The sequence below is a fragment of the Artemia franciscana genome, chromosome 2 (genome assembly GCF_032884065.1).
Source record: "Artemia franciscana chromosome 2, ASM3288406v1, whole genome shotgun sequence".
Classification (NCBI taxonomy): Eukaryota; Metazoa; Arthropoda; class Branchiopoda; order Anostraca; family Artemiidae; genus Artemia; species Artemia franciscana.
Window position 1 is genome coordinate 34,631,108 of NC_088864.1, and position 115,612 is coordinate 34,746,719.

At 34.6% G+C, this 115,612-nt stretch overlaps 2 protein-coding genes and 1 long non-coding RNA gene across 6 annotated transcripts; all 3 read left to right on the top strand.

Moving 5' to 3' along the window:
* Positions 1-28,904: 28,904 nt before the first annotated feature.
* Positions 28,905-29,741, top strand: LOC136034825 (craniofacial development protein 2-like). The gene has a single exon (XM_065716270.1). It carries the CDS (start codon positions 28,905-28,907, stop codon positions 29,739-29,741), a length of 837 nt encoding a protein of 278 aa, XP_065572342.1.
* A 5,515-nt stretch (positions 29,742-35,256) lies between these two features.
* Positions 35,257-53,900, top strand: LOC136040622 (uncharacterized). The gene is made up of 3 exons (XR_010620844.1): positions 35,257-35,418; positions 49,941-50,107; positions 53,671-53,900. It is a non-coding gene; the product is annotated as an uncharacterized LOC136040622 (long non-coding RNA).
* Positions 53,901-60,368: 6,468 nt separating this feature from the next.
* LOC136040628 (1-acyl-sn-glycerol-3-phosphate acyltransferase delta-like) lies at positions 60,369-110,370 on the top strand. 4 transcript variants are annotated; one of them, XM_065724931.1, is made up of 8 exons: positions 60,369-60,389; positions 75,034-75,225; positions 77,483-77,652; positions 90,537-90,698; positions 95,305-95,495; positions 97,725-97,872; positions 102,536-102,749; positions 108,482-110,370. In XM_065724931.1, the coding sequence occupies exons 2-8, from the start codon at positions 75,042-75,044 to the stop codon at positions 108,550-108,552; spliced, it is 1,140 nt and encodes a 379-aa protein (XP_065581003.1). In that variant the 5' UTR covers positions 60,369-60,389; positions 75,034-75,041; the 3' UTR covers positions 108,553-110,370. The 4 variants fall into 4 exon arrangements, with proteins under 4 accessions (XP_065581003.1, XP_065580994.1, XP_065580988.1 ...); XM_065724922.1 differs by lacking the exon at positions 60,369-60,389 and adding an exon at positions 60,503-60,597; XM_065724916.1 differs by lacking the exon at positions 60,369-60,389 and adding an exon at positions 60,635-60,761.
* Positions 110,371-115,612: the final 5,242 nt, after the last annotated feature.

Here is a 115,612-nt window from a genome sequence, read left to right on the forward strand (position 1 = left end):
TTGTTTCAAGATTTGTTACATGAATGAAGCCTGTTTTATTACTCCATGCATTATATTTTTTGGTACTGTGGGTGAAAAATCAAAAATTTCAATTATAGTGATACTAGCTTTAGTCAAAAACGATGTTCAAAAATGCGACGCCCACTCCTTCTTTCCATTAGGAACAATGTTTTTGTATATAGTTTAAATATATAAAAAAATATTTGAGGCGAAAGGTAATATCAACTTTTCTTAGGCCTGAGTAAAATTTCTTTGTTCCAGATTAACCCTCCCTTTGGATCAGTCACTATTTTTGCGTAAGGGGAACAATATTAATAAATCCATATTTACCTTGAAATACAATTAACTGGAGTGTTTCAGAGTAATTTGGGCCAACAATTACTGCCTTAACGATCATCTTTGACGACATCTTTTGTAGTTAAGGGTGCCGGTCAGGGAGGGTAATTCTCCCCCTCTCCTTCGACCTTAGATTTTTAAAAACAACTTTTGTTGGCATTATGATAAAAAAAGTTCTCTATGTTATTGTTAATATTTTCATTTTTGCATACAGACCCTACAGTTAGGTCACTTCAGAAACTAGAGAAATACCTTGAAAACAAGCTTAAACTATAGAAAACTTCATTGAGAAGACAAAAAATAATAACTGACTGTTACAATAGTTTACAATCAAACTTTAAAGATAATGTTTCACAATAGCATTAATGATACTCAAGTGTTTGTAAGGAACAATCTCATTCTCTGAAATTGAAGTGGTCATCTGAATCACTGAAGTGGTCATTTGTTACGTGGCTGAAACAATTTGAAAAATAACTAACTGTACATAAAAAGATTACAAAAGTTTTACTCTTGTTTCCATCAAGAGTCGAAGAAATCAATAACTAATTCAAATTTTAGTAACTTGCATGCTACAGTCAAAATTTGCCGACCTTTTGTATTTTTTTTTTTTTTTTTTTAATATTTATCCTTCAGTTTTAAAGTCTATTGCTATTTTTTCATAAAACTATTCCGAACATTTAGCCCTTCTATTTTTTGAACACTAAAGGAAAATCACATCAATCAAAGAGAAAGTGTTTTTAGTTATAATTTGTGTTTATCTCCTTCATATAGCCCAAATGTTGTTTTAGGTTTGATTCTGCTTGAGTCTTCAGAAAATCAATCATTTTGCTTTTCGCAAAACAATACTGGATATTCCTCGGCTTTAATATAATGAATCCCGATTAAAGAGATAAAAAAAAGAGGGTTTTGCAATAAAATTATTAATGCTGTCAAATTATATACCGATTTAAAAGTAAAGCCCCTGAAGAAGAAAAAGTTTAAATAAACATTTATAGCTGCAGAGACCTGATTTTTATATTTCGAATCACAATGTTTAATTTGTTAAGAAACCTTATATTTATTAAACTCCTGACAGATTCTGAGTGAAAAACACATTTTTCACATGATTTCGCCGCACCGAATCCAACTTTTAAGCATAAATATGAATCCAAACATGATGAACTGAAATCTTTTACACGGAGTCTTCCTATGTTGTTACAATGCAAGCCATATTAGCGGCAGTTTAGTAATAATGGCAGTTTCCAAGCTGAAACGGAAAGCTTCGTCTGATATGATAATATTAGAGCTTATGTTACCTATGGAACCCCTTTGCTCATTTAACACCTGGTATTGTTCTTCTAGAGTATTTAATATTTTGTACATTACTATCGTCTTTTTGCAATGGTCATCTCACTTCTATTACCAAGAAAGGCAAATCTAACGTTCATTATTTGACTTTTAGGCTTATAACAATCTCAACTAAGTACTACAACCTCTTTGAACTACTTTTTGTTTATTTGTTAAAGGAAATATATACCGTTGCGCCATACCAGTTTGGTTTTCAGAATGAAATAAGGTGCTTTGATGCCCTTAGTGTTGCAGCTAATGTTCTAACGGAGGTTGAACTGGCCTACTAAAGTCTTGTTCTAGAAGCAAATTTGAATATTTAGTTGGATATGGATAATATATTAATTTCAGGAAATCACTATCAAAATCCCGGGAAAGGCCGAATTCAGACTTTGGAGTCAAAAATATTGTAAAAACTCTAAAACTGGAAAAGAATACCAAAAGAAAAACAAACAAAAATATAAAATCAGAATGAATAATCAATCGCCAGTCAATAATGTAAATGGAAAATGTCAATTAAAAAGTTAAAAATATTAAAACAGGTCAAACTAAGACAATTAAATTCAATGCTTGTTAAAAAAAATTAAGGGGCGCTAAAAAAGATAAAAGGGTGCCAAAACAAGCGAATGAATACAAAAACCTGGGCAGCACAACCGTCCAATAAAGAAAGGAGGAACTAGCGGTTTGTTCTTTTTTTTGCAATGAAGGGGACAAAGGTTTTTCAATTACTGGACCAAAAGCATCATATTAAGGACGAAATAGGAATGGGTCGAGAAACAGCTCAAGACGGCTCTAATCTGGAGTGAGAGTGAAGTTTGGGGAAAATATTTTCTTTCGGAGGGTTTGTTATTGCATTTTTTTGGCAAAACTGACGTACAACGTAACCCTCTTGTGCTCAAGAGTTTCCCTCTTAGCTTTTCTCAGAAGTAAAGAGTCAGGTCTCTAGGCTTCTTTGAAAATTGTTCACAGGGCTCTTTTTTAAGATTCAATTGTTTCTGATTCTTCAAGGGAGATATCAGTGTGCTAACCTGGATTATGGTTGTGATTAACAATAATAAAAAGTCTCAGACGAAACAGCTCTTTTGTAGGAAATATGTAGCATCTTCACCAACCATCAAAGCAAACCTGTGTTTAGTCGCCCAATGCAATGTACATGGTTTCAGATCTAAGATTGACAGTTTCTATATTTAGTGAACTCTGTCAAATCATCTATTATGTGCATCACTAAGACCAATTTTAACTAATCTATTCAGGGATAGACACTCCTCACACGAGATCATGAAAGCTGTGACGGTGATGTATACAGAGAACGAAAAATTGCTGTTTATCTACAGAGCCATAAACCATATTCATCACTAAATATTCCAGATTCAGTAGGCCAAGTTTTCCTGTGAGTTAGGGTGACCATCTGAAATAAGTCCATGATTAAAGGGATCCGTGTACAATCCTCCAGCCTGCCAGATTACCATCCATATTGAAGCCTCCCTCAAAGACATCCAGGACAAGCACACATAATCTATCATGATCCTTCATGGAGATTTCAATGCCGATCATAGCTTGTGGCTTTACAGCATAAATACTTATAGAGGGATCAGACCAGTATAATCTATCTCTCCCTCTTGCAGACAGGAACGCCTTATTAATTTCCACACGTATCATGGCCCAAACGGGTCTTTGCCTCTTTACAGATACCCCTGACTCCTTTAGGGTAGATGATCATACTATCACAAGTGACTTTGTTACTACCACCAAAAGATTCGACTTCAAGAGAATCATACCAGTTTTTTCAACATGCTGAAGTGCTTTTAGTCTCTTTCATGCACTCGTAACTTCTTTTTGTGTCCCCACCCCTTCAGAATTTGTTCCTCACTCTCTATGAAGAAGAACAAGAAAATAGTAACTCTCCGGAAATTTGTATAATGTCATCAGGGACAGACTTACACGCAAGAACTGAGAGCCGAATCTGAGAACTCCAGCCGGCACTTGTTAAAAACCTTCAAGGGGTTTGGGATGGTGACATTTGTGTCTTTTCCTAATATCAAGCAGAAAACAGAATTAGTTTGCAAAACGTGTTTCTACCTTGTTTCAACACACCAAGTCTATCTGCAAATTTTGGGTCCTGGTTTCTGAGTTCTTTATTTAACAATAAAATCCAGAAACAAAAATTGCATCAAGAGACTATCCCATAAGGCTCCATGGCCGGGAAAGAACAGGGGAGAAAAAATACCAACAAAAAATATTAACAAAATCCAAAAAACAAAATTGAGTCGCCCACCTTAATTATCTCCAAAAAATGACAAGCTAGGCAGGGGGTAGCACATTTTTTCACCAACTCAATTAAATATCCAACTCAATCTAGAGACATAAACTCCAAGGGAAACTGGAATATAAAATAAAGAGACAAAAAAACAACAAACAAACAAAATTATTTACTAGCTAGAAAATCTCTAACATAATTTTTGAACATAACAAACGAGTGGCAGCTTCGTACGAACTCTGGGAGCGTGTTCTAGATCCTGTTGCAAGCTGTCAGAGGGTTTAAGTCAGACCTCACTGACGGTGTGTGGAGAACCAGTAAAATGTTGGATGTGCAGAGATGATTTGTCGATTGATCAGAAACAAAAGATATTTTATTACATAGGACAGCAGGAAGATGGCCGTGCAACTGTAAAAAAATGAAAGAAAATAGAGTGATTTCAAATCAAGCAAGGGTTTAAGTGAAAATTGGTTAGTTTCCTGAATAAGAGTCCTTGCTTTATCATAAAGTTTTGAAAGTAGCTCCAGAGACGAGGGAAAAGTTGACATCCAAATAACAGAACAATATGAAACGTAAGACTGAACTAGGCTGCAGAACAAGTTTCTAAGAATCGACCCTGGAAATATATATTTGAGATTTTTAAGGATTTCGAGACTCCTGGAGACAATCAGGTCAATATGATGCTTCAACGAAAAATTTTCCTCAAGGAAGATCCCTAGGAATCGAACGTAACGATCCTTAGGTCTACTTAGAGAACCTCTTGATACATTTATTTCATTTAAATCAGGGCAAGTCTTTGAGACTCTGGAGAAAATGAAAAAACATGACTTTTCGACATTTAAGGCAAGATAATTTACATCAAACCACTGGATAACTCTTTCAAAAAGGGCTATCATCCTTGAACGAAGATCAGACTCAGTTCTACCAGTTTTGCCAAGAGTACTGTCATCAGCAAAAGCAATAAGTGTATCCGGTAAGGACAAACTCTTGTCACAGCAAGTGACGGACACTGGTTGACAAAGACTACAGCGAATGGTAGGTTTTAAATTTCTAACCACATTAATAAGGTCATTGATGTAGATTTAAAAAGAGTATCGGCCCAATGACAGATCCTTATGGAACGCCAAACTCTATTCCGGAGGGATTAGAAAAGACTGGATGAACCGAGATGACTCAACCAGATAAATATGATAGAAACCATGTATAAGCATTCCCTCGTATACCAATATGGGACATTTTCAAAAGATGTTATGTTTCCAGATGACACTTCTAGCCAATCTAGCCAAAAGTGCATGGGTAACCTAGAAGTGTGAAAACTGATAACATAAAAAATCCTCAAAATCGTTTAGTTTATTGCAACATTTGGAATTTTCATCTGTAATAATAAGAATACTGCTTCTACTGCTAAGAACTCACCACACAACTAAGCTAATTGAGGCCAAAACATCTACCCACACTCCTCAATTCCAATCGTTTCAAATACACCCCTTTCAGTACCCTCCCAGGAAGTTCCCAATTCCATTAAATCTTTCTTTAGGACATCCTCCACTCCGACCACAAACTACCAAATTCCCATTTAGCCCTAGATGGTTGGCAAAAAAAGATGATCTATGAACAATAATCCCCTTCATTGTTCAAACAAAATTCTGAAGTAGAAATATTAATGAGATCTTATTAAAAAAAAAAATAATCCACCAAATTTTGTCTAAAATTTAAACCGCAAGCAAACATTATAATTTTTAAGTAGAAATGCAGAGAAAGTACTACTACTCCAAACCAACAACTCACTGCAGCATCAAGCCACTTGTTCCCAACACATCTATGTATGCTCCTCTTCCATTTCAATTTATCTAAAAAGTTTTCCTAAAATCTTTCCTTGCAACACACTCGCAATATGGGGACTACCCAAATGATGATCTGGAGAGCAATCAGAATTAAATTGAAAAAAGTTTTTTTCAATTGAAACTAAGGAGCAGCATAGCAACCTAAAATGAACAGAAATATTTATTTACATAAGGCGGGTCGTTTCCTCTTTAACTTCTTGCTCTTTACTCAGAAGTTTGACTATTCAGAAAGAGCTTAAAAAAGACACAAATTGGTATGTTCACTTTATTTTCAAGTCAAAAATTTGGACTCTTCCATAAAAGCCTTTTTTTAAAGTTAATTTTGCTAAGTTATGTCTTCTTCTTTTAATTTAGGCCAGTTTTTCAATATTCAGTCAATAAACTGTATTATCAGTTAAATGTTAGAAAATATGAAATTGCCTTCTGAGTTAGGCTCAAAAGGCCTTGTATAACTGATATTCCTTCTGATAGCAATCCCAGCAACCTGGGTAAGGGATCTAAGTTGTGCAAGCTAATTATTTGACTTTCTTTCTTTTTAAGCAAATATCCCTATTTTTGTCGCTTGATTTTCAGTTTTTTATTCAAGTATTCGGCAACATTGCTTATTATCCTCATAATCATTATCACACTCAAATTTCCAGAGGCAACGAGGTATCCAGCCCTGTGGGCTGTGTCTGTCGGAAATTCATGAGAAAGAATTGTAAGTATATAATCTTGCTGACGTTTTTTGAGGGAAAACTAGGCTACCATGCAAACAATGCTGCAGGCCCAGCCTAAATGTTTTTATTTGATCATTTGCTAATCTGATAACTAGCCTATATTTCCTTGATTTGATGTATTTTTAAAAATCCGCTGCAAATGATAATCATAGCCTAGTCGCAATTTCCATTGTTCTCATTCATGTAAAACTGAAGACTTTATTGGTAAATTTGGGCATTTTATGTATCTGGCCCACACTAAGTGAAACTAGGCTACCACTCAATGCCTTTTCTTGTGTTATTTTGGTAAATTTTTGGCAGTTCATATAATTGACTTACTGATAAAGTTAACATACCACTCAATGCCTTTCATTATGCTCTTTAAAATGAAATAATTGCTTCTACCAGAAATTCAAGTATAAGCACTTTTTAGCCTAAACTAACCATATTATAAATAATTATAGCACTGAGTAAATGTAGTATTATTTGGTAAATTCTAGTTAATTGACTTCTTGATGTCTTGGAAAGGCTTAGGTGAAGAAACTAAATTTCCAGGGATGGGTCTACAGGCTAAAGTATGTCCTTGGAAGGTATTTTCAAGTACCTACCTCCACTCCTCCCTCTAGAGGGTCCTGACCTTTGATGACCTTTATAAATATGGGTTTTATAAAACTGAAACCTTGCAAGATTGATCTTCAGCTTAATTGAAGTATAACAAAAATGTTTTCAGCTTCATAACTTTAATCAATCCCATTTTATATGGTTTTAAAGATATGCAAATACATTTCCTAAATTTTGAAAAAAAAAGATTGATATGGCTCAAAATTCTACTCAAATAACAGGAATTGCATTTTCAGAAGTAAAGGCAGACAGAAGCAACTATTAACTGAAATTAAGTTGAAATATTGTTTTGCCAAAATTTCAGTAGATATAAACCTGTCATGTAGTCAAATTTCAGGACCCTCTAGAGGGAGAAGGGGTGGTGGTGGGTACTTTAAAGTACCTAGCCTGTAGACCCATCCCTGAAAGTTTCACTTTCCCAGCCTAAACCCTTTCCAAGATAGCAAAAAGTCAATTAACTAGAATTTTACCCAATATTTATCTAAACTGACTAAGAAGAAAAGAGGGTGCTAAGGAAATATAGGATAAAATTCTAGTTGATTGACTTCTTACTATCTCAGAAATGGGTTAGGAAAATGAAACTTTCAGGGATAGGTCTACAGACTTAAGTGTGAAATGGGAAGGTATTTTGAAGTACCTACCTCCACTCCTTCTGTCTCTAGAGTCACCTGACCTTTGATGACCTTCAAAAATATGTGTGTTATAAAAGTGAAACCTTGCAAAATAGATCTTCTGCTTGAATGAAGTACGACAAAATTGTTTTCAGCTTCACAACTTTGCTCAATCCCAATTTATAATGTTTTAAAGATATGCAAAAACATTTCCTAAATTTGAAGAAAAAACATTGATATTGCTCAGAATTCTACCCAAATAACAAGAATTGTATTTTCAGAATTAAAGGCAGAGAAAAAGCAACAGGTAACTGAAAATTAAGGTAAATGTTGTTTTGTCAAAATTTCAATTAGTGTAGACCTGTAATGTTGGCAAATTTCAGGGCTCTCTAGAAGGAGAAGGAGTGGAGGTGGGTACTTTAAAATACCTTCCTGGGATATAGGCCATCTTTGGCCTGTAGACACATCCCTGAAAGTTTCATTTTCCCAACCTCACTCTTTCTGAGATACCAAGAAGTCACTCAACTAGAATTTTACCAAACATTGTATTATTTTGCTGAAAACAAGCAATAACTTACACTCTAATTGAAAATTTGTCATTTCTAAGAGCTCATAAAGTGCTTAAAATTGAGTTTGTGATACAAGTGATTATTATATTTGTAAAGAGCAAAATAAGCATCAAGTGCTATTTGGTAAGTCAATTATATGAACTACAAAATTTTTATTGACAATGCTTATGCTGATTTGAATTGCTATTATCAAGACATTATCTTATGTATAAAGCAAGCTGAAGATGTGGCCATCCCACTGATCTGTGTCCGGCTGAATACCCAAAAACCAATTTGGAAGTGTGATCCTTGCTGAAAAAAGTCAAGAATAAGGCCAAATTCTGTTTAAGAATCTGGTCTGCCTGTGGTCAACCCTCTAGGGGTACCGTGTTTGATCTAAAACAAAAGACAAAATCAAATATAAATGCCATCTTTGTGCTGTTTGTTACTTTAGTGAAACTTTTCCAAAAAGTAATAGTGAGTGGAAAAAAGTGATAAATTCTGCCAAGTTTCCAGATGCAAGTTCTAGTGATATTATATCTTCTCCATCTTGGATTGAACATTATTCAAAGATATTATTTAAAGTTAATTATGCAGTGCATAAGCGTTTCTCATGTTTGCTTGCAAAAAATTTGCTGTCACATTTATGTCAGAGATCCAGTTGAAAAGTGGGCTTTTGTTAAAGGCATTAAGGGTTTAAAATCAAAATATCTGGATATTGATTGGATTAGTGTTTTGAATCTTGTTCTGAATTCTTTTAAACTGGAATCTCATCTCCAACTGTTTTTCAAATGTTTTTGAGCAGTTTGTGTGTGCCTGACTTGTTCTAATGCAGTAGTGTTACATCACTTCTAAAAAAAAAGGGAAAAGATCCAGTTTCTTGTAGTTCTTATAGGCCCATAATGGTAGCTTGTACTCTTAGCAGGCTTTTTGAACACCTACTACAGTATATCATTAAGCTTGCTCTAAAGGATGATAATCAATTTGGTTTTAGATCTGGGCTAGGCTGTCAGCATGCTCACCGTGCTTTGACTTCTTTATTAAAAGATGTCCATTGCACTTGTTGAGTACTTTATTTTGCAACCCTAGACTTGTCTAAAGTATTTGACAGTGTTTGTCATACCCAAGCATGGACAGCTTTATGCCAGAGAGGAGTAAATCCTTTGGTAATTCACATGCTTTGTTTTTGGTACTCCCATTCTTACCTTTGCCCTAAGTCATTAGGTAATTCTTATTTTGGTCACATCCCTGTTTGTTGTGGTGTAAGACAAGGGGGAGTTCTTTTGCTGTATATTTTTAATGCTTGTATTGAAAATGTACTATCAAAAATATTGAATACATGCCTACTAAGACCATCTGATATCTCATATCTGGCTTATGCAGATGACCTTCTTCTAATTAGTCAAACTGAGTCTGGTCTTGCCCATTTGGTGAAGTCAGTTACTTCTTCTTTCTGTGATATCAGCCTGTACCTAAATATTGACAAGTGCGAGTTTCTTGTTTTCAATGGTAATAATTGTTCAGAATCACTATGCTGTGGTGCTTTTGGTATTTCTCGTGTTAAATCGTTTTGTTGGCTTTGTATAACAGTTTGCAATTCTATGAATGCTCTCCAGTCTTGTGCTGTCAAAGATATTAGTGGTAAGCTGAGGCTTAGTTACTCAAGATTGTAGCAAATTGTGGACACTATAGGAGAAAAACGCTAATTTGGCTTTACTCAAATTTTTGTGATCATTCTGTTCTGGTATTAGGCCACTTCTGTTGACTGGTGATCAAAAACTTGTTTGCATAAATTATTACCAGTACTGCAAATTTCTTTTATATCTACCTCATTCTTACCAGAATATAAAACTGGTTAAAAAGTATTGTGCAACAGATATAACTGGTGCTTCGAAAAATTTTTTGGAAAGCTAGCTATTGAAGTGCTTTATAGGCTAGGATGTTTTCATCATTTTATCCATCTTTTTATGGCTCTTGGTATTAACCAAGTGACATATAGCAATTGCAAATTCCGTTGGTCCCAGTTTTGCTACTTTAGGCACTTCCAGATAAGCTAGGATAATGAAATTTGGCAGGCGTATCAGGAACTGGACCAGATTAAATCAGAAATAGTCGTTTTCCCGATTTGACCATCTGGGGGGGGGGGGGCTGTTAATTCAGAAAAAAATGGAAAAATTGAAGTATTTTTAACTTAGGAATGGGTGATTGGATCTCAATGAAATTTGGTATTTAGAAGGATATCGTGGCTCATAGCTCTTATTTTAAATCCGGACCGGATCTGGTAGCATTGGGGGGGGGAGCTGGGAGGGGGAAACCTAAAATTTGGAAAACACTTAGAATGGAGGGATCAAGATGAAATTTGTTGGGATAAATAAGCACAAGTCCTAGATACATGGTCGACATAACCGTAACGGATCCACTGTCTTTGGGTTAGTTTTTTTGGGGGGGGATTAATTCTGAAAAATTAGAAAAAATGAGGTGTTTTATCTTACAAGTGGGTGGTTAAATCTCAATGAAATTCTATAATTAGAAGGATATTGTGTCTCAGAGCTCATATTTTAAATCTCAACCGGATCTGGTGACATTGGGGGGGGGGGTTGGGAGGGTTAAACCTAAAATCTTGGAAAACACTTAGAGTGGAGGGATTGGGACGAAACTTCGTGGGACAAATAAGCACATGTCCTAGGTGCATGATTGACATAACCATAACGGATCCGCTCTCTTTGGGGTAGTTGGGGGGAGGTTAATTATGAAAAGTAAGAAAAATTGAGGTATTTTTAACTTACGAAAGGGTTATTGGATCTCAATGAAATTTGATATTTAGAAGGATATTGTGTCTCAGAGCTCTTATTTTAAATCCCGACCGGATCTGGTGACATTGGGGGGGGAGAGTTGGGAGGGGAAACCTAAAACTGGGAAAACACTTAGAGTGGAGGGATTGGGATGAAACTTGGTGGGAAAATAAGCACAAGTCCTAGATACATGATTGAAATAACCGGAACGGATTCGCTCTCTTTGAGGTAGTTTGGGGGGGGGGGTAAATTCTGAAAAATTTGAAAAAAGAGGTAATTTTAAACTGGGGGGAGTTGGGAGGGGAAACCTAAAACTTGGAAAACACTTAGAGTGAAGGGATTGGGATGAAACTTGGTGGGAAAAATAAGCAGAAGTCTTAGATACGTGATTTACATAATTGGAATGGATCCGCTGTATTGGGGGGGGGAGTTAATTCTGAAAAATTAGAAACAATGAAGTATTTTTAACTTACAAAGGAGTGATTGGACATACATAAAACTTCATATTTAGAAGGACCTCGTGACTCAGATCTCTTATTTTAAATCTCAACCGGATCCAGCATAATTGGGGGGGGGCAGTTGAGGGAAAGTGGAAATCTTAGAAAATACTTCAAGCAGTGAGATCAGGATGAAACTGGATGGGCAGAATAAGAACCTGTCTAAGACACTTGACTGACATTATTGGACTGGATCTGCACTCTTTGGTGGAGTTGAAGGGGGTTAATTTTGAAAATTGAGGTATTTTTAGCTTATGAAAGGGTGACCAGATCTTAATGAAATTTGATGTTTAGAAGGGTCTTGGGCTTTAAAGCTCTAATTTTAAATTCCAACCAGATCCTGTGACATTGGGGGGGGGAAACTGGAATTATTGGAAAACGTGAAAATTGGGGTATTTTTTTACGAATAGGTGATCGGATCTTAATGAAATTTGATATCTAGAAGGAATTCATGTCTTAGAGCTCTTATTTCAAATCCCGACCAGATATTTTGATATTGGGGGAGTTGGAGGGGAAAATATTGGAAAACACAAGGAGTGGTGGAATCGGGATGAAGCTTGGTTGATAGAATAAGCAAATGTCCTTGATACGTGATTTATGGAACCATACTGGATTCGCTCTCTTTGGGGGAGTTGGGGGGAGAGGGATTCATTGATTTGGCAAGTTTGGTGCTTCAGGACGTGCTAGGACGATGAAAATTGGTGGGCGTGTCAGGGAGCTGCACATAATTGACTTGATAAAATAGTCTTTCAAGATTTGACCATCTGGGGGGCTAAAGGGAGAGGAAAAACTAGAAAAAATTAGGTATATATAACATTCAAGTGGGCGATCAGATCTTACTGAATTTTGATATTTAGAAGGAGATCTATATTTAAGGAGATATATAAGGAGATATATATATATAAGGAGATGATATTTAGAAGGAGACACAATGAATATGTGGTATCAAGAAATGTGTTGACATCAAGATCAAGGAGCATTGACTGAAAGTGTTGGACCATGTCTTACAGAGACCAACTGAGTACTTGCCTTACTGAATCCTTCTAGTTGAGGTACTTAGCTCATGGAAGAGATTGAGGGCAGCAGAAAAGCTGGTGGGACTTGGTTAAAATAGATGTTCAACCTAATGGGGGTCTCAAAAGTTTTGTCACAGATGAACAATTTAATGGGTCCCCTTTGCAAAGCAGGTGGCTGCAGACCATGCTACATGGTCCAAACAGGTCTTAAAGATCTTTCATAATGGGGAAGGTGGAAATTTCTTTTCCTGCCACAAGTACAAGTAAATAATGACCAGTCAAGCTATATTGTAGATGTTAGCCTTTTTTTCTGGATTTTAAGCACTGAATTGTTGATGACCCTGTTTTAGTGAGCTCGAACAGGGAAAAACTGATGTCTAGTAGTTGTAGCCTGTGGCTACTTTGAGGGTGAATGGTAAGATAATGATCAGATGGTAATGGTAAGATCATATGTCAGGTAAAACTTAATGCAACCCATGAAAAACAGAATTTAAGGATCAAGGATAACACATTATGACCGGGACTGTATCCAGGGTTTTCATTGGGAGTTTTTTTTTTCAGGGAGTGTTTAGTAGAAAAAAATTTTGTACTATAAAGTCCTTACTATAATTTACTCTAAGTTTTACTTTACACACTATTGTAAAACTTGTTAAACACCTTAATTTTAGAAAAAAAAACTTCATATGAGTAACATCAAATGTATATACATCAGTATTGTAATGATGTCATGTACCAATATAAAAGTCTGGACCCATTACAGCTATAAATTACGTCAGTCATATCTTACGGCCAATTTTGTCTGATAAGAAGTGCTAGTTTATCTTGAGAAGCTCTCTAAGCATATTTTATAACTATGATAAAACAAAAATAGAGGACAGCCTAAAAACACAAATTTACAATTATTTTTAATATTTTGTTGAAAAAAAGAAATGTTTTGTCAAACTACTTGAAGTATTAAACATTTTAAGTCCAAGAGAAGTACCCAAATGACATAAATTCGCAATTCTTAAAAATAAATAGCCTGAACCATCAAATGGGGCTAGGTCAATACCAGCAACTAAAGCTAAGAATATTGACTGAAATAGTCAACATTTAAATTAAGAAGAGAGCAAACAAAATAAACTGTGTAAAACATACCTAGATGAACCATCTGTCTTTTTTTTTTTTTTTTTTTTTTTTTTTTTTTTTTTTTTTTTTTTTTTTTTTTTTTTTTTTTTTTTTTTTTTTTTTTTTTTTTTTTTAGTAGTTTCAAAACAGATTGAAACGGAAAGCCAAAAAATATATTTACAGAATGAATTCATGAAGCACAAATGTGATATGAAAAAAAAACCATTGAAAACGATAAATTCACTCCTGGTCAAAAGGGTAAAATAGAAGTTGATAATAAATTACAATCAGAGGGAGGGGGGTTGACCACCCCAAAAGATATTGCAAATTATTTACGTGAATAATTTATATAGCGAGCGAGCGAAACTTTGCGATGATGCTTGGAAAAGAATTAAGTGGCCTCCCAAAATAGTTCAGTTGGAAGTTCAGTTGTACTATAAATGAAACGAGTAAAATAATTTGTAGAATGTAATCACATTCAAGTGGTGTAGACGGGATATCTAAAGATTGCTACTTCAGTTAAAACACCAATTGTATGTAGTTGGATTAATAAATCTATAGGAAAAGGAATTTGCCCAGAAGTTTTGTCGGTAAAATAATGCCATTGCACAAAGTAAGTAAGAGAGACGAATCTTTAAACAAAAGACACATATCTATCCTCCCTTTCTTTTCCCCTTTATTTTATATGAAAAGGTTATAGGATCCAGGTTAACTGATTTTTTGACACAATTGACCATAAATGGTTTTTACTTGAGATGGAAAAAATTGGTGCGTCCAGAAAGAGTTTAGCTTGGTTTGAATCATATTTAAGTGACCAGAAGCAAATTGTGGTAAATGGGTGTTTTACTTCTGTTACTTCTGTGAGTACCCAAGGGTTCTATACTAGGTTGTCTTATATTTTTAATTTTTATAGATCGGATTAGGTATTATTTTTCAGAGGCTGGGATAATCCTTTTTGCAGACAATACTCTCTACTATCAGTTGATCTACTTTTTGATATAATAATAAAAGCAATGACCAAGGTCATCGAGTAGGCAGATTTCAAACCTAGGACATTAAATAATACTAAAACTAATTACATTTTATTCTCTCGGATATCTAATATTGAAACTAATTTAGGATAGACAAGTAAAGATAACAAAATATTTGGGTTTTATGATTGAAAAAAAATCTATCATGTAAAACATATTCAGATATTAAAGCTTCAAAGTTGTCCAGATCTCTGGGTGTGCTTTGCCGAGTTAAAAACATAATATCCCATAAAATTCTAATCAACTTTTTGATATTTCAAAAAAAGAGATTACCAAGTTAGTATTTTCACATATAAATTTATCAATAATATTCTTCCAAACCCTTTGGGGCTTTCTTAGCAGGTGGTGGAAAGTGTTTTGTATATATTTTGAAAATAAAATTTATCTTATTCCCAAATAATTAATCCTTATAGTAATTATTCCCTAATATCTGGAAAATAGTTATTTTTAGTTTTTCATTTTTACCCAAGCAGAAATTTCTTCAACATTTTGAAAAATACTATGTATGCTTATATAAATAATGAATAAAAAATTTCTCGTCCCATGGTCCACATTCTTCTGAATTGGGTAATCTTCTCGATCTGAGAATGGTGGCTCAGATTACGGTACTGTAACGAAAACAAATGAACTGTTACTTTTCGAAATTGTACCCTTGTCCCTATTCTTTTCTTATACACTTAGGAACTGTTTTGGAATTTATTTTCCATTTGAGCGAGTATAATTACTAGAGCACAGTTTGAACAAATCAAAAACATAAACAATAATTAAAAATGAGAAGCTTGTGATTCAGCAGTCTAGAACGTCTGTTTGATCCTCCACGCTATGAGGTCAGGCTTAAAGAAGCAAAATCAACTAATAACTAGAGTTGGTCCATTACCATAACTAAGTCTAAAACTTTATGCACTAAAACAGTAATAACACTGGTTCATGATCACTTACTCATTGATGGTCACATGTCTACCAAGAAGACATTAAAAGGAGTGAGTCATTATTTTTATATTTGATAGTAATTTAATAGTAAACTTTTGAATGTGTCATAGAGTGGGAAACATGCCATGTCATTTTAATGCAGTTTGGGTCAGGTTTATCTTGTAATCTATATGGGGATTATAAAAGCCTGAGTGGGACACAGGTGTATAGAATTTACGACGGTTTGTCTTGTGGAAATGGGTATCAGAATAAACCTCTGCGTTTCAGACAAACGAATAAATTTGTTTGGAGGGAGAAAACTAAAAAATGACTGTTTTTGGTCTTTTAAAGATCCTTCGCTTTTTCGATCTATCGCTTAGGTTAGATAATTACCAATTGTGGCAAAAAAATTTCTGAAAAATACCTTTAAAGTTAATTATAAATGTTTACGTCTTCTGCAAATACCTAATCATAATATTAAAATATTAATAATTTATTTAAGAAGCAGACCATTTGTATAAAAATATAAGTCAAAATAGTCGGTGTGAAGTCGCTCCAAACCACGGAATGTCAAATTTTGTTATTTTTGGCATTACACGTGTTCATTTGTTTCCTGTCACTTAAGAAAATAACTCATAGAAAATAGCACTATCAATGTACGTCTCAAAGGGGTATAAGTTCCTAAAAGTATCCATAGTTATGACTGAGAGCGAGTCTCACTCCAACATTTATAAAATACATTACAATTACTAGCACAAACGAAAAAAAAAATGTTTTAAAAGATCCACGAGGAATTTTTCGTAGGGGAAGAGAATATTCCTACTTTGACCGAGTGATTATTCTCTTGTTTGATAAATATGTTCTGATACTTTACTTGTAGGGTGACAAATTTTTGATAGTAATGGAATTTATCAATGGCAACTCAGCTAAAGATTTGATTGTGTGAGGCCCACTCGATGAGTTTATGTTGCAATCCTCCTCCAGAAAGTTCTGAATGGCCTCAATTACCTGCACAGTAATAACTTGATCCATAGGGACATCAAAGGTTTGTTTCTTTTTACTTGCCTAAAAATAAGAATAACTATAGTTATTAATCTGTGGAAACAGTAGAGGGTGATACACCTCTTTGCAGTAGTGCTCGCATTAATTTTGTAATAGATTGTTAAAAATCAAATCTCGCATTCTTTACTCCGATCTTCTACGATCACTGGTTCGATACGACCACTCCTGGGGAAAACAAAAGAAAAAAGAGTGAAATACACACAGCTGTGATCTTTCTTGTGGCAAAAAATAAAAAATTCTGGATATTTGCAAATAGGAGCTAGAAACCTACGACAGGGTTCTCTGGCATGCTGAATATGATGGTGGGATTTTCATCAAGATCATTTGATGTTTTTGGGGTATTTTGCCCCTTTCTCGAAATTTGGACGAATTTTTTCTGGCTCCTTACTTGATGGGTAACATCAAATTTGATAAATTTTTATATTTGGAATCTGACCCATTTGATTAGTGATATTGTTATCAAAGCAATGTTTCTAATAGTTTTAGTTACTATTGAGTCACATCACTCCTTACTTATAGTTCGTTACCACTAACTGTTTGATTAGTACTTACTATAGATTAGCGTTATAATTTCTAAAATAACTTAAAATATTGCGTTGTATAGAGAGAAATAACCCGATTTCTGGAGTTCATTCTATGGTGTATGTTTTTCATTTCGAGTAATACTAAAAAGTTTTTTTTTTATGCCACTTGGTATTAACCAAGTGACATATAGCAGTCGCAAATTCTGTCGATTCCGGTTTTGCTACTTTAGGCACTCCCAGGTAAGATAGGACGATGAAATTTGGCAGGCTTATCAGGGATCGGACCAGATTAAAATTAGAAATAGTTGTTTTCCCGATTTCACCATCTGGGGGGGGGGGGGCTGATAATTTTGAAAAAATAGAAAAGTTGAAGTAGTTTTAACTTACGAACGGTTGATCTGATCTTAATTAAATTTGATGTTTGGAAGGATATCGTGCCTCAGAGCTGTTATCTTAAATCCCGACCATATCTGGTGACATGGGGGTGGAGTTGGGAGGGAAAACCTAAAATCTTGGAAAACATTTAGAGTGGAGGGATCGGGATGAACCTTGGTGGGAAAAATAAGCACAAGTCCTAGATACATGATTGACATAACGGGAACGGATCCGCTCTCTTTGGGGTAGTTTGGGGGGGGGGGGTAATTCTGAAAAATTTGAAAAAATGAGGTATTTTTAACTTACGAACGGGTGACGGGATATCAATGAAATTGGATAATTAGAAGGATATCGTGTCTTAGAGCTCTTATTTTAAATCCCGACCTGATCTGCTGACATTGGGGGGAGTTGGGAAGGGGAAACCGAAAATCTTGGAAAATATTTAGAGTGGAGGGATTGGGATGATCCTTGGTGGGAAAAATAAGCACAAGTTCTAGATACATGATTGACATAACCGGAACAGATCCGCTTTCTTTGGGGTAGTTTGGAGGGGGGAGTTAATTCTGAAAAATTAGAAAAAATGAGGTATTTTTAACTTACGAACGGGTGATGGGATATCAATGAAATTGGATAATTAGAAGGATATCGTGTCTTAGAGCTCTCATTTTAAATCTCGACCGGATCTGGTGACATTGGGGGGGGGGAGTTGGGAAGAGGAAACCTAAAATCTTGGAAAACACTTAGTGTGGACGGATCGGGATGAAACCTGGTGGGAAAAATAAGCACAAGTCCTAGATGACATAACCGGAACGGATCCGCTCTCTTTGGTTTAGTTGGGAGGGGGTTAATTCTGAAATATTAGAAACAATGAGGTATTTTTAACTTACAAACGGGTGATCCGATCTCAATACAATTTGATATTTAGAAGGATATTGTGTCTCAAAGCTCTTATTGTGAATCCCGACCGGATCTGGTGACATTGGTTGGAGTTTGGGGTGGGGAACCTAAAATCCTGGAAAACGCTTAGATTGGAGGGTTCGGGATGAAACTCGGTGGAAAAAATAAGCAGAAGTCTTAGATACGTGATTTACATAATTGGAACGGTTCCGCTCTATGGGAGGGGGCGGGGTTAATTCTGAAAAATTAGAAAAAATGACGTGTTTTTAACTTACAAAGGAGTGATCGGATCTTCATTAAACTTCATATTTAGAAGGACCTTGTAACTCAGATCTCTTATTTTAAACCTCAACCAGATCCAGCGTCATTAGGGGGGGGGGCTTTTGGGGGTGGACAGGAACTCTTAGAAAACACTTCTGACATAACTGGACCAGATCTGCTCTCTTTGGTGGAGTTGGGGGGGGGTTATTTTGAAAATTGAGGTATTTGTAACTTAGGAAAGGGTGGCCAGATCTTAATAAAATTTGATATTTAGAAGGATCTTGTGCTTTAAAGCTTCAATTTTAAATTCCGACCAGATCCTGTGACATTGGGGGGGGGGGAGTTGGAGGGGGAAATCTTGGAAAACACTTGGAGTGGAGGAATCGGGATGAAACTTGGTGGATAAAATAAGCAAATGTCCTTGATACACGATTGACGTAACCGTACTGGATTCGCTCTCTTTGGGGGAGGGGTTCAGTGGTTTCAGTGGTTAGTTGGGAGGGGGTTAATTCTGAAATATTAGAAAAAATGAGGTATTTTTAACTTACAAACGGGTGACCCGATCTCAATGAAATTTGATATTTAGAAGGATATTGTGTCTCAAAGCTCTTATTTTGAATCCCGACCGGATCTGGTGACATTGGGGGGAGTTTGGGGTGGGGAACCTGAAATCCTGGAAAATGCATAGATTGGAGGGTTTGGGATGAAACTCGGTGGAAAAAAATAAGCAGAAGTCTTAGATACGTGATTTACATAATTGAAATTGAAAATTGAGGTATTTGTAACTTAGGAAAGGGTGGCCAGATCTTAATAAAATTTGATATTTAGAAGGATCTTGTGCTTTAAAGCTTCAATTTTAAATTCCCACCAGATCCTTTGACATTGGGGGGGGGGGAGTTGGAGGGGGAAATCTTGGAAAACACTTGGAGTGGAGGAATCGGGATGAAACTTGGTGGATAAAATAAGCAAATGTCCTTGATACACGATTGACGTAACTGTACTGGATTTGCTCTCTTTGGGGGAGGGGTTCAGTGGTTTGGCGAGTTTGGTGCTTCTGGACGTACTAGGACGATGAAAATTGGTAGGCGTGTCAGGGAACTGCACAAATTGACTTGATAAAGTTGTTTTCCCTGATTCAACCATCTGGGGGGGGGGGGGCTAAAGGGAGAGGAAAAATTAGATATTTATAACTTACGAGTGGGTGATCGGATCTTAATGAAATTTGATATTTAGAAGGACATCGTGACTCAGAGCTCTTATTTTAAATCCTGACCGGCATTAAGTCTCAGATTTTCCTTTTAAATCAATCTATTGATTCTTAGAATTTGTTAGAGCTCATACCATATGAGCTCTTGGCTCGTAGCTCTTCTTGCTTCGTCACAAGTGCCATATGAGCTCTTAGCTCTTATTCTACAGTTAAAAATTGTATATTATTCGCTATTGGTATTATAACTTGTAAAATCAGTGTGACCTGATCAATAATTTCATAATTTTTTATGCTATTCAGTGACTTTGCGGAACCTTCGTCTGAGTTTTTTTTTCCCCCCTCCAAACTACCCCAAAGAAAGCGGATCTGTTCCGGTTATGTCAATCATGTATCTAGAACTTGTGCTTATTTTTCCCACCAAGGATCATCCCAATCCCTCCACTCTAAATATTTTCCAAGATTTTCGGTTTCCCCTTCCCAACTCCCCCCAATGTCAGCAGATCAGGTCGGGATTTGAACCTTCGTCTGAGTTTTTTTTTTTTTTTTTTTTTTTTTTTAAGCAACATTTATTAGTTATGCGGAGGCCACAAGGCAATTCCATCGTCAAGGGTAATATTTGCTCCTGGTCTGGTGCGTCTCAAGGATTTTTATTCGGGGGGGGGGGAGGGTTTCAAAGAAAAACTTTAAAAGCACATCAAAATGTGTCTTATTTAAATTTACTTGTCAGTCGCGATAGGGTTAGATGTCTCAAAGGGAGCGTTTTAGAGCTAAAAATTCCTAACTATCAATGAGATTTTAGAAAATTAAGGATTTATTTCTAAGAAGGGATTGGGGCAGAGTTACAAATTGATCTATGATCCCGCTTTATTTCTGGGATTATACCTTGTATATCTTCACTTTGATCATATCTTCACTTTAATTCAAATCACCCCCCACAAGTTAAAAGAGTAGTTGTAACTTCCCTCATTTATCGTGCCCTGTATATTTTCTCCGATTCATATATAAATGCAGAAATAAACTTTATCAGAAATAGTCTTTTTGGTAATGGATACCCCATTCCCTTTGTCAATAAAATAATTAACCGTAGAATAAAGACATTCTTGTAAAATCGAAGAAGATACTTCACAATGTGAGGCTACTGATAAGCTCTCAAATATTGTCTATCTTCTGTATATCCCAAAGATCACAACAAAATTAAAAAATATTTGCACAATAAATAATATATACGTAGTTTTTACTAATAATTTTAAAATCATCAATTTCTTAAATTCGGGTAAAGATAAGACCCCAGTTACTCGTCAAAGAGGGGTTTATAAAATACCTTGTGATTGTGAAAATTACGATGTCGGCAGGACCCATCAGAATCTAGACAAACGGTTACAACAGCATAAAAATGACATAGACAAGGCCTTAATTTCAAATAGTTCCAACAACTCCTTTGATTCTGCTTTACGTTGGCATATATTTAATAATTCGTCCCACATAATACTTTTTGATAACTCTTCACTCATCAGTAATGATTTGGGAATAAAACAGGTGGTTCGAGAATCAATCGAAATTAATCTCAAAATAAATAATAATATTTCTTTGAACAGGGACTTCGGGGAATACTCACTAAATTCTTTATGCTCAAATTTAATTAAAAATGATCTAACAAAATATTTTACTAAACTGATTTATAATAGTACTGAACCAACTACGAAAAGGCCTTTGAGACAGGCTGCTAAACAAGCAAGATTAGCTTTAAGAAATTGCATCTAATCATTTTATTCTCTTTAGTTTGAATGAGCTTATATTCTCATTTCATTCTTTTCGCCGGTCCTGGTTGAACTTCGTTGAAGTAAGGATGCTAGGGCTATTTTTAAAAAAAAGTTTTAAAAAGTGTTTTTAATTATTTAGTTTTAATTCTCACAATTTGATGTAAGTTCATTTATATATATATATATATATATATATATATAGTTTCTCTCTTATTCTTGTATTGTGCTGAAGACGGCCCTTGGACATATGGCCCAAATATCCACAGAAGTAATTTCCACTATGTTGAAAAGATTTTCCCTATTGTCTCTACTTTGTATCTGTTTGCAACACTAAACCCGAGTATAATTTACTCTGCACAGAAGAAGGCTGCTTCTTCTTCATTCCTGATCTCTCCCTTGTGGTCGTAGAAGCTTTGGAGGATGCTAACTCGATTACGTATTGAGATTTTAGTCCTTTTTCGAAGTAGAAAGAAATTAGAGAGCATCGAGCCCCTGTCTTGCAGTTTTCTATCTGTGTGTGGAGTGTTTCTATGAATGAGTTTTCCTCAGGGGGCGGGGCATGGGCCACCAAAGAACAAAAATAATCAAAAATAAATTTATCATAAACCAAGTGTTTGTTCTTTTAATTTACTTATCTGGTATAGACTTTAGTTTACCTCTCGCTTCTTTCTGTCTCCTTCGCTACAAAATAAATAATGATTTTTAATCAAAATGAGTATCAAGTAGCCTGATATTTCTCGGTTGCCGTCTTAGTAAAAAAAACAAAAATTTATTGAATAAATATATATAAAATCTTAACAAAACTTCTAAGGTCAACAGCTTTAAACCCGCCCAGGTATGGGATAGGTAACATCAGCTAACAGGTTAAGATGCACTTTATTATAAAACCTATATTGCACTATTCCTAAGCGAGAGGATTGAGTTGTGAAGCAATGAGAAACAACTGTTGCTGTAGCGTAGATTGAGATGTTGGGAAGCATCAGTCCTCTTTTTATGTAGATTGTTTATTGATTATGTAAACTCTAGTGTTGTTTTCTACTTTTTTTCATATTTGATTTCAATTCATTATACTATCACTTTTTTGAATCCACCCTTAGATTTTACGTCAAAGCTTAATTTTTGAATTTGCAATGCTTTGAAACTAAAAAAAAAAAAAAAAAAAAAAAAAAAAAAAAAAAAAAAAAAAAAAAAAAAAAACGTCTGAAAAAATAAAATTTAAAGGGTTTGGAATTGCCAATATTGTCATTTTCGTCCTATTCTGCATCGACTCCCCCGAAATAACCAGATCTAGCTAGCATTCGATTTTTCTTTTATGTAAGATCATGAATCGTGAGGATCTTGAGAAACCCAAAAACTGATTGGGATAGCTGATTTATTGATAGCACCTGAGATTATAGCCTTTTCTTTAGCCTCGGGTTGTTACCAAGGCTGTATCCAGGGGAGGAGGGGGGCAATGGGATTTAAACCCCCCTCCCTAAATGTTTGTCCGACTCGTAAAAAGCAGAATAAAATTACTCTGAAAAATTGTTGGTGTGTGTTTAAAAAAAATTGGTGCGTTTTTATAAAAAAAAAGGTAGTTGAGTACAACTTTGAGTCCTCCTAGCCGACTCGCTTACACGCTAGACTTTAAACCCTTTGTCCTTGAGGAGAGGGGGTTTGAAACTTGCCGTCGCTGGTTATTGGGCTTGGAACAAGGGTCAGTGGTTTGATACTTGATGGTTAGACAGAGTACCAGCAAATGGGTATATAGAGATATCTGCTACTACAACTACTAATAACTCACTGCAGCACCAATACAGCTACGCATGTTCCTCCTCCAACCTAATCTATTCAAGGCCTCCCTCTTTACACCCTCCCAGGAAGTTCCCATTTCCTTTAAATCTTCAGCTTTGTAGCTTATTTCTAACCTCAGAGCCACTATATTTAAGAAACTCCTTTATCACATTATCAGCACCTGGAGCCTTATTATTTTTAATCCGTTTTGTACTGCCGCCAATTCTTCTTCACGAAACATCTACCTTAACATCCAAGGTTTCATAAACTTTTTAAATTTTCATCTATATCTTTCCCTGCAACTGTATCTCGGTTTATCAAATTCTCAAAATGTTCCGCCCATTTCCCTTAAACCCTTTCCTTAACGCTAATTCTGGCTCCGTTCCTATCTTTAACTGGGACAAGTCCGGATTGACTACTCCCTCTCAATTTATTTAAATACCAGCACAATATTTTATTATTATGCTTACTGTGAAACTTCGAGGCTTGAAACGAGATCTAACCAGCATGGCAAACCCGTGATATTTTGGTTGCACATTTTCCAGTTTAAAATAAACTGTACTGTAAGCAAGGCGCCGTCACCATATTTTTAAGTAACTTAAGAGGAACCAGCTGCATACGCTGACAAAAGGGTTACAATTTTATCGAAAGCGTCCATTATGGTTCATGAACAGGCTAAAATTTTATTTGGAGAAATGTCCATGTCAAGTGTGAAAGATTACCGAAATTACCTTCTTCTGAAAAAGGCCAGTTGAAGTACCAAACCTTGCTTTTAAAGTTTAGTCATTTCTAATCTGAAAACTATGATTTTGAAAGGTAGCTGTTATTTATAAAGATTAGTTTTTAAATGAATATTGTTGAAAAAGCTAGTAACATCATTCAATATATTTGTTTGTTTGTTAATTTTTTTAGGGTGGCTGGATAGTGTCAACTACTACTATTACTACTAATAACTCACTGCAGCACCAAGCCGCCTGAGGCCAACACAGCTACGCACGCTCCTCCTCCAACCTAATCTATTTAAAGCCTCCCTCTTTACACCCTCCCAGGAAGTTCCCATTTCCTTTAAATCCTTATTTATGACATCCTCCCAACCCAGACAAGGACGACCTGCTTTCCGTGTAGCCCCAGACGGTTGGCCAAAAAGGACAATCTTCGGTAATCTGTCATCCTTCATCCGTAGAACGTGGCCTAGCCATCTCAACATTCTTTCATTATAGCCCCAGAAAGCGGGATTGAACCACACTTTTCGTACAACCTACTGTTTGAAATACGGTCAGTCAGCCGGGTACCCAGAACAATCCGTAGGCAATTTCTCTGGAAAACATCTAGTAAATTTTCATCTGCTTTTCAGAGTGTCCATGCTTCAGAGCCATATTGGACCACTGTCATCACTGTAGCTTCCAATATTCTAATCTTGGTTTGTAGGCTTATCTTTCTATTCTTCCAAACTTTTTTTAACTGTGAAAAAACACCCTGAGCTTTAGCTATCCTACTTTTAACATCTTCACTGCTCCCACCATCTTTACTAATAATACTACCAAGGTAACTGAAGCTCCCAACCTGATCAATCTTTTCGTTACCTAAGGTCACCTGTTCATCTTCACTTATTCCTAACCTTAGTGACTTAGTCTTCTTAACATTAATTTTTAAGCCTATTTTAGCACCCTGAACTCGTAAAGCCTCTAAAAATTCATTCATTTTGCTCACACTTTCATCTAATATGCTTAAATCATCAGCATAATCTAAGTCCAGGAGTGTTCTTCCTCCCCATTTGATTCCATGGTCTCCAATTGCCTTTCCTGTGCTCCTTAAGACGAAGTCCATCAAAATGATCCATATAAAGGGGGATAGAACACAACCCTGCTTAACTCCTGATTTAATACAAAACCAGTTGCTAACCTCATTTCCTACCTTAATCGCAGCAGTATTATTCTCGTACATAGCGCAAATCACTTTAATGTATTTTTCTGGTATACCATATAACGATAAGACCTTTGTTAACGCTGTTCTATCAACAGAATCGAAAGCTTGCTCATAATCGACAAAACTAAGGACCAAAGGTGTTTGACAACGAAGGGACTTCTCAATTATTAACCTAAGAGTGAAAACATGGTCGACACATCCTCTACCTTTTCTAAAACCGCATTGTTCTTCCCTTAAAACTTTGTCTACAGCATGTCTCAGTCTAAAAAGTATCATATTACTCAGTAATTTGCTACCTACAGAGACCAGACTAATGCCTCGATAATTCCGACATTCACTCTTGTCACCTTTCTTATACAGTGGTTTAATTAAGGTTTTCCTAAAATCATTGGGTACTTCCCCTTTTTCAAAAATCATGTTCATAATCTTCAGTAGCTTATTCCTAACCTCAGAGCCACCATATTTAAGGAACTCATTAATCATACTATCAGCACCTGGGGCCTTATTATTTTTTAATCCTTCTAGTACTGTCGCTAATTCTTCCTCACTAAACAAATCTTCCTTCACATCCAAGGTATCACAAACTTTTTCATTTTCATCTATATCTTTTCCTGCAACTGTATCTCGGTTTAGCACATTCTCAAAATGTTCCACCCATCTTTCTTTAACTTTTTCCTTATCACTAATTGTGACCCCATTTCTATCTTTAACTGGGACTAGTCCGGATCGGCTACTCCCTTTCAATTTATTAACATGCCAGTATAATATTTTACTATTATGCCGTCTAGCCGCATCTTCCAGATCCTCAGCAATTTTATCCATCGCCTTCATTTCACATCTCCTTAGTTCATATTTTAATGCTTTCTCCACTTTCTTTACATTCCTTTTGTTTTCATACGACCTATCGCTCAGATAATTCTTATACAAACCCCTTCTACTCTCTATTAAACCTAAAGCTTTTTCACTAATATTCCTAGTTGCTGTCTTAGCACTCTTCCCTAGGACACCATCAGCAACTTCACAAATTGTTTTTCTGAAATTATTCCATCCATCTTCCACATTGTCAAATTTTAAACCCTCAAGTTTAGTACTCAACTGTTCCTGGAATTTTTTTCTCAAATTTTCATCCTGAAGTCTACCAACATCATAACTTCCCGGGAGGGAGTTACTCTTCCGAAATTTCAGCTTTAAATTAACCTTAGACACTACTAGATGGTGATCTTTACTTTTAACATCAATAACGGCACTCCTATACACCCTAGTATCTTGTATTGATCCTGCTAGTCTTCTGTTTACAATAACATAATCAATAAGGTTTGCTGTCTTACCATAACGTGAATACCATGTCAACTTATGGGCCATTTTGTGACCAAACACCGTATTGGTTATAACTAGGTTGTTATACCTACAAAATTGCAAAAGCCTATAGCCATTACTGTTTTCTTTTCCTACACCAAAATTACCTAGGCTAGGATACCATCTATCCCTATTTCTACCAACCTGGGCATTAAAATCTCCTAGCAAAAACACCATATTTCTACCTGGTACCCTGTCTATTTGCTCCTGTAACTGTAAGTAAAATTCATCTGAGTCACTAGTATCTCCATCAGTTCTTCATCACAATATGTGCCACTAAAGTCTTAAAACCAGTAAAGTTCTGTATAAACCGGTTACCTGTTGCATTCGTCTTTTTGTGTCATAGCGCTTATTTTGACAGAAAAAGGCAGTGCAACAGAGCTAGTTTCTTATAATCTTAAATTTTAAATAAATAAAAATCAAGGGTTCTAAACCTCAAGTTAAATAGAATCCCAGTAAAATTCGCGTGTATGTTTCTTTCTCGTCCCTTTTTGTATCTTACTATACATAAAAAAAGAACCCTCAACACTTTTCTAATCAATTTTCTTTTTTGCTCATCCTTCTCCTAATGAATTTACTGCTCATTGAAGCTGTGCAATTACGAGGCCTCTGCTTCTACCAAGGAACCTTTCCTGACTCAACATCCACGACCATTTTTTTTTGCACTATTTTAATATGAAATTGAAACAATAAAGTATTGTTTCTTTGCATTCTTTCAGACTACTTGTTAATCCTAGAGTAAGGAATAGTTCATAGGGACGTAGTACAAGATAGAAAAAAAATAGATATCGACTTTTATTAAAACAATCAGTGTAGATCGCTGTTCATATACACGAATAACTGTTTTATGTTTACAACTTTAAACTTCCCCTTTTATGAAGGGGATACCATAAAGGAAAACTCATTTTGTGATTATCTTTCAAAAACAGTGTCGACAGGCCTATTTCCGGGCCCGCTATTTTATATTTGCAGTTAAATGTTTTGGGTCTTTTTATATGTAACCGTTCTGAAGCTGCTTCAGAACGGTTTTGTTGGCAAAAACAGTGCTGGGTGAAAGAAAAATAAATTAAAAGGAACAGGTCTCTTCATTTCTGAGTCTTTGACTGAAACGAGGCTAGACCTCCTCAAAGCTACTAAAGACAAAGTTGGAAATTGGAATGTTTGGACAGTAGACGGAAAAATCATGGCCAAAATCGGGTCAACAACAAAGCGAATTACGAAAGTCGATGGCATAATTGCATTGCCCGATCCTTCTCATGAAGTAATGTAACAAGACAGGGACTAATTGAAATGGGTCAGTGATTAATTAATTAGTTCATTTAGTGCATCATGCAGATGAATCGACTAGAACAGTTTGAAAAAAAATCCCTGTGCCTGGATTCTCCGATAAACACAACGCTTGGTGAAGATGACAAAGAACAGAGTGAATTATTGATTGATGTTTTGTCATGCAGATACGTAATTGAATGCTCAAAAAAGGTAAATAAGTCGGACTTAAGGGCTGGTCACATAAGTTGTCGGTCATTATATGTAGCATATGATGAAATATCTGAAGTTGTTATTAGAAATAATCAAATTGATGTTTTAGCGCTGTCTGAAACGTTCCTTACAAAGAGTATGGATAAGAAAATGCTTGATATTACGGGTTTCTCGTTAGAAATATTAAACCGTGAAAAGCTAAGGAAAGGTGGCCTAGCGTATTATATGCGACAAGGACTTGATTATTTGCTAATACCTGATTTTAATGTTTGTGTTGAAGGAATATTTGAGTCATTCTGTCTTAAGGTAAAATTAATCATCAGGAAATTCTAATGGTATTGGTATATCATAGCCCGTCATGTGATACGGAAATATCTATGGATGAACTAGAAAAGCTTTTGTCAAAGTTGAAGTGTCATCAGTACCCGGTAATAATGCTTGGTGATTTTAATATTGATCGCCTGTAATCATACAGCCAGTCCCAAGCCTGGATAAAGGAGGAGGGTTTGGCGGCAGACTATCAGCCTGCCCCTGGAAAAAAGATTTGCCATAGAACCGTCTAATTGAGAGCCAACATGATACCGACTATGGACCGCCCCCGGACTCCTTGACGACGAATTCGGACCGCCCCCGGACACGATTTTTGAAAACGAATTGCGAAATTAAACTTGGTTTTTGGAACGTAAGGACCATGGTTCAACTTTCTAAAACAGAACAGGTTGTGAATGAGATGGACAATTATGGCCTTGACATCCTAGCTCTGTCGGAAGTCCGTTGGACTGGTGCAGGTAGTCAAACCCTCAAGAGGGGATCCACAATCCTGCACAGTGGCACAGAAAAAAAGAAAGAAGCAGGCGTCGCCATAATGCTGTCGAAATCTGCGTCCAGAGCCCTAACGAAATGGACGCCTATAAATGAGAGGATCATCGTGGCACGGTTCACAGGTCGCCAAGCTAAGTTAACAGTAGTCGCATGTTACGCACCAACTAATGAGACAGACGATACCACAAAAGATAACTTCTACAACACCCTACAAGCTGTCGCCAAGGATATCCCCAGCCACGATCTCGTCTGCTTTGTTGGTGACTTCAACGCCAAGGTGGGGAGCGACAAGTCCTATTGTCCTGAGGTTCTTGGGAGCCAAGGCCTCGGCGAAATAAATGAGAATGGGATACTGTTAGTTGACTTCGCACTAACAAATGACCTTATCATCGGAGGAACCCAGTTTCAGCATAAAGCTATCCACAAATACTCATGGAACTCGCCTGATGGTCGAACCCACAACCAGATTGACCATATCTTGATCAACAAAAAGTGGAAGTCAAGCCTTCAAGATGTAAGAGCCTACAGAGGAGCCGACGTCGCCTCAGACCACGCCTTGATGATTGCAAAGCTGTCCCTCAAACTGAAAGCCACAAAAAAATCCCAAACCAAAGAGAAACCTACGACTCTGAAAAGCTCTCAAACGCAGCAGTTCGTCATAGGTTCAACATACAGCTTACAAACAGGTTTGAGAGCTTGGCCCTAGATTTGGATAGAGAAGCCACTGTGGAGACAACCTGGGCCACCCTAAAAGAAGCCTACAACCAGACAGCAATAGAAGCACAAAAAAAGACCCAAAGACGAGTGGTTATCCGATAAGACATGGACCCTTATCGATGAGCGTTGGAAACTAAAACAACGTCTTCTAAATGATGGAGATAACAGCGACACAGTCTTGAGTAACCAGCTGTATCGATACCAAGACAAGCTGGTGAAAAAGAGCGCAAGGGAAGATAAACGGAACTTTCTAGAACAAAAGGCAGCTATGGCAGAAGAAGCGGCCAAGCGCGGCGATTCCAGAGCCGTCTATAAAATCACCAATGAAATCATCGGGAAACGTCGCAACCTAAATGGACCAGTAAAAGACGGAAACGGGAAGACAGTCACAGCCCCCGATGAAATCTCTGAAGTTTGGGCCCAACACTTCGAGAAAGTTCTCAACCGACCTAGTCCTCCGAACACAGCAGATATCCCCACAACCCCTTTCCTGGAACTTCAAATCAATACGGAAGAACCGTCAACCGAAGAACTGGTACAAGCCGCTCGCAAACTGAATAACGGCAGAGCACCAGGAAGCGACGGGATATCAGCAGAAATGATTAAAGCCTCTTTAGGCGCTTGCATAACTGTGTGGATCACATTCTTTGCATGTATATGGAAATCAGAGAAAGTCCCCGAAGAATGGAGAAAAAGCACACTCATCAAGCTTTTTAAGAAAGGAGATGCAGCAAAATGCGATAACTGGAGGGGCATCAGTCTCCTTTCTATCCCGGGGAAACTATTCTCACAGATAATCCTTCGTCGCATCCAGACAGCCTTAGATAAGCACTTGCGAGACGAGCAACATGGCTTCCGCCCATCCCGCTCCTGCTCCGACCTTATATATGTCCTACGCATGATGATCGAGGAATGCAATGAATGGAGGCAAAAGATGTACCTTGTCTTTGTGGATTTCGAAAAAGCCTTCGATTCAATACACCGAGATTCGCTGTGGAATATCCTCCGATATTACGGCATTCCAGAAAAACTTGTATCCTTGATCATTGCCCTATATGAAAACACCGAGTGCTGCGTTCGGACCCACGAAGGAAATACAAGGTATTTCCATATCATGTCCGGTGTCAAACAGGGGTGTGTCCTCTCCCCCTTGCTTTTTGTCCTTGTAATCGATTATGTGCTCCGAGACTGCACGGGGTTTGGTATCCAAATCTGCGACAATAAACGACTAGCAGATCTTGATTTCGCCGACGACATCACCCTGATAGAAGCAAACAAGGAAAGGCTCCAGGATCTTCTCGAAGTAATCCGAGAGAAAGCGAGTCTTTTGGGACTAAAGATCAACTCGGACAAAACAAAAAGCATGGCAACGAGCGACTCACCACTGGGCTTAAAGTGCGGGGACAATACAGTAGAGCAGGTAGTGGACTTTAGATACCTTGGAAGTACAGTCGAACGAACTGGATCCAGCGAAAAGGAGGTGCAGTCTAGGATTGGACAAGCCAGTGGAGCTTTTAATCGACTAAAGCTAGTGTGGCGATCGAAAAAGTACTCCCTGAAACTGAAAATGAGGCTGTTCAACAGTAACGTCATCTCCGCCCTCCTTTATAGCTGTGAATGTTGGAAACTAAACCAACACCAAGAAAAGAGGATTCTTGCCTTCGAGAACAACTGTCTTCGCAGAATACTGAACATTAACTGGAGAGACCACATAACCAACCAGACTGTTCGGTCTATCTCGCGCCAGCCCCTGGTAACATGATGTCATACGCCAACGAAGATGGCGCTACCTGGGGCATGTTATCCGTATGGCGGGAGATAGACTCCCCAGAACTGTACTGGAGTGGCAACCAGAGGGAAGCCGAAGAATACACTTCGTCGTACGTACCAGCGGGACCTAAAACACATCAATGCGATAGTCCAACCCCAGTGGGAAGACGTCTGGGCAGCAGCACATATGAGGGACGACTGGCGGCTCTTTTTGGATGCCCTGGGTGCCTCTGGCGGCACAGGAGGAACTAAGGTCTAAGGTACTATCATTAAAAAATAACAAAAATATGTTATTTCTTCAAAACTGTATGTCATATGGTTACCTGCCTATAGTCCGAATATCAACAAGGGTAGCCTTAACGTCCGCGACTCTGATTAATAATACATTTGTATCTCACCAAAATATTGTCAGAAAGTTCGTAGAAGTGCTATTATTTCAAACATCAGATAAAGTCAGAACCAAAATACAGGCCTAATCGCCGAGATGAGTCAGAAAAATTTTTTGCGGATCTGGCATTAAGCTTAAACTTTATTCAGTGGGAAGAATTTTTTCAAGCCCACGTTGATTCAGATTCAGGGTATTTGGTATTTATTGATTTAATTACTAGCAGTTATAATTGCCACTGTCCTGTGCTGAAAGAACCACAGCGTAAGCATTTGCCCAAAAAACCATGGTTGACACGGGGACTTCTCGTTTCTGTTAACAACCACAAAACTCTTTATAAACAATATTTAAATGATCCGTCTGAAGATAATTTTCACCGGTTTAAAGAATACAGAAATAAATTAAACCAGCTAAAAAGAAATGCAAAGGAAATATATTTTCAAAATAGTTTTTAAAATGCGAATGGGAATCCCAGGAAAACTTGGCAAATAATTAATTCGGTCATCGATCCAAATAAATCAGAAAAAATACATCATATAAAAGAACTAGTTAGTGAAAAAGAATCAACAAATTTCAAGTCTTCTATGTTCATTTTTTTGCAAATATGGGTCAAAAAATAAAAGATAAACTGTCGAATGCGAAATCAAAATGAAAACTATTGACAAAGTTAACACCTCCAAAAATAAAGAAACAAGAGACAATGGCGGAAATGCAAAAATTTCCATCTGTTACATGTGAAGAAGTAGAAAAAATGTATATGTGAAATTAAAGGGACAAGGTTAACGGGCCTAGATGGACATTCTTTGCAACTAATAAAAAAAATATATCAGCAATCATTGAGCCTCTTACGGTCGTCATATACAGAAGCCTTGACGAAGGTATTTTCCCTACTAAACTAAAAGAATTCAAATTAATCCCACTTTTTACAGGAAGAGATCCAACAGTAATTGATAACTATTGACCAATCAGCTTACTTCAATTTTTTCGAAAATATCTGAAAAGCTTGCTGCAAAAAGACTATGAATACTTTGGAAAAATTATAAAACTATATAATATAAATAAAACTATATATGAATAATATATATATATATATATATATATATATATATATATATATATATATATATATATATATATATATATATATATATATATATATATATATATAAGAATAATATGTAAATATAAAATATATAAAGAATGATATATAAGTATATAATATATAAATGATAATATATAATAATAATAATATATATAAATAATATAATAAAACTATTTCTGATAAACAATATTGATTTTGGAAAAAACAGATCCACTGAACTCGCAATTACGGATCTTATAATGAATATAAAAGCAACGCAAGATGATGGGTTATATTCTCTGGCAAGTTTTCTAGATTTAACAAAATCTTCTGATTGCGTTGATTTTGACATCCTTCTTGAAACATTAGAAGGATACGGGATAAAGTCGACGGTTCTTGAATGGATTCGGTCATATTTAACAAATAGACGTTGTAAAATACTTGCTAATGCTATCTTATCAGATTCATTCAATGTAACTTGTAGGATGCCCCAGGGATCAGTTCTTGGACCATTACTTTTTTTGATTTATGCGAATGAACTTTCGGCTGATATCCCCTTTGCATATATAATAAATTTCGCGGACGACACAGTACTATTTCTAACACATAAAAACCGTGAGCAACTAATTACAAACGCTGAAGTTTGCCTCCAGACAGCAACTGAATTCTTTGAAGAGCGGTTGCTTTCCCTTAATACAAAAATGACGAAGTATACCATTTTTAAATATGGAAATGACCCAGTTTACGACAGCAAACTAAATACGGCAGACCACGAAGAAATTGAACGAGTTGACCACATTAAATATTTAGGTATAATAATTGATGAAAATCTGGATTGGACAACCCACATTAAATTTCTTTGTATGAAGCTGTCAAGAGCTGTCAAAGACTGAAATTTATTCTTCCTCATAAAATATTGCTGATCCTATATTTCAGTCTATTCCACTCATATCTTTTATATGGAACAAGTATTTGGGCTTCAAAATATAAGTCAGAATGGCAGCAAGTTCAAATTCTTCAGAATAAAGCTATACGTGCAATTTGCAAGCTTGAGCATCGTCAGAGTGTGAAGGCATTTTTGATAAAACTTATGATATTAAATGTGGCTCGACTTCGAGAAAAAAAGATTGCCGAAACTTTATATAAAGTAAGCACAAATACCGCACCTGAGTCATTTATGCCGGCTTTTCGAAGGAATGATGAAATTCACCAACATGATAATCGACATGCATCGCAACTAGTTACAAAAACGAGACGTCTCACGTCATCTGGTTTTTCAATCAAATTTACCGGACCGAAAATATGGAATTATTTGCCAAATACTTTGAGAGATGCTAATAGCCTACCAGAGTTCAAAAGTAAGATTAAAAGCTTCTTATTGAGAAATATTGAATTAGATCCTAATTTCTTGCACCGATAGTTCTCTATGTTTTGTTTTTATTAATTTATTAATTTTTTTTATTTCCTTTCTTGATGATTGAATAAATACTGTCACCCGTTACGGGCAGTGCTCTCTTAGGGTGTAGTTAGTTTACGATGTGTGATTTGTTTTTTGTTAATAAACGAATTGAATAGATTATACCTTAAAAACTTGTCTAAAGGAAAAATCTAAAAAAAAAATACTCATTTGTCTCTGAAGAAAAGCATTAGAATTTAATCATTTGTTTTGTCAATAGTGATGTCCAATTTTTTATTTTTTTTTTATTAATGCTTCAAGATGGGATGATATACTCTATCCTTTCTCCGCATCGATTTTTGAATATTTTCACTATTTTGAGTAATTTATTGTAGATTTCGCAAGTCTCACCGGTTTCCTTTTTTCGAGTTTGTTCATTTTCTTTCTAGCAGTATTCAAAATCCGTCATGCAAAATACAAGATGACGGAGTAAAGAGAGATACAGAGAAAAAGAAGAACACACTACAATTACTTGGTCGCTACTGATCTCTGAAGACAGCTCAGTGTCGTTTTCTTGATAGGGGCTACGGGTCCATGTGGGGAAATATAAGATATTTAACAAAGGATTGCTGCATCAAATATAGTGCTTTAAATAAATAAAATAACAGAAACTAAGTGTGTATTCAAGGGAAGGATGAATATATGTTTGTTTCTGACATGATTTATTGCATTTGTCGAGGAGAAAATTTGCTTATTTTTGTGTTGACTCCTCCAACCCCCCCCCCCCCTAAAAAATGTCGACCCTCCAAGGTAAATTCTTATTAAAGAAAAAAAAAACACTGCAGATATTGAAGATACAACTCTAGAGGCTTAATTCTATTTTATCCTTTCAGATTGGAGATATTCAAGGGTGTATGTTGCATCTCGATAGTGTCTCGAGTCCTGGAAAGCTATTTTCAAAACTAGAAAATCAGAAGAAATAACAGCAAAATTTAAAATCAGCAATGAAACAGGTGATCGGGAATCAGGCTGTAGTGAGTATTTATCAGTTTTTTGGCTATTTTTCTTGTATTTTAAGTTTTTCGTGTATTTTAAATGAATTATTTTGGCAATTTTACAATTCCTTTTTTAATTCAAGGCACTAGAATTTTTCGACAAGCTAGATCACTTTTCCTACTTTTATCATGTTCACCGTAAATATAAAAAAACCTAAAACATTTATAAGTTTAGCATTAATCCGCAAATGTAAAATAGCGGGCCCAGAAATAGGTCTGTCGAGACTGTTTTATGACACCCCATTCTTAAAAGGAAAAGTTGTAAGCATAAAACAGTTGTAATTTTCTCAAAAGTAGTTGATATTTTTCTTTGTATTTTCAATAGTGTTTCCTCCTCAAAAATTAGCGCAGATATTCTAAAAAGAACCCAGAAATATCCATTAAAACACACCGAGTTTTAAAACTTCGAACGCTTAATCCTCAACCAGAGGCTATCGGCAACATAAAAGCACTGTATCTACAAATTCAATGTCCTTTCGAAAAGGAAAATCAATCAAATTAAAATAATATATGTTCTTTGGCAAAAAAAGATGAAATCTTACAAATTACAAAAGCCATAACAATCTTCTCCTAAACTGTCAAACTTAAAACTGAAAGCATTGCTTCACCTATTGATTATTCTATAACCATGTTTGATGCGTAGGCCTAATTTATTTATTTTATAATTCTGTTAATTTAGCAGCAAAAATTAAAGAGCACAAAAATGCGCTACTTCTAATTCTAATAAAAAAAAAGAATGACGAATTGCAGGATTAAGATTTTGAGCAAGATCGCCTTTCCAGCTGATTCAATCTTTTTATCAGGGTATATCGGTACTAGAGGTACTTTTATCAGGTACTAGATCCAGGTACATAATACCTGACTCTAGGACTAACAAGTACTGAGTATATGATACTCAACTTCAACTTTTTCTTTATTCAAGTCAAAAAATACACAAACAAAATTATGCCCCAACAGAGAGCAGAGCTCGTAAGGCTGGGACAGTGCAAAAACATAAGAAAAACATCAACATCTCATCCTAATAATGATTTCAAATTATAATACGGTATAAGAGAAAAAAAAATTGAAAAAAAAAACTCATAAAAGATAAGTAAATATAAATATCGGGCAGGAGGGGCGTGGGAGGCCATCCCAGACACAGGGACACAAAAACAAACACACAAATAAGAAGATCAAATAATTTAATTTAAAAAAGGAATTCGATATATCCTAGACCTCCGACAATCCGAACGAGGAAGTAAAATTAACAGAGATTTGTCATAGAAATAATTTTTAGAATTTTGGATTTGAAAATGCCACATGGAAGTATTTAATATTCGTATATCATTTAAGTCCAACAAATTTAAGAAGAGGAATAATGTTTTAGTTTCCGAAACATTTTCAAGTTCTGAAGGTCGATGTAAGAAATTTTCAAGTATTCTTATTGCCCTATTTTGTAGTACCTGTAAGGGTTTTATATGCTTCCAAAATGTATTAAGATATACAACTGAGCAATAATTCAAATAAGAAGCAATTAGAAAGGGGTAAATTATTTTTAAAATGGTAAAAGGAAAAACATTCTTGACACGGTAAATCGACCCAATATTTTGTGCTTTTAATCTAAATTAAAAGTTTTAATCTTTAATACTCAATATGATTATGAAATGACAAAAAGGGATCAAGAAAAACTCCTAAATAACGATATGATTGGACCCTACAAATTTTTTTGATCACCAACCTGTAGCTCTTCACCAGAAATCTCTCGAGTGGAACTTTTTTTAACGACCAAAAACCATAAAATTAGTTTTCTTAAAATTCGGTACTAGATTATTAGAAACAAACCGTCGATTAACTGAGGTAACACTTATAGTCAGAATTTCGATCAATGTCGATGAATCCCTAGCTTTAACTGTTATAGCTGTATCATCTGCAAATAAAACAGCATGGCTAATATTCTCATGCAAACCTCGGGGAAGATCATTAATATAGATAAAAAATAAAAGTGGACCTAATACTGAGCCTTGGGGGACACCAATATCAATAAGACCTTTTAAATTGGTAATTTTTTCACCAACATTTATTGTGATTTTGCGTCCGCATAGATATGATTTAATAATTTGCAATCCTTTCCCTCTTATGCCGGAATTTATCATTTTGTCAAGAAGAATTTCATGATTTAAAGTGTCAAATGCTTTTCTTATATCATAGAAAACAGTAGCCACATGGAAATCATCATCTAAACAATCATTTATTTCTAATAAAACAGCTGCAACTGCTTGTTCCGTCGAACGTTTCGCCCTAAATCCAAATTGATATTTGGTAAAGAAATGTATTTTATCTAAATAGCTAGAAATCCTTTCTTCCAAAAACACTTTAGATAATGGTGATAAAATTGCAATTGGACGATAATTACTTAGATCAGATTTACCGCCTTCCTTATACAACGGAATTACTCGGGCAATTTTCCATCTACTAGGAAATATACCTGAGTTGACACTACTACTACTACTACTACTAATAACTCACTGCAGCACCAAGCCGCCTGAGGCCAACACAGCTACGCACGCTCCTCCTCCAACCTAATCTATTTAAAGCCTCCCTCTTTACACCCTCCCAGGAAGTTCCCATTTCCTTTAAATCCTTATTTATGACATCCTCCCAACCCAGACAAGGACGACCTGCTTTCCGTGTAGCCCCAGACGGTTGGCCAAAAAGGACAATCTTCGGTAATCTGTCATCCTTCATCCGTAGAACGTGGCCTAGCCATCTCAACCTTTCTTTCATTATAGCCCCAGAAAGCGGGATTGAACCACACTTTTCGTACAACCTACTGTTTGAAATACGGTCAGTCAGCCGGGTACCCAGAACAATCCGTAGGCAATTTCTCTGGAAAACATCTAGTAAATTTTCATCTGCTTTTCGGAGTGTCCATGCTTCAGAGCCATATTTGACCACTGTCATCACTGTAGCTTCCAATATTCTAATCTTGGTTTGTAGGCTTATCTTTCTATTCTTCCAAACTTTTTTTAACTGTGAAAAAACACCCTGAGCTTTAGCTATTCTACTTTTAACATCTTCACTGCTCCCACCATCTTTACTAATAATACTACCAAGGTAACTGAAGCTCCCAACCTGATCAATCTTTTCGTTACCTAAGGTCACCTGTTCATCTTCACTTATTCCTAACCTTAGTGACTTAGTCTTCTTAACATTAATTTTCAAGCCTATTTTAGCACCCTGAACTCGTAAAACCTCTAAAAATTCATTCATTTTGCTCACACTTTCATCTAATATGCTTAAATCATCAGCATAATCTAAGTCCAGGAGCGTTCTTCCTCCCCATTTGATTCCATGGTCTCCAATTGCCTTTCCTGTGCTCCTTAAGACGAAGTCCATCAAAATGATCCATATAAAGGGGGATAGAACACAACCCTGCTTAACTCCTGATTTAATACAAAACCAGTTGCTAACCTCATTTCCTACCTTAACCGCAGCAGTATTATTCTCGTACATAGCGCAAATCACTTTAATGTATTTTTCTGGTATACCATATAACGATAAGACCTTTGTTAACGCTGTTCTATCAACAGAATCGAAAGCTTGCTCATAATCGATAAAACTAAGGACCAAAGGTGTTTGACAACGAAGGGACTTCTCAATTATTAACCTAAGAGTGAAAACATGGTCGACACATCCTCTACCTTTTCTAAAACCGCATTGTTCTTCCCTTAAAACTTTGTCTACAGCATGTCTCAGTCTAAAAAGTATCATATTACTCAGTAATTTGCTACCTACAGAGACCAGACTAATGCCTCGATAATTCCGACATTCACTCTTGTCACCTTTCTTATACAGTGGTTTAATTAAGGTTTTCCTAAAATCATTGGGTACTTCCCCTTTTTCAAAAATCATGTTCATAATCTTCAGTAGCTTATTCCTAACCTCAGAGCCACCATATTTAAGGAACTCATTAATCATACTATCAGCACCTGGGGCCTTATTATTTTTTAATCCTTCTAGTACTGTCGCTAATTCTTCCTCACTAAACAAATCTTCCTTCACATCCAAGGTATCACAAACTTTTTCATTTTCATCTATATCTTTTCCTGCAACTGTATCTCGGTTTAGCACATTCTCAAAATGTTCCACCCATCTTTCTTTAACTTTTTCCTTATCACTAATTGTGACCCCATTTCTATCTTTAACTGGGACTAGTCCGGATCGGCTACTCCCTTTCAATTTATTAACATGCCAGTATAATATTTTACTATTATGCCGTCTAGCCGCATCTTCCAGATCCTCAGCAATTTTATCCATCGCCTCCATTTCACATCTCCTTAGTTCATATTTTAATGCTTTCTCCACTTTCTTTACATTCCTTTTGTTTTCATACGACCTATCGCTCAGATAATTCTTATACAAACCCCTTCTACTCTCTATTAAACCTAAAGCTTTTTCACTAATATTCCTAGTTGCTGTCTTAGCACTCTTCCCTAGGACACCATCAGCAACTTCACAAATTGTTTTTCTGAAATCATTCCATCCATCTTCCACATTGTCAAATTTTAAACCCTCAAGTTTAGTACTCAACTGTTCCTGGAATTTTTTTCTCAAATTTTCATCCTGAAGTCTACCAACATCATAACTTTCCGGGAGGGAGTTACTCTTCCGAAATTTCAGCTTTAAATTAACCTTAGACACTACTAGATGGTGATCTTTACTTTTAACATCAATAACGGCACTCCTATACACCCTAGTATCTTGTATTGATCCTGCTAGTCTTCTGTTTACAATAACATAATCAATAAGGTTTGCTGTCTTACCATCACGTGAATACCATGTCAACTTATGGGCCATTTTGTGACCAAACACCGTATTGGTTATAACTAGGTTGTTATACCTACAAAATTGCAAAAGCCTATAGCCATTACTGTTTTCTTTTCCTACACCAAAATTACCTAGGCTAGGATACCATCTATCCCTATTTCTACCAACCTGGGCATTAAAATCTCCTAGCAAAAACACCATATTTCTACCTGGTACCCTGTCTATTTGCTCCTGTAACTGTAAGTAAAATTCATCTGAGTCACTAGTATCTCCATCAGTTGGTTCAATGGGGGCATATACTACTATAACTGATACCCTAAACTTTTTAGTCATAAAATGAGCAATTAGTATTCTATTATTAATACCTTCCCAGCCTAAACAAGACTTAGCAGCTTCCTTATTCATCATGAGCCCTACTCCCTGTCTATGTACCCCATCCTTCCTTCCTGAGTAAACAAATTCTATGTCACCTAATTTCATGCTTCCTACCCCTGGGATATGAGTTTCTGAAACTCCTAATAAATCCAGTTCAAACCGTCTGAATTCGTCAGTCAAAATGTCGATGCGATAGTCATTTTTTAACGTCGTAACATTCCAAGTTCCAATTTTCATGTTCTTTAAATCTTTGAAATTATTTTGGCCTCAAGAAAAGCAGTGATCCCGGATACCAGTGCAGGATGGGGACCAACATATCTTCTCAAGTCTACACCGAAGCGCTTAAGCCGGCTTAGAACCGGACAGCAAGAAGTCCCTGGGACCTCCAGTAAGTTGGAGGCTTTGTGCAATCCTGGGCCCATCTTGGTCACAACATGGTTTTCAGCACTTGGCGATGCTCTTCTATCAACAAGAGTCGAAATCCTGCACAGACAGTCCCAAGCCTATTACCTCCGACTCATTATATATTCATGCCTACAAATATTATGCTACTACGGGGAGGCAGCCCATAGTAGATAAATTAGCTAGGAAGAGGTTTTTCAGCCCGAAAACGCACATCAAAACAAACCAAGCCCAGAAAATTATCCAATAATCAGAATCCCGTACGAGTGCTGTGTTGTTTACTAGGCTATAATTTCCTCGAGGGGCGCCACTCCTCAAGTGGGAAAAATTGACCGCAAGTTTCCCAGTCTTGCAGGTACCCCGAAAGGGTCGAGGCAGCCCTTTACAGAGGCCGTTGTCCATAAATCTGGATCTTACGCCCTGCCGCAGTTGTCCTCCTATAGAGGATCCTCCCACGATGGTGTTCTGCTTCACCATGCAATTTAACCCATTACTGGGAGAAGGTTTGTAACTCATCTGACGCGTGAACACGGCAGTTGGCCCTGCTGAGTGTACATTTGAGGGGCCTTCTTCCTCCTCCACCTGGAATTATGACCCCCAGGGGAGGGTTTCCCAGTTTCTATTATGGGCCCCACTGGGACAAGGTCAAATTGAAAATGTGGATAAGTGGTTCAAAAATAACTCCGGCAATACTCTTTAACAAATTTGTTGATAATTTATCATTTCCCACTGAATTACCATTTTTTATATTTTTATAATCTTATGGAATTGAGCAAACCTAACAGGGACCAGAAATATGCTCGTACATTCATTGGGAGGTAAATATTCTTTATGCGACCTGTAAGGGGACAAATCTATTCCTGCTGAAACAATCGAATCATTCAAAACACATTGAATCTTCATTTTTTCTTTTTGATTTTATTAATTCAACGGTACAAATTTTTAATTGCAAATTGAGGCAGGACGTATCATTTTCAATTTTTTCAATTTTCGATTCACTATTAACCATCTCATTTTTAAGAACCGAATGTTCTTTATCCAGATTATCGACCCTTAGAAGATCTTAAGGGCTCTAAGAATACGAAATAATAAAGTTTCACTTAAACTATCTTTTCACTTTTCAAACAGTTCGTGATAACGAACTGTAGTAAGGAGCGACCCGGCTCAATAGTAAACGAAACTCTAAAAAATGGAATTTCGATGCTAAAATATATATCAAAAGAATCAGATTTTTATGCTGATTTTAAATATATAAGTTTCATCAAACTTAGTCTTTATCGTCAAAAGTTACGAGCCTGAGAAAATTGACCTTATTTTGGAAAATAGGGGGTAACACCTCCTAAAAGTCATAGGATCTTAACGAAAATCACACCATCGCATTCAGCGTATCAGTGAACCTTATAGAAAAAATTTCAAGGTCCAATCTACAAAAATGTGGAATTTCGTATTTTTTGCCAGAAGACAAATCACGAGTGCGTGTTTATTTGTTTGTTTGTTTGTTTTTTGTTTTTTTTTTCCAGGGGTCATCGTATCGACCTAGTGGTCCTAGAGTGTTGCAAAAGGGCTCATTCTAACGGAAATAAAAAGTTCTAGTGCCCTTTTTAAGTGACCAAAACAATTGGAGGGCACCTAGGCCCCCTCCCACGCTCATTTTTTCCCAAAGTCAATGGATCAAAATTTTGAGATAGCCATTTTGTTCCGTATAGTCGAAAACCCTAGTAAGTGTGTCTTTGGAGATGACTTACCCCCCACAGTCACTGGGGGAGGGGCTGCAAGTTACAAACTTTGACCAATGTTTGCATACAGTAATGGTTACTGGGAAGTGTACCGACGTTATCAGGGGGATTTTTTTGGTTTGGGTGTGGGGTTCAGGGGAGGGGGCTTTGTGGGAGGATTTTTCCTTGGAGGAATATTTCATGGGTACAGGATTTTCTAGCATTACTATTAAAAAAAACAAAAAAACAATGAAAATATAAACATGAAAAAATTTTTTCAAATGAAAGTAAGGAGAAGCATTAAAACTTAAAACGAACAGAGATTATTACGCATATGAGGGCTTCTAAAAATACTTTAGCATAAAGAGCGAGGTATTTAGGAGGAAATAAATACTTCGCTCTTTATGCTAAATTTTTTTAAGTAATTTCAACTATTTATGCTACGGCCTTTCTGATTCAGGGGTCATTCTTAAAGAATTGGGACAAAACAAGATTTAGTGTGAAGAGCGAGGTATTACCGAGGGGACCAACCCCCTCATATATATATCATATATCATATATAATCAAAAATATAAGAATATAAAAGTTTGTTACGTAAGTCAATTCTTAAGTTACGTATATTTTTTACTAATAAAAACATTCTTTAAAAATTAAAAGATCTAGTTGCCTTTTTAAGTAACCGAAAAATTGGAGGGCAACTAGGCCTCCTTCCCCACCCCTTATTTCTCAAAATCGTCTGATCAAAACTAAGAGAAAGCCATTTAGCCAAAGAAAGAATTAACATGCAAATTTCATTTTAATAATTTATGTACGGAGAGCCAAAATCAGACATGCATTAATTCAAAAACTTTCAGAAATTAAATATAAAAAAACAAGTTTTTGAAACGAGAGTAAGGAGCGACATTAAAACTTAAAACGAACAGAAATTACTCCGTATATGAAAGGGGCTTTTCCTCCTCGACACCCCGCTCCTTGCGCTAAAGTTTGATTCTTTCTCGCAACTCTACTTTTGAAAACAATAAAAAAAACTTTAGCGTAAAGAGCGGGGTGTCGAGGAGTAAAAGCCCCTTTCATATACGGAGTAATTTCTGTTCGTTTTAAGTTTTAATGTCGCTTCTTACTTTCATTTCAAAAAAATTGTTTTTTTATTTAATTATTAAGATAAAGAGAACATAAAATGTCAATATTCTTGTTTTTTGACTCAGGAAGCGGTTCCTTGGCACAGGAGCAGAGGCCATAGAAGAAGTAGAATTGCTTGGATGAGCAGTAATTTCGTTTAGTGAGGGATAAGCAAAAAAGATAATAGATTCAAAAGTGAAAAGGGTTCAATTTCTTTATAAATGTGAAAACGAAAAAGAACATTAACAACAATTTTACAGAGAATTAAATGAACTTGCGGTTGAGAACCCCTCATTTTAACTTTGCAATTACAAGAAGCCTGGTCTGTTGCAACGCCTTTTTCTGTGAAAATGAAAGCTATCACACAAAAAGACGGCAACAGGATCCATATTTCCACAGTATTCATTCGAATTAATTGCTGCTCAACCATTCTTACAAAATTCAACCAAAAAAAGGACGTCAATCGATTAGACATAAAAATACGTAGAGAATAAAAGAAAAGAAAAAAAGTACAAAACTAAAAGTTTTGAATATGTATATATATATATATATATCATTTCTAGTCTAAGATCACTGAGAAGGGTGATAAGATGTTGATTTTTGACGTCAAATTTATTTTTAATTCTTACTGATTATTTATTTTTATGAAATGTCAACGCACAAACGTATTGAAAAACAAAACAAAAAAGAAACAGAGACTTGTATATGGCGTGGGATGCCACAGAACTTGATTATTTCCCCAGTTTTCTTTCAGTCGATATGTTTTTTTTTTTTTTTTTTTTTCTCTCTATCTTGTATTCCGTCTCTATGAACTATTACTAGCTCTAGGATTAACAAGTAGTGTGAAAGAATGCAAAGAAACAACATTTTATTGAATTTATTTATGTTAAAATATTGCAAAAAAAAAATGGTCGTGGATGTTGAGTCAGGAAAGGTTCCTTGGCAGGAGCAGAGGCCTCGTAATTGCACACCTTCAATGAGCAGTAAATTCATTAGGTGAAGGATGAGCAAAAAAGAAAATTGATTAGAAAAGTGTTGAGGGATCTTTTTTATGTTTAGTAAGATACAAAAAGGGACAAGAAAGAAACATACACACGAATTTGACTGGGATTCTATTCAACTTGAGGTTTAGAACCCTTGATTTTTTATTTATTTAAACTTAAAAATTATAAGAAACTAGCTCTGTTGCAGTGCCTTTTTCTGTCAAAATAAGCGCTATGACACAAAAAAAAAAACGAATGCAATAGGTAACCGGCTTATACAGAACTTAACTGGCTTTTAGACTTTACTGGCACATATTTTGATGCAGGTTGACACTATCCAGCCTCCCTAAAAAATTAACACACAAACAAATATATTGAATGATGTTACGAGCTTTTTGAACAATATTCATTTAAAAACTAATCTTTATAAATAAAGCTACCTTTCAAAACCATAGTTTTCAGATTAGAAATGACTAAACTTTAAAAGCAAGGTTTTGTACTTCAACTGGCCTTTTTCAGAAGAAGGTAATTTCGGTAATTTTTCACATTTGATATGGACATTTCTCCAAATAAAATTTTAGCCTGTACATAAACCATAATCGACGCTTTTGATAAAATTGTAACCCTTTTGTCAGCGTATGCGGCTGGTTCCTCTTAAGTTACTTAAAAATCTGTTGACGGCACCTTGCTTGCAGTACAGTTTATTTTAAACTGGAAAATGTGCAACCAAAATATCAGGGGTTTGCCATGCTGCTTAGATCTCGTTTCAAGCCTCGAAGTTTCACAGTAAGCATAATAATAAAATATTGTGCTGGTATTTAAATAAATTGAGAGGGAGTAGTCAATCCGGACTTGTACCAGTTAAAGATGGGAACGGGGCCACAATTAGTGTTAAGGAAAGGGTTAAAGGGAAATGGGTGGAACATTTTGAGAATTTGATAAACCAAGATACAATAATAATAATAATCTATTTCTTACCCAGTTACAAAAGGAAAAAGTGGAGTACAAGGAGAAAAAGAAAGAACTACAAATAACACAAATATAAGAAAAAAAGTATATAACAATTTGGCAAAAGAGGCGGATAAGATAATTTTTAGGACCAAGACAGATTGGCGCTTCATCAATTAAATTTGAACTTAGTTTTTCCACTGAAAGAACAATATCCGTTGCCTGACATTTACTAATTAACCTTCGGTTCCGAAATGATCGTGGTAAATAAAGTAGGAACTTTAAATACCGATAGTAATCCGTCTTGACCCTCTTTACGTCACCTTTATTCGAAAGCATAAAAAAACCAGCACAAAACAACACAGAATGGTTGCAGAAACTCGAGTACAGTTTTGTAAGTGCTTGTCGCCGGAAATGTCCACGATTTCCAACAATTTAAGAGTAGCCCAGTTTAAGCTTAAATTGAATATCCCTAATTATCTGAAAACGAAAAGAACTTAAAGAATTGCAAACAGAAATCCCAAGCCATCGAAAAGAAGTAACTTGTGGTACGGAAAAAGAAATGTAATCCAAAGGATGAGACGAACTAACCCCATTAAATATGAGAAATTCACATTTATCTACATTTAGCAATAATCCATTCCTTGCAAATGCATCAGCAACGGATCGGACAGAACGCGCTAAACCGGTCTCAGTTCGGTACTGAACTGTTCAGTACTGAATACATTTGCAGGGAAAGATATAGATGAAAATGAAAAAGTTCATGAAACCTGGAAGTACAAAAAGGATTAAAAATAATAAGGCTCCATGTGCTGATAATGTGATAAAGGAGTTTCTTAAATATAGTGGCTCTGAGATTAGAAATAAGCTACAAAGCTGAAGATTTAAAGGAAATGGAACCTTCCTGGGAGTGTGTAAAGAGGGAGGTCTTGAATATATTAGGTTGGAGGAGGAGCATTCGTAGCTGAGTTGGCTTCAGGCAGCTTGGTGCTGCAGCGAGTTATTAGTAGAAGTAGTAGTAGTAGATTTCTCTGTATACCCATTTGCTGGTACTCTGTCTAACCATCAAGTATCAAACCACTGACCCCTGTTCCAAACCCATTAACCAGCGACGGCAAGATTCAAACCCCCTGTCCTCAATGACAAAGAGTTTCAAGTCTAGCGTGTAAGCGAGTCGGCTAGGAGGACTCAAAGTTGTACTCAACTTCCTTTTTTTTAAAAAAACGCACCAAATTTCTTTCAACACACCAACAATTTTTTATATTAATTTTATTCCGCTTTTTACGAGTCGGACAAACATTTAGGGAGGGGGTTTAAATCCCATAGCCCCCCTCCTCCCCTGAATACGGCCTTGGTAACAACCTGAGGCTAAAGAAAAGGCTATAATCTCATGTGCTGTCAATAAATCAGCTATCCCAATCAGTTTTCGGTTTCTCAATTTCCTCACGATTGATGATCGTGCATAAAAGAAAAATAGAATGCTAGATCTGGTTATTTCGGCGTAGTCCCCGAAGCCGCACCGAAAGTTGGCGGCCCGCCGCCGAAAATAACTCAACGGGCCACTGCCGAAAACATTTCGGCGCCCCGCCGCGAGGTTTGGCGGTGGCGATCCGCCGATGAATAACTGTCGCCGATTTTATTTAGTCCTATGTAGCTTATTCAAGTAAGTACAGCTTTAACTACGGACGTTCTATTGTTTGTGCCATCTGTGGGCGATTTTCAGCGATTTTACGCTGAATTTAGCGATTAGTCACTGCCAAACGTTCGATGTTAGCTCCACATCGCGTGAACAAGCTCATTTTTATACGTGATAATTACAAGGTAATCAAAGCATTCAAAGGAATAATTTAAGTTTTTGCGCTCAGCTACAATGGATTTTTTTTTTCTTTTCTCCGTTATTATTATATACATTCAGTATGAGAGGGTATTTGGTATTTGAACACGGATTCCAAACTCTCAATCTTTAGAGTCCTACACTCATATTTTCTAGTCTACCGCTTGCTGAGTTAAGCGTAAATCTCACGATCTAGAAACCTCCACTAGTTTTTGCAAAGTCATGTCGTAAGGCGAATATTGTTGATCTAAGTAGCCTATGTATAAACACTGACAAGATATTACATAACTAGGTAACGATGAAAGAAAGAGAATTCAGGGCTTATAAATATTGTGAAAAACGCTAAAGATTAAAAAAGGCACTGAAAATGCCTTAAAAATTGCGAAAACGCCGAAAAATAGGTGGCGCGCCGCCGATAGTTTTTCGACGGCACGCAGAAAAACTTTTTTGGTGCGTCGGTGGCGCGCCGACATAAATTCTCTCCGCTGCCGCCGAATTTCGATTCGGCGCGGCTTCGGGGACTATTTCGGGGGAGTCGATGCAGAATAGGACGAAAATGACAATATTGGCAATTCGAAACACCTTTAATTTTTTTTTTCGGAGGCCAGGTTTTTTCAGTGTTTTTTTCTTTTTCAGTTTCAAAGCATTGCAAATGCAAAAATTAAGCTTTGACGTAAAATCTAAGGGTGGATTAAAAAAAAAGTGATAGTATAATGAATTGAAATCAAATTTGAAAAAAAAAGTAGAGAACAAAAGTAAAACAGTTAAAAATAGGGATGAAACATTTTTATTGACAGTGAACAGATATAAAATTTAACTGGATATTTCGAACACATATAAGTGTTCATCATCAGCAGTAAAACTAAAAGACATGAACAAAACCAAACAAAATTTACACCTAATAAACTAGTTACATATAGTTTATTGCTCTTATTTTTTTTTCAATGCAACAGTGGAAGCCGGTCTCTTTGACCTTTTTGGTTCCGGTTAATTATGTCAGATAATCCGGTTAGATTTATCTGACATATTACGCGGACAGAGGTCATAGCTTTTAGGTGAGGTGATATTTACTTTATTTGAACTATTATCATAGATTGAATTCAATCCAAATTCACCCGTATCTCTGTTTATGGAATTATTCTCGAATATTTTTTTTTAAATTCTGAGGAATAGTGCAGTATAGGTTTTATAATAAAGTGCATCTTAACCTGTTAGCTGATGTTACCTATCCTATACCCAGGCGGGTTTAAAGCTGTTGACCTTAGAAGTTCTGCTAAGATTTTATATATATATCTATTCAATAATTTTTTTTTTTTTTACTAAGACGGCATTTCGAGAAGTATCAGGCTAGTTGATACTCATTTTGATTAAAAATCATTATTTTGTAGCGAAGGAAACAGAAAGAAGCGAGAGGTAAACTAAAGTCTATAGCAGATAAGTAAATTAAAAGAACAAACACTTGGTTTATGATAAATTTATTTTTGACCATTTTTGTTCTTTGGTGGCCCATGTCCCGTCCCCCGAGGAAAACTCATTCATAGAAACCCCCCCCCCCCCACACACACACACACAGATAGAAAAATCCAAGACAGGGGCTCTATGCTCTTCTATTTCTTTCTCCTTCAAAAAGGACTAAAATCTCAATAGCCAATCGAGTTAACATCCTCCAAAGCTTCTACGACCACAAGGGAGAGATCGGGAATGAAGAAGAAGTAGCCCCCTTCTGTGCAGAGTAAATTATACTCGGATTTAATGTTACTCTTAATTTTCATAACATTAGCGTAGACAAGATATAATCCCAGAAATAAAGTGGGATCATAGATCAATATGTAACTCTGCCCCCATCCCTTCTTAGAAATAAATCCGTTATTTTCTAAAATCTCAATGATAGTTAGGAATTTTTAGCTCTTAAACGCTCCCTTTGAGACATCTAACCCTATCACGACTGACAAGTACATTTGAATAATACACCTTTTGATGTGCTTTTAAAGTTTTTCTTTGAACTCCCCCCCCCCAAATAAAAATCCATGAGAAGGACAAGACCAGGAGTAAATATAAACCTTGATGATGGAATTGCCTTGTGGCCTCCGCAAAACTAATAAATGTTGCTTTAAAAAAAAAAAAAAAAAAAAAAAAAAACTCAGACACAGGTATAGCACCACGTTTCAGTGTATTTTTGCATTTTGCCACTAAAACTTCATGTGTATAAAATGTATTTTCATTTGCTATTTTGATATTGGCCACTTGCTCAAGGTCGCAAAGCTGTGTGAACATTATATTTACTGTTCAAGAGAATCAATAAATACATTTTTGTTGTAGGGAGAATGAACCAGTCGTTCTGGCGATAACCATAGTTGTGTGCCATAATTTGAGTCTCGTCCAGAGATCCATTGGCTATTGGGTACTTCAGTGATACCGCTCAGGTCGCCGATCTTTACATTTCCATTCCCGCCAATTAGAATTTTGGCGGCTAAAAGTAAAAACAGGTAATTTTGCTTGAAATTTTCGAAAATTGCAATTAATTATTTGCCAATTGTGTTTCAAGATTCTTGGTTAATTATATCCTGTACACAATAACCAGAAGTCCTGGAGAAAAATATACTTTCTTTTTAGGTTGCATTGTTTGTATACAAATCAACCCAAGACTGAGAATCTAAGAGCAACAAATAGTAAAGTGTGTTGGTTTATTTTACAAAACTCTCTCTATTTTCTCTAGATTTGTCTTAAAATGCTTACATAGAAATTGTTTAACCCAAAATTGCTATCTAGGCCTAGCTGACAAAAGTAAGGAGCTAAGTTGAATGTTAAAAAAAAATATATTGATTCAAAGCCCATCCAACATATATAAACAAAACTAGCGCAAATAAACAACTGATGATATTTCTCTAGGTTTCTAGGATTATGAAAAACTAGCACTTTACTGAAAACACAAAATCCAAGTATAGGAAATAAGATTTTTAATTGAAGAGTTAAAAGTAAGAACGTAACGTGACAACTGCGAGCCAATCTATAACGCTTTTCATAGTTTAACACTAGCTGTGACATCAGTAACCTTAAGCATACAATTAAAATTATCTGAAAAACTTAAGCATAACAATAAATATTATTTTAATAGCCGCAAAGTCATTGAATAGCATACAAAATTATAAATTGATTTATCAGGTGACACACGATTTCACAAGCTATAATACCAATCGTGAGTAATATAAAATTTTTAATTGTAGAACAAGAGCTAAGAGCTCATATGGCACTTGCGACAAGGTAAGAACAGCTACGAGCCAAGAGCTCATATGGTATGAGCTGTAACAAATTCTAAGAATCAATAGATTGATTTAAAAGGAAAATCAGAGGCTTAATGCCGGTCGGGATTTAAAATAAAAGCTATGAGTCATGATGTCCTTCTAAATATCAAAATTCATTAAGATCCGATCACCCACTCGTAAGTTGATTCTAATTTTTCCTTTCCCTTTAGACCCTCCTCCAGATGTTCGAATCTGGGGAAACGACTTTATCAAGTCAATTTGTGCAGCTCCCTGACACGCCTACCAATTTTCATCGTCCTAGCACGTCCAGAAGCACCAAACTCGCCAAATCACTGAACCCCTCCCCCCAACTCCCTCAAAGAGAGCGAATCCAGTACGGTTACGTCAATCATGTATCAAGGACATTTGCTTATTCTATCCACCAAGCTTCATTCCGATTCCTCCACTCCAAGTGTTTTCCAAGATTTCCCCCTCCAACTCCCCCGAATGTCAAAACATCTGGTTTTGAAGTAAGAGCTCTGAGACATAAATTCCTTCTAAACATCAAATTTCATTAAGATCCAATCACCTGTTCGTAAGATAAAAATACTCCAATTTTCACGTTTTCCAAGAATTCCGGTTTCCCCCTCCAACTCCCCCCAATGTCACAGGATCTGGTCGGACTTTAAAATTAGATCCTTCTAAATATCAAATATCATAAAGATCTAGTCACCCTTTTGTAAGTTACAAATACCTCAATTTTCAAAATTATCCCCTCCAACTCCACCAAAGAGAGCAAATCCGGTCCAGTTATGTTGTTCACGCCTCTTAGACAGGTTTTAATTCTTCCCATCCAGTTTCATCCTGATATCTCCGCTTTTTCTAAGATTTCCAGTCCCCCCCCCCTAATGACGCTGGGTCTGGTTGAGATTTAAAATAAGAGATCTGAGTTACAAGGTAATTTTAAATATGAAGTTTCATGAAGATCTGATCACTCCTTCGTAAGTTAAAGATACGTCATTTTTTCTAATTTTTCATAATTAACCCCCCCCCCCCCAATAGAGTGGATCTGTTCCAATTATGTAAATCACGTATCTAAGACTTATGCTTATTTTTCCCATCAAGTTTCATCCCGAACCCTCCAATCTAAGCGTTTATCATGATTTTTTGTTCCTCCCCCCCAAACTCCCCCCAATGTCACCAGATCTGGTCGGGATTCAAAATAAGAGCTTTGAGACACGATATCCTTCTAAATCTGATCACCCGTTCGTAAGTAAAAATACCTCATTTTTTCTAATTTTTCAAAATTACTCCCCCCCCCCCTTCCAACTACGCCAAAGAAAGTGGATCCGTTTCGATTATGTCAATCATGTATCTAGGACTTGTGCTAATTTTTCCCACCAAGCTTCATCTTGATCCCTCCACTCTAAGTGTTTTCCAAGATTTTAGGTTTCTCCCTCCCAACCTCCCCCCCCCCCAATGTCACCAGATCCGGTTGGGATTTAAAATAAGAGCTTTAAGACACGATATCCTTCTAAACATCAAATTTCATTGAGATCCGATCACCCGTTCGTAAGTTAAAAATACCTCATTTTTTCTAATTTTTTAGAATTACCCCCCCCCCCCCCCAACTACCCCAAAGAGAACGAATCCGTTCCGGTTGTGTCAATCATGTATCTAGGACTTGTGCTTATTTTTCCCACCAAGCTTCATCTCGATCCCTCCACTCTAAGTGTTTCCAAGATTTTAGGTTTTCTCCTCCCAACTCCCCCCCCCCATGTCACCAGATACGGTCGGGATTTGAAATTACAGCTCTGAGACACGATATCCTTCCAAATATCAAATTTCATTTAGATATGATCAACCGTTCGTAAGTTAAAAATACTTCAATTTTTCCTTTTTTTTCGAATTAACTGACCCCCCACTGCCCTTCCCCCAGATATCCAAATCGGGAAAATGACTATTCCTAATTTAATCTTGTCCGATCCCTGATACGCCTGCCAAATTTCATCGTCCTAGCTTAACTGGAAATGCCTAAAGTAACAAAACCGGGACCGACAGACATACCGACAGAATTTGCGACTGCTATGTCACTTGGTTAATACCAAGTGACATAAAAAAAAAACTTTAGTATTACTCGAAATGAAAAATATACACTATAGTATGAACTCCGGAAATCAGGTTATTTCTCTCTATACAACGCAAAATTTTAATTTATTTTAGAAATTGTAACGCTAATCTATACTAAGTACTAATCAAACAGTTAGTGGTAACGAACTATAAGTAAGGAGTGATGTGACTCAATAGTAACTAAAACTGTAAGAAACATAGCTTTGATAACAATATCAATAATCAAATGGGTCAGATTCCAAATATGAAAATTTATCAAATTTGATGTTACCCATCCAGTAAGGAGTCTGAAAAAACTCATCCAAATTTCGAGAAAGGGGAGAAATACACCACAAACATCAAATGACCTTGATGAAAATCCCACCATCATATTCAGCATGCCAGAGAACTCTATCGTATAGGTTTCTTGCTCCTATGTGCAAATATCCAGAATTTTTTATTTTTTGCCACAAGAAAGATCACAGCTGTGTGTTTATTTCACTCTTTTTTTTGTTTGTTTTCCCCAGGAGTGGTCGTATCGAACCAGTGATCGTAGAAGATCGGAAGAAGATAAGTAAAGAATGCGACATTTGATTTTTAACAATTTATTACAAAATTAATGCGAGCACTACTGCAAAGAGGTGTATCACCCTCTACTGTTTCCACAGATTAATAATCGCAATTATTCTTATTTTTAGGCAAGTAAAGAGAAACAAACCTTTGATGTCCCTATGGATCAAGTTATTACTGTGCAGGTAATTGAGGCCATTCAGAACTTTCCGGAGGATGATTGCCATGTAAAACTCATCGAGTGGGCCTCCCACAATCAAATCTTTAGCTGAGTTGCCATTGATAAATTCCATTACTATCCAAAGTTTTTCACCCTATCAGTGTTAATACTGTTTTAATGAATAAAGTTTTAGACTTAGTTGTGGTAATGGACCAACTCTAGTTATTAGTTAATTTTGCTTCTTTAAGCCTGACCTCATAGCGTGGAGGATCAAACAGACGTTCTAGTTTGCTGAATCACAAGCTTCTCATTTTTAATTATTGTTTGTGTTTTTGATTTTTCCAACCTGTCACTTACGCTCTAGTAATTATACTCGCTCAAATGGAAAATAAATTCCAAAATAGTTCCTAAGTGTATAAGAAAAGAATTGGGACGAAGGCACAATTTTAAAAAGTAACAGTTCATTTGTTTTCGTTACAGTACCGTAATCTGAGTCACCATTCTTGGATCGAGAAGATTACCCAATTCAGAAGAATGTGGACCATGGGACAAGGAAATTTTTGATTCATTATTTATATAAGCATTCATAGTATTTTTCAAAATGTTGAAGAAATTTCTGCTTTGGTAAAAATGAAAAACCAAAAATAACTATTTTCCAGGTTTTAGGGAATAATTACTATTAGGATTAATTATTAGGGAATAAGATCAATTTTATTTTCAAAATATATACAAAACACTTTCCGCCGCTTGCTAAGAAAGCCCCAAAGAGTTTGGAAATCCCCTTGTTTTCATAAAAGTATTCCGAATATTTGAGCCCTTCCATTTTTCGAACACATTAAAGAAAAATCACATCAATCAAAGTGAAAGTATTTTAAGTTATAATTTGTGTTTGTTTTCTTCATATAGCCAAAATATTATTTTAACTTTGATTCTGATCAATGTCAGAAAATCAATTATTTGCATTTTGCTTTTCGCAAAACAACACTGGATATTCCTCAGCTATAATATAATAAATCCCGATTAAAGAGATAAAAATAAGAGGGTTTCACAATAAAATTACTAATGCTGTCAAATTGTGTATCGATTTAAAAGTAAAGCCCCTTAAGAAGAGAAATTTTAAATGAACATTTATAGCTGCACAGACCTGATTTGTATATTTCGAGTCACAATGTATAATTTGTTAAGAAACATTATCTCTATAAAACTTTAAATCTAAGAGATAAGATTTAAAGTGATTTCAAAAAAAGAGAAAATTTATGGCAGAACATAGCACTCGATAGGAACCCTAAATTGCTTATTATTATTTGTGTTGTTTTTTTGTAAAATGTAAGGTACCATGGACTGTGAAAACTAAACATGATTGTTTGATTGGTTGAAACCTATGATTATGCGCATTAGAAAATTAGGTATAAATTGGCAGTTTTGCTTTTAGTAAAAATATCTACTTTTAATTAATACGCACTTTTAAAACTTCCTACTTTACCTTAATCTGCTTTTAATTAAAAATAGATATGAATTTAAGAATAGGGGCAACTACATCTTTTTTTTGAAGGTGTAATTAATTTTGATTTTTACCAATAGAACAAGCTGACAAATTGAAAAAATAAAAGAAAAACAGATTTGGTTTGTTATTTTTAAAGTTCGAAGTGAGAGCACTGACAAAAATGTGATAATTCCCTAAAAACTTAATGTTAAAATAAGTCAGAAAACAAAATCTAAGAAAATTGTAGTTTCAGGTTAAAAACTGATTAGACCTCAAATGGGTCCAGGGGGCAAAGATTGTTTTAATTTTGATATCCTTAAAGGTATTTCAAAGATATTTAAAGTTGCGGATGACTGTTAATAATTTCGATGCTTACGAAAATCACTAAAGTGTTATCTACGATGATATAATCGTTATTTCATGATAAAAAGGGTACCGAAAGGTCAATTGATTGCTAAACTGGTTAGATTAGTTGTCAATAAGAAAATTAAACAAAGATGGAATCATCGGTGACCAACCCCAACAGCTAGTAGATAATATATATATATATATATATATATATATATATATATATATATATATATATATATATATATATATATATATATATATATATATATATATATATATATATATACTATACCAACCTGCATTTTTAGTGGTCCAATCAGACTGTAATAACTGGTTTATCAGTGAACATACTGTTGTCAGATTGAGCTGCAAAAGATAGCACAAGTGAGTTGACAACCTTATTTATTATAAATGATCAAAATTCGCAAGAATTATCAAAATAATTTGAAAGAAACATGAAATAAACAATAAAAATAACAAAAAATATCATAAATTAATAAAAAAGACATCTGAATGGGAGTATGGAAAACCCGTCAATCAAGGATATGATTACCATTGATAAACAAGAAAGTCAAAAAATCAAAATATTTAAAATATGTTTTGTTTTCAGTAAAGTGTAAATTGATCTTTACTTGAAAAAAAAGTAGAATTGATGCTAAAACACTGAAAACAATTGGATCTTCTATGATCAAATAAAATCCAAAATAAAGAGATTTTGATTGGAGAACTAAAATGGAATTTTTTTTTAAATTAGGTATTTCTCTGGTTTCAATTCAAAAGATGGAGATTTTATCAAAACTCTAAATATATTATTGTATTTTATATTAAGCACTTTGGGTTTCGGTCTGAAGCCATTTTTAGCGGTTTGGGCTATTTTCTTTTGCTACTAGTGGTCATGTTTCAGACCAATGAGAATCTCTCAACATCATCTTCCCGACCACAAAAGTAAAAAAGAAGTAAGAAATTAATACGATTATTTTCAGTTTATTGATACTAACTTTCTTTAGTTTATTGATGCTATGACACTATAAATATTTGGTTTTTCTATCATAGAATAAATTCAAATTAAAGAGATTTTGATCGGAGAACTAAAATAGAATTTTTTTTTCTCTGGTATTGTTCTAGTTTTAATTCAAAAGTAGAATTTGTGCATTTTATATAATGCACATTGCTTTTCGATCTTAAGTCATTTTAAGCAGGTTTGGGCTTGTTTATTTTGCTACTAATGGTAGTGTTTTGATGAGGCAGTCGACATTGGTCACATATCCCCCTGTCTGAGTGGAAAACACATTTTGACATAAATTCACCGCCCTGAATCATACTTTAAAGTATAAATATAAATCCAAACTTGATGAATTTGAATCTGTTTACACAGAGTCTTCCTATTGTGTTGTGGCAAAACAAGCCACAATAATGGCAGTCTCCAAGCTGAAATGGAAAGCTTCGTTTGATTTAGATGATATTAGTGCTCTACATATTACCTATGGAACCCATTTGCTCATGTCACACTTGCGATGGCTCTTGTAGGAAATGTTTGATATTCTTTGCATTACCATCGTCTTTTTGCAATTATGGTCTCACTCCTATCCCCGAGAAAGGCAATTCTAACATACATTGTTTGACTTTAAGCTTATAACAATCCCAACTAAATAATGTAAATTCTTTAAACTGCTTTTGTTGATGGGTTAAAGGAGATACATACCGTTCTGCCGTACAAGTTTGGTTCTCAGAATAAAATAAGGTGTGCTGATGCCCTTAGTGTTTTAGCTAATGTTCTAACGGAGGCTGAACTGGCCCAGGAAAGTTTTGTTCTAGCAGCAAATTAAATATTTAGTTGGAGATAGATAAGATATTAATTTAAGAAAATCACTATCAGAAGTCCAGAAAGGCCGAATTTGGACTTTGGAGTTAAAAATATTATGAAAACACTAAAAATGAATGATAAAGAATACCAAAAAGAAACCTTAAAAAAAAATCAGAATGAATAATCAATCGCCAGTCAATAGTTTAAAACTGGAAAAGGTCAATTAAAAAAATGAAAACTGGTCAAACGAAAATAAATACAAGTTAAAAAAGGTGAAGGAACACTAAAAAAGAGAAGAGGTGCTAAAACAAGTGAGTAAATTCAAAAACATGGGCACCACCACCATACAATGAAAAAAGGAGACTGCAACAGAAAGGAAAAAGGGTGAAGGGACACACGATTCTCACAGGATAGCATGAACATAGTGACGGCAACATACGGAGAAGGGAGTATTGTTGTTTATCTACAGAGCCATAAACTATGTTCGTCCCTCCATATTCATAAGGTAAAAAGTCTCTGTGGGTTAGTGGTACCATCCCAAACGAATCCTTGATTATTGGTACCGTGTATAACCCTCCAACTTAACAGATTACCAGCTACCTTGACGCCTCCGTCAAATACGTTCAGGACAAATACACTAAGTCTATCATGATCCTTCATAGAAATTTCAATGCCCATCATAGCATTTGGTTTTGCAGCAAAAATACTGGTAAGGAGGGGTCAGGCTTGTATGAACTATCTCTCCCTCTCACAGGCAAGAACAACTTGTCAATTTCCACATTCGTCACATCCCCAACGGATATTTACCTTTCCCTTGCAGATATCCCTGACTCCTTTAAGGTAGATATCCATGCTTTCACAAGTGACGTTGTTACTATTAACAAAAGATTAGACTTCAAGAGGATCATAAAAGTTTTTTAACGTGGTGAAGTGCTTCTAGCCTCTTTCTTGCACTCATAACTTCTTTTTGTGCCCCACCCCTTCAGAATTTGTCCCTCGCTCTCTATGAAGAAGAACAAGAAAATAGCAACTGATAGAGTAGCTCAATACTAACTAATAGTATAAAAACCTTATCATGGAAATATGATTGGATGGCATGTATCAAAGTAAGAATAAAAATCCGCAGCGGAATATATAGCAGTTTCAACGGTTTTATGGACAAATATATTCAACCTAGTTAAAAAATATAACTATATTTTCTGACCAGGTGGTATTGAGATGGTGAGAAATTCTAAAGTAATATTATAGTTGCATTCCGTTACCGTGGTTAACTCAAATTATATGAATTTCCACTTCTTTTATTAACATTTTATTGGTAAGTGTTTGAAAAAATTGAAGCCATTCGACTGATTCAAAATGAGAATTCAGAGACTCGTCTATACCAGCTAGATAAAAAATAGACAAATAGTTATTTGCCTTCTTTCATAAACAATTTTTTTGAAAAAATTATTTTTCGTAAATGATTACTCCGACCTTGGAAGGAGTATTTCGACCCATTTACTTATTTTGAAGTATAAGCTTATAAGAACTTGTATTAAAGTTCTAAGGAGTTTGGCCTTTATTTTAATGTTTTACGATTTAAGGAGGAGGAGATATTTCATACAATGCAGAGGTTAGTCAGACGGAAATAGGCAGTAAAGTGGCCTCCATTTCTTCACCAAAATCCAAAACTTAAATTAATAACTTTTGCACTTCTCATACATTTGTTTTTTATTATGCAAATCCCTTAAAAACAACAGCGTTGAAATATCCACTCTGCTTTGTAAAACCGCCAACCCGAAAGCCAAAAAAGAAAGAGTCAAAAAAGTGATGATATCAATTTCTTCGCTTCAGTGCCATAGCAAGACTCGAAAACAAATTTTGAAATAAAAAAGAAGTAAATATTTCGCTTTTGAGCCCTGTTGTGACAGCACAATCCTAAAATATTACTTAGACACCCTTAAAGAGGTAGAACTATAAATTTTTTCCTTGTTATTAAGAAATAAAGATTTTCACCTCCCAGTTGGCTTTTGCGGTAATGCGGCCGGATTCCTTTGATAAGCCTAGCTTTAATTAAATACTTTTTGGTGGTATGCGACATTAGTAAAATCCAATAGAAACCACACAAAGTGACTAAAACCTTGTTTCAAACTTGTTTGCAAAAAGAAACAGAATTAATAATTAAAAACTCAACTATTAAAAAACCAATTACAAAAAATAACTTTCGTCCCAAACTAGAGCAAGCCTAAACCAAAAATCCACCACCATATCAGAGGGGGGCCTTGGATCCACTACTTGATTTGGCTAACAGCACCTTCAACAGGCTGAATAAAGTATTGAGATCGAGTGCTTTCTTTCTCTGGCTCAATTTCTGCCTGTTCAATAGTAACATCCTGCTTGTCCTTTTCTATCTATTTCATATTTGGCATCTCAACGAAGACAAAGAGAGAAGAATCCAATCCTTTAAGAACACTTGCCTCCGGAGGCTGCCTGGTATGTACTAGACCAAGAAAGTCAGAAATACCCATATAAAGAAAAACAAGGGTAAGTCATCCCTCAAAGGAACCCTACGAAGACGCAGATAGAGCTACTTAGGTCAAGTACTACGCATGAACAACACCAAAATCCCCAAGCTAGCATTCTTTTGGCTACCTGAAGGCACCTGCCGCAGAAGATAACTCAAAAACACCCTCCGCCTTACGTTCAAAGGCGAACTGTATCAACTTTCACGTCTCCCTAAAACCAGAGTGGGAAGACATAATCGCTGCCACCAGTTATAGAGTTTATTGGAGACTCTTCTTTGACGCCTTGGGTGCTTCTAGAGGTAAAGGAAGATCCAAGGTTTAAGGTCTAAGTGAGCTCTAATATAAAAATTGGCGTATACTGACACTGAACTGCTGCAGAAAAATTGACGATAGGCTACAGCGCGCTGCCATATACCCCTTTGGTCCAGTTATTCACCGTGAAAGAGAAAACCGAAACGGCATGGGAGACAATTGTAAAGTGTAAAGGACTTAGAGTTAAATTTTCAGCAAAAGCAGTTATTTCATTCAGAAAAAGGCACAAATTGGTATGTTTACTTTATTTTTAGGTCAAAAATGTAGACTCCTCTATATTTACCAAATTTCTTTGGTAATTTTGCCAAGTTAAGTTTTCGTTTTTTTTTAAATTCAGGTCAGTTTTTCAAAATGTAAGCAAATATGAAATTGCCCTCTGAGTTGAAGTTAAATTGCCTCGCATAACTGATACTCCTTCTGATTGAAACCCGAGCAACCTGGGTAAGCGCTTTAAGTTGTGTAAGCTAATTATGTGACTTGTTTTCCTTTTGAGTGAAAATTCCTCTTTTTGTCCCTTGATTTTCACTTTGTTAGACTTATGCACTCGGCAACCTTGCCTTATCATCCTGTTTAAAGATTGACCTATATGAAAGAAAGTAGCCTAGGTAGGTTATGAACCAAGACTAAAGAATAATGGTCTGGTTAAATTCTTTGTTACATCCCAGATTTGGGCCTACAGAGGCTCAAATTCGGTTAAAAATCAATCAGGTTTGGGTTCTAAGTTTTGTCATAAATTAGTTAAAGGCCTTTACACCAGATCTATCTTAAAAAGCCATTGAAGTAAGCATAGGTGTAGAAAAGCTTGATAAATTTCTGATTCAGTCACTAATGAGATCTAGAAGAAACAGACAGTAAAATTCTAGTTGAGTAACTTCTTGCTATCTCAGAAAGGGGTCAGGTAGGAAAATGAAACTTTCAGTGATGGGTCTATAGGGTAAAGTATATCCCATGAAGATATTTAAAAGTACCCACTTCACCCGTTCTCCATCTAGAGAGCCCTGAAATTTGCCTACATCCCAGGTCTATAGACCTACCTATTGAAGTTTTGATAAAAACTACATTTTACTTTAATTTTCAGTTACCAGTTGCTTTTTCTCTGCCTTTAGTTCTGAAAACGCAAATCCTGTTATTTGAGTAGAATTTTGAGCCATATCAGTGTTTTGTTTTTCTTCAAAATTCAGGAAACGTTTTTGTTTATCTTTAAAACCTTATAAATTGGGATTGAGCAAAGTTGTGAAGCTGAAAACAATTTGTTGTACAACATCCATTGTACTGTTGTCTCTACAACATCCTAGTATTCTCTCAAAATATCTTAAGTGTTGAATTAGCCTGTGCCAAAATTTTATTTGTGTGTTTTTCAAAATGATGTGGCTTCATAAGCCCAAATTTCAAAAGAGGATCACATGTATATGAGTGGTTGATTTGCTCAAATGTCAATTAAACAACAGCAACAACAATTTTGTTGTGCAAATAGATCTTCAAGCAGAAGATCTATTTTGCAAGATTTCACTTTTATAACACACATATTTTTGAAGGCCATCAAATGCCAGGGCCCTCTAAAGAGAGAAGGAGTTCAGGTAGGTAGTTCAAATTATGTTCCTGGGACACACTTTAGCCTGTAGACCCATCCCTAAAAGTTTTATTTTCCTAACCTAACCCCTTTCTTAGATAGCAAGAAGTCAATCAACTAGAATTTTACCCAATTTTGTTGTACTTCATTCAAGCAGAAGATCTATTTTACAAGGTTTCACTTTTATAACACACATATTTTTGAAAGTCATGAAAGGTCAGGTCCCTCTAGAGGGAGAAGGAGTAGAGCTAGGTAGACATACCTTTTGAGTCAGAATTTCATCCTGAACCTTAATACAGTGGTGAATCCAGGTAGGGGGTGCAGCCCCCCCCCCTAATTTAGTGATAAATTTGGGGATAATATAATGTTGCCATATTAAATATCATATTTTTCACAGAGACTGAACAGCTTTTCATTTTTTATGGGGAGATGCTTTTTATAGTTTACTGTTTTTTGTATCAATATTTTTACTTCATTTCATTTCAACAAATTTATTAGAACTTTAGCCCTCAGCAGATTTTAGATTAAATTTACAACCATTTCCACAACCTACCTATGGCATATATTTGTCCAGGTTTCCTTCAAATTGCTGGGATTTTTTTGTTTGCAAATTTATTGGAGTAGAATATTTTGCACCCCCTGCTAAAATAATCCTGGATTCACCTTTGCCTTAATATGACATTCATTTGCACCAGGAATAATCTTTAAGACTATCCACTACTTTTTAGACTACTACCATCCACAACTTTTTTCTTACAGTGTAGGAATATATAGGCCTAGGCCTAAAGTCATATATTTTTGTTTCAGAAGTGAGACTCATCATAGTGCAATAAATAGATAAAGTCAACAGGACTGTAGGTATTCTACAATCCCAGAGTACCCTATTTATGACTAGCCATAATTAAAGATTTCATCCTGATCCTGAATATGATATTCATTAGCATCCAGAATAACCTTTAACCCCATCTCCTTATATGTAATTATGTACTATGAATTGTGTTTATGCACTGAATTCTCCAAGTTACTTTTTTCTCACAACCTAGGTACATATAGATCCAGTTTCTGAACTGAGACTCATCATAGTGCCACAAATGGACATGGTCAACAGACTGTACAAGCTACAGGTCTTCTACAATCCCAGGCCTACAGGCAGTTATGTTTGTTTCTGAACTGGGGCTTATCATAGTGCCACAAATAGTCATGGTCATTATAGTAAATTATGCTACAGGTCTTCTATAATCTCAAAGTGTTTATGAGTAGCCATAATTGAAAACATATCATTACATACACACACAGGAGGAGCCAAGGAAAAATGTGCAACACAAGTGTCCCAGAACTTTTCAATAAAGAAGATAGGATTGTGCATGACTGTATATATACATAGGTCTTTTCTTTGAGTTGATATAATGGTTAGTCAAAATAATGGAAAATTCATTGTATAGGCTAGGCAAAATACTCTTCAGGGTATACATTTGCATATTAGGAGTTGTTTGGTAAAGCGCATTTTTAATGAAGATAAATGTTATATTTGAACTTAGAATGATACCCTGATTCTAAAGGTATGTCCATTTCTTAGCTATCTCATTAGTAGGTCAATTAGAAAATTTATCAAATAATTTAGGCAGGTTATGAATGAAGACATACAGGCCAAAATCCAGATTAAAACTCTTTGCTCTGCTAAACCCCATGGTAAATATCTAGATGATTCCATTACTAACATAGAGACAAGGTGAACATGATATGCATTGTGAACATGATGCATTTTAAGGATGGCAGTTAAAATGCTTTATACAAAATATAATAGAACTGGGTTGTGACTGTATTTACAGCCCAGTAACATGCCTTCTGACCTATAGAGTTCATCTAACATTGATTTCTGATAAGAGTATGCAGGTTGGTTTGAGTGTGACAAGCAGCATCAGCATCCAAAATATAATGGGAACACTGATTTATGCTTCATGGATATGGATAGTTTTATTGATGATATTCCAACCAAGGATTCTTTATGAAGATATTAAAGCTTACCTCATTATAAAAAAGATAACCCTTTATCACTTCCCTGTAGTCAATGAAAAAGCGATAGGTATGATGAAGGATAAATTATCTGGAATAATAATGTCAGAGTCTGTAGATTTAAGACCAAAACTATATGCTTATTTAAAAGAGGATGACAATGAAGCCAAAGCAAATACAAAAGAAACTGATCGAATCAGACAAAGCCATGCATCTCACTTTAAAAAAAAAAGAAAAAAATATTAACTACTTTAATCAAACAACAAAGAATCATGGATTTTTACTAATTGATGTGAAAACAGATGATGAATCTTTATGGTATGGAAAGAACTTGGACATTTGATTAATCAAATTTGTGTTTACCAAATGAATAAGTTTGAAAGCTTAGAAAGTAAACATCAGAAGTATACAAGCAATAAAATCAGATTACTGGATGATAATGGTAATCTTCACTTACAACTGAAACAATTAACTAATCTAGGTGATCCAAAATCAGAGAATGATGCTATGAATCTACAAAATGTGAAAATTAGTTGAACAGTTTCAAGGGTGAAGTTGTTAACTGACAAATTCTAACAAATCAGTATTTAAGTGACAATATTAATGGATTAACTGAAACTTATATATCCCCTGATAATATGTTGACTAGAGTTGATGGTGAATGATTATTTGTAAAAAAAAATAAAATAACAAAAAAAACATAATGTGGAAAACAGAACAATTTAAAATGTTGCAAAACCAGAAATTTGTGCAGATGCAGTAAATCTTTCATCATTAAATTATTTCAAACAAGAAATTATTAAAGATAAAATTCTAAACAATCATTAATCAAGCAAAGATATTAGCAAGCATACTGAAATTTATCAGTCACCTGACAATATATTGGCTAGAGTTGATGACAAAAACTATCAGCAAAAAGTACCTTAAAAGTAGCAAAAGAAGATATTACTGCAGAAAATAGAAGAATTAGAAATGTCGTGAACCCAAAAAATAGCGCAGATGCAGTTAATTTTTAATGCTATTGGTATACTCAAAGGGTTTTATGCAGTAATCTGAACGTTCAGACAATGTCGAAAACCTTATTGTAAAAATGCTTGAAAAAGATCCCAATGAAGTGTTTAAAAAAAGAATGAAAAAATCATGGCTATAAAGTTTTTTGAAAAGAGTAGTACAAAAACCTTTACTTTTGAATTTTGTCTATAAAAATAATTCTCTAATAAAGAATATACAATTTATTTATCAGAATTCAAAAAAAAACAATTAGAATGTGTTTTGATGCAAAACAAAAATGTAAAGTGCAAGTAATGTATACAAAAGTGAATGAACAAGAACCTGATAAACAATTACTTCATAAAAGACATGTGACTAAGCTTGAAAAATATAAAATGAAAACAAAGGATGTGATATTGATTTTATCCTATAAACAACTACCTTAAAATAATCCAAGATTACCATTCTTATCTCTTCTTGATAAATTTGGAATCAATGAAAAGCTGACTTTATTAAATACACAATTCATTTATCTCCTCTTCAAAAAGTAAAATAAAAAGATGTTTTAAGAAAAAAGAGAATTACCGAATTCGAATATAAAACGTTGTTTCTTGTAAAGAACCTGTTAAACTATTGCTTAAAAGACAGCAAATTGAACAAACTGAGCAAGGAAAAATAAAGAATTAAGGTGTCTATATATTTAGATCATCAACTGATTCAAAATGGTGGCTTACTTCCATTTTTAATACTATTAGCACATGCAATGAGTAGAGCTGCTATAACAAGTGATGCTGCTGCATTAGGTACATATACTGTAAAGAAAATTGTTGATAAAGCTACTGATTCTTCAAATGCTAAAGTTGAAGGTTTAACGTTGCCAGGGACTTCGCCAAAAAGTCAAGGTTTAAAATTACCCGGTACACACACAATTGTTGGGTCTGGATCAGAAGTGATTGTTGAAGATCCTAAAATACAGGGCAGACCCAAGAAAATGCATGTAGAAGTGGTTAAAGCGCCTAAAAAGCAGGAAAGACTCAGAAAATTTGTTGAAGCTGAGATTTCAAAATTCAAAGAACTCTTGCTTTCAGAAAACAGGGAACCCCAGAAACAATAAAAATCACAGCATGCTGCTGACAAATAATGATATATTGAATGAATTAGGTCATATTCTTTATTTTCGTCGCGTTTTTGTTTCAAGATAACTTACTAAGTAAAATAAAGAAAAAGAATATGATGTAATCCATGATGACTGCATTGGGATCGCCTAGGATACAGTGGACTTGTCATTTCAATGATCACAGTACTTATTTGTAGAATTTTATGATTCTTTTGGAATCCAGCCTGGAAATAAAATCGTCCACTACTTAAAGACTTCAAATAAGCAAATTGCCTATCATTCTACTCAAACCCAAAATTATAATGATATAAATTATTGTCATTTGTTTTTTTTATCATATTAAAGAAGATTTGAGGGACTGAATCCACAGAATTTTATTTAAAGTTTATTTTCAAATATAAATGAAGAAGAATTAGAAGAGATTATTTGTGTATCGTACAAGTTGTAAATACTATGGAAATGTTAGTAATAATTCTCTTAGTATCTAAATTTATATTTAGAGCTTCAAGTTTGTCTTCAAGTCTTGGGAGAGTTCTAATTAAAATATATAGTAGTAGTAGAAAGAAAGGCCAAGTATAAAATTGCTTATTCATTCTATTTAGAATTGCTTTCTGCGCTCAAATCGGGCGAATTGACTAAACAATTGGTGAAGAAGTAACTAAACAAGAAAATGAATTATGCCAAACCTTACAGTTTTTTCCTCATGGAAAATATGTGAAACAAGTAGAATCAAATGGTTATAAATATTGCATAAAATCTGTAATTATCGAGACATAAATCAGACTTCTCTTAATCTTCTGCACTATATTTTCCAATACTTTAAGGATACAATCCATCTTTTCCTAGGATGCTAAGGCTATACACACCTTCCAACCAAATAACGTGTCATTGCTCAAATTGTTTCTGATGCATATTTGGATTTTTTTCCCAGGAATCTTCTACTGGTGGAAGATATATGGAAAGGAAGCCAAAGGCTACTAAAGGAAAAAAATTATTTCTGACTCAGAAAATTTGTTTAATACAATTATTTACTAATAAATGGAGAAACTTTTAAGTGAAATAAAAATGGAAAATAAATATAATTAATCCATAAGGAAAGAAGATTTAGACATTGGAATGGAATAAAAGATAAAAGCAATGAAATGCATCTAAAGATGGAAAAAATCGTTATCATTACTGATTTTAAAGCTAAAATGACTGATACTATTTGCAACTAAGCGCTTTGATTCTAAAGCAGCTGATCTTGAATAGAAATCAAAAATTAGATAAAGGTATGATAATGAAGAACAGGGAAAGATAATAACAGTTTTTGAGATATTGATATCAAACTATCCACTAAATATTAAATCACATTAATATATTGCATTTTATCAGTAGGATAGGAAAATAGAATAAAGTTGAATTCTTGTTTCACAATTTCATCAAATTCTTATTTAACAAGACCTGTTACTATTGTAAGGCTTAGGATGATAAAGAGTCAAAATGTTGGAAATTATCATTTAAAATCTATGTCAATTCAATTGAAAATGGGGGAAATTGATGGGGTGATCTAGGTAGGGCCTACGACCTGTGTTCACACTGTGAAAAAGTTTAAAAATGAGATCAACTTTGATTTCCAAGAACCTGTTTTCATGTTGAATGCAGGGATGTAAAATATTTGAAATGTGCAATATTTGATGTTGAAATGATGTAAAATGAACTGAAAATGATGTAAATTGAAGCGATGAGATAGGTGAGGCAACATTGGCAATTACTATACTACTAATAATCTACTTACTAGGTGGTATAATTGAGATTTTACAGTAATTTGACAGTTTAAGTAGAAATTAACTGTCTGACAACTGAGTATCTTTACTTATGGTCATATGGCTGTCTTGGAAGATGGCTGAGTGGGCTTTTCCTCCTCAACGTCCCGCTCTTTACTCTAAAGTTTGACTCTTTCTCTTTACTCTATTTTTAAAACAATCAGAAACTTTAGCGTAAAGAGCGGGGTGTTAAGGAGGAAAAGCCCCTTTCACATACGGAGTAACTTCTGTTCATTTTAATTTTTAATGTCTCTCCCTTACTTTCATTTAAAAAAAAAACTTTTTTTGTTTAATTTCTGGACGTTTTCGAATTAATGCATGTTTTGATCTTGGCTCCGCACATAAATAATTTAAACGAAATTTGCATATTAATGAATTGCAATTAATCGGAAGATTTTACGAAAAAGGAGAGAGGAAGGAGGCCTAGTTGCCTCCCAGTTTTTGATTACTTAAAAAAGTAACTAGAACTTTAAATTTTTTTACAAACGTTTTCATTGGTAAAAAAAATATACATAACTTACGAATTAACTTACGTAACGAACTTCTATATGCGTATGTTTTTATTGCGTATATGAGGGGGCTCAACCCTCGTCGATACCTCACACTTTACATTAAAGCTTAGATTTTATTGCAATTCCTTATGAATTAACTCTGAATCACAAAGGCCGTAGAATAAATAGTTGAAATAACTAAAAATACTTTAGCGTAAAGAGTGAGGTATAACGAGGAGGTAAACCCCTTATATGCGTAATACTTTTTGTTCGTTTTAAGTTTTAATGCTGCTCCTTACTTTCAGTAGAAAAAACTTTTCATATTTATTTTTTCATTGTTTTTCAAATAATGCTAGAAAAACCTGCGCCCCCTTCATTGAAATTCTCTTCCCCCATGTGAATATTCTCCATGGAAATATCCTCCCTCGTAACCCCCCCCCCCTCAACTTCCCCCTAAACCAAAAAATCCCCCTGAAAACGTCTGTACACTTCCTAGTAACCATTGCTATGTGCAAACACAGGTCAAAGTTTGTAACTTGCAGCCCCTCCCACGGGGACTGCGGGGGAGTAAGTCGTCCCTAAAGACATAGTTATTAGGTTTTTGGACCATTGTGAATAAAATGGCTATCTCAGAACTTTGATCCGCTGACTTTTGGGAAAAAATGAGCATGGGAGGGGGCCTAGGTGCCCTTCAATTTTTTGATCACTTAAAAAGGGCACTAGAACTTTTAATTTCTGTTAGAATGAGCCCTCTTGTGACATTCTTGGACTACTCAGTCGATACGATCATCCCTGAGAAAAAAAAAGAACAAAAAAAACAAACAAATAAACACGCATCCATGTTCTGTCTTCTGGCAAAAAATACGAAATTCCACTTATTCGTAGATAAGAGCTTGAAACTTCTACAATAAGGTTGTTTGATACGCTGAATCTGATGGTGTGATTCTAGTTAAGATTGTATGACTTTTAGGGGGTGTTTCCCCCTATTTTCTAAAATGAGGCAAATTTTCTCAGGCTCGTAACTTTTGACTGATCTGTATGAAACTTATATATTTAAAATCAACATTAAAATAAATATAAATGAATCATAATAATTAATTAATAATATAAATAATTAATAAATGAATTTTTTAAAAGTAAATTTTGAGACATTGTCCAACCGCATAAGTTATTAGAATTTAAATATGTTAAATAATCCGAAGGCTTTGTTTTATCAAAGGTTTTCATATGTTTACTAGCTGTTGGGGTGGCGCTTCGCGCCACCCCAACACCTAGTTGGTGGGGGCGCTTCGCGCCCCCCCCAAGCCCCCCCGCGCGCGTAAGTCGTTACGCGCCATAATAGTTACGCGCCATTGTAGTTGTGTCCCTATGTCCCACCTGTGAATATAGATAGATATATATATATATATATATATATATATATATATATATATATATATATATATATATATATGGTTTTAACTACGTAAAACTTGTGAATATACAACATTCTTTGCTGTCCCATTGTCTTTGCATATAAATAGATTGTCAGGTTTACCGACTCTTGAACATGCAACATATAATGGTCCATGGGAAAACAATCTGTATTCAGATCTATACCTCATGATTCTAATGATTGCCCTTGAGCTTTGTTGATGGTGATTGCTAATCGACCATTCCCTGTCCCGGTCGTCATTTATATCCCCGTTGTAGTTGTGTCCCTGTGTCCCGGTCGTCATTTATATTCCCTGTGTCCCGGTCGTCATTTGTATCCCGGTGTCCCGGTCTGTATATACATTCGTTTTTTAGTTTTGTTTTTCTCCTTTATTTTTTTCCTTTTTTTTCTTTTTTAGCTTATTTAGATTTTTAGATTTTTTAGTTTTTTCATTAGTTTTTAGTTTTTTTTTCTTTTTAGTTTTTTTGTCCCGGTCGTCATTTATATCCCCCTGTTTCCCCCGGTGTCCCCGTTGTAGTTGTGTCCCTGTGTCCCGGTCGTCATTTATATTCCCTGTGTCCCGGTCGTCATTTGTATCCCGGTGTACCGGTCTGTATATACATTCGTTTTTTAGTTTTGTTTTTCTCCTTTATTTTTTTCCTTTTTTTTTTCTTTTTTAGTTTATTTAGATTTTTAGATTTTTTAGTTTTTTTATTAGTTTTTAGTTTTTTTTCTTTTTAGTTTTTTTTGCAGTTTTTACCTTCTTTTTAGTTTTGTTAGTTTTTTTTCTTTACTTATGTCCTGGTCGTCATCCCCCCGCGCGCGTAAGTCGTTACGCGCCATAATAGTTACGCGCCATTGTAGTTGTGTCCCTATGTCCCACCTGTGAATATAGATATATATATATATATATGGTTTTAACTACGTAAAACTTGCGAATATACAACATTCTTTGCTGTCCCATTGTCTTTGCATATAAATAGATTGTCAGGTTTACCGACTCTTGAACATGCAACATATAATGGTCCATGGGAAAACAATCTGTATTCAGATCTATACCTCATGATTCTAATGATTGCCCTTGAGCTTTGTTGATGGTGATTGCTAATCGACCATTCCCTGTCCCGGTGTCCCGGTCGTCATTTACATCCCCCTGTTTCCCCCGGTGTCCCCGTTGTAGTTGTGTCCCTGTGTCCCGGTCGTCATTTATATTCCCTGTGTCCCGGGTCCCGGTCATCATTTGTATCCCGGTGTCCCGGTCTGTATATACATTCGTTTTTTAGTTTTGTTTTTCTCCTTTATTTTTTTCCTTTTTTTTTCTTTTTTAGCTTATTTAGATTTTTAGATTTTTTAGTTTTTTTTATTAGTTTTTAGTTTTTATTTCTTTTTAGTTTTTTTGTCCCGGTCGTCATTTATATCCCCCTGTTTCCCCCGGTGTCCCCGTTGTAGTTGTGTCCCTGTGTCCCGGTCGTTATTTATATTCCCTGTGTCCCGGTCGTCATTTGTATCCCGGTGTACCGGTCTGTATATACATTCGTTTTTTAGTTTTGTTTTTCTCCTTTATTTTTTTCCTTTTTTTTTCTTTTTTAGTTTATTTAGATTTTTAGATTTTTTAGTTTTTTTATTAGTTTTTAGTTTTTTTTTCTTTTTAGTTTTTTTGTAGTTTTTACCTTCTTTTTAGTTTTGTTAATTTTTTTTTTTACTTGTGTCCTGGTCGTCATTTATACTCCCTGTGTCCCGGTGCTTTGTTGATTGCTAATCGAACATTCCTTTTGTCCTGGTCGCTTTCTCTTTGAGTGTCGTCATTTATTTTTTTCTTTTTTAGTTCTTTTAGTTTTTACCTTTTTTAGTTTTTTTTTAGTTTTTAGTTTTTTTAGTTTTTTACCTTTTTTTAGTTTTTTTAGTTTTTTTAGTTTTTTAGCTTTTTTATTTTTTTTATTAGTTTTTAGTTTTTTTGTAGTTTTTGCCTTTTTTTTAGTTTTTTTAGTTTTTTAGCTTTTTTATTAGTTTTTAGTTTTTTTTGTAGTTTTTGCCTTTTTTTAGTTTTTTTAGTTTTTTAGCTTTTTTATTTTTTTTATTAGTTTTTAGTTTTTTTTGTAGTTTTTGCCTTTTTTTAGTTTTTTCAGTTTTGACGTCACCTGATCCAGTTTTTTCAGGTGACGTCACCTGATCCACGATCCACAGATCCACAGACAACTTATTTTTATATATATAGATAGTTTTTTTTTTTTTACTTATGTCCTGGTCGTCATTTATACTCCCTGTGTCCCGGTGCTTTGTTGATTGCTAATCGAACATTCCTTTTGTCCTGGTCGCTTTCTCTTTGAGTGTCGTCATTTATTAGTTTTTTCCTTTTTTTTTAGTTTTTTATTGGTTTTTACCTTTATTTTAGCTTATTTTTCAGTTTTTTCCTTTTTTTTAGTTTTTTTTTATTTTTTATTTTTTTTAGTTTTTTACCTTTTTTTAGTTTTTTTAGTTTTTTTAGTTTTTTAGCTTTTTTACTTTTTTTATTAGTTTTTAGTTTTTTTTTGTAGTTTTTGCCTTTTTTTAGTTTTTTCAGTTTTTTTTTTAGTTTTTTATTGGTTTTTACCTTTATAGTTTTTTTAGTTTTTTAGCTTTTTTATTTTTTTTATTAGTTTTTAGTTTTTTTTGTAGTTTTTGCCTTTTTTTAGTTTTTTCAGTTTTGACGTCACCTAATCCAGTTTTTTCAGGTGACGTCACCTGACACATCCATCCATCCATCCACAGACAGACAACTTATTTTTATATATATAGATTATTAGCACTAAAACGAACTAGACAAATTGAAAGCCTGCCGCGTGTCGAGTGCCGAGCCCTTGCAGCCAAGCCGCCTTCTTTAAGAAAGAATTTCTATTTTACACAGGGTGGCTGTATTGAACCTGTGGTGACGTCATGACATCAAGAAGAGGCTCAAATTATCTGCGGTTAGAAGACAAGCGACAATGAGAATTAACATATAGTAGTGTGCCGAGGGCTGGGGTCTGGCGGTGAAGCTGCTGGACTCCCAGTATTATATATATATATATATATATATATATATATATATATATATATATATATATTTTATATATATATATATATATATATATATACTAGCTGTTGGGGTGGCGCGAAGCGCCACCCCAACACCTAGTTGGTGGGGGCGCTTCGCAACCCCCCCCCCCAAGCCCCCCCGCGCGCGTAAGTCGTTACGCGCCATATTAGTTACGCGCCATTGTAGTTGTGTCCCTATGTCCCACCTGTGAATATAGATATATATATATATATATATATATATATATATATATATATATATGTTTTTAACTACGTAAAACTTGCGAATATACAACATTCTTTGCTGTCCCATTGTCTGTGCATATAAATAGATTGTCAGGTTTACCGACTCTTGAACATGCAACATATAATGGTCCATGGGAAAACAATCCGTATTCAGATCTATACCTCATGATTCTAATGATTGCCCTTGAGCTTTGTTGATGGTGATTGCTAATCGACCATTTCCTGAGTCGCCATCGTCATTTATATATCCCCCTGTGCACCCCGGCGTCCCCTTTGTAGTTATGTCCCTGTGTCCCGGTCGTCATTTATATTCCCTGTGTCCCGGTCGTCATTTGTGTCCCGGTGTCCCAGTCTGTGATTTCTCTTTGAGCGTCCCGGGCGTCATTTATATTCCTTGTGTCCCGGTCGTCATTTATATCCCCTTTTATATCTTTTTCTCCTTTATTTTTCAGTTTTTTTCCTTTTTTTAGTTTTTTTTTCTTTTTTAGTTCTTTTAGTTTTTACCTTTTTTAGTTTTTTTTAGTTTTTTAGATGAAATTTTTTTTTAGTTTTTTACCTTTTTTTCTTTTTAGTTTTTTATTGGTTTTTACCTTTTTTTTTAGCTTTTTTAGTTTTTTTTTTCGTTTTTTCTTTTTACTTTTTTTTTTAGTTTTTATCTTTTTTATTTTTTTTTATTTTTATTCTTAATTTTATTAGTTTTCTTTTTCTCTTCTATTTTTCAGTTTTTTCCTTTTTTTTAGTTTTTGTTTAGTTTTTAGTTTTTTAAGTTTTTTTCCTTTTTTTAGTTTCTTTAGTTTTTTTAGTTTTTCGGCTTTTTTATTTTTTTTATTAGTTTTTAGTTTTTTTTTGTAGTTTTTGCCTTTTTTTAGTTTTTTCAGTTTTTTTTTAGTTTTTAGTTTTTTACCTTTTTTAGCCTAACCAGGATTTGAACCTGGGACCTTCATTCTCCGTTCTGACACCCTCTCTCACCGAGTGACTACTCCAGCATGTTCATTTTGGTGTTTTAAATGGTATATTATTAACCAAATTAATGTGTTTTACAATATACTAAGCATCGTCATAACAAAAATGACGACAACTAATTTCATGACGTCAGCCGACACAGAAACATGACGTCACCTGATCCACAGATCCACAGACAGACAACTTATTTTTATATATATAGATATATATATATATATATATGTGTGTGTATATATATATATATATATATATATATAATGAAAAATGAAATCACCAACTCAACAGCACAAACATATAAAAAAAAGGAAGACAGAAGAAGAAAAGGAAGATTGTTTTCCTACATTAGTGATTAATATAGATCAGTACTTTAATGAGGCCTTAACCCTACTCATCCATACAATCACATAGGTCAAACAGACTATTTTATTTAGTGGTTTGAACTGGCTCTGTCCCTCCCTCCATTATTCAGAGCTTTATACATCCTTATCTTAAAATTTATTAGTATGCACTCTTGCCTCTAAACATAATAACTTTAAAAGAGTTGACTACAGAGAAGAAGCTAAAATCAACATATTGAAACCTTTTTATTCTTATTTAAACACTGAAATAAAATTAAAACCACTGGGATACCCCTTGAATAAGATATAATTGTAAACTTAGAACCATTAATAAGCTTCAAAACACAAGGAAAAGCTCTTTTAAGTTCCTATTTTACTTGAAATATTTTGTTTTTCAATTACAAAAGTGATTAGATGTAGCAGTGTCCTTTAAAATGAGTCTTTAAATAAGGTATGTAGGAGAGGAAGGGCATGTCTGGTTCTTTTACCTAATGTTGTGGGGGACACTCCTATCGCCCCTGTGTGGAGACGTATTCATTATTTTGTCTTTCCGTACTGCACAATTATTAGCTACAATTTTGTATTTATAAACCAAAATTAGGGGGGGGGGGGTGGATCACTCCACTCTGGCTACTAAATGTCTGTAGAAAAAGAACATCAAAGATCCTGTTAGGAGTTGTTAACTTACCTTTGGAATTATTTTGAAGGTTTATTTCCAAAATTATTAAAATTGCTTTCAAGCAATTCAGGCTAAAAAAATAAAAACTAGTCCTATGTTTTAGGCTATTGTGGTTTTATAATATTTTCTCTTAAAGTGATTCTTATTGAAAATATGCACAAATGCCGTATTACCTTGCTTTGGTGCTTCTTTTTTAGGAGAAGAAATGATAGCAACGCGTGTGCTGGAAAGACTTAAACTTGTCCTTGTTCTTCCGATGTTGATATCACTTATAATCAGTGGACTCTTCCTAAACCTGTGCCAGTTTCTCCTGTGGTCCCTTTTAAAGCCAGTCAATGCCTGGCTGTACAGAAAGATTGACTATTATCTAATCTACTCCATTTGGTCCCGTAAGTAGTCGGAACAATTTCTTCACTTGTATAGCTTGATACCTGCTATTTTCCCACTGTACTTTTAGAAGCAGTTTGTTTGATGAAAAAAAAGTTTAGTGGGTAAAACTGACAATACAAGAAAAGGATACACTGCCCTAAACTGCAATATTTGTCACTGTTTTTTTTTTTCTTGAATATGATATTATTGTTAAATTAATCTAAAAGTTTATTGTTAACCATCAAAACTGCGACCCTGAGAAAATTTGCAAGATTTTTGGAAAAGGGTGAAAAACCCCCCAAAATGGCCAGCGATCATAATAAAAATAATATAACTAATTCAGGATATCAGAGATCCCTCTGATCTCTGTGGTGGAATTTTTGCATTATTTTCCAGAAGAAAGATCATAGATGCGTGTTTATTTTTGTTGTAGTTTTGATTGATGTACCTCACTCTTTTGGGGTGATTTGTCTGTTATCCAAAAAGGGGGCATATTTCCTCAAGCTTGTAGCTTTAGTTGGGTACGTGTATGTCTAATGAATTTTACAGATACAGAATCACCATAAAAACCAATTGTTTTTGTTTATAAATTTTTTGGAAGCTCCTCTTTTTAGAATTTCAGTTACTATTAGCAGGAACTGCTCCTTGCATTGCGACCCAAGTCGCTGTCTTGTATTACTTAACTATATAATCTTTTCTTATATCATAAATTGAAATATTCACGATTCCTTCAACAAGTAGATTCCTACAACTACGTAAAAATTGCTAGTGGATTTTTAGAATGAACTTCAAAAATATATTTTGACTGCTTTTCAATTTAAGTTTCATATGTGTATTAAACCTGTAAATGCTATTGAAAATAATTTGTTTCATTTCCACACGTCACGCCAAATAGTATCTTTTCTTGTATCTCTAAAATATATTGCAAGTAATTTTAGAATGACTAAGGCATCAGAAACATGCCTTAGATAAGACCAGAAAACACCTGATACTTTCATGTTCGTTAAAGAAGAAAGACCAGCTTTCTAGCTGGTATATGCTATTAGACATGGCTGTTAATGTAAAAACAGTGGTATAGTTGAAGTATTTTGATTGACTGAAGTGAGATTGATTTTAATTTGTTTCATTTCCACACGTCACGCCAAATAGTATCTTTTCTTGTATCTCTAAAATATATTGCAAGTAATTTTAGAATGACTAAGGCATCAGAAACATACCTTAGATAAGACCAGAAAACACCTGATACTTTCATGTTCGTTAAAGAAGAAAGACCAGCTTTCTAGCTGGTATATGCTATTAGACATAGCTGTTAATGTAAAAACAGTGGTATAGTTGAAGTATTTTGATTGACTGAAGTGAGATTGATTTCTGTCGTTTTATAATCGAATTGATCGTTTTTTATATTTTTGACCACACGGATATGTCAAATCTATTTTTGTCTACATGGAGACAAACCTTCTTAATCCTTGCTTTTACTATTTGCAAGGGTTCCAGTCTAGGAGTGGATTCTCTTCTTCTGAAGTATATTGTTGGGCCTAAGTTTAAAAGTATGCTCTATTCAAGGAGTATCCCAGTGGATTTAATTTGATCTAGTACTTACATGGAAATAAAGCAAAAAAGCAAACAGGCAAAAAGCTGTAATTGCTGATTACCAAGATTTCAGTATTGTGTTTTCAGCTTCTTCTCTGTAGTCAATTCTTTCAAAGGGGTGATAATTGGAGCAATGATGCACATCAAAATTATTAACTTAAAGAGGTGTAGGGCTCTGAATAATGAGGAGGAGGTTTTACTGAACCAGTAAAACCAACAAGGAAAACAGTCACAATTTCGGTATTACAGGAAGATCGCTGGTTCTGTAATGACAATCTGAATAGTTACAAAATTTTTTAGAAATACAATAAGACAACAATTAAGGATGAAGTAGTTATATACAAAAAGTAAATTTGTATTCTAGAAATATGAAGTCAATAACAACATAGATTTCCATGAGTTTTATGTTGACAAGCTAGCAAGCAAAATTGTGTATTCACGTATTCTTAACTGTTCAGAGATGATATGGTTTATAACACTACTTTTTTTTATTGTAGAAGGAGAAAAATCAAAGTTGGTAATATTTTAGTTGTACCAAGCTTGATAAGGAATGACCCCTACTTCTGCAATTGAATTGTCGGCGCTGTAACGCTTTTAGGTTTTGATAGTTGTCGACGCGGCTCTTAAACTTTTAGTACTATGTCACTATATTTTGCATATTAGCTTGTATTTACTGTTGTCGTGTAGAAATCGTGTTCGTGTCGCATTGGTGGTCCAACTCTCAGTGCTACGTTTGGACGGAGGATGAAACATGGAAAAAGATGAAAGAAGAGCACGCCATTGTAATAATGAATCATTCATATGAAGTAGACTGGCTAATGGGGTGGACCGCATGTGAAGAAAGATCTGTTCTAGCTGTAAGTTTTTTCAGTTTTCCCTCCTGATCAACGTAGAACGTTGCCGTTCAACAAAAAATTATGAATGTGAAAGATTTATTCTTGTGTTAGAAAAAAATACCAATGAATAATATACATAACTTAGTTTTTAAATAGGGAGTTTATTTCTTGAACAAAAAAAAGGGAAACCTGAAGAACTGTAAATGATAATCGGATTTTTTCTGTATTTTTGTGAGGTTTGAAATATATACTCAATTCTTCTTCTTGTAATGAGTAGAGTCCTAATATACTTTGTCTTGACCATGAATCTTCAATAATATAGAGGGAAAATGAGTATAAACTGACGGTTCTGGATTAGCTTTTTTCAACTGCTTCTTCTGCTTAACAACTCATTTTGGCATACAGCTGTTAGCGCCAACGTACCCACACAAGCTTCTTCTTTACCCCAGCTAGTTCCAGGCTATACCTCATATACCTCAACAAGGATGAAAGGCTTGACCTGCTATGATGTTGTGTGATACTTGTGAGCCCCTTCTCTATTATAAGCTTCATTATTACCTTCTAGATAATATCAAAGACCATTTTGGCTATGTATGAAAAAATAAGAAAATTTGAAGAAGAAAAAATTAGAATATTTCTAGCCAGTGAAAAAATGAAGAATAAATATGCAGATGTTTTGATCGAGTTTCCCTCTCAACTGTCCTTAGGGCACAAAAGTAGATAAAGACTAAAAAAGGAAAGTAGGGGGAGCCAATCAAACTTAGGAGTGAGGCTGTTTGAACACAAATTATCAAGAGTATAGCCAAGAATCTGCCAAACGGTCTGAAATCTTGGATTCTTTCTTGGCTCAAGACGTTTTTGATAAGCCTTACAATACCATTTTATTTGATAATGCTTCCATTATTGCCCCCGCTGAAGGTTTCATGCAAGTCTTCAGGGAGACAGTTGAAACTAAAAAACATGCTTACCTTAGTCCCATTTTTAATGAGCGCGTGAATCCAGGTCCTCTACTTTATTTTATTCACAAACTGATATTTCCCTACAAATTTCTGATAAAACCATACCTGATAAGCGGTTCGTGCTCAAGTAACCTGTATATGAAATGACTTCCTAGATTGAATAGCCATTCAATGTTTTGTGCAACTTATAGTGTAGTAAATGCTTCTGGCCCACCTAACTAATTCATTGAATTCACATCATTTTCAGTCTATTTTACATCATTCTAACATCAAATATTGCACATTTTTAACATTTTCTATCCCTACATTAACAAAAAAGGTCCTTAGAAATCAAATTTGGTCTCATTTTTATACTTTTTCACATTATAAATACGGGCACTAGACCCATCTAGATTACCCCATTAATTTACCCCCTTTTCAGTTGAATTCCCATCATTTTAAATTAAAATTTTCGACACTTACAAATTCGCATACTGAGGTTTAAGATCGAAACATTTCTTATGAAATTAGTATTTTAATTTAAAAAAAATAGTTTAATCATATTCCATTCTTCGTATACTACTGATAAAATGTAATAGTTTAATGTAACTTAATATTTAGTGTATAGTTCGGCATCAACATCTAAATAATTTATATTATCTTTTTTTCTTTCAATAGCCTTTAAAATCATACCCCAAAATAATTTTTCAAATTTCTTTCTAAGTCGACTGCTTCACAATCAAAACCCTTAAGTTCAAATAAATCAAACATTTCACCTTTGTAATCAATAGTAATAATGGTTTTCTTTCCAAATAGTTGTAACACATTTCATTCCTGTAATCGTGTATTTTACATCCTCACAGTAAAAATCGTTGATAAACGTTAGAATGATCTTTATTAGCATTACTGAAATCAAAGCTTCTGTTTGTTCTGCCTTCTTCGTTAATCCAGCTTCTAATTGAGTTGCTATGGGTAAACTAGGATGCAAAACTGGTAACATCCATAGTAAATGTATTATATCTACCTAAAAATTTGGAGATCTAGATTTTACAGTCATATTAGAAAAATCCTTGCTTTTTGATATAATTTGATGTGTAACGCCTCTAAAAATACGGTGAATATTTTGAAGAAATCCAAAAAATCGCGATAATGGTAAAATTGTGCTAACCACGTGACTTTCTTTTGTTTTATTGAATCTTTTAAATAAACCACTGTTAGATACTAATGTTAGATAACTGTTTAAATAAACACTTTTTGTTTTAATGGTTCCACCACATGCTGCAACAGGTGTAAAAGTGATTTCAAACTCATTTTCTGCCTTAAAGGAATCAACAGATTTGGTTTCGTCTTTATACCAAAATATGTTAGTAGCTGCGCTTCGACTATAGCTATCTGAAAATTCTAATAAGTTTTTAACAATGGTGGTTATGCCTACATAATCAATACTTTCAAAACGTTTTCTATTGATAATATATTCAGCGTTTCTGAACAAATTATTTGTTTTTGTTATTTGTTTGTTAAACTTTATTTGTTAAAGTAGCTTCATCATATTTTTGCATAATGGTAACTATCACTTCGAAGAATCCAAGATTCCACATCTTTCAAAACGAAGCTATAGTTTAATTGTTGAGATAAATTCACATTGTTTTCTCTAATTTCTTTATATTCATATTTGGCTGTAGAATCGTCAGTTTTAGGCTTTTCAAATTTTTCCCAATAAGGAGTAACAACCTGATTCAATACTAATTATATGCAGAAAAAATATTAACTAGATTTTTCGATTGTCATCGAGGGTGTCAACAAGAACATCACCGGGGAGTTTAAGCCCCGTCCCTAAAATCATTGTATCCAATAAGCCTTTCCTCTGTTCATCAAGATGTTTCTTGAAATATCTCTTATTATTTGAAACTAAATCTTTTAAAGATTTCACATAATTTAACTCTCTTCGATTATAACCTATCAATCTCTTACATATTCAATCGCTCTATTTTTGAATAATTCCTTTGAGGCTTAATCACAGTTTTATAAATAGAACGAGCTTCATCTTTTATATTTTTTTATGGACGTCTTAAATAATTGAAAATTGGTAATATTTTTAAAGAAACTATCAATTTTGCTACCTTACTGCCTTGTACACAATAATTGTATCTTACTGATCAACATTTATTATAGATAAATTATATTAAATAGTTTCATCAAACATTTTGCAAATCCAAATCTTATTCTATATTCTCTCCATTCAGATCAATTAATCTACCTAATTTATCATTTATAGTCATTTTTAGCGCGTTAGTATATTCGTTTCGATTTACTGGAAGATATTGCCTTTCTATAGGAATCTTACAGAGGGGCCTATTTTTGGAGCAAAACTCCATCAGAGGATTTGTTCCCATTCACAATTTAACTATCAAATAATGAGCAGTGAATATGTATTTTATGAACATTTCTTGTGATATTAGGAACTTTAGTACCTTCATTATATTTATTACTTAGTTCATCTTCGTTTTCAAATCCTAAAATAAAACATAATTCACTATTAAACCGAAATTTATAATTCTCTTTCAAAATAATAACAAATTTAATTGTTGTATGATTGAATGATATACTGATTGGGCATTAAGGATAAATTGCAACGAGTTAAGAAATAATTTAAACCCTCTTCATCATTGAGTATAACAACGTTAACCCATTCATCCTTATTTTTCCCCTGTATTGAAACGCATTGTTTTTAAATTGATCACTAATATAATACCATGAATACCATAGTGTCCATTGAGTTAAAGCTATTTAATAATCAATGTTTCGATCTAACATGATTGGATTTCTTGTATATGACTGATTTCACTTCTGTTACCACTAAAAAAAAAAAAAAAAAAAAAAAAAAAAAAAAAAAAAAAAAAAAAAAAAAAAAAAAAAAAAAAAAAAAAAAAAAAAAAAAAAAAAAAAAAAAAATCAAAACCATTTATTAGAAAAGTAATTTTCTTAATAATATTCAAATTCTGAGATAGTCATTGTAAATAGTATTATAGTCATTTTTCTTAATAATTTTACTTATGAATAATGAATCGAGCAGGTCAATAGCTTTATTTCTCACTTCATCAGCTGTATTTCAAGCAGCTCGGCTACCTAGAAAACTATGTAATTTTTTAGTCATATCATTTGTATCTTTGTAAATACCATTTCCTTACTGAGGTTTTATAACATCAAAGTTATCTTTAATTGCTTTTAACCTTTCTTTTAATAGATCTCTAAGAATGGAAACTTTTCTAATTCACTAGATTTCACACCTTTCTTCTTTCCGTCCTATCTTTGATTAACTGTTTCTGATTCATCTATTGCCTCTCTTCAATATTGATAATTGTCTGAATAAAAGCTACGCATTTCAAAATAGAAATCCTTCTATTGTCATTACTAGATTTCCTTATTGATTTCTCTCAAAAGTTCTTCATCTATCCGGGAATCGACATTAGCAATGAAATTTGGTTCATTCGGAGGTAAAATAGCCTGACTTGAGTAAGCTTAATTAATTGCTTGAAAACTTGCTGCGTTGCCTAAAGGTTGATCCAGTTGTTGAAATCGTCTACTTAAATTAGCGTCAGTTTTATGTAATATATCGGTAATTATGTTTGTATTTTTTTTCTTTTGCTTCAACGATTAGAGCAACAATCTTTTCAGCATAGTCACGAAGTCCAGCATCTCTAAGGAACGTTGTTCAACTATATTCCTTTGCATTTCTCTACTTTTCACTATAATTGCTAATAATTTATTCAACTTTATATAATCCATTTACAAAAAGAAAGTTTTTATTGATTAACTTTCGAGAGTTCTTTTTCGTAAAAAACAGCAATAATGAGTGCACCTGTTATATCTGATAGTTTTTATGTTACAGGTGTTGTATGTTTCAATAGCTATTTAAAACACTTGATTTGTTTAATTTGGTAGGTAACCTATCCAGCGTGTTATCATCAATAAAAAGGATTTTAATAAAAATCGACAATTCACTCGGGATTTAACTGGTAAATTGATTGTGAAAAAGATGGTAATATTGGTGTTTCGAATTTATTTATAAATACGACAAAAAATAGAAATCCCAGATATCTCAGAGTATATGTTTAAAGAAGAAGAACACGATAATAAACCAAGTATATGATAGATTGGAGAAATTTCTCTTTCAGTCAATATTTCAGTAAATGCAAATGTTGCTCATTTGAACCACTTTTTGACTCTGTCGTTAGAGATTTAAAAAAAAGAATGAATGATAGAGATAGTTACAGAGTTCAATTTACAACGCGTGTAACATTTTATTCTCAGAAGTATAGTGAGGAACTTGAACCTGTTCATTATCATAGCTAACCCTGGATTTTTAATAAAAATAGTGCCATCGAACAAAGCCATCTAAATATTAATCACAGGAATATATATACATTAGTCATAGAGAATACACTCAGATCAGATTTACAATTTTAAAGAGTCGGTGGAATTGATTATTGAATGACAAGATTACTAAATTGTATTTGAGGTTCTTATAAAGGACTGCCTGAATTTGTAAAAAATAATAGAGCTTGCATTAATAAAAAATAATAATAGCAAATACATTCTTTGGTAAATATTTATCTTCAGCCAGCAAATAATATGCAATTTCATGCAGTATCAAAGTATAAACCATATGAAAATGAATTCGACTTTAAAGGGATTACTAATATTCCAAGGGATATTCAAGAGATGTATAAATTCGAAAACAAATATAATGTTAAAATTTCATTTTATTGAAATAAGTGAAAATAAAGTGGCTAGAGCTCATATTCCTAAAACTAAGATCAATGGGAAAACTGCGATTAATCACGTTTGCGAAAACACATTTGATTAGTTTACTGTATTTTGATAATCATTATGTTTTGATTAAAGAATTTAAAATTGTTGAATATAATCGAAAATTTTGCTTTCTACTTACTGTGAAAGACATTTCACAAAAGAGTAAATGTTTGAAGACATTTTTAAAAGGATAAATGTGAAGATTCTGACATCAGTTTACCAAAACAGGATCTAAAATTGAATCTAAAAATGTAGCTTAACAAGCGAAAGTACCCTACTGTATAGCAGATTTTGAATCGTATAACGAACGATTGAATCAAAAGACAGGTGAAAAGACAATTAAATTAGGAGTACAAAAGCCATTTGCTTATAGATTCCAAGTATGTCGTTCTTTTGATACAACAAGAAATAAATATTACGGATACTTTGGTGAAGATGGTAGCGAGCATTTTATAACTACCATAACAGAAGTGTAAACACATATAGCCAATAAGTATGAAAATAGACAGAGAGATCATGGTTATACACAAGAGCAAGTAAGAGAAAAATGGAAAAATAAAACCATTAAAAGCTGTCTTATCTGTGAAAACGAAATCTTAGGTAATAATTTCATTTAGATCACGACCATATGACTGGTAATATATGTGGATTTGCTCATGCAGATTATAATAAAAAATTTAGAATTCCTAAACATATCCCTATTGTAATGAATAATCTCTCAAAATATGACTTATCTATTTCTTAGGTATTTGGCACCTGATAACGGTAATTCGATTCAGTGCAGAGTTTTATATCATTTTTAAAACAATAACTGTTAATGAAACCCAATACGAAATGCGTTTCATAGATTTATTCCGCTTTATGGCTTCATCATTACATAGGCTTTTGAAAATTTAGCTAAATAAGAATGAAACGTAAAATGCAAGTGTTTAGAATATAATTTTAAGTATACTTCTGATGTGTTTCAAAATACTGAAGAATTCAAAGAAATAGTAAAGAAAGATATTTATCCCTATGAATAGATTGATAACTACGAAAAATATAAGATATAAAATTATCTTCAATAGACAAGTGTTATTCTAGATTCTGAAATCTCATTATTTTCTGTCGAAGATAAGTATACTTTTATTAAAAAAGGAATAAGTGAAGGCTTATCTCTGTTTATGAAAAGGTATGCTAAAGCAAATAATAATATCGGGTATAAAGTATATACCCGACAATTTAAAAGAAAACAACACCTCAGACTATTACCAACCATTAAAGGATTTCTTTCAATCAAAAATGAATAAGAACAATGTAGGAGCCATTTACGAAGTTGATTAAGAATATCCAAAAGTGTTCCACAATTTACATAAAAATTTACCACTAGCCCCTGAGCATTTTCAAAATAAATTAAGTACAACTTTAAATAATAAAACAAATTATTTTGTGCATTATAAGAATTTAGAATTCTGTTTAAAACACAACTTAGTATTGAAAAAAGTACATAGAATCCTAGCATTTTCTCACCCTATTTAAAAGAATATATCGGTCATAATACCAAATTATGACAAAAGGGAACGAACGACTTCGATAAAGATTTTTTTTTAATTCATGAGTAGTGCTTGTTTTGGGAAAACCAAGGAAAATGTTAGAAAAAGAGCAGTGATTGAAATAATCACTTGTGAGGAACAAAGACAAAAATAAAATAATTTAAAAACATAACTTCGGAAATAATCGGAAATAATCTGAATCAGAAATAATCTTTAGTGAGAATTTCTAGGTAGCCAGAATGGCCAAGTAAAAACTAAATCTAGATATAACTATCTAGTTATATGGTGTAAATCTAGTTATATAACACTAATTGTGTTATATGGATACGGATAGCTTTATTTTAGATATTCAAACTGAGGATTTTTCTTATTAAAACATTAAAACTATCTTCCAAGGATTCGCTGCTTCAGATTATACAAAAAAAGAGAACCATTATAACTTTGAGTGTGTCTCAGCTTGTGGCCTACGGTGTGGAGGTTGAGAGGTGTATCCTTGCTCTGGGTATAACTACCAATTACCATTGTACTCTCCCTTACTGTACTAATCCTTCTCATACTAATGGGTTAGGGACTCTTTATTATATACTGATTTCGAGTCTTATTCTTAGTGCATGTCATACTTTACCTCTTCGTCCGGGTAGCACTAACAGGAAAAGGGTCAGGCCAAATGTCATTTCTGGCTGGAATACTCACGTTCGCCCTCATTATGCAGCTGCGATAAATGTCTTACTTTTGTGGCTTTTCAATAGCAGACCTCTTGGAAGTAGGCTCGATTCCGCGAAGAGAATTGTTTACAGTAGGTTCTGTAGTGCCCTTCGGTGGTGCAAAAAGAATTTTTGGATCCCAAAGCAGCAAGGGCAAGGACCTTCTCCAAACCTTGAACTGAGCTTGTTAAGCAGATGATAATGGAAGAGTCTTTGGCGCGGTCGTTGTCTTGACTTTTCGGCAGCAAATCTTGTGGACTTGATGAGTGACGGCAAATCACATTAAGCGTGGCGGTCCATCCCTGATTTGTTTTTTGACACTTCTCTTCAATGGTTCTCATAACCACTGCTTTGTCCCAGATTCCCTTACTGAGGTTTGCTTGGTTCCTATTACAAAGTCAAATTCCGGTGATATGGCATCGTTAGGCAGTTACAGACTGATTGCTCTAGCGGCTGCCATCTCAACTCTTTGAAAAATGTCTATTGTCTTTTTTATCACCCCAGACTGATTCATCGCATTATCAGTTTGGGCTTAAGGTAGGATCTTTGACGGAGTTTTGTTATGGAGTGGTTATTTCAATGAGTCTCTCTGTTTTGATTGGTGTGCGGCAAGGTGGGGTCCTCTCGCCGTTGCTGTATAATCTTTATGTGGATGATCTTAACCTGTATTTGGCACAAATTGGGGTTTGGCTGTTTTATTGGTGGTGTTTGCTTCAATGACCTAAGGTGTGCTGATGACCTGGTTATTTTTGCTCTTACAGTGCCTGCACTTAACCATTTACTTTCAATATGTGATGAGTTTGCATCAGCCAATGATATCGTGTTCCCAGTGTATGGCATTCATTCCCCAGGAAAATTTTGGTGCTTTTTGAGCCGATCTCTGCCACTTTGGCTGACTTGGTCAAGCGTGATTTACACACAACAAGTTTGACAAGTTGAAATGTACCGTTGTTATTTGAATGATTTTTTTTTTTATTATTATTATTTTTTTTTATTTATTTTTTTTTTAGCTGATTGTTTTTTGTGTGTTATTGATTTATATGTTTTTGTTCTGTTTTTTCTTCCTTTTTTGTAAGTGGCCCTAGTTGGTCTTAAGTTTAATAGTAAATAAATAAATAAAAATCTATCAATTACTTTGATAAAGCAACAAACAATCATGTATTTTTGCTAATTGGTTTGAAAACCGATGATGGATCTCTTAAGTACAGAGAGATCTTGGATATTCGCTTAATAAAATTTTTGTATATTAAATGAACAAGTGTGGGAGCTTAGGCAGTAAATATAGGAAGTTTACAAGTAACAAAAGTATATAACTAGATGGTAATGGTAATCTTCATTTACAATTGAAACGATTAAATAGTCTAGGAGATCCAAAATCAGAGAACGATGCTATGAAACTACCAAATATTAAAATTATTTTAAACGGTTTTCAAAGGTGAAGTTGTTATCCAACAAATTCTTACAAATCTGTATTTAATTGAGGATATTAATAGATTAACTCAAATTTTATCAATTACCTGACAAAATATTGACTAGAGTTGATGACAAAGGACTATTAGTAAAAAATACCTTAAAAGTAACAAAGGAAGATATTAGTGAAGAAAATAGAAGAATTAGAACTGTAGCAAACCCAGAAAATGTTGTAGACGCAGTAAATTTTTCAACTTTATTGGTATACTTGAAGGGCTTTATGCAGTTGTCTGAATGTTCAGACAATTTAGAAAATGTTATAATAAATATACTTCAAAAAGATCTCGGTGAAGCATTTCAAAAGAGAAAGAAAGGAAAGTTGAAGTAAAAATGAAGCCCATGAAGTTTTTTGAAAAGAATATTATAAAAATCTTTACTTTGGAATTTCATGTATAAAAATATTTCTCTAATAAAAGGAGTATACGATTTTATTTATCAGAATTCAAAAAAAAATGTATATAAAACGTGTTTAGATGCAAAACAAAAATGTAAAGTGCGAGAAACGCATACTAAAGTGAATGAACAAGAACCTGTTAAAGTATTACTTCATGAAAGACAGTTCACCAAGCTAAAAAAAAATAAAGGATGTGATATTGATTTATCATATAAACAACTACTTCAAAATAATCCAAGATTACCATTCATATTTCTTTTCGATGAAATTGAAGTAAAGAAGAGCTGAGTTTTGAATACACAATTCTATTTATCTCCTCTTCAAAAAGTAAAAATAGACAGATGTTTTAAGAAAAAGTTGCCGAACTCGAATAGAAAACGTGATTGTTGGTAAAGAACCTGTTAAACTACTGCTCAAAAGAAAACAAATTGAGAAAGGAAACATAAAAAATAAAGATGTCTATATAATTATATCGTATCATCAACTAATTCAAAATGATAAATTACTTCCATTTTTAATATCATTAGCAGCTGCAATATGTAAAGCTGCTCTAACAAGTGGTGCAGCTGCATTAGGTGCATATGCTGGAAAGAAAATTGTTGAAAAAATCACTGATTCTTCAACTGTTAAAGGTGAAGGTTTAACACTACCGGGGATTTTACTGAAAGGTCAAGGTTTAAAAATCAGGTACACACAAAACTGTTGTATTTGGATAGGAAGTGGTTGTTGAAGCTCCCAGAAAACGTGGTAGACCCAAGAAAATACAAGTAGAAGTGATTAAAGTACCTAAACAGCGTGGAAGCCCCAGAAAAATAGCTGAAGGTGAGATTTCACAATTCAAAGAATCTTCGCTTCCAAAAAACGGGGAACGTCATCATGAATCCAAAATCGCATGACATCGTTAACAAATACTGATATATTGAATGAATTAGGTCATATTCCTTATAAATAGAATGTGGTATAATCAATTATGACTGTATGGAATCGCCTGGGACTCATTGGACTTCTTATTTCAATGATCCCAAGTGCTCATTTGTAGGAGTTTAGTATTCTTCTAGAATCCAACGTGGAAATGAAATGGTCAACAATTTAAAGACTTAAAATAAGCAAATTGCCTATCATTCTACTCAAGTCCGAAAGTTTAACGATGTGACTTGTGGTCATTTGTGTGTTGATTATATAAAAGAAGATTTAAGGCCACGAACACACAAAATTCTATCTAAAGGTTATTTTCAAATATAGATAATGCAGATAATTGAGTGTCTTAGGTAAAAACCTCGGAGAAATCAATGAATTTTAAAAAGTTTTGACATTTCTGGGGTCGAAAAATTGGTTTGGAAATTAATATTAAGAAGACGAAGTCGCTTTGGCTAGGAATAGATGAGGACGGAAAGTCGGTGCTAGGTATCGAGAAGATCGATCAAGTGAATAGCTCTATTTACCTACTACTATTACTAACAACTCACTACAGCACCAAGCCGCCTAAGGCCAACACAATTACTCAGTAAATCGTTAGTAATAGCAGTAGTAGTCAATGTTGGTGGATTATCCTGTTTAATTCAGATGACGCTCTGCAGAACGGTGTAGAATTACCCACAATGGAGCACAAAGAAGTACCAGTTTTTTAAATTTTTATATAGCATTATTTGAAGAAATTCTGCTTTTTTGCTGATATATTTCTTTTTCCGTAGGACCTTTTTTTTTCCAATTACCCATTATCAATTTATGTAAAATCAGTATATAGGGTTGTTTCAGGCAATTTGTTTTTTATTATAGGCAATTTTTCTGTCCTTTTTGTGTTTCTCTTGAATATTTGTCTATGTTCCAAGTGGTGTAAATATGAAACCTAAATTTTATATAGAAAATAAACATTTTTTTTTAAATAAAAAAAGCTTTATTCGAAACATGCTTATTGATAGCCATACCTTTTCCCTATATCTCTGGAATTTTATGAAAGTCACAGAAAAAAAAGCTAGCGCCATTTCAAAGCCGACTAATCATCAATTCTTTTTTTTGCTCGTTTTCATAAGAGGTGAAGCGCTGCTGAGCAAATGCTTGTGGTAACCAAATTAATATTAGTTGGATGGAGCCAAGTCTGGTGAGCAAGCCATCTGTGCAAGCATTTTCCAACTCAATACCTCAATCGCTTCCTTGTTCAGTTTTGCTTTGTGTGACGGCAATATTTTTGATTTTGTTGTTTTTGTGTTTTGCTAGTATTTATTGCTGCCTTTTGTTCAATTGACGTCGAACCCATTCTCTAGACTTTTGGATCCTTTTTTTTGCCTTTCAATCTTATGAAGAAGGCTTCTTGTGGTATATCTAGTTGATCCGTCTTTGTAAGTTTTGAAAGTCGTTCTCATTCTAAAGTGTTTGAAATTCACAGTCTTCGGGCTTTGCCAGTGGTCTTCCACGTCCTTTCTTTCTCCGATCAAAATTGCTACCTGTCTGCATGTCGTTGATTATAGAAACAAAAATTGACATTCAACGTATGGTAATAACTATACTAGTAAATGAAAGTTATTTTGTTGTGAGTCGCATTTTTTTCAACCGTTAAAGAGATAATATGGCCCCAGTTATGTAGTTTAAAGGCAAGTCCATTCCCAGCTATGTCGAGCGATTGTAAAATAACGTGCCCTTTGAAGTTTCATCATTCTGTATTTGTTTTCTGTTTAAATCTTTTGTGCTTATAGTTATAAAGTACCGCCCCTCCTGAGAATATTCACGAAGAAAAAAAAAAGCTTCTGGGTAAGAATTGACAGAAATTGTACTTTGAAGCTCAATTTTTTTTTTCAAACCGAGTATAGTTATTTTGGAGCAAATTCAATGAATAAGTTGACCTTACTCACAATTGGTTTATAGTGTCTTCTCTTGGAATGTCCTTATTCTGAGATTAGCTATCTTTTGTTTTTATTGTTTTTGTTGTCATTGTGACACTTTCTGTTAGATGCCATTGCTGATAGTTTTCCATTTATTCTTCATCTGGGTCGCACAGCTCATATTTTTTTTGTCTTTATTGAATTTGTGAGTAAATCCAGCGCTTGTTTCTCATTTTCAGAGCGCAAAAGGGATAATAAAGAAGGAAATTGAAAAGGTGCCTATTATTGGTTGGAGTTGGAAGTTTGGCGAATCTATATTTCTGCATCGAAACTGGGAAAAGGACCAAGAAAATTTAAGAACCAGTGCTAATATAGTTTCTTTGTCTCCAGATCCAGTTTGGGTAAGTATATCTCTATTCTTTCTACTGTCTATTATCCTCTAGCTTCCTTAGTTGATGATGTTTCTCTTTTTTTCTGCAATAATATCATGGAAAAGTGCTATTTCTTGCATTTATAAACTTAGGTTTCTATTGTAAAGATTTTTATACCTTTGAAAGATCTGTTTCTCATTGAGTTTTGCCATTGTGAGACAAACAAATGAAAAAAAGAAACAATAAACAAGTCAGGCTTTCCACTATTACAACAAGTCGATTTTAAAGCCGGGCTGTTCATTTCTTCGTTAAATAAATACATCTCTGGCTTATCAAGGTGGTATTTTTTAGGAGTTATCGAACCCAATAATGATTCCAAGAAAAAATTCATGATATGTAATGTATTGCTTTCAGTCATATGCTGAAAGGAGATGGATAGAATTCGAGGATTACTCCGCTGTTTGGTTTGGGAGCTGAACTATTTTGAAAAAAAGAAAGATGGTTTAGTCTCCACACATTTATTTTAAAGTTATCTGTTACTTGAACGATAAAATTCTTGTTTTTCTATAGCCCAGCATGCTAATGTGACATTGGTATTAGCATTAGGACATTAACCTTTGGCACAAAGGACTTGTTCGTATGAAAATACGATAAATTCGTCTTTGACTTTAAAAATATTCTACTTATGGCTTTTTGTAGCTCATATTCAAAAATGAAACTATTGGAACAACTACGTGTAGAACTATGGAAGATTGTGAAAATTGGAAGAATGTAGCTTTTTTTTTCTTCTAAGTTGTTCACAATCAGAATGGTTCAAAGATAAATCATCTGTCATTATTATGGGTATGATTAACTTAAAAGTGCTCGGAAGATTTATTGGCTACAACCATGGACACAGTTGTAACTAAGAGTTTAGATCTGGGGACTGCCCCCCTTGGTTGTCACCAAATTATCTATAGTTTCCAATTTCCGTTAGCCAAAAAAAAAGGCTGTATATTCGACTACTGTTTTAACATTAATGCAACTTGATGGCGAACGTGAGAAAATAAGCATATGTTAAGCATATAAATACTCGGGTATATATTTATGCGGTCATACAAGTTAACATTCGATCTAGGAGTAAAAATACTTCTCAAAAAACGAAAAAAAAAATCAACAAGTGATAAAAGTGACTAACCATGGAAAATCACTTTTTTAAATTTGATGTTAGTTTATGGTTTAACCAAAACTTAAGAATTCTATCAATTTCTCTGCAAGGGAATATCATGCTTACCATCATTTGACCAGCGTCACATACATTAAATAGAAAAGAAAAGAAGACAGATGGATGATTTAATGCTAGTTTTCTTCTGTGTTGTGAGACATAAACTGTGTGTTGTATTGCGGTTATTGCTCCGTCAATCAGTTTTATTAGAGTGTTTAAAACAAAATTGACTGAATAAACGAAAGACTGAACTAAAACGAAAGATTTTTTTTTGTGGTAGTCTTTTTTCCATCTCTAGATTTATTCTACTCGTTGTAATGACTCGCTGTAATGACCTTTTTGTAATATATTTTGATTTTACTTTATCGATCTAGTCATCTATAGGTTTTTGGTGCCATTGTTGTATAGGGATGGTTTTATTTACTTCTTTCGAGGTAGAGAAGACGGACCATGATTTGGGCAAAAATGTTTCAGTGCTCCCAGCTTACTTACTGTAAAAAATCAAGGTTGTTGCTGTAGCCGTAACCTAGCTGAGAGTGAACCACAGTCCATAGTAACCGAAAAAAAATTGAGGAAAATATCTAGTGCCATATATTTTCGAGTTGCCACTACTTGGATTTTGAAAAGAGCTTGAAATTTTTCATATATACCATAAATACAAGAAAATTCAATCGTAATTGCGATAGAATGCAATTTCAATATAAAATTGAAAGAGCATTGTCGAAAACCGTTTACTGAAGGTTAAAAGCCCCTGACCTTGAAAGCCAAGGAAAAACCCATTTTCGCATGGCTAGCAGTTACTGCCAGAAATGCATTCACAAAAGCATCGATGTCCCTGTGAGCCTGGGAGCCACAAACATGTAGTCCAACACACGGTGTTTCATGATTTTCTTTGGACGTGGAATTATCATGATCATGTAACAGTTATAGATAAAATTGAAAAAAGATCACTAAGTTCAATAATCATTGATTATTTTCTATGTTATTCTGTGCTTTGCAATTCATTTACCTTTTAATTCTTCTTTTAACTTACACATAAATTAAAATTGATCTTCTCTAGATAATGAATTTGAAACGATAAATTGAACGTTTGGTCTTTTTATTTCATTTGAGTAACAAATTAAATTTATGGTTGAAAATATCATCTTTTTTCTAAAGTAACTAAAGATACCCCGACTTTATTGAGAATGCTCTAGAAAATTTTGGAATTTTAAGTTGACTCTTTGGAGTGGCTTCAACAAGGGTTATTCATGTTTTTAAATTTTGTTAAAAAACATTTAGGAGATCTGAATTCTTTGTATTTTTCTCCATGCTTTTTTCTTCTATATGGCAGTGCATTCGTTATAATGCATACAAGAAAAAAATTCTTTGGGCTTTTCTTAGCTGGAACGTAGTAAAGAGCAAACCACTTTTTGAAGCTGTCCCTCTTTATTTTTACCTTCTGAATATTACTGAGAAGCTGACTGGTTTACACGAAAAGCTTTCGGAAACAGCGTATCGGTGTTTGTCGTCTCACCATGATTTAATTCGTTCGTTTTATTAATTTTATTTATTTAATGTTATTCTTGTTGAATTGATTTTGGTGATTTATTAGTTTTTTTCTGTAATCTTATTGTTGATTTTTGTTTGGGTTTACTCCATTATTTATCTTTTGATGTAAGTGGGTCAGAAATAAATATTATAATTATTAGTAAGACTAGCACCGGAAAAAAAAAGCAGAAAAAAATTGGGTACATCTCAGTAATACTCAGGCTAAAATATATTTTTGGGGGGATCAAAAGGGGGGCCTAAAAACTTTCGGCTGATGGTTTTAACACATATAATCTCTTTTGAGGATCAGAAACCTACTGCTTTGATCGTATAACGGAGAAATACTCGCTTCAGATCCCGTTCTACAGTGTCATGCAATGGTTTTTTGATTAATAATTGACCCTGAGCTTCTGACACTTACCTATTTGCAAAAAAGTAAGACTAAAAGGTTTTTTTTTTTTTAAGCAGTCCAGATTTTTTTTTTTTTTAAGAAGAAAATACATTCTTAGATCAAACTGGCTATAAATAGATGTTCGACAAAAAATAAGCAATATACAAATAATGAAGAAACCAAAATGGGGATGATTTTCAGCTAGTGGAAAGACAAAGAAAAAACAAAGTAGATATTTCGGCAAAGATCTCCGCCAAGCTGTCCTCAGTACTGGAGATGAAAAGTTAATACTTGTATGTATACCTTCGGCTGCTTATATATATTTTAAATACATTTTTTCCTTCCCCTATTCTGAGCACTGAGGACGGTTTTGCTGAGGTCTTTGCTGAAATATCTGCTTTGTCTTTTCATTGTTTCTTTTCCACTGGCTGAGATTCGACTTTGTTTTGGTTTAAAATTTTTTTTCTTCCCTTTTGTCGAACTCTGTTTTTAAAAGGCTTATGTATTAAAAAAAAACATGCTTAGAGAGAAAAAAGAGGACATTTATACATACAACAGGCCTATAAAGACTTTACCGCTTTGTTTCTTGGTTTATTAAAACTATAGAAGGGTAAACCTTATTTAATGTACCAAGAACATTGCCCCCTTGCTCCATCTTAGGGGTTTTTATTACTGAAAACCTGGATTTTCCACAGTTTTAATTTTAGTGGTTATACAATTATAAATATCTTTCTCGTAGCGCAAATTTGCTTTTTTATTCTCACACTAAATCGTGAAGAAGAACAAGCAGAAACTTTTCCTGTTTACACAAAAAGCTAAAACAAATGATTGTACAGCCTAAATACAGTCAAGTATTTCATCAATCAGTTCGACGATTCAAGTGTTTGCTATTGACTAAATGTAAACTCAAAATCAAACAAGGAAAGAGATGTTCTTTGAATGATAAAAAAGGTTATGATATGTCAATAGTCAACTAAAGGGATAAATACCACAAAATAGGATAGCTTAATTGGTCTTGTTAGAAAATATTCTTCAGTAGGTAAGTCAATTAACTAATAATTTAAAGTGTTTATTCTTGAAGAATTTTAATAATAAACATACTTTTGCATAGCTTAGATTTTCAGCTGTTCAATGATGTCTGCATTTCTTTTCAATTCCTATTTGGAAAGCAGATATTAATTTATTATATTGTATAGTTTAATAATTCAGTGTTTTACCCAGTTTATTGCCAATTGCATTGTATGTCTTTGCCCACAGCAATCAGGGAAGTTTTTGTTCATTTTCTGCTAATTTTTCACATACGTTTTTTATTTTTAAACTTGACGCCCGCTAGGTGTTAAAACTGCATTCCTGGCTCAGACATCTTTTGCTTTAAAAAATGAGTTCCTGGGTTTTTCTAATTTCATAAAGCGTAATTCGTTGTGTATGTTTTCACTTAACCTTTCTAAAGAATCAAATAATTTTAGTGTCCTTTGTAAACTAAAGCTCCTTTTCATGGCCTTCATTTTTAGCTCCTGCTTTTTCCTGAAGGGACGCGTTTTAGTGAAGAAAAGCATGAGAAATCATTACTTTACGCGAGGAAGAACAATTTGCCAGAATTACAAAATCTGCTGCTACCAAGAGTTAAGGGCTTTGTTGCTGTTGCACGACTATTAAAAGGGAAATTTCCTGCCGTTTATGACTCTGTTATGGGCTTTGACTTGTAAGTAACTGTTAACGTTTGTATGTTTATACTGTCGTTCTAAATTTGAAACGTTCATCTATTTTTTTTTTTGGATTTTGATCTCTTTTTTCGTAAGAAGCTTTTTTGAAAATACCAAAAAACTTTAGTTTGAAGAGCGAGGTATTGAGGAGGAGGCAACCCCCCTTGTATGCGTAACCATTTATGTTAGTTTAAGTTTTGATGTTACTTTTTTTTGTTTCGTACCGACAAGATAGAGGGGCTAATTGAACAATTCAAGAGTTTCCTTGCATTTCCGCCCGATTGCCTCTCTAATCCAAACCAGCGAAATTAGATAGTTTCGTTGTCATGAATAGTGCTCGAAGTTAAAAAGTGATTTTACGGCTTACATGGACTCTGATGCCTCCGCCCAAGCTTTAGTCGACCCACTGGAGGACAAAAGGGCTAGGATCAATGTAATTCGCGTTAAACTGGGATGCTGTTACACGATTTATCTTCCCCAAGCAGACACAAAAAGCAATATCCTTGCTCCCAGTCCATGGTTACCGATGCTCATCGTTTTTGGAGTTCAGGTACCGTCAAGGTAGCTCAGTGAATATTTCCCTTGTTTGTTCTCAACAGTTTGCATTCCTGACTTCTTGCTACATTTCCCCAGTATGGTATTGGCTTGCCAATACAGACATGCTTTATGTTCGTTTAGGCCCATGTTAGTGCCTAAAGCTTTTCCTTGGCCTTCCATTGTATCTATGAAGTATGTTTATTTTGGATAAATACCCATGGATTAGACAAATGGTCAATTTGAAAGCACCAAATCGTCTCCTTTGACATGCTGTTTACATTCCTCCTTGGGATTTGAATAATAATAAAATTGTGGCTGACTTTATGATGTTACATGAGAAGTTACAAGAAGTTATATTAGCTCAATTATTATCTGAATGCTCTGCCTTTTCTTATGTCGCTGTGAGCGAGTTTCTAATAAATAAATAAATTTTTTAATATTTTACATTTCGTGTGGTAGAATTTGTCGGGATGGAATAGTCTCAGCTAAATGGACCCAATTAATTTGGATTAATTAGCTAAATCGAATGATATACAAGTATATAATCAGATCTTTGGTTGAGAAATCATTGTTTGTTTGAGAAAACTCACTACTAACTTTAAGTGAATTTCTGCATCTGGTGTACTATAGATAAATGAAATATTGAAGGGAATGAAACTGCCTAACCATTTAAAGCATATTGTCTTCAAGGAATCTACACTTTGTTGCTCCTATAACAGCTTTAATCTTAAGTCAAACATTCTACCCCATGTTTCTGTCTGTCTCTTACGAATATGTGAATTAAGCAAACGAGTGAAAAGGGTTGTATAGTTGCATAACTTTATTGACACATTTTGGACTTGGGTAAGGTTGGGGATGAAGTTGGATTTGACTAAACAACACGTAAAATCCAGTAAAATAAGCTCCTGCATAATGTAATGCAACTTCCTGACATTTTGGTCTGACGATAAATTTAGTTTCTTTTGAAAAGTAATAATCAGTTTTTGACTAATGAATGTCAATTAAGGGCTTTTGAGTAACATTCACGCCATATTGTTGTGAATATTGTTAAGCTGAGTTAAATATCGAAAGGCTATTGGTTTGACGTTATCTCGACATTGGCTACTAACTATCAAGATTTTTAATTACGTTTTTTCTATTGTATTCTAAGGCATAATTAACTAAAGTCTTGGTCTCAATATAGATTATTTAATGTTGCTAATAACAATGTCACAATTGTTGTCTTCCTCTGTCACATGATGTACTCCAAGTCGCTAAAACCTCCCAATCCTTTGAAGAAGTTTAAATTTTCCAAAGCCTAAAGCTAAAGGTTAAGCAAGCTCTTCTTGCAAAGCCATCTGTAAACTCCTGAAGTCCTTCTGCAATGGCGTTGGCAACCGTGTGATTAATACAAGAAAGCTGTTGAGATACATTGAAGAATAGTGGAGATTGTATTAGATACTTTCGAAATGTTTTTAGGGGATGGGTAGGTCTTGTTTTTAATTTGTTGATGACCTGCCACGGGCGGGTGAGCCGGTCATGTGCTCCCGCAGCAAATACAAGCAGTAATTTGGTTAGTGGAGATGGGGTTCAATCTTGTGTATCTTGTGGTGTTGAATCTTTGTATTAAACCTCCTGGGCATAATTCTTAGAAGCATAAAATTTTAGTTTTAAGCTTTTTACCCATTATAATCAAACCACTTTTTTTAAAGGAAAAATGGTGCAGCTCCCACCTTGAAGAATATGCTAATGGGTAGACGTGTGGTTGCAGAAATATTCCTGAAAAGGATTCCCTTAGAAAACCTTCCAGATTCTGAAGAGGATTTGACCAATTGGCTGTACCAATGCTTCAAAGAAAAGGTATGCTAGAATCGTTTTCTAAATAGCTCGGGAAGGAGAGGGGGCAGAACACCTCTGAGGATTTTCATAAAGTTCAAGGATTGGCCTACACCTTCGATAGTTTTCATGTGGCAACCTGACATAGAGATTTAAACAGTTTAGAATTGAGAGGGAGCTTGTCACTGGGCTTCAGCCAGATTGTCCAACGGTGTGACGTGTAAGTAGCTGTAGCAGCACATCACACTGTTTTAATAGCCTTTCAAAAGATTTTTGTAGCTCATCAATGAATGTTATTAGTTTTTAACTAACGATCGGAATGTTTGCTGTTTTTAAACTTCAGTTTTTTTTTCAGACGTTAATATGTCCCTTTTATTTAGATTATTGAATTGCTTTGTCATTGTTTCCTTTTTTAACATTATGTACATTTTCAGCAAGCAGGATAAAACAAAAGGTGAAATTGCTAATAAATGAGTTTGTACAACTATGGACATTGAAACTCATTATAGTGCTCTTTTAATTCATATTAAATAAAAAAAAACAAGTTTTTTTAACTGAAAGTAAGGAGCGACATTAAAACTTAAAACGAACAGAAATTACTTCGTATATGAAAGAGGCTGCTTCCTCATCAACGCCCCGCTCTTTACGCTAAAGTTTGACTCTGTCTCTCAATTCTTCTTTTTAAAACAGTAAAAACTTTAGCGTAAAGAGCGGGGCGTTGATGAGGAAGCAGCCTCTTTCATATACGAAGTAATTTCTGTTCGTTTTAAGTTTTAATGTCGCTCCTTACTTTCAGTTAAAAAAACTTGTTTTTTTTATTTAATTTCTGAATGTTTTTGAATCAATGCATGTTTTGATTTTGGCTCTCCGCAGAGGAATAATTAAAACGAAATTTGCATTTTTTTTTTTTTTGGCTAAATGGCTTTCTCATAATTTTGATCGAATGATTTTGAGAAAAAAAGAGCGGGGGAGGAAGCCTAGTTGCCCTCCGATTTTTTGGTTAATTAAAAAGGCAACTAGAACTTTTAATTTTTTACGAATATTTTTATTAGTAAAAGATTTACGTAACTTATAAATTAGCTTACGTAAAGAACTTTTGTATTCTCATATTTTTATTACATATATGAGGGGGTTCACCCCCTTGTCAGATCCTCGCTCTTTACACTAAAGCTTAAATTTTGTCCCAATTCATTAAGAATGACCCCAGAATCACAAAAGCCGTAGAATAAATAGTTGAAATTACTAAAAATACTTTAACGTAAAGAGCGAGGTATTAGGAGGAAGTGAGCCCCTCAAATGGGTAATAATTTCTGTTTGTTTTAAGTTTTAATGCTGTTCCTTACTTCCAGCTGAAAGAACTTTTTCATATTTATTTTTTCATTGTGTTTTTAAATAATGCTAGTAAATCCTGCGCTCCCTTCATGGAGATTTTCTTCCCCCATGACAAATTATCGATGGAAAGTTCCCCCAGCATATCCCCCTCTTCTCAACCCCTCCCCCAACCAAAAAAATCCTCCTGAAAACGCCTGTACACTTCCCAATAACCATTACTATATGTAAGCATTGGTCAAAGTTTGTAACTTGTTGCCCCTCCCATGGGGACTGTGGGGGAGTAAGTCGTCCCCAAAGACATAGTTATAAGGTTTTTCGACTACGCTGAATAAAATGGCTATCTCAGAATTTTGATCCGTTGACTTTGGTAAAATAATTAGCGTGGGAGGGGGCCTAGGTGCCCTCCAATTTTTTTGGTTACTTAAAAAGGGCACTAGAACTTTTCATTTCCGTTAGAATGAGCCCTCTTGCAACATTCTAGGACAACTGGGTCGATACGATCACCCCTGAAAAAAAAAAAAAAAAAAAAAAAAAAAAAAAACAAATAAACACGCATCCGTGATCTGCCTTCTGGCAAAAAATACAAAATTCCACATTTTTGTAGATAGGAGCTTGAAACTTCTACAGTAGGGTTATCTGATACGCTGAATCTGATGGTGTGATTTTCGTTAAGATTCTATGACTTCTAGGGGGCGTTTCCCCCTATTTTCTAAAATAACGCAAATTTTCTCAGGCTCGTAACTTTTGATGGGTAAAACTAAACTTGATGAAACTTATATATCTAAAATCAGCATTAAAATGCGATTCTTTTGATGTAGATATTGGTATCAAAATTCCATTTTTTAGAGTTTTGGTTACTATTGAGCCGGGTCGCTCCTTACTACAGTTCGTTACCACGAACTGTTTGATTTGGGGACAGATACAAACTAAGTGTCTTTTGTGTTAGCTGTGTTTTTGGAAGGATTCTCCATATTTGTTAAAAAGTGTGTTCCTAACATTACATTAAATTCCCTATTGAGTTTGACATACATCTTATGAATGAAAAGAAGGAACACTATCTTTTTTGCTACTTACGCAGTTTATAAGAAAATACCCTTTGCGCTGTAAAACCAGGGGACAGTTCATAGTTAAGCATTTTAAAATACCAGAATTCGTTCTGAAATGTTAAATGTACATTAAGGAGAAGATCCTCATGTCGATTCGGCTGTTACCATTATTTTTGAAACTCTGGAAAATGTCATTCCCTTAGGTGTTACTTTGAAATTTGAAATAGTTTTGGGATGCAACATTTCTTCTTTTCTTCCTTCAATGGTTATCAGTGAGCCTCACAAAAAAGATGAAACTCGACCTATGGAAAAGACAACCTGAGTTTAAAAAATTTAATAGATAGCTGCAATCATTAAAAAAAATACATCTCAAAAGTCATTGGAAGAAAATACCACATTGTGTAAATGTTTAGCCGGCAATTGAAAGATTCTCATTTGGCGCGTAAACTTTTAAAGCAATGATCAAGATCTGTATTGTACAGGCTATATTGTTATACTAATATAATTTTTTTCTTATAATTTTAGTTTTCCCTGAAGACAAATTTTGGCCAACATTTAAAATCTTTGAAACTTTAGGTTTATTTTTCAGCTCCTCCATCTCGGCAAAATTAGTCTATTTTAGATTTTTTATTGCATTTTGAGGATTAAAAACGCTTCAAGAGACCAGAAAATCTTAATTTTAAAAAATTTCAACAGAGATTAATTCTACTGAAGATGTCAGCAAAGATTCTATGCACCAAATTTATGATGGACAGAAGAAATTTAAAGATTATTAATTGGCAAACTGAAGTAATAAGAAATGTTGAACGAGAACGAGAAATATTTGTTGTTTGAATTAGTTTCTTACTTTCAATGGCTTTGAATTTACTCGTTCATTCACTGAACCAGGTTTTAGCATAAATAAATAAATATCAGATAAATAAATAAAAAGATTTTTTAACGCATAAATAAGATTGGTATATTTGTTGATGAATTCGAAGTTTATAATCAAAGAAGATGAAAGGAAAAAAATACAATGAAAAAGAAGAAATGTTGAATTCAAATAGTATCTGTACTACCATGAAGGCAGCTTGGACTTTGGCGGAAATTAGACCACCTTTAAATTTTTGTGCTTCTAGTTTTGTAGAATCGTTATAGCACTGTTTTATTCCAACCATAAATTTCTTGGTAGCAGGTAGAATGAAATATCTATAAAAAAAGGAAGAAACATTTAAAAAGTACTTTAGACGCTTGAAATTTTATAATCCTGTTAAAATAATTTTGACTGAAATTGTTTTTAAAGGAGAAAAATTGCTCTTTTGTCTATGATTTTAATATTTTTATTTCCTGAAGTTCAAACTTCCTGCTTAAAGTCTGTTTACTCAACAATGGTTTCTTGGAGGATCTCTTTTTTAGAGAACTTTCCAATGCGAATTTTATCTGAATTTTAAATCTGAAATTAATAAGAGCTCTGTATCAAGAACCAATAGAAAAACAATATAGAATTATTTGACCAATTAAACTTTTAGAAAATCTGGAATATGATTTTTGATGAAAATATGTAATTTTAAAGTCCTTCCAAGAAAACTAAACTTGCAGAATTAGACTTCTGCTTATTTTCTTTGATTGGTACCTAAAGAAACAAAAAGTGCGCGGCCATTGTCTCTTTATAGATGGAATTCCTTTTTGAGACTTTAAACTCGATTCATAGCAAGTTCGAAAGAACGCTTTATATTACATTAAAATAACTTAAAATGAAAAGAGGATACATTAAATACACAGAGCTCGGATTTAATATTTAAAAAAACTTATGTTCTGTCCATGCTACTCATTGGCTCTGGATGTCTTAAATGGTTTTCGCTTGTGTGAAAATTATTGCCCCTTAACTGTTTTCATGTCCTGATGTTCCAAATAAAAGGAAAATTTGTGAATTATCATACTTTGATTTTTTCAGAATGTTATTTTTTTTCGGAATGGGTAGTAGTAAAATGTTTAATTTTTCTGAAGATTTAAGATATACAGCTTTAATAAACTTCATAGATGCCGATTTGAAACAATTAGCGTTAGAAAATATCTTTGGCAAAATAGCCAAAAAAAAATTGGGCAAAATTTTTTTGGGGAAAATTGCAAGAATGAAAAATTTTAAAAACTTGAATCCCCTTAAGGTAAACTCTATCCCAGACCTACGTTTGTCTTTTGTACTTTCCCTCTTTTTTCATTTCCAGCCAGAAAGAACGACAAAATATCTGTATTTTATGACTTTTCTAAACCAACTTTTTTTCCTTAAAGTTTATTAGATCAAGTCGATGACCTACCAATTGATTTTTTAGGATGAAAGACTTGGTCGATATAAGGAAACAGGTAGTTTCTGCTTTGAGGGTGAGACCAGTCCTCCTAAACAATCTCGTGATCGTCGCCTTGCACCCCTGATCAACATAGCTGTTTGGAATGCCTTAATACTGCCACCAATATTTCGAGCTTTTCTGACAATGCTTTTCAGTGGAATTGCAAGTGTCGTGTTCAGCGCAGTATTGGTTCTTATTGGTAAGTGTTTTAAAGAGTCAAATACGATTGCTTAAGCCATTCGTTTTCCAAGTTGGTCATCTTCACTAAACACAACGAAAACAATTGAAATTGAGAAAGTACTTTTGGTTGTGATTATAATTGGAATTTTTTTGGTGTTTCTAAGATTAGTTATGTCTGTTTATATGCATTTTGTTTAATTATGAGGAATTGGCTGAAGATCATTTTAGTTCAGTTCATTTTGGCTTATACAGCTTAAAATTGGCATTGCGAAGAAAGACTTGGTTGAAATTCAGCTCGCCCAAACCATATTGGAAGGGTCACTTTTTTTGCACACTAAACAGAAAAAGGATTTTGCAGCTGTTGAAAGTACTTAGGTGCTTATACAAAGAAAAACAAGAGCTAAGAGCTCATATGGCACTTGTGACAAGACAAGAAGAGCTTAGAGCCAAGAGATCATATGGTATGAGCTCTAACAAAATTCTATGAATCAATAGATTGATTTAAAAGGAAAATAAGAGGCTTAATGCCGGTGAGGATTAAAAATAAGAGCTCTGAGTCACGATGTCCTTCTAAATATCGAAATTCATAAAGATCCGATCACCCACTCGTAAGTTACAAATACCTAATTTTTTCTAATTTTTCCTCTCCCTTTAGCCCCCCTGATGGTCGAATCTGGGAAAACGACTTTATCAAGTCAATTTTTGCAGCTCCTTGACACGCCTACCAATTTTCATCGTTCTAGCACGTCCAGAAACACCAAACTCGTCAAATCACTGAACCTCTGTCCCCAAATCCCCCAAAGAGAGCGAATTCAGTAAGATTCCGTCAATCACGTATCAAGGACATTTGCTCATTCTATCCATCAAGCTTCAACCCGATTCCTCCACTCCAATTATTTTCCAATATTTCCCCCTCCAACTCCCCCCAATGTCAAAAGATCTGGTCAGCATTTGAAATAAGAGCTCTGAGACATGAATTCCCTCTAAATATCGAATTTCATTAAGATCCGATCACCTATTCGTAAGATAAAAGTACCTCAGTTTTTCCGTTTTCCAAGAATTCCGGTTTTCCCCTCCAACTCCCCCCAATGTCACAGGATCTGGTCGGAATTTAAAATTAGAGCTAATTTTAAAATCTAGAGCAAGAAAAGCCAAAGCCAAAAAACAAGTTATCTGGAAATTTCACGGCCTTATGGTGATTTTCTCGTTTTTATGGCACTTGATATTAACCAAGTGACATGTAGCAATCGCAAATACTGTCGGTCCTGGTTTTGCTAGTTTAGGCACTTCCAGGTAAGCCAGGACGATAAAATTTGGCAGGTGTATCAGGCACCATACCAGATTAAATTAGAAATAGTTTTTTTTCCTGATCTGATCATCTGGGGGGGGGGGGGGAGTGGGGGCCCCGTTAATTCGGAAAAAAATAGAAAAATTGAAGTATTTCTAACTTACGAACGGTTACGAATCACACCTCAATGAAATTTGATATTTAGAAGGATATCGTGTCTCAGAGCTCTTAGTTTAAATCCCGAACAGATCTGGTGACATTGGGGGGGGGAGTTGGGAGAGGGAAACCTAAAACATGGAAAACACTTAGAGTGGAGGGATCGGGATGAAACTTGGTGGAAAAAATAAGCACAATTCCTAGATACATGATTGACATAACCGGAATGGATCCGCTTTTATTGGGGTAGTTGGGGGGGGGGGGGGTTAATTCTGAAAAATTAGAAAAAAGTGAGGTATTTTTAACTTGCAAACGGGTGATCGGATCTCAATGAAATTTTATATTTAGAAGGGTATCGTGTCTCAGAGCTCTTATACTAAATCCCGACTGGATCTGGTGACATTGGGGGGGAGTTGGGAGGGGAAACTAAAACTTGGAAAACACTTAGAATGGAGGGATCGGGATGAAACTTGGTGGGAAAAATAAGCACAAGTCCGAGATACATGATTGACATGACTTAAATGGATCCGCTCTTTTTGGGGTAGTTGTGGGGGGGGGGGGTTAATTCTGAAAAATTAGAAAAATGAGGTTTTTTTAACTTACGAACGGGTGATCGGATCTCAATGAAATTTGATATTTAGAAGGATATCGTGTCTCAAAGCTCTTATTATAAGTCTCGAACGGATTTGGTGACATTGGGGGGAGTTTGGGGTGGGGGAACCTAAAATCACGGAAAGTGCTTAGATTGGAGGGATCGGGATGAAACTTGGTGAGAAAAATAAGCAGAAGTCTTAGATACGTGATTCATAAAATTGGAACGGATCCGCTCTATTGGGGGGGGGGGAGTTAATTCTGAAAAATTAGAAAAAATGATGTATGTTTAACTTACGAAGGAGTGATCGGATCTTCCTGAAACTTCATATTTAGAAGGACCTCGTGACTCAGATATCTTATTTTAAATCTCAAACGGATCCAGCGTGTTACTCTCTTTTGTGGAGTTGGGAGGGGGGGAGTTTTGAAAATTGAGGTATTTGTAACTTACGAAAGGGTGATTAGATCTTAATGAAATTTGGTATAATATAAGCTCTAATTTGGTATTTTAAAGCTCTAATTTTAAATTCTGACCAGATGCTTTGACATTAGGGGCAGTTAGAGGGGGAAACCGGAATTCTTGGAAAACGTGAAAATTGGAGTATTTTTATTTTACGAATAGGTGATCGGTTCTTAATGAAATTTGATATTTAGAAGGAATTCATGTCTCAGAGCTCTTGTTTCAAATGCTGACCAGACCTTTTGACGTGGGGGGACTTGGAGGGGGAAATCTTGGAAAACATTTGGAGTGGAGGAACCGGGATGAAGCTTGGTGGATAGAATAAGCAAATGTCCTTGATACGTGATTGACGGAATCGTACTGGATTCGCTCTCTTTGGGGGATTTGGGGGCAGGGGTTCAATGATTTGACGAGTTTGGTGCTTCTGGACGTGCTAGGACGATGAAAATTCGTAGGCGTGGCAGGGAGCTGAACAAATTGGCTTGATAAAGTCGTTTTCCCTGATTCGACTATCTGGGGGGCTAAAGGGAGAAGAAAAAATTAGAAAAAATTAGTTATTTATAACATACTAGTGGGTGATCGGATCTCAATGAATTTTGATATTTAGAAGGACATCGTGACTCAGAGCTCTTATTTTAAATCCTTACCGGCATTAAGCCTCTTATTTTCCTTTTAAATCAATCTATTGATTCATAGAATTTCGCTAGAGCTCATACCATATGATCTCTTGGCTCTTAGCTCTTCTTGCCTCCTCACATGAGCCATATTAGCTCTTAGCTCTTGTTAACTAAAGTAGTTACTTATGATTTTTCCAACTTTGGACCTTCATAGTTGAAAATCAAGGAGAAAAAAAAGAAAGCTGAAAAGATCCACATAGAAAGTCAAGTAGCAGGATGTTATTGATATTGCCCGTGTCTTTCCAGAAGACGATGAAGCTACAGGTGACCATTGCTGACCGTCCTGGTTTCAGATTTCGGAGAGGTTGGTGTGAATATTGAGTGTGATGTTGATTGTGTCATTAATACCATAAACGAACATTTTTTCTTTTTAGGCATTGAATTCAAGGGAAATAAATATATATTCAATTTTTTTTAAGAAACAATATTTGAATATAAAGGTTTGCAGTTACTTGGGTTTTGTCAGCCATTTCAACTTACAGGGATACTGCTGAGTAACAAACGGGAACGTCTTGTATTATCTTGAGCAGAAAGTATCATGATTTCTAAAGTATCCATCACGAAAGGTTGCCTATTCAAACAGTTCGTGGTAACGAACTGTAGTAAGGAGCGACCCGGCTCAATAGTAACCAAAACTCAAAAAAATAGAATTTTGATGCCAATACATACATCAAAAGAATCGCATTTTAATGCTGATTTTAAATATATAAGTTTCATCAAGTTTAGTCTTACCCATCAAAAGTTACGAGCCTGAAAAAATTTGCGTTATTTTAGAAAATAGGGGGAAACGCCCCCTAGAAGTCATAGAATCTTTACGAAAATCACACCATCAGATTCACCGTATCAGAGAACCCTACTGTAGAAGTTTCAAGCTCCTATCTACAAAAATGTGGAATTTTGTATTTTTTGCCAGAAGGCAGATCACAGATGCGTGTTTATCTGTTTTTTTGTTTTTTTTTTCTTTTTCCCAGGGGTGATCGTATCGACCCAGTTGTCCTAGAATGTTGCAAGAGGGCTCATTTTAACGGCAATGAAAAGTTCTAGTGCCCTTTTTCAGTGACCAAAAAAATTGGAGGGCACCTAGGCCCCCTCCCAAGCTAATTATTTTACCAAAGTCAACAAATCAAAATTCTGAGATAGCCATTTTATTCAGCGTAGTCGAAAAACCTTATAACTATGTCTTTGGGGACGACTTACTCCCCCACAGTCCCCGTGGGAGGGGCAACAAGTTACAAACTTTGACCAGTGCTTACATATAGTAATGGTTATTGGGAAGTGTACAGGCGTTTTCAGGAGGATTTTTCTGGTTGGGGGAGGGGTTGAGAAAAGGGGGTTATGCTGGGGGAACTTTCCATCGATAGTTTGTCATGGCGGAAGAAAATCTCCATGAAGGGAGCGCAGGATTTACTAGCATTATTTAAAAAAAAAAATGAAAAAATAAATATGAAAAAGTTCTTTCAGCTGGAAGTAAGGAGCAGCATTAAAACTTAAAACAAACAGAAATTATTACCCATTTGAGGGGCTCACCTCCTCCTAATACCTCGCTCTTTACGCTAAAGTATTTTTAGTAATTTCAACTATTTATTCTACAGCTTTTGTGATTCTGGGGTCATTCTTAATGAATTGGGACAAAATTTAAGCTTTAATGTAAAGAGCGAGGATCTGACAAGGGGGGAACCCCCTCATATATGTAATAAAAATATGAGAATACAAAAGTTCTTTACTTAAGCTAATTTATAAGTTACGTAAATCTTTTACTAATAAAAATATTCGTAAAAAATCAAAAATTCTAGTTGCCTTTTTAATTAACCAAAAAACCGGAGGGCAACTAGGCTTCCTCCCCCGCTCTTTTTTTCTCAAAATCATTCGATCAAAATTATGAGAAAGCCATTTAGTCAAAAAAAAAAAAAAAAAAATGCAAATTTTGTTTTAATTATTCCTCTGCGGAGAGCCAAAATCAAAACATGCATTGATTCAAAAACGTCCAGAAATTAAATAAAAAAAACAAGTTTTTTTAACTGAAAGTAAGGAGCGACATTAAAACTTAAAACGACCAGAAATTACTTCGTATATGAAAGAGGCTGCTTCCTCATCAACGCCCCGCTCTTTACGCTAAAGTTTTTACTGTTTTAAAAAGAAGAATTGAGAGACAGAGTCAAACTTTAGCGTAAAGAGCGGGGCGTTGATGAGGAAGCAGCCTCTTTCATATACGAAGTAATTTCTGTTCGTTTTAAGTTTTAATGTCGCTCCTTACTTTCAGTTAAAAAAACTTGTTTTTTTTTATTTAATTGACATATAGATACCACTATATTTGACATATAGGTCTTATAAACATTTCTGAAAAAACATACTGCTTGTCACCTTGTGATATAGATCATTAAAAACTTGGTAAGAATTTAGCGATAAAATTAGCTTAAATTTGGCTTATTTTTGATGACTATTCCTTAGGAAAGGGCAGCCTTGCAGGTGACACTTCTTTTAGTCACTCTGTAATACCCGGTGTTTCCTTCTAAAAATATGCAGTATCTAATCTCAAGTATGAGTAGGACTTTTGATCTTTGTTTCCCTTTTTATTTTAGCCATCCTGGTTTTGTATAAAGTGGTTGGTTTGACCAAAGTCCAGCGTTCACCTACTAAGAAAACCAACTAGAGCAATCCTATGAAGACGAAGGCCACACTCAACTAGTAAGAGACCAGTCTCAGGATATAACTGTAATTCCCTTGTTAGTTTGTTGTAGTAGATGGTAATGCTCAATTTTTTTATGTTATTGTTGCAGTTTTTTTACTAGATGAAATCTAAGCAGAAAAAAAACCAATTACTCTGCTAATTGGTTGAATTATTGCGCTAATTACTATGTGTACTAATTATTTGAATTATTGCGCTAATTACTGTGTAATCGACTGTCTTTGGCTGCTGTAGAATCTAATCTTCTTTTTTTTTTCTCTCTCTCTCTCTCTCTCTCTCTCTTTTAATGAAGGAATTTTATAAGGAAGTAAGAAATCTGTTTCCATAAAACAATTTATGGCTGCTAGAAGTAATTTTTAAAGTTGAATGGATTTTTTGTTCTTTAGAAATATGCAGACTATGGGCTAAGTTTTACCTTGAACGCTAACTTATTGGTGTCAGGAGCAAGGCAGAACAATGATGCTACAATTTTAGTAATGCACAGCAACTAGTGTGATTCGGTGGGGATAGACCATAGGGAATAAGCTTTTGCTGATCCCTTAAGGAGTGTAACCCTATCTTTTTATATCACTTTTTTTGGGGGGGAGGGTAAATCTTTGTTTCTTCAGATCCTTTTACTCCAATTCAATCGCTCAATAATGCTGGCTGATGCATTAGTCACTGGGTAGGTTTCTCTAGAATTGCCTAGAATTTCGCCTTGTTAATCCATTTTTGATCTTTTGCACCATTTATTTCACTGCTTTAAATCAGGTCTAAAATTAAAGTACAAACTTACAAAGGCTCATTTTTAGAAGTGTACATGGCCTGGCATGGCTGAAGTTACATAGGATAAGAAGCCGCAAGCGTGTATGCATAAGGTTTAGTAAGTATTTATGTATGTTAACATTTCTGGATGGCTTTTTTCACAACTATGGCTAGGTCTCACAGTTGCAAAAAAATATTGCATTAAAGCATATAGTTTTAATATGTATTCTTACTGGACCTGTTTCCTCTATCAATGACTTTCAGTCCTCGTGTAAACCGCATATACGTCATCTTATTATTATTCGTTTCGTTATTGTATTTTCACGTTGTGCCTCAAGCTTAGAAAAGAAAGGAAAAAAGAATATGATGTTGATGATTGATCAACTTTGATGACTCAAAGTGAATCATGTTGTAGCATTGCTGTTTTAACTCATGGTAACTCTTGCCGCTCTCAAGTGACTATGAACAAGTTTCTTCTCTATCGCACCTTGTTGGCCACGATCAAACGTTGATCCAGAAGTTATTCGCAGCTGCGTTAGGAAAGGAACTCTACAATGGTCCAAGAGAGTGGTGAGATTAAACACACACAAGTAAATAAGGCAGGCTTAATTTAATATGATTATCCATTGTTTGGATTAGTAACTCTCTTTTAAGAACTGAATATAATGGTTTGTAATTCCAGTGTTTTTATTTGTAATATCTAAGGATGTTTAAATCTTGAATTTTCAAATTCTTACGGTCCTTAAAGTTCAACTAAGGCATGTGTATGTCAAGTAGCTTTATGAGATCAGTACTGTTCTGAAAATGGCAGATTAGAAGGGTAAGATAGAAACATATGTTCCGTGTTGTGTTTTCTTTGTCCCTCTTTGTATCATTTTTCTACCTAGTCCAAACAACCCACTTGAGGCCTTATGAATGATGTGATTTAATATGTTTGTAGATTATGAATTGGTTTGGTATTCAGTAATATTAATTTTCTGTTTGTTGTTTTTTGTGATTTACTTCTTGTGTTGGAAATTAAAGTGTTCGTTGATTGCGCTCTTATCTAGTTTTTACGAGAGTATTAGTTTTTTGTCTGCTTTGTACCCCCCACCCTCGAAACGTAAATCTTATTCTTTCTGTCGAAAGAAACGCATAAAAAACGATATTTTAATTCTTAGACAGAATCTTTTAAAAGATTAAATCCCTATAGGTTCAACAGAAATCGGCAGGTCATACAGGAAAATGGACAGTCTTTGACTCCCTGCACGGTAACTAGATGTGCAGTTTTGGTTGTCATCTTACGCCTTTAACTGAACAAAAGTAACTGTTCTTTGAGGGAAATATCAGAGTCAAAGAACTAAAGAATACTGTAGAGAATTTAGTTTTCTCTTTGTTTTTTAAAGAAAGTATAGCAAATGTGTAGTTGCCTGGTCAATTAAACACTGTTTATTGGAGTTAACACATGAGCTATGTGCTTAGTTATGAAGTTAACAAAAGAGTAAATAAGTGACGCTTTCAGGTTTTATCAGCGGATTTATAAGTTTCATAAGTTTGTGCCACTTGCAGAAATAAAAAGTAGTTTTTACCTACTCGGACGTCTGCCAAAGTTACAACTCAACAAATTACTGGATCTCTGGGCGCAAGGCTTCACTTAGCGGTGCAGCAACTATGATACCTGGATCACAGTTAGGGAGCAACACATGCAACAATGTCTATGGACTGGTTTTGAGCTCTCTAAAGGCACAACAAAACTCCTAGCTACGGATTCCTGCCAAGTGTAACTGAAACTGCGGAAGTGATTCATATGGATGTGAATGATAAAACTGTAGCCCTTCCCCCTCAGAGACGCCCGCTAATTACCATAACTGCACCTGTTGTCAGGTTATTCTGAATGGATTTTACAGGTCAGTCTAGTAATGAGGTAGATAAGTAGATTCTGAACATCCCTCTCTTTCTATGTTACTACTTGTTGCAGACCATAATCGGTCACAACTATGAGCCTAGCTTTTAGTTCCCAACAAGCTTGTTGCATCAGATTGGTCCTGGGCCCTAAAATGTGAATGAGAGCATTAGTTATTACACATTGAACAACCTCTTCGTGTAGATGTTTTGGAGATAATAATTTATTTTCCCCTCCTACAGAGGTCAATAGGGAAGGGGCAACCAAAAAATGTGAACAAGACACTTGATGTTATTTCCGACCAAGTCGGACTGAGGTCTAATATTCTTTTGCCTAAATATCCTGGAGACAAAAAAATTATGAACATCTTGCCGTCTGTCGCCCTAGACCCAGTTTTTTCTCTGTCATGCTTGGTCAGTTTGTCTTTTTGATTTTCCTTTTGTCAAGTATAAGAGCAACGCATAGTGGCTTATTTAACTTTTTTTTGCCTTTCTTCAAAAAAATGCATGCAAACTTGATAAACCAGCAAACTGCTCCAAACAATTGCGAAAAAGGTATGATCCGGAAGACTAGGGTATTGTAAATTATCTCTTTAAGACCATAGAAACTCAATATCTCAGGATGAACACTCATTTTTGTATTTGTGATGCACATTTTTAAAGAAAAAACTGACCCTCGTGGCTTATTGCAGACGAAAAACGCTGGCGATTTAGACCAACAAACGACAAAAACACTATAAAATTATGTTGGGAAATAAATTTTTCTCAAGTGTATTCTACAAAATTAAGAATTTTGTTATTGAGTTTTTTAATCAGGATTTTCTGACTGAGAAATTCAATAAGGTGTTATATGTCAGTTTCCAAGATACAACAACTCTTCTGTCCTTGATTTTGTCAAGGGTCTACTGCCAAAAATAGTGTGTCAAAGTCTTTTAACTAGACGAGAAGAGGCTGTTTTACCGAAAGAATTAAATTTATGCTTTCCTTAGTTTGAATCATATTCTTGAATGATATCTAAGGTATAAAATGGTATTACGCATTTATTATTCCGGTTGAGGTTATACAAGAGCTAAGATTTTGAGACATTTGAATAATCTTGATCATTGCAAACCACAGAAAAAGAACGCTAGGCAGGACAAACAAACGTCGACACACTTTAAACAGGATGGAGAAGACATTGCGCGAAAGCAGACAAGGGAACAAACTAGTAACTAAAGAAGATTTTGATTACGAGCAAAAAAATGAAAATATTATTTTGGATAAAAGCATTTACAAACGTTCAGTTATGAAATAATCGAAAGTACGTCGAAGAAACAAGAGAGGAATTGAATATTCTAAAAGAAGATTTATGCATTAAGCCGTGGTTACAACAAAACGTAACCAAGGTTTAATGTCTTGGTTACGAAATCAATAGGATTTTCGGTACCCAAAATATACGGTTACCCAAAAATTCATAAAAGTAATATCCCTCTTGCCATATTCTGTTGACCAGTTTTGAAAATGAATAAATGATTAGCAGCTATGTTTCGACCCCATTTGAGAAACTGAGGGACCTTGAGCAAAAAATAGGACAGATTTAGTAAAAAAAAAAAAATCCAAGATATCATAACTCCTATAAAAACAGATATTTTGCTGTTCTGAAGGTGTGCCATTGTAGCCTTTGCACAATGCAGCGTAAAAAAGGGAACAAAACGTGAATTTCCACCGAAGAAATTACAAACGCATTTTTATTAATTGTAAGTTGAAATTCCAACGGATTTAGAATATTGAAATTTATAAATAGATGTTCCTTTTATTTCGCTTTAAAGAGGAATATCACGAACAGATTTTCAGGCAACCAGTGGACATTCCACTGTGTCTTTGGACAAACTTGTTTTTGGAATGTGCTGGATCGTCCGCGATCCGTTTTATTCTTTGGTTGAGGATGGGTTTATGGATGATACTTTGTGCATTTAGAAGTATAAACTACAATCTCTAACGTTTGGATACTTTTGATACAAAATGTAGATATGCGTTAAAGTGCGAAGAGGGTAATAATTTATATTTTCCGGATATTGTAATAATGATAGGGAAAATCGTTTGCTTTTCTCGATCGAGAGAAAATCAACACGTAATGACAAATGTTTGAATTTTCCCTCTTGCCATTCAATTCTAGTAGAACAAAGAGTTGTAATATCTTGAGTACGTGGAATTCTTAGGATTTGTTCTTTGGAATATATTGATTCCGATCTGCTTTATCAAAAGGGCATTTTGTCTCCCAATGGCTACTCATTCAAGTTAGTAAATGATATAATAAAAAAAGACAAAGTAAACTCATGCATAAAGCAGACCATCATGGTCAAGAAACCAAAGTTAACGCAGGCTGTATTGCTTTACGTTATGAATCTGCTCTCAGCGAAATAACGTTGTCAAAACATATAATTGGAACCTATTTCGAATGTGTTAGACCTTGTCAAATTTCTTTAATTGTAAGAAAGATACAACTCGCGTTAATCTAGTATCTTTCGTCATTGTCTACTAGCTTATCTTGTTTCTCTTCTCTCTTTACTTGTCTTGTCAACTGACCTTAAACCCGCATTTTTGCAATTTTTGTTTTTCCTTTTCTCTTACTTCCTACCAAGATCAGCTAAGATCCAATGGCTCGTTCTAGTAGATATCGGCATGCTAAGAGATTACGTACCATCTCTCCCACAGAGATCAGAATGCTTAAAGACCCTCCAGAATACACAGCTACGACACTTACTCCTAATTCTGTTCAAGTTTGGTTGTGATCTGATAACCAACTTCAGCTTATTATACTGATGACAAAGACACTTCCAACATAAAATCTCCGACCTCCTCTAGAAAGGTCGAGTTGAATCCTGATCCCTGAAGGGCCCCAAATCTAACTTTGGCCCTTACTGTCTACCATTCAAGTTTCGTGAAGATCCGACAATCCCTTCTGGTAGTTGCTCCGACGACAAGAATTTTGACCCTCTTGTAGGTTGGATTGGGTACAAACTCCCCCAACACGTACTTAGGAAATTTATTGTTCTTCCCAAAAAGTTTGTTTGAAATCTGACAAACGTTCTGACAGATCTCGTAACAAAAATAATGTTGTTAGTCCTTCACCGGGAGATTTTTTTTTATTACTTACAGAAATACGTGTTGAATATTGAAGTTGTCCAAACGAACAACTAGGTTACTCAATTTTTATTTTTTGTACATTTATGTGCTATAAAAGTGAAACTTTATAAAAAAAAAAAGGTACCGATCCAAACGATACACAACTAGGAGGCTAGATCTTCTTCCCGCAAAGTTTGATTGAGGGACCATTTATTTCTGACAGATGCTCTTAAGAGAACATTCCCCCACAGAGAATGGACTGCGTCCGAAAACCCTAAAGACCCAACTGGAACTCTACCTTTAATATATGCAAAGTTTGATATGCATCTGATAGATCCACATTTCGATGTTATCGTTTCAAAGATTTAGGGACCAGACCCCCCACCTCAGCCAGAAGACACAGGGTAATATAAACTGGATTTCCAAATTGAATAATTTATAGAAATCTATACAAAATTTTATGGTTTGTACGAGTTCAATGTAAAACAATCCTTAAGAGGTTCACTTAGATTTACTTACCTTCTATCAAGTTCAGTTAAAATGAGAAAATCTCTTCTATTGCGTGTCCTGATGACAAGAATTTAGAGACCCTTTTCCATACCACCTTTTGGATTTTCACTTTTGGATTTACTTACTTTCTATCAAGTTCAGTTGAAATAAGAAAATCTGTCCTATTGCATGTCCTGATGAACAAGAATTTAGAGACCCCTTTCCATACCACCTATAGAAGTCAGATTCTGCTCCAAAGGCATCACTAGGACACTAGACTTAACTTCTTATAAAATTTGGTTGATATGTGGCAACCCCTTCTGATAGAAGTGCAAATGACAAGCTTTTGGAAACCCCCATCTATTTCACTCCCCTATAGGTCGGATCACAGCTAGAAAAATTTGAGTCGTCTTGGCCTAAGAAGAAGAACGTACATACATAAGAAATATCATCTTCGATAAAAAAAAACATCACGAAAAATCGGAATATTGTTTTTCCAAATTGAGTAATCCCTAGAAATCTATACAGAATTTTTAAATCTCAATGTTCGGTGGATATTTTTATAGTCTACGCAAGGTTAAGGTTTTCGATTTAAGACAGTTTCTTTTTTGTCTTACACCGTCTAGTAGTCTAGAAAAGCAATGTACATTTCATTTCATGGAAATTACTGAACATTTTGCAAACTCCAGAGCAACTTTCAATCTCCGTTCCACGATGCCCAAGCCGGAAATTTTCTAAATTTTCCTCCTCCCATTTACGAGCTATTGACAGGGTACTGATCTTTAAAAAAAAACAGGGGTGCTTC

Coding starts and splice junctions, on each gene's coding strand:
- LOC136034825 (XM_065716270.1), top strand. CDS start 28,905: ATGGTTCAACTTTCTAAAACAGAACAGGTTGTGAATGAGATGGACAAT.
- LOC136040628 (XM_065724907.1), top strand. CDS start 61,700: ATGCCAGGGCCCTCTAAAGAGAGAAGGAGTTCAG. Junction 90,699..95,304: donor TGTCTCCAGATCCAGTTTGG/GTAAGTATATCT, acceptor CTTCATTTTTAG/CTCCTGCTTTTTCCTGAAGG. Junction 97,873..102,535: donor ACCAATGCTTCAAAGAAAAG/GTATGCTAGAAT, acceptor TTGATTTTTTAG/GATGAAAGACTTGGTCGATA.